The following is a 144,179-nucleotide window of genomic DNA, read 5'->3' on the forward strand; positions in this document are numbered from 1 at the left end:
CCTATACTTCCTCAGGAGTCTGTGGAAATTCGGCACATCATCAAAAACTTCTGTAAATGTGTGGCTGACTGGCTGCATTACGGCCGGAATGGGAACACTAATGCTTTTGAGCGGGAAATCCTACAAAAGGTAATGGATACAGTCCAGAGCATCGCAGGTAATTTCATCCCAACCATTGAAGCATTGCTGTAGAAAAGCAGTATCCATTATCAAAGATCCTCACTACCCAAGCTATGCTCTTTTCTTGCAGCTGCCATCAGGCAGAAGGTACAAATGTGTCAGGACTCGCATCACCAGGTTCAAGAACAGTTACTACCCCTCAATCATCAAGCACTTGAACAAAGGAGATAACTACATTCATTTAAGGACTCTTTTGTCTTGTTATTACATGCTCGTAATTTATTGCAATTTATTTATATTTGCATTTACCTAGTTTGTTGTCTATTGATCATATTTACAGTTACTGTTCTATAGATTTGCTAAGTATGCCTGCAGAAAAGAATCTCAGGGTTGTATGTGGTGACATATATGTACTCTGATAATACATTTTACTTTGAATTTTTGTCTCAGACGCTCATGACCCCATAATGATGACCCTCCTGATTTTACCACATACAAACCCAATGTGATTTGTTGGTTATGTATTTCACTGTTATGAATGTCATTCCCACAGGAGTTATCTTTTCACCAATCTAAGTTCTTAGTTGGATATCAGCAGGCTTCAATTCAGTATATTTAAAATGCTGATAAAACTCTTTTTGTGGAATGACTGAAGCAGCCGACCTAGTGCCCAATTCTATTTTAATTAATTTGCCATTCACTGCTGGTGTAAGCTATATTGCTTGTCTTGTGGTGATTTACAAATTGTAAATCTCAAGGCTACTCAGTCCTGTGTCATTATCTGTCAGTTTTTTCATCAACAGCATGCAGATTAGTGCTTTTTTTAAAAAAATACAAGTTGACTTTTTATCTTTTTCTCTTCTTTGTGTAGTTCATTTATTTTTGTTTGCTTAACATGATCTTTGTATGTGTCCTACTTTGTGGCATTTTCTGCAATTTCTGCCTTTAAACCTGCTTTGGTCTGGTATCTGTGAATCCCTGTACAATGGTAATACAATTTGTTTGGTTTCTGTTTTTAAAATGCTATAATTTTATTCATACACGCTTTCATTCCTGATTGCAACTGAAATGAATCTTTGTCTTTAGTTTCCATTGATACATCTATTTTAACTGCACTTTTAAATATAAGTTATGCTTCAATTTTAACGAGCTGTTTTTGACTTATTTCTTGTAAGATTTCACAAACTAAATGATTCATCAATGCATCATTAAGCCCATTACTGAACTGGCAATGCTCAGACAATTTCTTCAATTCAGCCGTATAAGCTGAAACAGACTCCTCTTCCTTTTGATTGCACTAATGAAACCTAAAGCTTTCTGCAATAAACAATGGTTTCAGATTTAAATGTTCCTGTATTACTTTCATGATATCAGCAAAGTCATTTCATATGGTTTGATTGAAGCAGTTAATCTTCTACTCAAACTGTATACTCTTCCACCCAATGCACTCAGCAAAACTGGCAGCTGCTTCTCACTGGCTATTCCATTTGCTTTAAAATACTGCTCAATTCACTCAGTGTACAATGTCTAGTTATTTCTTGTGCAGCAGCATGTGTCTATCTTTCTGATGTAGCCAGCCATTTCTGCGCTTATAAAAAAAAATTATGATTATTATCAGCTGGTACTCACTATTTATGAACCTGCTTTTTTGCTTAACCTCCACCATTTCTCTCTCCCCCTTCCGTAGAGACACATTCTATGCTGTTTTTTTGGCTCAATCATTTCTTGCTGAGCTTTTTTTTTTAAACTTGAACATCTTGCTTCATTTCAACAGATTGGTAGTCATCTCGGGTTCATTTAAAATTTCCTAATTACCACTGTTATGTTTTGTAACTTCAAAACATTGAATTAATTACAAGACAAATGTGGAGAGTCTGGAATGCATGTCTTAGTTTCATTTTTATTTCAAGTGAAGCATGCATGTATGTCATGGTGGTGTGAAGAAGTATGCCATTCATGTCCTTTTACATATAACCCATAATGAATTATTCAAATAAGAATACTTAATCTAACAGTATATTTATAATATTAATAAAATATTACTGAAATACTAAACGCTCCATAGCTTAGAAGTGACATGATAGAGACATCTAAAATTAAGTGTGGCATAGATAGGATAGACAGCCAGTGTCTATTTCCTACTTATATCTAAAACTAGCAGGCATAGGTTTAAGGAAGAAGCAGGAAGTTTAAAGGTTTTAGACACAGGAAAAGTAACATTGGCACAGGAACTTGAATGAGCAGGGCATAGAGGGACTTAAAATGAATGTAGTCAGGTGTGATCAGTACAGGAATGCATAAAGATTACCATAGATGCCATAGGATGAAGACCTGTTTCTCTGCTGTGCAGCTCTTAATCTATGAGTTAACAAATTTTGGATGCACTCTTACTTTTATTTCAGTTTTCTATAAATCTGCTGTTTCCTGCTTTCTGATGAATGTTCATATAGCTAAAGTATTAACTTTTTTTCCTTTCACTTCAGATGCAGTTTGACCAATATTTCTGTTCTAATTTGAGGGAGAACATTTTTCACACCACCCACCCCAGCCACTCTGTCTTCTCCTTTCCCTCAATGAGCAGAAGATACAAAAGCCTGAAAGCATATACCACCAGGTTCAAGAGCAGCTTCTAGCCCACTGTTATCTGACTCTTTCTGGACCTCGTGGATAATAAGATGACTCTTGGCCTCATAATCTACGTCCTTATGGTCTTACACTTGATCATTAACCTGTACTACACTTTTTTGGTAGCTTTTACACTCCATTCTGCATTATTAAACTTATTCTAGCTCAAAACACTGTGAACTGCTTGGTTCTGTATAAACAGTATGCAAGATAAGGTTTTCACTGTGACTTGGTACATGTAAAAGTAATAAACCAATACCTGTCACAGATGAATCTGATAGTGACTGTGGTGACAGAAATGATCACCATGGATACAGGATAGATTACTGCGACAGCAGTCTTTGTACTGAACATAGTATCCACCATTATTTATGATAAGAGTCATAGATTCAGAACTCATTTAAATTTTAACATCTGGCCATCAGCAGTAAAGCAGCATGGAACCACAATATGTAACATCATGGGGTAGTATATTCCTTATTCTATCCTCTGCAGCAAACCGTGGGCTGAACCGCAGTGCAATGAGCGTAGATAAGCAGGTTGGGAAAGGTATAGCCAAAATGAGGTACCGGTCTGCTAAGGCCGAGCAGCAGAAGCAGAACACATGGACAAAATTTACGAATCCCACAACCAGCAGATCAGATCAAATCCCTATAATCTTTCTGCACAGCTAGCTCCAAATAATCGCAAATAACATGAAGCACATGTAAATTAAGAAAAAGCAAAGCTGTAGTACTTCTGCCATTTTTCAGCTAAAAGTTAGTGATCAATTCATCCAGCTGCTGATGATTCCACGACAACAGAAGGAAGGTTTTAACCAATTCAGTTCTCTGTGCCATTTCAAGAGATGTTTAGAGCAGTGAATACAGCAATGTCAATGGACCTCAACAAAGGGGCAAGGTAACTCATCTATCACTTGGCATAACACTTCTGTAGGCTTTCATATCTGTCAGGAACTTCATTATTCATATTTCCATCTGGTAAAGAGAGAGGCTACCTAGCTCATTGAGTCTATTCTTTTGAATCCTCTGGCCCTTTTTATCTCCCTGTGATCTATTCTTTCTCAAGTGCACATTCCATTAACTTCTTTATTTTCCTCCCACTTGCCCACACTAGGTTGATAAATTACAATGGCCAATTAGCCAACCAACCAGTAGGATATTGAGATATGGGAGAAAACCAGAGCACTCATGAGGAAAGCACACTCAGCCACAAGGAGAATGTATAAACTCCACAAAGACAGCACTGAGGGCAAAGTTTAACCCGGGTCACTAGAGATGTAAGGTAGTAGCACTACCTGCTGCTTTACTGTGCCACTAACAGTCAAAGTTCAAAGTGAAGTTATTATCAAAGTACATATGCTGAGCGTTACCATATACTACCTTGAGATGCATTTTATAGCAGGGATTTACTGGAGAAAAGAAATACCATAGAATTTTATGAAAAGTTTTTCATTAACAGACAAAGACAAACACCGAAGTGTGAAGAAGAGAAACTATGCACATAAAAAATAATTCTAAGAACATGAGCTGTAAAGAGTCATTTAAAGTCATAGGTCATTGAAGAAAGTGCAAAACTGGGTTTATCAATTTCAAAAAGACAATCTATGGTGATATCCAAAAAGGAGTATCCTATCTGCAGGCTGAGAATAAACGGGGAAGATATAAAACAATTACAGAACTTTTACTACTTAGGAAGCTGGGTGACATCAGATGGTAAGTGTGACATGGACATCAAAAGAAGAATAGGGATGGCTAAAGACACCTTCACGAGAATGAAAACTATACTGACCAATACTACACTAGGCAAGACAACCCGCCTTCGAGTGCTGAAATGTTACGTTTATCCAGTTATGTTATACGGCTCAGAATGTTGGACAATATCTAGTAACATGAGGAAACAAATTGAAGCAGCAGAGATGTGGTTTTTGAGGAGGATGCAAAGAATATCATGGACGAATATTATGGGAAAGATTGAAGGAAAGAAAGCAAGAGGAAGACAAAGACAAATGATGATGGAGACAGCAGTCAGAGAACTGGAAATGAATACCAATGAATTGATCCACTTGACTCGAAACAGGAGTGTGTGGGCCATGGCAATCAAAGCTCAAACTGGGCACGGCACCTGATGACGACGATAATGACAGGTCATTGCCTCAGGTCAGCGTAGTGGTGAATTGAGTTGTGCTGGTTCCAGGACAGGTCCTCTCCACCTCCATTCGGCTCAAGAGGACTGGTTCATGGAACTCTGTCTTTTCCTTTCTGTAATTCATAATCAGGTCTTTGGCTTTGCCAATGCTAAGAGAGAGATTGTTGTTGAGGCACCACTCAGCCAGATTTTCAATCTCCCTCCTATATGCCAATTCGTTACCACCTTTGATTCAGCTGCCAGCAATGGTGTCATCAGCAAAGTGACATATAGCAATGGGGCATATTTGGCCACACAATCATAAGTATAAAAGGAGTAGAGCAGAAGGCTAAGCACGCAATCTTGTGGTGCACCTGTGCTGATGCTGAGTGTGGAGGAGATGTTGTTGCTGCTCCATACTAACTGTGGTCTGCCAGCAAGAAAATTGAGGATCCAGTTGTGCAGATGAATACCAAGGTCCAGGTCTTGGAGCTCAGTGATGAGTTTTGAGGGAATAATAATGGTGAATGCTCATTTAGAAGAAACAGACACCAGCTGAATTGAAGCAGAAGGCCATGGAAACCAATGAGCAATTAAACTCCATGCAGTGGAATATCTCATTAAGTAATGTAACTAGTAGCCTAGGAAAGGCAATTTTTTTGCCATTGTATATGTTTTGGAGTCATGATTTCATACAACATGGAAGCAGGTCCATCAGGCAAACTCATTCACACCAATTCTGTCCCTCAGTAAGCTAAACCCATCTGCCCACCTTTGACCCTTGAAACCTCTTTTATTCATGTACTTACCTTGGTAATGCATGCACAATCATTATTTCTGATAGCTCGTTGCAAATACATAACATCCTTTGCACAAAGATGATGCCATTATGGACCTTGTTAAAGTCTCTCACCTCTGATATAAACCTATGCGGGAGGAGAAGATGGCAGCGCGACGTAGCGCGCGCAGCTCTTCAGTGAAATGATATTGTATCTGTTAAATAGGGGCCGTGGACAATTCTGATTTGATGGAGACAGATGTGAAAGCACAGAGGAACATCTGGAGAAATTTCTGAAATGCTGGTTCACTGCCGCTGTTCCTGTGTGATCGAGAATCTTCCAGAAGGAAGGCCCCAAAATCCCCAGCTTTGCCTGCTGCTGGCGACCGAGGCTGAGGTCGAAGCGTTCGGATAGAGATGGTGCTGGTACTCGGTGTTGGAGGGCTGATCGGAGGCTCGAATTTTTCTGACGACTCAGAGTTGGACTGTGGTTGGGTATGGCAGGGAGAGTTTTTTCTCTTCCTTCTCCGTCTGTGTGAGATGTGGGACATTCGAGAGACTTTGAACTTTTTTACTGTGCCATGGCCTGTTCTTCATCAAGTTATGGTATTGTTCCACTGTTGTAACTATATGTTATAATTATGTGTTTTTTGTTAGATTTTCAGTCTTGGTCTGTCCTGTGTTTCTGTGATATCACACCGGAGGAATATAGTATCATTTCTTAATGCATGCATTACTAAATGACAATAAAAGAGGACTGTGTGTCCTCATAATCTATAATCTAATGCTGTCTTGTTCTTAGGTCTTCCCTTGGAAAGAGTACTATGCTTTCACTCTATTATTCCTCTCCATCATCATATATACCTTGGACAGGTACATGGATAATAGGGGTATGGTGGCCTAAAGTCCTGGTGCAGATTGATGGGAGTAGGCGGTTTAAATGGTTCACCACAGAGTAGATGGGCTGAAGGGCCTGTTTCTGTAACGTACTTTTCTATCACTCAATGATTTCTATCAGGTCACCCAGCATTTTCCTATGTTCCTTAAATGAAAAGTCCTAGTTTACATGCCTTTTATTGTAACTCAGACCCCCAAGTCTAGGCAACATCGTGGTATATCTTTTCTGTACTCATTTTAGTTCACTAAAATCTTTCCTATAGCAGGGTGAAGAAAACTGCAAAATACTCCAAGTTAAACTTCACCCGTGTCTTGTATAACTGCAAAATGCCTTCCTAACTCCACATTCAATACCCCAACCAATGAATTCCTGTGTGCCAAATGACTTCTTCACCACCCGATCTACCTGAAACACTACTTTAAGTGAATTAAGCCCTTGCACTCCTAGATCTCTCCATTCTAATACACTGTACAGGGTCCAGCCATTCCACTGTGCAAGTCCTACCTTGATTTGGCCTCCCCAGATGCAATATCTTGCACTTATCTCAATAGGAAGGCTTTTGCCAATCAAGATCACCTATAACTTTTACATCTTACATTGTCCACAATACCACTTATTTTAGTACCATATGCATGGTAGTGAAGTGGTTTGCCTAACAATCTACAGGGCTAGAAATTAGGGTTCAGTTCCTGCAACTCTCTATAAGGAGTTTGTACGCTCTGGCTGGCTCTGTGTGTAGATTCCTCCAGGTGCTCTGGCTTGCTTGCATATTCCAGAGATGCATGGGTTAGTAAGTTGTGGGCATGCCAAGATGCTGCTGGAGGCACTTGCAGGTTGCCCCCAGCACATCCTCAGACAATGTTGGTCATCAAAGCAAATGAGACATTACACTGTATGTTTCAACGTACTGTACATGTGACAAATAAAGCTAATAATTAAAATCTTTAAATCTTTGAAATGATTTTTACACTTGCATCAAAATTATTTAGGTATCCTTTATAAATTGTTTCTGCAGTGGAGACAAACATATGGTTTTAACCAGTGCAAACTCAAGTTTGGCAGCATGACTGTTAAGTCCATGTTGCTTATTATATTCAACCACAATCTGTACAATCACGGATCAGTGTATCACCTATTGTGAAGGAAGGATCGTACTAACTGGTATTTTTAGTGGGGATTAGAATTACAATTCTAACTCCCTTCACTATAGGGTTACAAGAATGACTTGTACTGCTAGAATATATAGGCATGCTTTGTTTGTCCCATGGGAATCAAGTTGGATCATGTAATGGTCAAATGATGGATGTTACCTGACTCGGGTTTGTGACCACTAAGTTCTGATGAAAAATCTTGAAGAGTCTATGACAATTTCAAATGTAATAAATGACTAGTTCTGTTTGTATTTTGATGTGTGCAATATACACACATGTACAACATCTCTTAATTTTTTTTACAACATGATCCACGAAGGTGGTGCCTTAATCAATGTAAACAGTAACATCTTTGATCTAACTAATAGCTCTATCCTTTAACAGGACTATAATCATTCAAACATTATGATTATTTTTCATACACTATCATTTTAAATATAGCATACTATATTGTCATACTAATTTTAAATCCTGAATAATGAGCATCTACATAAAGTAGAGATATGCATCATAATTATTTATAATTAGAAAATGAAATTAAAGTGTAGCATTCGTTAACTGTACCATGAGATAGCCACACTTCTTGGAAGACCTGATGAGGAACCAACATTGGAGCTGAGAAAGATGTTTTCAGTAGAGGCTTGAATAACTTTAAGTCCTCAAGCTTGATGCTGTTGTGCATCAAGTCACAAAATCATGTCTGCAGTAAGACCATAAGACCACAGGACACAGGAGCAGAGTTAGGACATTTGGCACATTGAGTCTGCTCTGCCATTCAGTCATGGCTGATCCTTTTTTTCCCTCCTGAGTCCCACTGCCTGGCCTTCTTCCCTAACCTTTGATGCTGTGGTAAACCATATATATATGTTGTAACTGGGTTAACTGTCTGGACACACCCCTCTGTTAATTGCCCCTCTGGCTCCTCAAACAGAGTCCTGTATAAATGTGTTTCGCCTTGCCCCTCCCCCTCAGTCCGGGGGCAGACACTCACCGTGGAGGTCGTATTGTACAGCGAATAAAAGCCTTTCAGTAATTTACCAAACCTCAGTCTTTTGGAGTTATTGAAGGTGCTTCAGTTTTATTCACTGTACATTTTAAAGCATGGAACATGCACTGAGACCAGACAAATTAGACCTCGATCCGCAAACACTTGAAGCTGGAAACATTTTTGAACTCTGGCTGGCCTGCTTCGAAGCGTATCTAGAGGAGATTAAAGCGACCGACCCCGTAGCGAAGCGCAGAGTTCTACTCTCCAGGGACAGTCCACGGGTCTATTCGCTGATCAGAGACCAGCTGAGCTACGACGGCACGATGAGCGCCCCCAAAGGACAATACCTGCGGCCAATAAACAGCGTCTATGCTCAGCACCGCTTAGCGACTCGGCAACAACGCCCCGGGGAATCAAGTGCTGAGTTCACCCAGGTCCTACGGATGCTCGTTCGAGCCTGCAATTGCCAGGAGCTAATGGCGGCGCAGCGTGCAGAACTCCTAGTGAGAGACACCTTCGTCACAGGGACCAGGTCAGTGTATGTGCACCAGCGGCTGTTGGAAAAAGCCGATCTTACCTTAAGTTCGGCAATCGAGCTGGCCGATATGCTGGAGGCTGCTCTGCACAACTCTGAGGCTCTCCAGGCACGAGATCCCCCGATGGCCTCGTGGGTGCCACAGACCCTGCAACCTGCTGGCGAATCGACCTCGGCTACTGCCAGTCGCGAGTCCCTACAACCCACCGGCGAATTGACCTCGGCTGCTGCCAGTCGTAAGTTCCCGCAACCCGCCGGCGAATTGACCTCCGCTGCTGCAAGTCGCGAGTCCGCAAAATGCTACTTCTGCAGACTGCAGAAGCATCCCCGGAAACGCTGCCTGGCCCGACAAGCTATCTGCTCCAGCTGCGGAAAGAAGGGCCACTTCGGCAAGGTCTATAAGTCCAAACCGCGAGCGGGATCGAGCAGCGCAGCATGCGAGACGTGGGGGTCGCCATCTTGCCTGCCACCATCTTCCCTGCACGCCGCCACCACGTGCGAGATATGGGGGCCCCTATCTTCCCTGCACGCCACCACTACGTGCGAGACATGGGGGCGGCCATCTTGGTCGGCGCCACCTCCCACCACCTACGACCAACGGGTGCCCATGGGGCACCCCACCGCGCCGGACCAAGACAACGACCCCACCCTGGCTTCCGTGACCATCGACCAAAGCGCTCCCCACCAGCTCGCAAGGTCAATGATGGACATCCTGGTGGAGGGGCACAGGACAAGTTGCCTGTTTGACACAGGCAGCACGGAGAGTTTTATCCACCTGGACACGGTGCAGCATTGTGGACTCATGACACGGCCGGTAAGTCAGAGGGTCACCATGGCCTCCGGGTCGCATACAACAGACATCCGGGGGGGTTGTGTAGCGACGCTAGTGGTGCAGGGCACAGAATATCGAGACTTTACGTTACTGGTCTTGCCTCAAATGTGTGCCCCTGTGCTATTGGGGCTCGACTTCCAGAGCCACCTGAAAAGCGTGACAATGGAGTATGATGGGCCCCTCCCACCAATTACTGTTGTAAATCCTCAATTTTGTAGAGATATGTCACGTACCCCGCTACTGACCACACACACACACCGACCCGCGCATCCCACCCAACACCATGCCAACTGCCGCACTACTTGTGTCCTCTCCACCCTCAGGATCCCTCCCCCACCGCTGTTCGCCAACCTGACCCCCGACTGTAAACCTGTGGCAACTAAAAGCAGGAGGTACAGCGCGGGGGACAGAGCTTTCATTAAGTCGGAGGTGCAGCGGCTGCTCAGGGAGGGGGGTCATTGAGGCAAGCACAAGTCCTTGGAGGGCGCAGGTGGTCATTGTTCGGAATGGGGAGAAGAATAGGATGGTCGCAGACTGTAGTCAGACCATCAATAGGTTCACGCAACTCGACGCGTACCCTCTACCCCGCATCGCGGATATGGTCAATCAGATAGCACAGTACAAGGTGTACTCGACCATAGACCTAAAATCCACTTACCATCAGCTCCCCATCCATCGGGAGGTCCGCCCTTACACCGCCTTCGAGGTGGAAGGCAGGCTTTATCAATTCCTGGACGTCCCCTTCGGTGTCACGAATGGTGTATCTGTCTTCCAGAGGACAATGGACTGGATGGTGGACCAGTGCCAACTGAAGGCCATGTTCCCAAATCTGGATAACATCACAATCGGCAGGATCACGACAACAACCTCCAAAAATTTCTCCAAGCAGCCAAAGCTTTCAATCTCACCTATAACAAGGACAAGCGTGTATTTGGGACCACCCGACTTACTATCCTTGGGTGTGTCGTGGAGAATGGAGTCATTGGCCCTGACCCCAACCGTATGTGCCCCCTGTTGGAACTCCCTCTTCCCAATACCCTCAGAGCCCTCAAAAGGTGCCTGGGCTTCTTTTCATTTTACGCCCAATGGGTCTCTAACTATGCAGACAAGGCCCGCCCCCTGGTCAAGTCCACCACATTCCCCCTCTCTGCCGAGGCCCGTGCGGTCTTCAACTGCATAAAAGGGGACATTGCCAAAGCAGCAATGCATGGGGTGGATGAGGCTATTCCCTTCCAAGTAGAGAGTGACGCCTCCGACTTTACGCTGGCTGCTACCCTCACCCAGCGGGTAGACCAGTGGCGTTCTTCTCCCGTACCCTTCAAGGCCCTGAAATTCGGCACCCCGCGGTAGAGAAAGGGGCTCAGGCCATAGTGGAAGCTATAAGGCACTGGAGGCACTATCTTGCCAGCAAAAGGTTCACCCTGCTAACTGACCAGCACTCAGTCGCATTCATGTTTAATAATCAACAGCGGAGCAAAATCAAAAATGATAAAATTCTGAGGTGGAGAATCAAACTCTCCGCCTACAACTATGACATCATGTACAAGCCTGGGAAGCTCAACGAGCCCTCCGATGCCCTATCCCAGGGAACGTGCGCCAGCGCGCAGATCGACCGGCTATATGCCCTACATGTAGACCTTTGCCACCTGGGGGTCACCTGGCTTTTCCACTTTGTGAAAGCCCGGAATCTGCCCTACTCCCTTGAGGAGATCAGGACAATGACCAGGAACTGCCAAGTCTGCGCAGAGTGCAAACCGCACTTCTACCGACCCGAAAAGGCACAACTCATCAAGGCCACCCACCCCTTTTGAGAGACGGAGTGTTGACTTTAAAGGCCACATGACACTTCCATACCGGGCACGACGCACACGCACGAGGGATTAACAACGCCTAAAGTACTGGCACCTCAGGTCAGGCTGGAGCCAGCACAACCACCGTCACCGATGCAATCACCACTGGTGCTACCTGGATCGCAGCGACGGACTCGACAGCCTAATGTATACTTTCTTAACGTTATCGACGAGTACTCACAGTTCCCCTTCGCTATCCCCTGCCCCAACACCACTACCACGTCAGTTATAAAAGCCCTGCGCAAGCTCTTCACTCTGTTCAGATACCCATGCTATATCCACAGTGACAGAGGGTCCTCGTTTATGGGTGACGAGCTGCACCAATATCTACTGGCTAGGGGAATTGCAACTAGTAGGACCACGAGCTATAATCCCAGGGGGAATGGACAGGTGGAGAAGGAGAATGGCACAGTGTGGAAAACCACACTCTTAGCCCTCAGGTCAAAGGGACTGCCGGTCTCCCGCTGGCAGGAGGTCCTTCCCGAGGCACTCCACTCCATCCGCTCCCTGTTATGCACGGCCACCAATGCCACCCCTCATGAGCGGCTCTTTTCTTTTCCCAGAAAGTCGACCACTGGAACCACCCTACCAACTTGGCTGACGTCCCCGGGGCCAGTGCTGCTCCGGAAACATGTGAGGAGCAATAAATACTCCCCGATGGTCGGGAGGTTTCACTTACTTCATGCAAACCCCCAGTACGCCTATGTGGTTTTACCTGATGGGCGGGAGGACACGGTCTCCATCCGCGACCTGGCACCTGCAGGAGCATCGGGCCCCTACCCTGAACACTCCGTGGTGACTATTGACCCCGTACCCACTGATGTATGTACCCACGAGACACCGCACACTCCAAACCCTACCCAGACACCACACGACTCTCCCATACCGGGCACGACGCACACGCACGAGGGATTAACAACGCCTAACGTGCTGGCACCTGAAGTCAGGCCGGAGCCAGCACAACCACAGTCGCCGATGCAATTACCACCGGTGCTACGTAGACCACAGCGACGGACTCTACCGCCTAATAGACTTGACCTGTAAATATACTTGTTGTAAATATTGTCAGTCACTTCACCCCGTGGGTCTCTTTTTTTAAAAAAAAAGGAGTGAATGTGGTAAACCATATATATATTTTGTAACTGGGTTACCTGTCTGGACACGCCCCTCTGCTGACTGCCCCTGTGGCTCCTCCCACAGAGTCCTGTATAAAGGTGTTTCGCCTCGCCACTCCCCCTCAGTCCGGGGGCAGACACTCACCGTGGAGGTCGTATTGTACAGTGAATAAAGGCCTTTCAGTATTTTACCAAACCTCAGTCTTTTGGAGTTATTGAAGGTTCTTCAGATGCCATGTCCAATCAAGAATCTAGCAAGCTCTGCCTTAAATATAGAAAATGACCTGACTTCCATAGCTGCCTGTTGTATCAAATTCCACAAATTCACCACCCTCCAGCTAAAGAAATGTCTCTGTATCTGTTTTAAATGTATGACCCTCTATCCTGAGGCAGTGCCCTCTTGTCCTAGACTCTCCCACCATGGAAACCATCTTTTCCACATCTACTTTGCCTAGGCCTTTCAACATTCAAAAGCTTTCAATAAGATCTCCCCTCGTCCTTCTTAATTCCAGCGATTACAGACCCAGAGCCATCAAACGTTCCTCGTATGATAATTTTCTCATTCTGGTAATCATCCTACTGTCTTCCTCTGAACCTTCTCCAATGACAGCACTTCTTTTCTTAGATGCTCAGCCCAAAAGTGTTCACAATGCTCAACGTGACGCCTCACTGGTGCCTTAATAAAGCCTCAGCATCACATCCTTGCTCTTGTATACTAGACCTCTTGAAATGAATGCTAACATGGCATTTGCCTTCCTCACCACCGACGCAACCTGCAAGTTAATATTTAGGGTGTTCTGCACAAGGACTCCCAAGTCCCTTTGCATCTCAGATTTTTGGATTTTCTCCCCATTTAGAAAATAGTCTGCACAATTATTTCTACTACCAAAGTGCATGACCTTGCATTTTCCAACATTGTTTTTCATTTGTCACTTTCTTGCCCATTCTCCTAATCTAAGTCATTTTGCAGCCTACCTGTTTCCTCAACACTACCTTCCCCTCCATCAGTCTGCATATCATCTGCAAACTTGGTAACAAATCCATCTATTCCATCATCTAAATCATTGATATACAGCATAAAAAGACGTGGTCTCAACACACACCCCTGTTGAACATCACTAGTCACTGGCAGCCAACCAAAAAGGATCATTTTTATTCCCACTCACTGCCTCCTACCAATCAGCCAATGCTCTAACTATGCCAATAACTTTCCCATAATGCCATGGGCTCTTAAATTGGTAAGCAGCCTCATATGTGGCACCTTGTCAAAGGCCTTCTGAAAGTCTAAATATACAGCATCCACCACATTCCCTTTGTATATCCTACCTGTAATCTCTTCAATGATTTCCAACAGGTTTGTCAGGCAAAATTTTTCCTTAAGGAAACTAAGCTGATTTTGCCCTATCTTGTCCTGTGTCACTAAGTACTTCATAACCTCATCCTTAACAATAGACTCCAACACTCTTTCAACCACTGAGGTCAGGTTAACTGGTTTTCAATTTCCTTTCTGCTGTCTTCTTACTTTCTTAAAGAATGGAGTGACATTTTCCAGTCCTCTGGCACCATGCCAGAGTCCAAAGATTTTTAAAATATCATTACTAATGCCCCCACAATCTCTACCCCTACCTCATTCAGAACCTTGGGGTGCAGTTCATTTGGTCCAGGTGACTTATGAGGGGTGATTGATAAGTTTGTGGTCTAAGGTAGAAGGAGATGGGTTATACAGCTCTCATTACATGCACGTGCAGTTCAACTCTGAGTGAAAATGCAAAAATGTTGAAGTTAATAACTCATCTCCTTCTACCTTAGGCCACAAACTTATCAATCACCCATGCTGTGGACCTTTCTGGAAGTCCAAGATCCATATGCTCAACAACCGCTGGACTAAGTGTGTAAATGTGGGGGGGGGGGGGGGACTATGTTGAAAAATAAATGTGCTAGGTTTTCTAAAATTGACTTCTTCTACCTTAGGCCACGAACTTATCAATCACCCCTCATATGTAGTCCTAGGTTTTCAGCTTTTTCAGCACCTTCTCTCTCATCTGCATGATTCATTCTGTTTTTCTTACTTTCATTGATGACCTGATGGATAAGAATAAAAGCATTATGGGCCAATGCTTGCTATCTGTGGGAAGAGGTGAGGGTTAACAGCGCTCGTGAAAGGTACAACCATGAATCCCTGAAGGATGATTGCTTTAAGTATCATCCCAATGGAAATGGATGATATCCTGTACACCAGAAGAGACTGCAAACTCCAGAGCAGGTCCTTAGCACTGAGACATTCAAAGGTAGCTACAAATCAATTATTTTTTTTCAGATATCTGAATAATTACACATTTTAAAATGAGAATGAAATCGCTTAAAGCACTTAAGATCATTGAAGCAATTTGCTGAGAAATTATACAAATCATTTCTACAACAATTCCTCTCACTTAAATGACTAAGCCTGTTCCAGAGAGAGTGTCTAACCTGAAGAATCTTCAACAGGCAATCCTCAACATAACTTCAGAACGGGCTCTTGCCCCAGTGTTCACCTGAGATGTAAAATGTTGGAGAAGAGTTGGAAAATGTCTGATGGGGCTTGTCCAGAAAATTCAAGACTCTGGTGTCTACAGGTGTGGTCTTTGAAACTTTTTGTCATTGACATGGTGGGGTGAATAAATGACATGAAATTATTGGCACTTCTCAGCAAGATCATGTCATATTTTATTTTCTAATCACAAGTTAATAATGTAAAAACATAGATTTATTGGCCAATTGAGGTAATGTTGGATAACGGGTAGATATATTGATATGTTAGCACAGGGGTGAGGTTGCCTGCTTTCTGGAGTGATGTTCCAGCGACATGAGCTTCAATTTATCCATTGTAACTAAGGAATTTAAATTTGACTAACTCAATGATTCTGGAATTAAAGTGCATTTTAATTATTGTAAACATGAATGTCATTAAAAACTTATCTACTCACTAATGTGTTTCGAGAGGGAAATCTGCCTTCACGTTTGTTGTGGTAGTTAATAGATCCTATGCCACTCAGTTAGCCACCCTGACATGGGGGGTGGGGGTTCACATATTGTACAAAGCGAGTATCAACAGGTCAGTTGAATATCCTGCATGCTGGGCTCCAGGTGTCTCTCTCAATATCGAACACAACATGGTATCAGAAGTGGTTGATCATCGTTGACCACGTGAGACCCCTCACAAGAAAGAATTTGCAGTGAGTCTGTTCTTATTTGCATATATTTTGTGGGAGAGGTCGAGGGACTTGTCACCCTGGACTCCCTATGATAGTTGCTAATTGTCGGCTCTATGAGGCAGAGCTGAGATCCGGACAGGCTTGCTAGGCAATGCCTTCAAGCTACACCTAAAGTGGATATATTATAATAATCTGTAGACCATTAGCCTGAGGAAGTGCACAGAGATGCAGACACAGCAGAGAGGTCAGTCTAACTCTTAGGGAGAGGGATTTTTGTAGTCCAAATAAATAGAATAATAAACAGAGAAAAATGATGTAAAAACCTGCAGTACCTACATCTACTGACCTACTGACTCCCTAAACCAGGGGACCTTGAGAGATGGCTCAGACACTTTGAGAGATTTAGAGTTCCAAGCAATCTCATGCAGGCTTCAGAAGAGCATCAAGTAAGCACACTGATATACTGCATGGCTGACAAAGCAGGTGACATCATGGTTGGATTAGGACTGACATATACTCAGTAAAAGGAAAACAAAAGTGCAGGATGCATTCAAAGATTATTTCACAGGAAAGACAAAGGTGATATATGGGAGGGTAAAGTTTAACTCCAAAGAACAGGAGCCAGATGAAGGTGCAAGTTACTTAATTGCAGCATTGTAGACACTGTCAGATAACTGAGCATATAAAAATCTGAGAGATGAGCTCATTAGAGACAGGATTGTTGTCAGCCTAATGATTCAATTAGGCCTAATGTTGTCAGCCTCTGACCATTTAATGAGTCAGACACTAAATGGTCAGAGAGACTCCCATTTAATGAGTCAGACACTAAATGGTCAGAGAGACTTCAGTTGCACCAAATTTTCACACTAGAGAAAGCTGCTACAACTGTCAGTCAGAATGAGAATGTTCATCAGTACAGACAGTACTCAGACACGAAAATTATGTAGCGGTAAAACTAGAAGCTGTACAAAAAGAAGGATATAGACAAGGTGCAGTCAGAAAGACTACAGAAAGAGTGGCAATAGAGCTCAGCTCAAACAAAACAGACAAGTGAAACAAAAAGCAGCTAAAGTATCCAACTGCAGGCAATGGGGCAAGTCTAAATTCCACATCCAAGACCGCTGTCCAACAAAAGAAGTGAATATCACCAATGCAATAGAGTTGGCCATTATACAAGCCAGTGTCACTCAAAATCTTTTCTTCAGAAGACCACCATGATTCAAATGATTAAAGAGCATTCCTTGGGCCTCTAGATTCAAATAGACAAGGCTGGTATATTATAGTTCAGCTGAAAAATGAAGCAGTAACACTCAGAATGGACACTGAGGCTGATACCTCAGCCATCCCCAAATATGTGTTCACAAAACTGGTGAAGAAAACAGGATTGCAGTAAACCTGCAACCCAACAAAGAAAGTACTCATATAGGGCCAAGGAAAAATAATCTCAGTGTGAAAGGAATATTTACAACTTTTATCCATTAAGAAAAAGAAACAGTTAAAGAGAATGTTGATGTTGTTCAGAATCTCTTCCCACCACTTCTGGGATGACATGTCATCAAAAAGTTGAACCTCTTTGCAAGATCGGATTCACTAAATAATGTCCAATGGCAGGAGAGTGAGGCATATACCTGTCCCATTGATGAACAAAGTCAAAGCTGAACTTAAAGGAATGGAGGTGCTTGACATCATAACTAGAGTGAATGGACCTACTAGCTGGTATGCCGATATTGTTTCTGTTCCCAAGCCAGAAGGCACATAAGGGATCTGTGTTGATCTAATGAAATTGAATAATGTGGTGAGGCACGAGAAATTTATTCTGCTCCTTGTTGGGCATACATTGGGTATGCTGGTTGGAGCAAAGTTCTTCACCAAACTTGATGCAAACTCAGAGTTCTGGCAGATCTGTTTAGCTTCTGACTCACAGAAGCTCACAACTTCTATCTCACCATATGGATGCTTTGCCTTCAAGATACTCCCTTTTGGCATCTCATCAACCATTGAACTCTTTCAGATGAGGATGAACCAAATCTTGGAAGGTCGGGAAGGAGTAGTCTGCCGCATGGACACTATACTCATCTTCCGAGGCTCAAATGGGTAACGTGACAAAAGAGTGGAAGCTGCCTTGGAGAAACTGAAACAGGCTGGAATCACCCTGAACAGAAGGAAATGTGAATTTTCAAAGTCGGGGGTGAAGTTCTCAGGCCACCAACCGTCCTCAAATGGAGTGCAACCAGATTCAGACAAATTGGCAGGAGTTCAGAACATGGAATAACCAATGAAAGTATCATAGATCCGCAGTTTCTTTCACACGGTAAACCAGATGGGAAAGTTCATTCCTAGTTGGCAGAGGAAACAAATCCATTACATGATCTCCACTCTCAGAGAAACACTTAGACCGGGGACACACCAAAAGAGAAGTCGTTCTCACCACTTAAAGGAGAGCTTATCCCTCTGTCATCATTGGCGTTCTTTGACCCAAACAAAGCAACCAAGGTCTCTGCAGATGACTCTTCCTTTGGCCTGGGGGAATGCTCATGCAATACTGCAGTGGTGTATGGAAACTAATCGCATGTGCATCAAGAGCACTGACTCCTACTGAAAAGCATTATGCACAAATCAAAAAGGAGATATTAGCTCTTATCTAGGCTCTTGATTGTTTCAGCTGGTACACACTAAATTCTTACTTGAAACAGATCACAAACCACTGGTCAGCCTCCTCAGCTCAAAGCACTAGGATGACTTACCTCCACATCTGCAAAGATTCAGAATGAGGTGTAACGTTCAGTTATATTGGCTCGTGTATGTCTAGGGGAAATGCCACCCAGCACCCGCCTCAACGCTTCCCATGGGGTTGGTTGCCACCCGAATCAAGCCCAAACATCAATCATCAGCCAGCACACTCAGTAAACTTTAACAAGTACACTTTATAGATATTACTAATTCTATGACATTAATATAAATTCAATACAGAAAGGGAAGTAACGAAAAAAAAGGCGCCAACACTTATCAAAGTCTAAGTTCTTCGCGCGCGACCGTTGGAGCTCAATCGATTCCGGACGAACACCCGGATCCTGTCGACTCACGGCTCGGGACCACCCGAAGTGATCGACCGGAGCCTTTCCGCTCGTCCGCCATCCTCTCCATCTCTCCTCCGACTCCCTGTCAAAAACCCCCGCACGTCCGCCGTCCTCCTCGTCTCTTCTCCGACTCCCCGCCAAAAACCCCATCCACAGTCATATGATACAGTATTGTATCCGAAAACAAAACGATACATGACCACCTATTGGTTAATAGCACCCTGCTATCTCTAATAACCCAAGCAACTGTCTAGCTAGAGACTTTCTCAGCATTCCCCAGTATAACATAACAAAGAAGCCATTTTAAATTTAACAAACAAAGAAAGACCCCGTACACTCTCCCCCCACCAATAAGAGTCATGCCCTCATGACGTTAACAGAGTTCACCAGTGCTCCTTGTAAAACACAAAACCCAACCCAGGTGCATAAAGCAGTGACATAACTTTCCAGGGCAGTAGAGATCACACCCTGCTCTCCCGGCGCTGTATAAGTCAGTCTCTCCGGGGAATGCCTACTCCTCTGAGGCCTCTGTACTTCCTCTGTGGACTATCCCTGTTCAGACACCCCAGGTAACCCCCTGGGCCTATCTGTCGGACCCTCCCCCTCACCGGGACCCCTCAGCCCCTGTGAGCCCTCTAGCTCAGGTTCTGGTTCCACCCTCTCCCCCCGTCCCAAATTCCAGCCTTAATACAGGTGACTCTGCAACACCCTCCCCTCGGATATCCAGCCTCTTCTCCTGACACCGGGGAATCAGCAAACGGAAACAGGTACCACACGTCCGAATCATCGTCTTCCGATGACGTATCCCTTCTTAAGGTGGGGATCGGCCCCGTCTCCTTCACAGCGGGCTCTTCCCTTGCCCCACGCCCTCGCAGATTCCTCGTACTAGCCGTAAATTCCCATTCGGGCTCCGGGTCTACCTTCAGCTCTCGACCTAGAGGCAACAGGTGGTTCCGATGGAGTACCTTGACAGGCCCCTTCCCGTCCTCGGGTCTCACCCGGTAAACAGGGAGATTCGGCATCTGATTCTCCACCACATAGGAGGTCGCTGCCCAACGGTCTGCCAACTTGTGCTTACCAAGTAGTCCTAAATTCCGGATAAGGACTCGGTCTCCCGGCAATAGCTGGACGAACTTTACCTTCTGATCATACCTCCTTTTATTCCGCTGGTTCTGCTTGGTGGCTGCCGCCTCAGCCAACTCGTACGCCCTTTTCAACTCTCTCCTTATATCGGACACGTACTTCAGACATGGCTTTGAAGATACCTCACCCATTTCAGTCCCAAAACACAAATCAATGGGCAACCTCGCTTCCCGTCCGAACATCAGATAGTAGGGCGAGTACCCCGTAGCATCATTGCAAGTACAATTGTAACAATGAACCAAATGGGCAATGTGCTGACTCCACTTACTCTTCTGTCCAATCTCCAAGGTGCCGAGCATGTCCAGCAGGGTCCGGTTAAACCTCTCGGGCTGAGGATCACCCTGTGGGTGATAGGGGGTGGTTCTGGACTTTTCAACCCCAAGCATATCCAGCAATTCATGTATAAGCCTGCTCTCGAAGTCCCGTCCCTGATCACTGTGGATCCGCCGGAGAAGGCCATAATGAACAAAGTACTTCTCCCATAACACCTTCGCCACTGTAGTCGCTTTCTGATCCTTAGTAGGAAAAGCCTGCGCATATCTAGTGTAGTGATCTGTGAGGACCAAGACATTCGCGGTATTGCTGGTGTCTGGCTCAATAGACAGGAAATCCATACACACCAGGTCCATGGGTCCCGCACTCTGCAAGTGGGATAACGGGGCCGCCTGCGCAGGCAAGGTCTTCCTCCTGACGCAACAGCTACAGGTCTTACAGTATTCTTCCACCTCCCCCCTCATCCGGGGCCAGTAAAACCATTCCTTGACTAATCCATAGGTCTTCTCTACCCCTAAGTGCCCGGAATCATCATGTAGAGCCTGGAGCACAGTCTTCCGATACTTCTCAGGCATGACCAGCTGCCAGCGGCAGGGGTGGTCCGGAGGCGACGTGACCCGGTACAGGACGTGGTTCTTCAGCTTCAACCGGGGCCACTCCTTCAGTAGTAGGGGAACGAAGGCATGTTTCGCCTTCGCCACCTGACCCATATCTCCCTGTCCAACCGTGTACAAGATAGTGCCAATGCTCGGGTCATCATGCTGAGCCGCCCCCACCTCCTGGGGGCTCACCTCCGGCAGCTGCCTGTTCCTCAGAGCAGTCACATTACAGTAAACAGTGGGTAGCGCGTCACCGTCAGCCCCCAGTTGATCTACTGCCCGATCCGTTCCCATCTGTGCTCCTACTTCCCCGTCGCTCCCAACTTGACACATGGCCTTTACTCCCTGGGCAGGGACACTCTTCCACTCCTCAGCTGTGTCCGACTCGTCGTGCGCTCGACGAGATAGAGTATATACATCGATGTTCCGACTCCCCAGGCGGTACTTCAGGCTGAACTCATAGACAGACAAGGTCGCTAACCACCGGTGCCCAGCAGCGTCCAGCTTTGCCGAGTTCAGGATATAAGTGAGGGGGTTGTTGTCGGTTGTCACCTCAAACTGGGCCCCATATAGTCACTCAACTTGTCCACCACCGCCCATTTCAACGCCAAGAACTCCAGCTTGTGAGTGGGGTAGTTTCTCTCAGATGGCGACAAGCCCTGGCTGACAAATGCCACTGGCTTCAATCCGTTGCCCTGTTCCTGGTACAGGACAGCCCCCAGACCCTCGTGACTGACATCAGTGTGTAGAACATACGGCTTCCAGGGATCAGCAAAAGCCAACACTGGGGCTTGAGTCAATGCCCTTTTTAGAGATTGGAACGCCTCCCCTCATTAAGCATCCCACCTCGATCCAAGAGGCTCCCCTGCAAGTATCCTTCTACCTCCGGCCCTCGGTCTCCCTTCTTCTTCCTCCCCACAGGTGGATCCAATGGATTACACTAACCGCAGTGCCACAGCCCCGTAAGCTTCCCTTCCAGCCGGAAAATGTATTCTGAGAGCTTTGCCCCTCTTCTCTGCCCCATCTCTTGAAACTCCGCTAAATGTTGCCAGGGATCTCCTGACAGTCCAAACACTTCCTCCAAAGCGTCCAAACACTCCGACAGGGAAGCCGAAGGGCACTCCGCTCTCAACTCACGGACTACACGGGCCGCCCTGCCCCTTAAGCTTTCCACCAATCGCTGTCTCTTTTCCTCATCTGAAACTGGCCACACCTCTTACAACTGGGACGTATCCTCAACCCAGGTCTCATATTCGTCCTCCCCTTCCGAAGTGGGACTGACTCCCGAGAAAATCCTTAGCTTCCGGCAGGGTCCCTCAAACCTTCTCGCCAGGGAGGTGATGGCAGCCGCTAACATGGAGGTCTTAGCCCTAACTGGGGGACGGGGCCTGGCCAAGCCTTCCCACTCCACACCTCCACCCCTGGCTACCGGCACCTCCCCTGAGGGCTCATCTAGCTCCTCCTCTGGCACCTCCTCACTTTCGTCCTCCGGGAGGGTAAGGAGACCCCACGGCCCCGCATTCCCCTGGATGTGGACTGTCGCTGGTAGTTCCAACGTAATGACGACAGCACTCGTCCGCACCAACATCCAGCTGGACTCCAGTTCTTTTCCATACCTTCTAGCTATAGGTTCTACCTGCCCGATACCTTTAATCAAACTCAACCCTCGCACTAGTACATCTGCTGAAATGCGAAAATCGACCCCACTTACCACACACGCATGATTCACCAGTACCTCCTCCATTTCACACCAACTTACAATCTTAGGTTGATCCATCTTCGCACTACTTAACGTGACAACTATACAGCTTTACCGAAAATCCAGATCCGGACGGTAGCCCCTACTTGTAATGTTCCGTTATATTGGCTCGTGTATGTCTAGGGGAAATCCCGCCCAGCACCTGCCTCAACACTCCCCACAGGGTCAGTTGCCACCTGAATCAAGCCCAAACATCAATCATCAGCCAGCACACCCAGTAAATTTTAACCTGTACACTTTATAGATATTACTAATTCTATGACATTAATATAAATTCGATACAGAAGGGGAAGTAATGGGAAAAATAGGCGCCAACCCTTATCAAAGTCCAAGTGCTTCGCACGCAACCGTTGGAGCTCAATCAATTCCTGACGACCACCCGAATCCTGTCGACTCATGGCTCGGGACCACCCGAAGTGATCGACTGGAGCCTCTCCGCACGTCCACTGTCCTCCTCGTCTCTCCTCCGACTCTCCACCAAAACCCCGTCCACAGTCATATGATACAGTATTGTATCCGAAAACAAAACGATACATGACCACCCATTGGCTGATAGCACCCTGCTATCTGTAATAACCCAAGCAACTGTCTAGTTAGAGACTTCCTCAGCATTCACCAGTATAACATAACAAAGAAGCCATTTTAAATTTAACAAAAAAAGAAAGACCCCGCACAGAGGCTTATGAGAAACTGTTATAATACTGAACATGTTCCCCGCAAATCTTGCACAACAGCAGATACTGTGCTGAGGATCCATGCAAAAGTGAGTGGATGGATGCTGAATCTTCCCTCTTGGAAGATACCAACACCTACATAGCTCAGGTATGTGAAACATTCCTGCATTACAGAGTAAACTGGACAGAATTCATGCTGAGTTGAAAAAGGATCAAATCTGCAGCAAGGTTATGCAATACTGTGAACATTGATGGACATTTGTTCCAAAAGGAGCTCACAATGTCAGACCTCATTGGCTTGAAAGAGACACATTCATCATCCTTGATGTTTCACTGCTAAAGGGCTCCAGACTCATCATTCCTGCTTCTATGCATGCCAAAATCATCAGTCAAATCCACCAAGGACATCAAGGCATTGAAAAAATGTTGCTAAAGAGCAAAGCATTCTGCATGGTGGCCTGGTCTGAGCACATGGATGTAAGATTATGTAAGCCATTGTGAAGTATGCAGAAACCTGCACCATAATCATGCTGAACCTTTTTGTCCCACAGAATTTCCCAGACTTTCTACGGCAAATTGCAGGCACAGATATTTTGAGTTGAAAAGAGATAAATATCTTCTCACTGTGGATTCTACTTATGAATATTGAGGTGTCCAAGCTGTCCTCTACACTCTCTGCAGTAGTTATACAGCAGCTGAAAGGTGTATTCACTCACTATGGAATACTAGAGACACTTGTAGACAATTGTCCTCAATTCAGCTGCTCAGAATTCAGAGCCTTTGCTAGAGACTATAAATTCAAGCACCAGACAAGCAGTCTACAGTACCCAGAGGTAAATGGAAAAGTGGAAACAGCAGTGCAAACTAATAAAATTCTCCTACTGAAGGCAAAAGACCCCTACGAAGCAGTGCTAGCTTATTGCTCCACACCTCTTGCGAATAGCTACAGTCCATCAGAGCTGTCAATGGACTGAAGAATGAGAACCTACCCATTCTTCCTTCCCTTCTCCAACCTCACCTACTGGACTTAGACAAAGTAAGAAATATTGAGACACCACAGTGTGAGAAAACAATGAGCATGCATGAACTCGGACGCAGAGCATGAGACTGTTCTTGAAAAAAAAAGGAATTGGTGAAAAAAGGAGGAGAACAAAGAGAAAGACAGCAATAATGTTGGCAATTCTTTTTTTATACAGAGAGAGTGGGAGATCATTAAAAACAAAGAGAAAGACAGTTATAATTTTGGCACTTTTTATGTTTATTTAAGGAGCATAAATTACATGCTATGGGTAAGATGAACTAAGTCGCTCAATTTCAGTGATTAAAATTTCAACGCAATTCTATGGACAAGAAGTACATAACTAGTTTTTCTTTTTTTTCCAAGAAGGGAATCGTTAATACATTATTCCTATGCCATTTAGTTAGTCACTCCCACATGGGAGGGGTTCATTTATTGTACAAGCAGAGTATCAATAAAGGACAGTTGAATAACTGCTTTCAGCCACGCTGGTGTGCTCTCTGCTCTGTCTGTCAATAGCAAACACAACAATGGTTTGGCCCACACATGACTCTACTCCAGTCCTTGATAAATGCCTCTTCAGTTCAGGACCAATTAGCGATCATCAACAAATGCCAGCATTTTCAGTGATATTTCATGGAGACGAAAGAGGCTGTTGATGCAGGAAACTGGAGCATAATGTAGAGTCTTAACCCAAAATGTCAACCATCCTTTTACCTCCACGGATACTGTTTGACTCATTGACTTCTTCTGGCAATTTTGTTTTTGCTCTTATAACATCTAATCCCGTAAATGAATTTAAAAAAAATCCTGTTACCTCAGATCAAGTGCTCAGAGTATAAGCAGTAGTCTGCAAAATATTAACATTAATGTTATCCACACATTGATGCAGTGAATTCTATGAACATTGTTCAATAACAAACACACACTATCTCCTCTATCAGACTAAAACTAAGTAACCATAAAAGAACATTGGTCAAAGAGTTAAATTTGAGAAATATGAGAAGAGTGACTGATTTGTGCATCAAGATAGCACGTAATATATGATGTCAAGGAACTCTGGTACTGTTAAAGTCAATGGGTATCAAAGCACCATGGTTAGAGATGTATTTTTCACAGAGAAGGGTGGCCAGATTGTTGGAGATCAGTTATGCTAGCTACACGATATCATGGTTGGCAATCTCTGGGGGGAACTCCAAGGCCTCATTACATTCAGCTACTTCATCTATGACCTTCCTTCCATCATAAGCTCACAGAGGATCACACAAAGCCCAATTCCATTCACGACTACTCAGCAAATGAAACAACTCATGCCTGTCGGTTGCAAGAGCCAGACACATTCAGGTTTGGATTGGTAATTGGCAAGGAACAAATGTACCATAAATAAGCAAGGAAATGGCCATCTCAGGAAAGATATGATCAAACAATCAATCTTTATCATTCAGAGCTCTTTCTATCCCCAGGTTCCTCACCTTCACCATCCTGAGAAACATCACAGAGCAGCTAGACCAGCCACATAAAATTATACAAACAAGAACAGGTCAGAGGCTGTGTATCCTGTGGTGAGTGGCTCACCTCCTGAGAAAAGAAAGAATATCCATCTACAAGGCAGCAGACAAGAGGGTGAAGGAAAACACTCTGATAGGATGAACGTCGATCTAACAAGGCAATCTTCATCACTCTAAACATTTATTTCCTTCACTATAGGTGCAATGTATACCATTGACAAAATATTCTTCAGTTGCCCTGCTACGCTACTCTGACAACAACTCCCAAACCTAGAATCTCAACTAGTAAGTAGGATAAAATTAGCATGTACATTGGGATAGGACCATAAGACCATAAGACAAAGGAGCAGAAGTAGGCCATTTGGCCCATCGAGTCTGCTCTGCCATTTTATCATGAACTGATCCATTCTCCTATTTAGTCCCACTCCCCCGCCTTCTCGCCATAACCTTTAATGCCCTGGATGCCATTACTTCTGTGTTCCCCACCATGTTGCACATCACCTTGATTTGGGAGCATTTTGCCATTTGCTCATTATTTTGCTGGGTGTAAGTTCCAGAGCTTTTTAATTCAACAACACTGCACAGGTACCTTCACCAGAAGAACTGCAGTGATCAAGAAAAACTTCTCATCACCACCTCCTCAAAGGCAATAAGATGGGCAATAAATGTTGATCTTGCTTCTGAGACCCAAATCACAAAGAAGAATAAATTACAAAAAGAAGTGACAAGAAACTTTGATTAAAGAATGGAACATACAGTTTCAATGAGCCAAATGTGGTTGGTTGTTAGCCTGTGGATCTGAAGAAGTTCGCACCACGGGACATCTCCGGCACATGCATGGATGGTCAAGCAGGAGTGTATGAGGAGCTGATGATCAAAGTCCAGCACATCTGACTTTCAATTGAGACCAGTGGTAGAGCAGTGGCTCACTGGAATGGATACAACTTATACCATTTCCTCAGATTCATGCAAGAAGGGGAGGTAATAAGAATAGTAATGCAATTCATTTGAATGGGATCATCAGTTCTGTTCAGTGTGTGCTGGTGTTCTTTTTATTTAAACATATTTCACTTTAAGATTTTAAATTTTTGTTTAATATTTTATACTCAGTTAAATGAATTATATATTACAATACCTTTTTTATTTGTTTTAATTTATTCAAATTTATTTGAATTGTTTATATGTGCCTCAAGATAGAGTAGTACCTATATCTTCTCCTGGCCACCTTCGCTCAATGGCCACTGAGTATACGTTTGTGGTCTTCTGCTGCTGTAACCCATCCACTTCAAGGTTTGACATGTTGTGTATTCAGACATGCTTCTCTGCACACCTCTGTTGCACTGTATGATAATTTGAGTTACTGTTACATTCCTGTCGGCTTGAACCAATCTGGCCTTTCTCCTCTGCAATATTTTCACCCACAGTACTGCTGCTCACTGGATGTTTTCTTTTGTTCTTTTTTCTCACCATTCCCTCTAAATGCTAGAGAGTGTTGTGTGTGAAGATCCCAGAAGATCAGTGGTTTCTGAGATTCTCAAACCACCCTGTCTGGCACCAACAAATATTCCACGGTCAATGTCACTTAGATCACATTTCTTCTCCATTCTGATGCTTGTTTAAAACAAGTGAACATTTTTTACCACATCTGCATGCTTTTATGCATTAAGTTGCTGCCACATAATTAACTGACTAACTACTTACATTAACAAGCAGGTGTACAATGTAGCCAATAAAATACCCACTGGGTGCATGTCTACAATGGGCCAGCCAGGTGTGCAGAGGTCCTGACCAGGGTGGTTTAGTTATTGACACAGAAATAGAACTCTTCATTGTATGGTGAAATACCTTAAATCTGAGAGATTATTGCAATCTTAATGGAGCAGCTGACATGAGAATAATTTTCCTTTCTCTCTAGCCACCAACAGTGTGCATATACTCATTAGCTCTGATGACAGATGACACACATTTTAGCTGCAGCATTTTTATTGCTGGGAGGTCTCACTACTAAATAATGTCATTCTGATCAGATACAAGTGTAATTACCATTTCTTCTTTATGCAATACTAAGTTTCCTACTCTTCTTTCCTTTATGGACTGAGCAAACAGTCCTTTTACTTTTTTTCTTTAATCCTAGTATATGTGTTAGCTGTTGGATACAATTTTTTCTAACTTTAGGAATTATAATTCTCGATTACATTCTAGATGGTTGAACACAGTTTTAATAGTTATAATGGGGTCACATCACTTTTTTTACAAGTAGGAAAACATTTTCAATTATATTACTCATTCATATTGAAGTTACATGTTGGATGAAAGAAAATAGAAATTGTAAAACTCGTCCCAGCACCAGTTTACTGTTCAAGCTGAGCTAATTGCATGTTAACATGAAATGCCAAGTATAAGCAAACAAGTCCTTCACTCTTTCTAAAGCCTGTCAACTGGCTGAATAATTTTATCTTTCTTTCATTCTTGCTTATTCTCTGTGTCTTTGTTCCTCTCATCACTCTTTCTTTCATTCTTGCTTTTTCTCTCTCTCTGTCTTTGTTCTTCTCACTCTTTCATTTGTACACTTTTACATTTAGAAAACAGAACATAGAACAGCACAGTACAGACCCTTTGGCCCATAATGTTGTACTGACCTTTAACCTACTGTAAGATCAATCTATCTCTTTCCTCCCCATAGCCTTCATTTCTCTTTCATCCGTATGATGATCTAAGAGACTCTAAATGTCCTTATTTTATTTGAATCCACGATCACCCCTGAGTGTACCGACCACACTCTGTGTAAAAAAAAAAATCTGTGATGTCCCTTCTCTCTATGCTTTCTCCAATCACCTTAAAATTACGTCCCCATCGTATCAGCCATTACTTCCCTTGGAAAACATCTCTGACTGAACACTCTATCAATGCTTCTTATAATTTTGAACACCTCTACAAGTTACCTCTCATCCTCCATCACTCTAAAGAGAGGAGCTCTAGCTTGCACCACCTATCCTTTTAAATCTCTCTCATCCAGGCAGCATCTTGGTAAATCTCCTCTGCAATTTCTCTGATCTATCCACATCCTATAATGAGGGGACCAAACTTGAAGACAATGGTCCAAGCATGGCCCAACCAGAGTTTCACAGAGCTTCAACATTACCTCATGTTTCTTGAACTCAATCTCCCTTACTTCACTCTTTTCTGGATTAAAGTCCATCTGCCACTTTTCAACCCAGCTCTGCATGTAATCAATGGTCCACTGTAACCTTGGACAACCTTCTACGTTATCTACAACATACTGACCTTTGTTTCATCTAGAAACTTATTAACCCACCAGTCCACTTCCATATGCAAGACATTCACAAAAAAAATCATAAAGAGCAGGGGCCCCTGAACAGATCCCCGCAAAACATCAATAGGCACCGACCTCCAGGTAGAATACGTTCCACTGCTACCATCCTGTGCCATCTAGCTGTAGCCAATTCTGACTCCATTCAGCCAAGTTTCCCTGGATTCCATGCCTCTTGACTTTCTGACTGAGCCTACCATGGGGAACCTATTACAGAGCCCTTCTTTCCATGAGGCATGTATTACTAATACAGCTTGATCAAGTTCTAGATTTGGAGGCTACAGACTATCTTTATTGCAAATTTGCCCAACCTTGTTAACTTGTCTACTGACAGTCAATTTTCCTTTAAGATTGACATAATACCCTGCTTGAGATCTACTCGCTAACTAGAACCCAGTCCACCTTGTTGGAGAGCTCTCAGGGTAGGGGATATAAGAATGGGATTTCAGAAGGAGAAGGCCCACCTTGTCAAGTCCCCACATCCTGAGAAAGGAAGTGCAGGAGACCAGGGACTACAGGTCGCAACAGACTGCATCAATATTATCACTGGCAACTCCATCAGTTGTCTGGAGAAACATTATATTTGGGGAAATTTTTTACTTCAAGTCACAGATTATGAATAAATATTAACTCTAGCTCCTCAACATATAGTCTAAACCTATATTGTTACAGTTGATTTTCTTTTGCATTAGAGGCATTTGTTCATAAACTGAAGGGTTATGCCAGATGATATTTTACTTCTTGTTTTAATAAAACAGCTGAAAATAAGATCATCATTTTTAACCAGGCTGTCTATTCTAGCACATAGAGTAATAACATCTCAAATAACTAATAACTCTGAAAAACAAAAACAATGATTAGTTATAGTAATGTACACTACCTAGTTTCTCCATTCTAGTATCTGCTGTCTCTTGTTTCTCCATTAAGTTTTGCCTCACAATGAAATTCATCTTCCTTAATAGGTCTGTATATGTAGACAGGTTCATCTGTAAGTCTAGCTGCCAACACAGTCTATTTTCAACAAGAATAAGAACCTGATATTCCTCAGTATTTTTGCTGATTAGCCCAATGTTATGTAAATTGCATTGAAAATATGTAGAAGTGAATGGAACTGTTACCTCTTGGCCTTCATTTACAAATGTCTTTACGAGTTAATATTTAATGATGGCTAATGTGCAGTCATTCATACTACTTGCCAAGAGGATCTACTTAATCATCTAGTTTTTTTTGCCCTTGTTTCCTTAATTGACAAGATAGAATTTTTTCATTACTATTCAGTTTAAGAATATCCTCAAGTAGTAGATCATTTGATTATGTTCAGAATTATTCTGTTTAAAGTTTGTTAAGAAGTAATCTTAATTGACACCAACCTAAGTTAAAAACAATTATTTGATTTCTACAGTGGTATGCAAAAGTTTGGGCACCCCTGGTCAAAATTTCTGTTACTGTGAATAGTTAAGTAACTAGAAGACGAACTGATCTCCAAAAGTCATAAAGTTAAAGATGAAACATTCTGTTCAACATTTTATGCAAGATTAGTGTATCATTTTTGTTTTGTACAATTTTAGAGTGGATAAAAAAGGAAAGGAGCACCATGCAAAAGTTTGGGCACCCCAAGAGATTTGAGCTCTCAGATAACCTTTACCAAGGTCTCAGACCTTAATTAGCTTGTTAGGGCTATGGCTTGTTTACAACCATTGTTAGAAAAGGCCAGGTGAAGCAAATTTCAAAGCTTTATATATACCCTGACCCCTCAAACCTTGTCCCAAAAATCAGCAGCCATGGGCTCCTTTAAGCAGCTGCCTAGCACTCTGAAAATTAAAATAAATGATGCCCACAAAGCAGTAGAAGGATATAAGAAGATATAAGGAGCAAGGACATGGCAGACCAATTGAATACTTACTTTGGTTCTGTCTTCACTAAGGAGGACATAAATAATCTTCCAGAAATAGTAGGGGACAGAGGGTCCAGTGAGATGGAGGAACTGAGCGAAATGCATGTTAGTAGGGAAGTGGTGTTAGGTAAATTGAAGGGATTGAAGGCAGATAAATCCCCAGGGCCAGATGGTCTGCATCCTAGAGTGCTTAAGGAAGTAGCCCAAGAAATAGTGGATGCATTAGTGATAATTTTTCAAAACTCGTTAGATTCTGGACTAGTTCCTGAGGATTGGAGGGTGGCTAATGTAACTCCACTTTTTAAAAAAGGAGGGAGAGAGAAACCGGGGAATTATAGACCGGTTAGCCTAACGTCGGTGGTGGGGAAACTGCTGGAGTCAGTTATCAAGGATGTGATAACAGCACATTTGGAAAGTGGTGAAATCATCGGACAAAGTCAGCATGGATTTGTGAAAGGAAAATCATGTCTGACGAATCTCATAGAATTTTTTGAGGATGTAACTAGTAGAGTGGATAGGGGAGAACCAGTGGATGTGGTATATTTGGATTTTCAGAAGGCTTTTGACAAGGTCCCACACAGGAGATTGGTGTGCAAACTTAAAGCACACAGTATTGCGGGTAAGGTATTGGTGTGGGTGGAGAATTGGTTAGCAGACAGGAAGCAAAGAGTGGGAATAAACGGGACCTTTTCAGAATGGCAGGCGGTGACTAGTGGGGTACCGCAAGGCTCAGTGCTGGGACCCCAGTTGTTTACAATATATATTAATGACTTGGATGAGGGAATTAAATGCAGCATCTCCAAGTTTGCGGATGACATGAAGCTGGGTGGCAGTGTTAGCTGTGAGGAGGATGCTAAGAGGATGCAGGGTGACTTGGATAGGTTGGGTGAGTGGGCAAATTCATGGCAGATGCAATTTAATGTGGATAAATGTGAAGTTGTCCACTTTGGTGGCAAAAATAGGAAAACAGATTATTATCTGAATGGTGGCCGATTAGGAAAAGGAGAGGTGCAATGAGACCTGGGTGTCATTATACACCAGTCATTGAAAGTGGGCATGCAGATACAGCAGGCGGTGAAAAAGGCGAATGGTATGCTGGCATTTATAGCGAGAGGATTCAAGTACAGGAGCAGGGAGGTACTACTGCAGTTGTACAAGGCCTTGGTGAGACCACACCTGGAGTATTGTGTGCAGTTTTGGTTCCCTAATCTGAGGAAAGACATCCTTGCCATAGAGGGAGTACAAAGAAGGTTCACCAGATTGATTCCTGGGATGGCAGGACTTTCATATGAAGAAAGACTGGATGAACTGGGCTTGTACTCGTTGGAATTTAGAAGATTGAAGGGGGATCTGATTGAAATGTATAAGATCCTAAAGGGATTGGACAGGCTAGATGCAGGAAGATTGTTCCCGATGTTGGGGAAGTCCAGAACGAGGGGCCACAGTTTGAGGATAGAGGGGAAGCCTTTTAGGACCGAGATTAGGAAAAACTTCTTCACACAGAAAGTGGTGAATCTGTGGAATTCTCTGCCACAGGAAACAGTTGAGGCCAGTTCATTGGCTATATTTAAGAGGGAGTTAGATATGGCCCTTGTGGCTACGGGGGTCAGGGGGTATGGAGGGAAGGCTGGGGCGGGGTTCTGAGTTGGATGATCAGCCATGATCATAATAAATGGCGGTGCAGGCTCGAAGGGCCAAATGGCCTACTCCTGCACCTATTTTCTATGTTTCTAAGATAGCAAAGCATTTTCAGGTAGCCATTTCCTCAGTTCATAATGTAATTAAGAAATAGCAGTTAACAGGAATAGTGGAGATCAAGTTGTGGTCTGGAAGACCAAGAAAACTTTCTGAGAGAACTGCTCATAGGATTGCTAGAAAGGAAAATCAAAACCCCCGTTTGACTGCAAAAGACCTTCAGGAAGATTTAGCATGTACAACTATGACCTTCATGGAAGACTCATCAGAAGAAAACCTTTCTTGCGTCCTCACCACAAAATTCAGCATCAGAAGTTTGCAAAGGAATATCTAAACAAGCCTGATGCATTTTGGAAACAAGTCCTATGGACTGAAGTTAAAATAGAACTCTTTGGCTGCAATGAGCAAAGGTATGTTTGGAGAAAAAAGGGCGCAGAATTTCATGAAAAGAACACCTCTCCAACTGTTAAGCACTGGGGTGGATCGATCATGCTTTGGGCTTGTTTTGCAGCCAGTGGCATGGGGAACATTTCACTGGTAGAGGAAAGAATGAATTCAATTAAATACCAGCAAATTCTGGAAGCAAACATCACACCATCTGTTAAAGAGCTGAAGATGAAAAAAGGATGGCTTCTACAACAGGATAATGATCCTATACACACCTCAAAATCCACAATGGACTACCTTAAGAGGCGCAAGCTGAAGGTTTTGCCATGGCCCTCACAGTCCCCCGACCTAAACATCATCAAAAATCTGTGGATAGATCTCAAAAGAGCAGTTCATGCAAGATTGCCCAAGAATCTCTTAGAACTAGATGCCTTTTGCAAGAAGAATGGGTGAAAATCCCCCAAACAAGAATTGAAAGACTCTTAGCTGGCTACAGAAAGCGTTTACAAGCTGTGATACTTGCCAAAGTGGGTGTTAGTAAGTACTGACCATGCAGGGTGCTCAAACGTTTGCTTCAGGTCCTTTTCTTTTTTTGATTTTAAAACTGTAAAAGATGGAAATAAAAAAGTAATCTTGCTTAAAATATTAAAGAAATATGTTATCTTTAACTTTATGCCTCTTGGAAATCAGGTCATCTTTTACTCGCTTAGCTATTCACAGTAACAGAAATTTTGACCGGGGTGCCCAAACTTTTGCATGCCACTGTATACTGAAGCTTGGTTATTCGTTCATTCATTCCCATGTTGTGGGCACGTGGCCAAGTGGTTAAGGCATTGGACTAGCGACCTGAAGGTCGTGAGTTCGAGCCCCAGCCAAGGCAACGTGTTGTGTCCTTGAGCAAGGCACTTAATCACACATTGCTCTGCGATGACACTGGTGCCAAGCTGTATAGGACCTAATGCCCTTCCCTTGGACAACATTGGTGTCGTGGAGAGGGAAGACTTGCAGCATGGGCAACTGCTGGTCTTCCATACAACCTTGCCCAGGCCTGTGCCCTGGAGAGTGAAGACTTTCCAGGTGCAGATCCATGGTCTTGCAAGACTAACGATGCCTTCCTTCCTTCTATTCCCATATTGTATAACATTGGCGATCATGGTCTTTTCATGACCATGATTATTCTTGGCAAATTTTTCCACAGAAGTGGCTTGCCATTGCCTTATTCTGGGCAGTGAATTTACAAGACAGGCCACCCCAGCCACTATCAAAACTTTTCAGAGATTGTCTGCCTCACATCAGTAGTCACATAACTAGGACTTGTGTTATGCACCAGCTGCTCACATGACCATCGGCCACCTGTTCCAATGACTTCATGGGACTCTGATCAGGGGGCTTAGCTGGTGTTACACCTTGCCCAAGGGTGACCCGCAGGCTAGTGGAGGGAAGGAGAGCCTTACTCCTCCTTTGGTAGAGGCGTATCTCCACCCCGCTGACTATTTGATTATTCACAAGAGCTAATTATTATTTTCATTTATACTGGATGAATATCTCTATCATCAGTTTCCATTTCCGGCTTAATTTACTCTAATCTCTATTGCCCTCAATGCCACTGGCATTTAGGACAGCAATGAAGGTCCTCCATCTCTGGTGGTGTTCAGGGCTTCCTTCATCATGCCAGTAGATTCCTCTTGGTTTTCACTACTGTCAGTCATGAAACTTTAGGGTGGAGACTTGGCAATGCTGTTACACTCAGATGTAGAAGGATTCTTCATTGCTGTTTCTGTAGCAGTTTTGATTTACCAGTCGGTGTTGTTAGTCCTATGCTAAACCCCTGATACTGGAGGTTAAACTAATCAAGCGAGTATTTTCATTTAAAACATCAGAAACAGAATAAGTGGAAGTGTCACTTTCTTACTATGACTTCTCATCTTTTTCTCCCGTCCTGGTGAAGGGTTTCAGCCCGAAACATCGACTGTTTACGCTTTTTCCATAGATGCTGCCTGGCCTGCTGAGTTCCTCCAGCATTTTGTATGTGTTGAATGTGCAACAGTTTGGGTTGATATAAATACTCAACTGCTTGGAAACCGAATTGCATAGTGCCACCTATTTACGAAGCATGAGATAAAAAAAGAATGTGGTTTTAAACTGAACATTCAATCCTGAGCATCCCCACTCAAACTGTGTGCAAAATGCCTGTGACATCACTTGCAAGCTAGTCAGAGAGAGAAATTCTTTCACAATATCCGTTTTAGCATAATTTATGGTGTACCACGCTGCTCAAGTCAAGGTGTATTTGATATCCCTTTAAATGAATTGCTACTTGATTTTCCCTCAGAAGCATTTGACAACCAACAACCTCAAGCTTACCTGCCTCACCTCAACACAAAATACTCTTCGTTTTCTGGGGTCAAAGCAACACTCACAACACGCTGGCGGAACTCAGCAGGTCGGCAGCATCCGTGGAAACGATCAGTCAACGTTTCGGGCTGGAACCCTTCGCCAGGACTGAAGAGGGAAGGGGCAGAGGCCCTATAAAGAAGGTGGGGGGAGGGTGGGAAGGAGAAGGCTGGAAGGTTCAAGGTGAAAAACCAATACGAGGAAATTTAAAGGGGTGGGGGAAGGGAAGCTCCCTCCCTCATGGTTCTGTCTCCTTCTACTACCCATTGTGCTTTCCCCTATTCCTTCTTCACCTTTCCTGTCTATCCCCTCCCTGCTTCCCCTCCCCCACCCCTTTATCTTTCCCCTTACTGATTTTTCACCTGGAACCTTCTCCTTCTCCTTCTCACCCTCCCCCCACCTTCTTTATAGGGCCTCTGCCCCTTCCCTCTTCAGTCCTGACGAAGGGTTCTGGCCCGAAACGTTGACTGATCATTTCCACGGATGCTGCCCGACCTGCTGAGTTCCTCCAACATGTTGTGAGTGTTGCTTAGAACTCACCTGAATCCTCCCAGCCATTAGTTTGATGAATAACCCAACAGCTACCCAACAACAAAATGAATTCTAATCCCCAAGCATTCAGTGCATCTCCTGTCTACAAACCTGATTCCTCAACTAACAACTCCACCTGTCAATATAATCCTCCTGACTTCACGTCTTAACTTACACCAATCCTTACTGGGTGAATACTCTGCTTCTTGACTTCTTTACTTGTAGTTGAGCTCCAGTGGCCATTCTGATCCCTCATGAAACCCAGACGTTCTCTCCCCAAAACCTTTCAGATCAGCTTTTATATACAATTGCTTCCTCTTGCTCCGAAATGCTTTTCAGTGTAAAGGAGCAGAAAACTAAGGCAAGATGCTTTCTGTGCCCCTGAAATTCCCTGCGATGAGCAAAAGTACAAAGACCATCTAGAAACAAGGGCTTCATGCCCTTTTACAGGAGCTGAACAATTTCATGCCAAACCTATATACTGATATATTTTGGGGAACTTAACAATGAACTTTGAAAATCCAAACACTGTAGATGATGGAAATCTGAAATGTAAACAGAAAAGGATGAAACGCTCATCAGGTCCAACAACATCTGTCAAAAAAGAAACATAATTAACCTTTCAGGTTGAGGATCCTCCCTGAGCTCTGACCTGCCAAGTGTTTTCAAGTTCACCTGTTTTTATTGCTGTTAAACCTCATCTGATTCAGAGGTCACTCACCACTCTCAGCGTGATTATCAAGTGCCCTATAAAGTACCACTGTACACAGATTAGTCCAGAGATCAGCCTTGCTAATGGTGCCCATTTTCTGAGGATTTATTTTTTTCCACTGATTTTCCCCTGAAGACTTAAGAGATTTATAACTTTGATAACTTTTATAACATAGATTTGATGAGGTGAGAGTGTCACAGCCTTTTACTTAGTAAAAACTCCTAACAGGTCTGCATATTAGGGAGGAACTCCAGTCAGCGTGGGAGAGGCAGCACGAAGACCATCTGTGTAATGCATTTGTGCACCCGTCAATTTGTGGGCTGTGGAGGGCAAACCAGAGACATTCTAAGATCAACAGGAATTCAGGAGAATGAATAGGTGAAACTGGATAGTCTCAGTATGCTTTTCTATAAGTAGAGTGATTGGAGCAGTGAGGTAACACATCTTCCCAGGGTTCAGAGTTCTGTCTGGAGCTGTGGCCGTGACCATTTGGCCGAGGTGGGCTGGGGGACTCGGAGGTGCTTTGCTAACCTGAGAACCATGAAATTGAACTGCTGCAATAGAATCGCTGAAGGCTCCAAGGACATGTTAGTGTTCACCTCAGGAGATGGAGATAGACAACATGACTTCAGATGCAGCAAACCTGGGAGGAAATGGTGGAACCAATCACAGACCTTCCTCATTTGGACCGGTCTGCTTGCTTTCTCAACAACTCAGGACAGGCAGAAGGGAAGTAGCTTGGCTCATCACCGGTCCTGCTCAGCTGGAGGAAGTCATATCCAGTTGCCTCGACTCTTCTGCAGGAAGTTGAGGGGAGCTTGGGGAGTATGCACAACCACACAAAGGATGATGCAGGGGCTCCGAGTCTGGCAGCCATAGTGGACTCACTGTAGCATTTTCTTCTCCTTTCCTGGAGATGATTGTCAACCTGGATGGAGGTATCAATGAGAATTTCAAGATCCTCAACTGGGACTCTGACTGCCAATTCATCTTTAATTTAACCTGATAACTCACGATGTGACATGGATATAAGGGCTTCAGTGTTTCACCCACACTTTACAGCCAGGGTGCGAAACTCAATTACATAGTCAGCCACGCTACAGCTGCCCTGATAAAGTTGTAAGAGTCCATTGGCCACCTCTTATCCACTCTCTGAGTGGTCAAACACCCTCTCCATCTCACTAGTGAAGAGGGATATGTCTGCACAACTCAGAGAGTTCTTCTCCCAGGCTGATGTAGTGTGTGAGCTCTGCCAGAGAGGAGGGAAGCCACTTTGAAGTAGTTATATGGGAACTTGGCGCGTTGCAGCTCAAAAGGCAGAGAACACTGGGTAGAAACCCTCTGCAGGTCTGTAGGTTGCCAGTGAGTCGCTTGAGCGCTGGCAGGTCTGGAGACTCAGGGATTGGGGTAGCAGCAGGGGTTTATTGGCTCAACCAGGTGATATCAATGCGTGTCTGCAGGGCAGTCATGATCTGCAAAAGCACATGCTCACGTTCACTCACCATGACTTCCTGGCTGGCCGGCACTGACTGAAGATGCTCATACTCTGTTGGGTCCATCTTGTGGCTCAGTCTTGTTGCGGAGGTGATTCCCAAGCTGGGCTGAACCGGGGTTATTACGAAGAAGTTTTACATCTTTAACCCATGTGAACATAGACAAGGTGGACCCAAATACAGAGGACACCAGAAACAAGGATGGAGGTAAACAAAGAATCTTTGCTTGAGGATTAGTTTGTAGAGAACACAGACAAAAACTCAAGAGTCACTACACACAGAGTAGGTAAACTCAAGACTGAGCAAAGGCAAACAAAGCAGAGGGAGCTTAAACAGAGAAACAAAACAAGGCAACGATACACTGATAACTAAAATGAGACACAGATGAAAATAATCAACTAATAATCAAGGGATTATTATTGTGTCTGAGCCTGGAGGATTCTCGCCCCCTAGTGATCAGAAAAATGTATGACAGCTACCCATCTCGTACTTCTACACAAAATCAGTGCATTCCATCGCTCACCAGATTTCCTGCATTCTCTCAAGACAGCTAAAAATGACAAAGGAAAAGTATATCTTATCCATGTAAGGTGTTTTTTTTTAAATCACACCTGTTTCTGGGCTCACACACCATAGAATTTTGCTGCTAGGTTATTCAAATAATACTTAATTGCCACTTAATGCACCTTTTCCAGTGTGAAAGAATTCCTTAGTCGTTATGTTGCACATACTAACTTTGCAAATATTTATCACTTCAATGGGTACACGAGTAAACTGCTCTACCACCCATTCAAACACAGGCATTTTAAGGCCAACAAAATTCCAATCCGTATAGTACCCAACTAACAGTTTCAAAATTACAAAATATAATATCAGGTTTATAATTCACAAGGATTTTGCATGAGCCTGAAAAATACAAATAAAGATGACCAAATAGAGTGGGTTGTGCAATTCTACAACTTTATTATATAGCAATGAACCTTTCTTTCTCTTCTTGGCAGCAGTATATCTGTTATTTATATGAATCATATGATACTTGTGAAATATTTTAAAATCCTGATTAGTGGTCATCAGATACCAACCGACATTGTATGTAGAAAATCTTCGTATTAAAGCAGTGAATTGAGAGACCTTATTGAGCTTTTCTTCTTGTATAAGAAGCTATTTGAGATTTTTTCTGTTTCATTTTCTTTAATGCTTTTTCCAACCAGTGCTTCTTTCATTCTGTTAAATTAGGCATGGATGCTTGCAATGTTTTCATTAAAATTGCTAATAACCTTTAGCCATTCTCACATAAATTTAAGACCTCAATTTTATTTCAAATACTCTTCGGGACTCAGGGAGCTATCCCCTTAAAGTTCTACCATTTTACTATGGATTATATAGATGCAGATTTTGTTGAAAATAGATGCTATGTTAGCTTGATTCTGAAGCATATTCCTCAATATCTTCCATAATAACATCATTCCCTATTTCTATCACTATCTGAGGACAACAATTATTCCTCTGGAGCAATTTACGCTGTTCCCACTTATATAATCAAAGTAGTAGTTCTATTTAGAATATGTCCAGTTATATAGAAGATATTGATTACTGATTGTGCGTTTTCTGTGAATATTTAGAGGATATTATTACTCAGAAATGTATCCTATCATCCAGTCACTGCTTTGCACTGAAAAATATATAATTTTACCTTTTTGCTTCCTAACTTCTTAGTGATATTTGTGACATGTGATATTTGCAGGATTCAGTGACAATTCAGCAATGAATACAGAGTTCTCGTTCAAGTACAATCCCACAACATTTCAAACCTACATTACATTTCTTGACAACTAAGCCATTTGACCGATCGAGCCTGCTCCACCATTTGATCATAGCTGATTTACTTTCCATCTCAACGCCATTCTCCTGTCTTTTACACCCTTCCTTATCCAAACCTATCAAACTTTGCTTTAAATACACTCAATGACTTCACAGCCTTCTGTAGCAATGAATTCCACAGATTCATCACCATCAGGCTAAAGAAATTTCTCTTCATCTCTGTTCTAAAGGGATGTGCTTGTATTCTTGAGCTCTGCTCTCTGGCCTTAGACTTTCCCAGTATTGAAAGCACCCTCTCCACATCCATATCCCCTGACTCTCCTTGACTCTCCTTTGTCTATCCTGCCCATTATTTCATCAAAGAATTCCAACAGATTTGTTAGACAATATTTCCATTTAAGGAAACCATGGTGATTTTAGCCTATTTTATGGTGTGCCTCCAAGTACCCCGAAAATTTATCCTTAATCTTATCAATCACTTAAATCAAACCAGATAGCTTGTAATTTCTTGACTTCTGCTTTTCTCACTTCTTTCTTTCTTTTTCAATCTTTTTATTAATTTCATAGAATGAAAACATAACAAAGCAAAAATACAAGTAGTAGGAGATACATTGTTACATTTAAAATGAGTAATTGTAAAACCAAATAGTAAAAATTAACGAAGCTCCCAATCATGTAGAATAATAGTGAATAATACAAAGCAAAAAAAAACTGAAGAAAAATCATGAAAAAGAAAAAAAAACAAACAAACCCCATCCCAAAAAAAAACTAAATAGAATTAATCAACTAAACTAAAAGACTTGGGTAATACTAACAACTTGAAAATGGGAAAGAAGAAAACCTTAGTGTCAACGACTCCATTCCTCTCAACCAACAGTACAGAGAAATAAAACAAGTTTGGAAATGGTCAAATTACATCAAATGAAAATGCTGAATGAATGGTCTCCAAGTTTTTTCAAATCTAATGGAAGGGTCATAAACCGCACTTCTAATTTTTTTCCAAATTCAAAAATACCATAGTTTGTGAAAACCAATGAAATACCGTAGGAGGGTTAATCACTTCTTGAAGAGAAGGGTGGCATTAGCAAGCAGGGTTAAGAAAAACCAGAAGTTCTTCTACATGTATATGAGAAACAGATAGAGGGACCAGTGAGGAATACATGTGCCTTAAGACAGAGGGGGGAGGGGAGATCTTTACCGAATATTGTACATCAGTGTTCACCAGGGAGAAGGACCTTAATGAATGCGAGGTCAAAATCCAACAGGCTGGAGCATGTTGATGTTAAAGAACAGATACTGTTGGAGCTTTTGAAAAACGGTACGATAGTAAAGTTCCTGGGCTGGGCAGATTATACTCCATGTTACTTGGGAGGTGAAGGAAGAGGTTGTTGTTGCATTGTCAGTGACTTTGCAACCACCCTAGACACAACAGTATCACCAGATAATTGGAGGATGGCAAATGTTGTTCCATTGTTGATGAATAAGGATAATCCTGAGAATTACATATGAGTGAGTCTTAAGTCATAATGGAGAGAATTATTAGGGACAAGATTTATGTACATTTGGAGAAGCATAACCTTATTAAAGATAGTCAACATGGTTTTCTGAGAGGCAGGTTATACCTGATGAGTCTGATTGAGTTTTTGATGGGTCTGACAAAACAAATTCTTGAAGTAGAAGGGTAGATGTGATGTATATGAATTTTAGTAAGGGGTTTGACAAGGTTCCACTTGGTAGGTTCATCTGGAACGTCATTCAAAATTCCCTAGCTCACAGAAGGCAAAGGGTGGTGGTAGCTGGGTGTATTCCACTTGGAGGTTATTTGCCACTGGTGTTCCGCAGGGTTTTGTTCTGGGACCCATGCTCATAGTAATTTTTATAAATGATATTGATGAATAAGTGGAAGAGTGGGTTAATACATCTGCAGCTGACATGAAGGTTGGTGGTCCTGTAAATTGTGGAGGAGATTGTCATAGTTTGGAATGGGATTATAAATAGGATGCAGACCCGGATAAAGTGGTAGATAGAGATCAATCCAGGAAAATGTGAAGTGATAACACTTTGGATGATTGAACTTGAAGTAAAGTACAAGATTAATGGCAGGATTCTTAGCAGTGTTCAGGAAGAAAGGAAAATTGGATTACAAGTCCATAAATCCCTCAAAGTTATCATACAAGTTGATAGAGTGCTTAAGATGTATGGTGTGTTGACCTTCACTTGTCGGGGAATTGGGTTCAAGACCTGTGAAATATGTTGTAGCTCTACAAAAGTCTGGTTAGACCACTCAAAGTATTGTGTTCACTTCTGGTCACCTCGTTGGAGGAAAGATGTGGAAGCTTTAGTGAGAGTGCAGAGAAGATTTACCAGAATGCTTCCTGGATTAAAAAACATGTCTTATGTGCAAAGGTTGAGAAAGCTAGGGTATTTCTCTTTAAGAAGTGACTTGAAAGAGATGTATAAAACTATGAGAAACATAGACAGACGGACAATCAACAACTTCTTTTCAATGCGGCAATGACCAATATTAAAATTCTGAGTGGAGGAAAATTTAGGCAGAGGTAGGATTTTTTGATGCAGCAAGCTCTAGATGCATGGAATGCACTGCCCAAGATGGTGGATGAAATTAATACAACAAAGGTATTTTCAAGACTTTTAGATAAGGAAATGGTGCAAGTAAAATGAAGTGTGCTGGGCTGCGTAGGAGGGAAGGGTTAAACTGATCATGGAGTAGATTTACATAGATTGGCATAACATCATGAGCCAAAGGGCCTGTATTGTGCTTTATCTTTCTATGTTCTACAGGTATGCTTTGTGTTTTATGTCATGTTAAATGAGGCAGCAGTGTCATTTATTTTCAACTTTCATTCTCGCATAATTTCATCTGCCTTGAAATTCATCCCAACTGGGAAACACTACTACAAGCACATGGTGTGTTTACCAATCAAAGTTAATTCCATTTACTTTAATATAACTGAGTTTCAGACTTGAGTAACACATGCAGCTGATGTTACAGAATGAAATAGGTATAACTGATGAGGGATGAATTTCCAGCCAAACTTCCTTAATTTTCAGAAGTTGCCCTCAAATAATGATTTACCACTTGCTTCTTCTATGTTTTCTAAACACACCAGTCCCTATTATATTACATACATTAGCATCTTCTTATATTACTCATGTAGTTCCTCACTGTCGCAACAATTTTCAGTTCTGGCATCTCGAGGATTATTCAGTACTTCAGCGCTAGGAGTGCGATATTGTGGAATCACCTTTTTATTCCTCATGTTTTAAACATTTATGTATATAATTTTAGCAAAGGATTGCCTCTGTTCCTGACTCCCAAATACTAGCTACTAGTTTCTCATCCTGAGCATCACTGTGAGTTTGTGTATTGTAACTTGTGACTTGAGTTCAATTCCTTTCATGAATAGGATTATCTCAATTCCAATTTTCTTCCTCCTTCCTCTCCCCCAGATACTTCTAACTTACATAATTCTCGACAGCTGGCACAATTTTCCCAGCAAATCTCCTTGCAGTTGCTTTGTTGAGCTTGTTTCTGTTGTTCCAATACATTTCCTTCTAAAGTGAATAAATATTCATATAATATTGCCAGTGTTTGTTTTCTTGATTTCCTCAGTGAACTCTGTTCTTGTCAAACACTTAATGTCGGGTAAGTCCTGGGAGTGGTCCCTGTCCAGGAGCAGATATTCTGGGGTAGAAGAGAATTAAGTATTTGTGGATACAGCATGCTTTGTACAGCCAGAGTGACTGCATGTTGGTAGTTGACTGGTGCAAAGATGAGAGGTTGAAGGTGGTGAGTGGTGATCATAGAGTCATAGAACACTACATCACAGAACCAGGCCTATCAACCAGTCTAGTCCATGATGAACTGTTTTTCTGCCTAATGTTATCAATCTGCACCCAAGCTATATAGCCCTCAATATCCCTCCTGAACATGTACTTATCCAAATTGCTCTTAAAAGTTGGAATTGAACCCACATCCACAACTTCCATTGGCAGCTCATTCCACACTCTCACCATCCTCTGAGTGAAGAAGTTCCCCCTCATGTTCCCATTAACCATTTCATCTTTCACCCTTAACCTGTAACCTTGAGTTCTAGTCTCACCCAACCTCCGTGAAAAAGCATACTTGCATTTACCCTACTTAGACCCTTCTGACTTTGTACCTCTATCAAATCCCCATTCATTCTCTTATACTCTAAGGAACGGTGTCCTAACTTATTCAACCTTTCCCTATAAGATGTCCCATCTTATGTGGGAGCCATCATGGTGGGAAGAAGTTGGTGAAATTGTCTGTGCATGGGGGTATTTTTATTGTCAAGATTCAATTGCAGTGAAGGTGATTGCTTTGGTTCTGATATTGTGGAGCTGTAAGGCATTTAGGTCTGGCATCAGCAGACAACCTCTCCCGCTTCACCACGCCAACAAGTGTTGCTGGAAAAGAATTTAACTTCCATGCAGCATTCATCTCTGTAACTGACAAATTCTATTTAAAATGAAGATAAAATCTGATACCTGAAATCTCATTCAAATAATTTAAAATGACTTTATCCAACCTCTTATATTGTTCCTGAATCCAGAGGTATCATTTACAGTTGATAACGTATTTTTATCTTGTTTTAGTCAAATTTCCTACAGATCACAGATAATTCTCAAATACAATTGTATTAGTTACTTACATCTTGACTAACTGGTTATAAACATCCATTGGAGAAACAAAAGATTTCACTGCCTCCATTTTATTTCATAATTCCCTTTGGATTTTAACTCCCTTACTTTGCTCAACTGAATTTCAGTTCAATCCTGTTTTGCTCTGCTACTAATTCCATTTGCCGCTGCTGTCCTACCAAAATTTTATGCTTTTGCTCATTTATTGCTCTTTTTGCTTTTGGTCTCCCTGGTGCTCACTCTTTATTTATCAACTGCACTTTTAAATGAATTGACGTCATTCTGAAGGTCATCTTCCACAATTGTTATGCCTTGTTTTCAAGAAATGATTTGAATCATTGTATCTCTCTGCATCTCTATATATAGACAACCCAGGTAATTTCCTTCAGTTTACAATATAGCTGGTTTATACTTCTATGAAACATGAATGCCCTGATGACATAGAAAACAGACTAAAACCCTCCTGAATAGCTTACCTACATCTAAAACTGCACCTTCAGTCTTCTCTTCCCTTCATTCTCTTGGATCTTTACTATTTCCTACTCTCTCTCTTTCTGAAATCCTTTAAAACCTTACTGCTTTGACCAAACAGTGTGTCACTAATCATCTATTACTCAGTGAAAAATTTTGCTTTATTCTGCCCCTGTGAAACATCCTGACATTTGGTCTTAAGTTCAACATGCAATATAAAGAGAACTTTATGCTGAGTGTGCACAAAATGACGTACTTTGTTTTCTAAACAGTTAAGTAGGTGTATCCAACATTTATCTTTGACACCTCTCTCTCTGCTTTCTTGATATTTCTGTCTCCATCTCTGGGAGCAGACTGTCTATTGTTGTATTTTATAAACCTACTGACTCTCACAGCTATCTTGACCATACCTCAATGTACACTGTCACTTGAAAAAATGCCGTTCCCATTCCTCAGTTCCTCTGTGTCTGTGGCTCTTCTCTCTTCCTTTCCAGTCCCGACGAGGGATTTTAGGCCAGAGTCCTTTCCATAGATGCTGCCAGACCTGCCAAGTCCTTCCAGCATTTTGTGTGTGAGCTGTTCAAGGTTTCCAGCATCTTCTGAATCTCTTGTGTTTATGTAAGGATGTGCAAGTGCATTTATTTTCATTTTAATAATTCGTCTCAGCCTTCATCAATATACATCTAGAGTGTGGCCATTCTCTGAAAAGGAATTGCTCAATATTTGTTCTAACTACAGCTATCCCCTCCAATTAGATGATTTTAACATTAATGAAAGTCAGCTTTTTTTGTTTCCACAGACATTATTTTACAGGTAATTGTGTTCTTGTTTGAAATTGTAATTTTGCTCTTCTGAAGGTTGTGAATAATTTCAACAAAATAACTGGAAACATTCTATTGGGCAATTTTTGAATGATTTTTGCAGAACTTTATGGCTTCTTCTAGCCTAGAAGTGTGCTAATTCCCATCAGCAGAGTCTGATCTAAATTAAAAACAATTGTAATGTTGTCCATGAATCGGTATTTTCATTTGCCATCACAATTTCATTAAAAAGTACAAGCTGTCAGGAGACTATTTACAATATCAAATGGAATGTGCTTTTTTATTATTATGGGCTGTATCTACAGTCTCATAGAGCATCTTGCCTGTGGCTGAAATAAAGACTGTTTGCATCTGGTCACATTATTGGACACAGGGTATTTGCATTCATCATGGTTCTCACAATAGCTGTGCCAGCCTAAAGGAAAATACAAGGTTTCTTCCTCCAGTACTCAAAGCTTTCAGAGACAAAAGCATTACATCACTTCTATTACTGCAAGCTCCCGAGGCTAAGGCTAAAGCTAATGCAAACATCAATAGCAGTGTTGCAAGAATACATCATTAGGTAGTCAACAAATTCTGGTGGGGAGTGGGAAATAATATCTCTGGTGGAATAGAGCTGCAGGGATTTCTGAAATTTGGATTGATGAGTAGGGGAAAAGAGATTGCTTGATTTGCAAATGCTTGCTGTTATCACTTATGAAAATAAACAAAGGGAGGTTGCATTCACAAACACAGTGCCAATAACCTTGATAAATACTTACAAACAACATCCCTAATATAGAATCTTAAAAATTATTAATAGAATTCTGTGACAATTAATAATTTTATGCCAGCCTTTGAGTGGAGCTTGAAAAACCTGAGTTGATAAAGACTATTCGAGTATCTCTTGACAGGATTCATCTATTAATGTTACATAATTCAATAAAGGTCTATACAAATTAATATTCATAATGTGTTGTAAAATCATTTTCATGTAAATACCAAAGAGCTCGTCTACTGCACACTGCATGTTGATGATAAACAAAACACCTTATCAGCATGGTCCACCACAGAACACTGTTCAGCTGAAGTAGAAATAAAAAATGCTGGAAATGCTCAGCAGGTCAGGCAGCTGCTGTAGACAGAGATACTATCAATGATCTGGAAATCTTATCTTTGTTTCTCACTTCATAGATACTGTCCGATTTTTCTTCCATGTTTTCATTTCAGATTTTCATCAGCAGCAGCTATTTGCTTTTTCAGTAGCTTGACTAGATGTGCTCTGTCTTTAATGCTGACATGATTTTAATTTTCTCATCTTTAGGGTATTTTCACATACAGATTTATTGCCCCAGGCATAGCCAGTTTTTTTTTTATTTTCCAGAGTACCTGTGTAAATTTGACATTCATTTGGTCTATATTTTTTCTTCCTAAATATTTAGAAAATGGGGATTGAATAGTACTCTGTGGAACATAACCCAATGATTCAAATAAAGAGGCTTAATCCACCCTTAGAATGGCAGGGGCAGCCTGAGAATTACTGTCTCTGTACTGCAAAACTAAATTAATATCTTATTGATTTGTTTCTGTGGCTTTGCTTGCAGCAATAAAAGAAATTATTAGTGTTCAATGGGGTAATGTCAGGAAATTGCAACAACTTCTGGATTTCCACAAACGCGCAGTTTAATGCAGAAATTTCAAGGTTTCTGTTATTGATTTTGCCCTTCATTGCAAGCTCATTCTTTTGTAGGATCATGGGAAAACAGTTGAGTTCACAGATTTTAACATATAAACAAATTAGTCTTGCTGCAAAATGCTCTGGAGACCATACTTAGCTGCATGAAGACCACACGAGTTTTAAATGAGACATAGTGTCTTAATGACTTCTGAGAGAGTTTTTTGAGCCCAATAAATATTTCTCCTGTGCATGGAATATAATTCCTTCACATGAAATTCAATTTGTTTTTAATTTTAAATAAACATGTTTAAATTGTCAGCCTGTCGTGATTTTGCTCAATCTTTATTTTGCTCTGCAAAATACTTAAAATGTCAACAGAAATTTGTACTTTTTCCAACAAGGTTTACAGTCTATGAGATTTTTTAATGTTGTTGATAGCTCATTCTCATCACACCTTTGGAATGCCTGAGATTTCCATGAAATGATGCCTGACAGAAGGTAAAATTGGAAAAAATAAACAGAACCAATACCATCAATGAAGATGCTGAAAATAAACTTTTACAAGTGACTTAGCCACACAAATATCAATACTGTCAAAACACTGTGAATAATAATATTCCAAACTCTATATGTATCTTTCACAGTCATTAAGTTTACACAGTCCTTTGCAGCACAATATCCATTTTAACCATTGTACAGTATTTATCTTTCCAAGTCCATAGCCTTCTTCACTCACTAAAATTTGAAATTAAAAACTATTCAAGTTGGAATAACAAACAATGTAAGTAAAGAAATACTTCTAAGTAATTCCAAATGGTAAGCAAAAATGTAAGTTGAATAAAACTTACTGCATTTCCCTTAAACTCTGTGTTCAGAGAATTAGGCGCTAAGTTAGAACTTCCAAGGCATTGATCTCAGGATTGCTACCTATGCCACATACGAGTGAGGCTAGAGATAGGAAGATAGTACAATTTTGCATGTGGCTAAGGCGCAAGAGGAAGGGCTTCAGATTTTCAGTTCATTGGGTTCTCTTCCATGAAACATGGGACCAGTACAGACAAGAGAGTTTGCCCTTGAAACAGAGGGGGGCCAATATTCTTGTGGGAAGGTTTGCTAGTGCTCCACAGGGCTTTTAAACTAAAGTTCCAGGGGGATGGGAATCAGAGTGCCAGGGCAGATAGTGGAGTGATTGTGGCAAAAGTAGAAGTTAAGCCTACATACTTAGCATGTAGGCATGTAAGTAATGTTCTGAGTTGTGTCTATTTCAATGCAAGGAGTATTGTAGGTAAGGCAGATGAGATTAGAGCATTTATCAGCATGTGGTATTATGACATTGCAGCCATTAGTGAGACTTGGTTGATTACAGGAGGAGCTGGTCTGGCAGCTCAGTATGCCAGGGTTTCATTGTTTTAGACATTATAGAGGGGGAAGTATTGAAGGGGAGGCATGGCACTACTAGTCAGGGAAAATGTCACAGCAGTACTCAGGATAAACTTGAGAGTCATAGCAGTCTGGCAGACTGACCTCTACCTTGCTGAGGCCCAGCAACAATTTTCAGACACCCCCTCCCCCCTTACTAACCTCTCGAACAGGACCCCACTAAGGAGCACCAGGCCATCACTGACCTTATTAACTCTGGGGATCTTGCACCCCTCTGCCACCAACCTCAGTTTCCTCACCCTGCACTTCCTGATTCTACCTCCTACCCAAAATACACAAACCTATCTGTCCAGGTAGACTTGTCATTCCTGATTGTTTCTGTCCCACTGAACTCATATCTGCACACCTCAACTCAGTTTTATCCTCCCTGGTTCAGTCCCTTCCTATCTACATCCATGACACTTCACATGCTCTTGATCTTGTCAATGATTTCAAGTTCCCTGGCCCTGGTCATCTTATTTTCACTATGGATTCCAGTTCCTATACACCTCCATCCCCCACCAGGAACACCTCAAAGCTCTCCGTTTTGTTCTAGATACCAGACCCAAATATTTCCCTGGCACTGCCCCTCTCCTCCATCTGACAGAACTCGTCCTCAATCTCAATAATTTCTCCTTTGGCTGCTCCCACTTCCTTCAAACAAAAGATATAGCCATGGGCACTCACATGGGTCCCAGCTATGTATGCCTTTTTGTCGGCTTCATATAACAATCTATGTTTCAAGCTTACACTGGTGTCACTCCCCAACTTTTCTTAGGCTACAATGGCACTGGTTCCTGTATACATGCAGTGCTCGTCAATTTCATCAACTTTGGCTCCAACTTCCACCCTGCCTTCAAATTTACCTTGTCCATTTCCAACATCTTCCTCCCCTTTCTCGATCTCTCTGTCTCTGGAAACAGCTTATCTACTGATGTTTGTTACAAACCCACAGACTCTCACAGCTACCTGGACTATACCTATTGTCATCCTGCTACTTATAAAAATGCCATATCCTTCTCTCAATTCCTCCATCTCCACTGCACCTGCTCACAGTGGATGATAGGGCATTGAAGGGTATGGTAGAACAAAGGGATCTGAGAATACAGATCCAGAATTCACTGAAAGTGTCATCACAAGTCGATAGGGTTGGAAAGTGAGCTTTTTACAATTTGGTCTTCGTAATCCAGAGTATTGAGTACAGGAGTTTGGATGGTATGTTGAAGTTGTATTAGACATTTGCAAGGCCAGATTTGGAGTATTGTGTGCTGTTCTGGTCACCTACCAAGAGGAAAGACATTAAAATTGAAAGAGTACAGAGAAAATTTACAAGGATGTTGCCAGGACTTGAAGACCTGAGTGAGGGAAAGGCTGAATAGGTTAGGTCTTTATTCCCTGGAACGTAGATGAATGAGAAATACTAGTATACTAAATTATGAAGGGTATAGATGGGATAAATGCAAACAGGCTTTTTTTAAAACTGAAGTTGGGTGATACTGGAATGAAAGGTCATATGTTAAGGGTGAAAGGTGAAATATTTATTTGGAATCTGAGGGGAAACTTCTTCACTCAGAAAGTAGTGTGAATGTGGAACAAACTGTCATCAGAAGTGGTGGATGAAGGTTCAGTTGCAATACTTAAGAGCAGTACATGAAGAATGGGTATGGAGGGCTATGGTCGAGATATGGGTCGATGGGACTAGGGAGAATAATTTTTCAGCACAGACTTGATGTACCGAAGTGCTGTTTCTGTATTCTAGTGCTGTATGACAATGACAAATAACTTAACTTATAAATTAACAAAAGCTCTCTTCCTCCAGGAGATCTAACCTGCGCAAGTTGTTTGGAGGGATTCTCCACTATCTCCACGAGTGTGTATGTGCTGCATTTCCATCCTCCAATTCAGGATGACAAGAATGGAATGTTGTCAGCTGCCAGGAGGCTTGGTATTCCATGTTTTGCATACCCTTGCATTGATTTGCAAACACTTAATGTAGGGAGATACCAAGTTGCACCTGGTGCTGCCAGTATTTCCTTGAAAAATCTGGGCCAACGGAATTGCCAACTTTATGAGATGACATGCTGTTCTTGGATGCTGAGTACGTGTTAAGTTGTTCAAGATTGGGTAGTTTGCTTTATCCCACAGCAAATTTGGCAGACATAAAGTATGATTCTATCTTTTATGTTCCATATTCTATGAAAAGTTTTTAATTCTAACAGTAGAAAACTGATTTAATATTTGTGCTTCGTTTGCAGGCTTGGGTTGTAACTGAAAGTCAACTGCATATCCATCAAATCAATAATATTACCAGAAATACAGCCAATACACATTAAATAAATTATCTATTAGAATTTTCTCATATGATGTTGTAGGACTTAAAATGATAATATTTTTAAACATTCTAAGCAATGCTGTGGGATTACCAAAAGATGGATTGAACAGTTTTAAGATGATAACCCGCTAAACCTTAAGAAACTCAATTCAGTGAGTAATTGCTTTCAAGTGATTTGAGATAAATGTTACATTATTAGTTTTGGTTGGTTTGGTTTGATGTGATCTCAAAAGTTCTCTTGGATGTTGATTGAATTCTGCTCTCTAGTAATTCATTTTGGGTGGATGGCTATTTAAAATCATTAAAATGTATCTGTGATTATTTATCTCTTAGCTTCTTTGAATAGTTTATAAGATGAATATTGAATGGAGATTCAATTTCTAGATTGAGTTCCTAGCTAGCCTTTGCTGAGTTGTTAGTGCATAGACAGTACTCTGACTTCGTTGATGACTGAAGGAGTCATTCACATCTAAGCTCCTACTGTTACAACAGTAGAAAGGATTTGCAGCGATTCCTCAACACTTGCCCTTGGGGGCCTATTACTTTCAATAGATGTGAACAGCTGTGAGGGATTAGATGATCAAACTGGGTTAATTAGTTATTTATTCAAATGTTATGCAATGCTTTTAGTGACTTTAAAAAGTTCCCATTTTTCTTAATTCTTCTCATAGATGCCCAAGATTTTAACTAATTCAAATATGTTCTGATTGTGTTGGAGTATTCTTGCAGGTCTCAGAAATAGCCATGGTATTTAACTGTTTCAGCAGGAACCTTTGTTGGGTCATGGGTTAGTCAAATAATGCAGTCATGACTGTGAGCAGAGTTTGTCCTATATTTCTCCTCACTCCACCTCCCTTCCCCCATGAGGATTATACATGATGAAAAAAAATCAATCTGTGCCCACAATGGGGCAATTCTCATCTCAAGATCTCACCGAGGGATGCAGAGAGAACTAATTTCATAGATGTTTGGAAGGATGTTTGGACAGTTTACAGTTTGGGTCAAGATTGCAATAGAGGGAACAATTATAAGAGGTGAAGGGGGTGAAAGGAAGGGTGCAGCAAGAGCTGGCGTATGACAGGTGGATACAAGTGGGGGACTTGTATGCAGATGAAGGAGGGGGTAATAGAAATAATGACAGAAATGAAGTGGGATGGGTATAGTTAACAGAGCTGCAGATAGTGGAAGCTGATAGGAGAGGATGGTGGACAATGGAATCTAGGTGTATGGGAGGTGGTTGATGGAGTGGGTGGATGAGGGGAAAAATGGGATGAGTGTAGGAATGGTTGGATAGATCAGGAGGAAAGAAGAGATTGGGGAAGCAAGTTACGTGCAAATACAGAATACACTGTTCATGCCATGCAGTTGTAGACTACGCAGGAGGCTAGGATAAGGCTAAGTACAAACTAGAGGAACATTACTTCATCTGTTGCCTGTATTGTGAGCTCTCTCCCTCTCCCTTACTTGATTCTATGCTCCACCTTCCTCTCTTACTAAGTTACCTTCAGTCCTTTGTCACCTTTACTTATCACTTCCCAGCTTCTGTTGCTATTTCTCCTCTCCATCTCCTTATCATCCCTCTTCACCCATCACCTGATAGTTCTTGCTCTACCCTTCCTTTCACCTTTTCATACTGGCCATTCCTCTTCTTCTATCAGTCCAGGTGAATAGTCTTGACCAGAAACAATCAACTGTCCACTTCCCTCTACAAATGCTATCTGACTAAGTTCCTCCAGCAGATTGTTTGTTGCTCCATATTCTAGTACCTGCTATCTCTTTCACCCATATTTCAGAGAAAGCCATGAAAGTTGCTACCTTACTGCTGAACACAAATTCAGGGCTATTAAATTTGCTTCAGATATTTGTCCTTGTTGCTTTCTTTAAATTCACATTATAGAAATAGCCACAGTTTGCACTTACCTCTAAGATACATCAGAACTTCACAACTTTTGCCCTAAAGCCTATTTAACACTCTCAATTGAGGATGACTTTCCACACAAGGACAGGTAAATGTAACAAGAGAGCTATGGATGGTGGTGAACCCAAGTGCAGAGAAGGATCTAGAATTAACTCAGACTGAGAATCAAAATAACAAGGCAACACAAGCAAACAAAATCCAAAGGCCTAATCACAAAGCACAACACTAGAACTAGAACTCTAATAATTAAGGAGCAGGTCTGTCTGTCTGTATCTTGTTTTACAGCAGTTGGCATCCAGCTTAATGGTGCATTACTGCCACCCTCTGCTCCAGAATGCACTAGACCACACACACACACCTCCCATCTTTGACCATCCTAGTACCCTATTCCTGATTATCCATCATATCCTATAAAAAAACCCTTGTACCCCTTAAAAACACTAAAAATACCCAGACTTGTGCTCTCTCACCCATGCCCAGCAACCCTTTTAATGTGAATTCCTGCACCCCCAACTCCCTTAATTTATTTCTCATCATCTCTCTCTGTATCCCATACTTCCTGCAACACAAAACTACATGTTCTACTGACTCCTCTTCCTGACATTCCTCACACAATCCTGTCTGGTGTTTCCCTACCATTTTCAATGTTTTGTTTAATGCACAATGCCCCAGCCTTAACCTAGTCCACACAATTTCCTCTCTTCTGTTTCCATTTCCTACCCTAGTACCTGCAACACTCTTTTGTATTTGATATAAGTGCCTCCCTTTCCCCTCCCTGTCCCATTTTTCTTGCCACATTTGGTTGACTTTTTCCCCAGATTACACACTTAACCTCTGCTTTACTGATACTAATGTGCATTTCTACATTTTCTTTCTTTAACGTCCTCTTTGCCAACTTATCCACCCTCTCATTCCCCTTCACCCCTACATGTGCTGGAACCCATAGAAATTTTACCTGACCTCCCTGATTTGCAATTCTTGTAACTAACTGAATGACTTCATAAAGTACATCTTGCCGACTGTTTGTGTGAAAAGACCTTAAACTTGCTAGAACTAAGGACGAATCTGAACATATCAATGCTTCGGCTTGTCTAGCTTTCTGCACCCATTGCAACGCAACCAACACTGCCAGCATCTCCACTGTAAACACTCCTAACTTATTAGATGTTCTCCTGCTGATTCCAATTTCTTTTGCTGGTATTACCATCCCAAACCCTGTCACTCCTGTTTCAGGTTCCTTCACACCATCTGTATAAATGTGAGTATAATCATTATACTCTTCCATCACATAACAGTTAAATGCATTTACCAAATCTGTTTTATATCTTTCTTTCCTTTTTATCTCTAACAAATGCCAGTCTATGTCAGGCCATACAAGCTTCCATGGAGCTACAACTGGATAAACTACTGAAGGACTTATCCTCAGATCAAACACTCCACATTCTTTCGCGATATCATTCCCTACCCGACTAAAGGTATCCCTCTGAAACCTCCCATTTTCCCAGCACTCCTGCAACACTCCTTTAGCAGGGTGAGAATCATTGTGCCCCTGCAAGTTAGCCCAGTAGTTTGCCATCAATTGCATCCTCCTTAGTTCCAAAGGCATTATTCCCATTTCTACCTGTAGGGCTGACACTGGTGACATTTTAAAAGCCCCACTGCACACTCTCAAGGCCTGAGCCTGAATCACATCTAGTTTCCTTATAAGAGACCTAGCTGCTGATCCATATACTATATTTCCATAGTCCAACACAGATCTCACTAAAGCCACATACATTCTCTTCAAAGCTGAACAACTTGCTCCCCATTCCCTACCAGTCAAACATCTCATCACATTTATTAATTTTTTACATTTCTCCTCAACTTTCCTGATATGGTCTGCCCATGTTAATCGCGCATCAAATATAACTCCCAGAAATTTAAATGTTGCAACCCTTTCTAATTCAACCCCATACATCCTTAACTTCTTCCCTACCTCAACCCTTTTCCTGGTAAAAAATACAGTTTGAGTTTTATCTACTGAAAATCTACATCCCCAATCATAACCCCACTCCACCACTTCATCAATTGCTTCTTGTAGTTTCCTGATTATATGGTCCATGTTCCTGCCTCTTTTCCACAAGGCCCCATCATCCGCAAACAATGACCTACCTATATCCACTGGTACCTTTGTGAAGACATCATTGATCATAATGATGAAAAGTAATGGGCTAATCACACTACCTTGAGGTGTGCCATTTTCCACTATGTACTGTTTTGATAATTCTGATCCAATCCGAACTTGAATTTTTCTACCAAACAAAAAATCTTTAATCCAATTAAAACTCTCCCACCAACCCCCATCTTGTGCAGTTTAATTAATAATCCTTCCTTCCACATCATATCATAGGCTTTTTCCAATGTCAAAGAACACTGCCACTACTGACTCTCTATTTGTCTGGGCCTTCCTTATTTCAGTCTCTAACATTATCACTGAGTCCATGGAATTCCTTCCCTTTCTAAAACCACTCTGATAACTTGCCAGCATTCCCCTTTTCTCAAGCTCATACGATAACCTTTCTGTTATCATCCTTTCCGTTATCTTACATATACTTGATGTTAATGCAATTGGTCTGTAGCTAGTGGGTTTTGACGGATCCGTGCCAGGCTTCCTTATTGGAATTACTACTGCTTCTTTTCATGCACTTGGTAATCTTCCCTCCTCCCACACTCTGTTATAAAAATGCAGCAACTTCAAGAGCGCTCCTTCTCCTAGATTTTTTAGCATAATATAGCATATCAGATCTTTCCCTGGGGAGGTTGGTCTCAATCTCTTTATTGCTCTCACCATTTCTGCTAATGTAAATGGATCATCAATTATATCATCTGTCCCTTCCCTCCTGTTTAACACACCTGGGTGTTAGCTCATTATTCTTTCCCTTCTCCAGACAAATTTTCTGAACTGTGTATCAGTACAAATGACTTGGCCATGATCTCAGCTTTATCCTTACTGGAGACTGCAGTTTCCTCCTCAGATATCATTACTGGATATTCCCATTCCCTCCTATCTCCTCCCATCCTCTTAATCATTCCCCATATCTCTCCCACAGATGTTGTTCTTCCTATCTTGTCGCAAAACCTTCTCCAACTTGCCCTTTTAGCTTGACGTATAGTTCTTCTCACCACTGCCTGTGCTTTCTTATATTGAACCAAATACTGCATATTATGGGTTCTTTTAACTAGCCTGAATGCTCTATTTCTGTTTTTTTACAGCCTGACAACATTCCTCTGTCCACCATGGCACCAGTTTCATATTCATCCTATTTTTACTCCTGGGAATAGATCCTTCTGCTGCCATGATAATTGCTGAAGTCACCTGACTGTTTAATTCATCTACATTTCCAGAAATATCAATCTTTGTCAACCCTTCTTCACTCAACTTCTGGAACTTACCCCAATCAGCTTTTTCAAACACCCACTTTGGGGTTCCGCCACCTGGTCTTACTTCAACTCTTTCACCCACTGAACACAAAACTGGGTAGTGATCACTGCCTACTGTTGAAGCAGTCTAAACTCCCCAGTTACTAATGCCAGCCAAGGTATTAGACACTAACGTAATATCTAACACTGACTCAGTTCCTGTAGTTACGTCTATCCTTATGCCTCTACCATCATTCATACACACCAAATCCCTTTCTTCCATCAAATCTTCAATTACCTTTCCATTTGGATCTGTAATCTGATCCCCCCATATTGTGCTATGAGCATTGAAATCTGCACACCACACTACTTTATGTCTGTTTTGTCCTTGTATCTTTAATAGGCTGTCCAATTCCAACCTTTTACATGGATTGTAGTAGTTAATTATAACCACTCCCTCCCCTCTCTCCCACACTTCCACCACTATGTATTCCTGATCATCTCCTTTTTCCAGTACCCTATATGGTATACCTTACTTGATTAACATAGCACAACCCCCTCCTCCCCCTAGATTTCTATCTTTCCTTATCATTGTATACCCATATACCACAAAGTCTAAAGTTGGTTTCAACCAAGTTTCCTGAATACACACTACATCTGGTTTTACAACCATTTCTTTAATAAAGTACTTGAATTCCTGGCTATTGGCCAGTAAGTTCCTTGCATTCCATTGTAAAAGAATCACCATAATTAGTATTAACCAACACATGGCACTTCCTGGCTTGACTGATTAGCGAGGTTCTCCCTCACTTCCTCCCATGTCAGTCCTACTAACCCTAAATGGTTTACTGCTGCTTTTACCACCAGCTGAATTTTGTCACTTTTTGACTTTACCTCAGCCGTACTATTAATTACTCCTGCAATGAATGTTACTAGAGCCTTTTTGTCTGCATAAATCCTGTCATTTGTTCTTTGTTGCATCTCTTGTATCCCTATTGCTCCCTGTTCATTAGGAGCATTATTCTGTTCTCTTGACATTCTTACAGCTTCTGCATAGGTGATCTTTCTCTTCACTCTTATTTCTTGAATTTTAGTCTCCCATCTCACAACCTCACACCCACTATATGCAACATTATGAGCTCCTCCACAATTGCAGCATTTTGGTTGAACTCCTGTTCCGCACTTTCCATATTCATGATCACCCCAACATCTAGCACATCTCCTCTGCCTTTTACAGTTTTTAGCCACGTGTCCAAACCTTTGACAATTATAGCACCTCAATAGCTTTGGCACATACACCCTTACTGGGTAACTCATGAAACCCAGGAACACCTTCCTTGGCACTCTTTCTTCTTCAAATTTAATCATACTGTCACTTTCCTTTTTCACTCCCTCCTTTGTTGTTTTCAGTCTTTGAACATTCATTACTTTTCCTCCTTTGATATTCCTCTTTAAATCCTCCATATTTATATTCATTGGTACCCCTGTGATCACTCCTTTACAAGCACTATTTTGTGCTCCCACCCTCCCAGTGTATTCCACCTTGCATCTTCCTATCTCTTTTAGCTTGAGTGCTTTCTCAAGTTGTTCCTCATTCACACATCTTACCAATAAGTTGCCATCATTAAGGACTTTTGCAAATACTATTTCCCCTATCTTATTTGCCAGAGTTGTTGTTAGCACAAACAGGTTAATTTTCTTCATATGTCCCTGAGCCTTCTCATTAAACCTAATTATGACAACACCTCCTCTCTGAGCTTGTTCATCTTCCTCACTTTCAGAGCTTTCTCCACTATCATTTCTTATTCTTTTATTCCCTTTGTCTTGCTTTTTATTCATCCAACCCCTCACTACCTCCTCATTCCCTTTATTTCTCCCTTCACAATAATACACCTCTCCCCAGCTGCCTACCTCTGAACCCAAGTCCCTATCCCTCTCCTTCTCCTTTTCCACTTTCTTTCCCTCAACCCCCCCCTTATCTTGTCCACCATTACCAGACCCACACAACCCCCTCCCAGCAATTTCCATTCCTTCCCCACTCTCTTTCCCTCAACAGGTTCCAAACCACATTCACGCATCAAGCAAAACCAGTAACCAGCCCGGCCGGCCGGCCGGCCAACTCAGCTATCTATCTATCTATCTATCTATCTATCTATCTATCTATCTATCTATCTATCTATCTATCTATCTATCTATCTATCCATCCATCCATCCATCCATCACCTAAGGAGCAGGTGTTCAGCACAAGGCCTTAAGAACAGACTTTCCACGGAGGAATGTGGCAGGCAATAATCAGTCATCTGAGTCTTAAAGGGGCAACCACACTGTGGGAAACTGGAGTGCTGAAACTTGGATGCTTGCCACTTTTCTGTTGGGAACATAACAAGACCCACCCCCCAACTCCTACAGTTGCCTCCTGATCAGTCCAGGGTGATGAGGATGGTGCTGGTGAAAGTCCTCTATCAAGGTGGGATCCAGGGTGTATCATGAAGGAATGCAATTTTTTTCCTTCGGAGGATTATTCCTCCAAATCCTAATCCTATTCCTTTTATCTCGAACAATGTAGGTGTCCAAAAGATGCTGGACTGCGTAGGTGGGTTTTTCCTCAACAATTCTAGGATGTGGGGAGGTTTGGGAACTGGCGAAGAGCAGATTATTATTTAAACGGTGAAAGATTGCAGCATGCTGTTATGCAGAGGGACTTAGGGGTGCTTGCTCATGAATCGCAAAAAGTTGGCTTGCAGGTACAACAGGTTATTAAGAAGGCAAACAGAATGTTGGCTTTCATTGCTAGAGGAATTGAATTCAAGAGCAGGGAGGTCATGCTGCAACTATACAGGGTACTGGTGAGGCCGCACCTGGAGTACTGTGTGCAGTTCTGGTCTCCATACTTGAGGAAGGATATACTGGCTTTGGAGGCAGTGTAGAGGAGGTTCACCAGGTTGATTCCAGGGATGAAGCGGCTAACCTATGAGGAGAGATTGAGTCGCCTGGGACTATACTCTCAGGAATTGAGAAGAATGAGAGGGGTTCTTAAAGAAACATACAAAATTTTGAAAGGGATAGATAAGATTGAAGTAGGAAAGTTGTTTTTATTGGTAGGTGAGAATAGAACTTGGGGACATTGCCTCAAGATTCAGTGGAGGAGATTTAGGATGGAGATGAGGAGAAACTGTTCTTCTCAGAGAGTGGTGAATCTGTGGAATTCTCCTCCCAGGGAAGCAGTTGAGGCTTGTTCACTGAATATACCTAAGATACAGTTGGATAGATATTTACATAGCAGGGGAATTAAGGGTTATGGGGAAAAGGCAGGAAGATGGAGCTGAGTTTACGGACAGATCAGCCATGATCTTATTGAATGGCGGGGCAGGCTCGATGGACCAGATGGCCTACTCCTGCTCCTATTTCTTATGTTCTTATGGAGTCAAGCAGTTTACACTCAAGGGATTAAGGTAGGATATGTGGAATATGGAGCGAATCTGCAAGGTGCTCGTTCTCCTAAATAACTGGGTTGATGCGTCACAGGATTTTGAATGGACCAATGTAACAAGGGGCCAATTTTCTGGATTTAACCAACATGTGGAGATATCTAGTTGGGAGCTAGACACACTGACTGGGATTACGTGCTGGTGTCAGTTTTCTCCAGTGGTTGGCCTGGTCTCGTTGTTGCCGTGAATCAACTGCTAACATCTCTCTTGCCTTAACTGATTTCTGGCAACATCTCTGGATCAGTTGGTCCACTGATGAAAACTCCACCTCCGATTCTTGTTCCGGGAACAGTGGAAAATAGTACTCAAATTGGCATTTGAAAGGGAACATCTCAATAGATAAATTCTGAAGTGTGTTGTGAGCAATCTCCACTCAGTTCAGGTTGTCATTCTATGTGGTAGGGCTTCTCGTGGCAAGACAACCAAGTGTTCTCTCTAGGTTCTGGTCGACCCTTTCCATTTTCCCATTGATCTATGGATAGAACCCAGATGACAGACTGGCAGAGGCCCCAAAGAGCCCACTAAAGCCCTTCCAAAATCTAGAGGCAAACTGGGGATGGCAATCAGAGATGAAGTCCCTTGGGAAACCGTGAATCTTGAAGACATGAGCTGGTGGTCTCTGAAGCTGATAGTAGTTTGAGAAGAGGTGCGAGGTGGCAGGCCTTGGGGCATCAGTCTCCAACCACCATAACTACTATATTACCCTGAGATGCCAAAAGCCCAGTGACGAAGTCCATAGAAATGTGGGAGCAAGGGCGAGTCGGAATGCTGAGAAGTTGAACCAGACCTTGAGGCTGTGCTCGGGGTTCTTTATTTTGTGCTCAGACATCAAACTCCAAAATATATCCTTGGACATCTTTAGTCATGCCCAGCCACCAGCAATGTCTCTTGATGAACTCTAGGTGTGATACAACCCATGGATGCCCAGCCAGGTGTAAAGCATGCCCCTAGTTCAGCACCTCTGAGTGAACAGGCTTGGGAACAAAGACACAATGCGAGGACCATTAGCAGGGTATGCCCCACGTTGCTCTTGGACATAGCACACCATCAAGTCTATGTTCTGGAGGATGGGCAACATCACTATAGAGCTGGGATTATTGTTGATGGATTCTCTTTCCTGTTATGTGTCTTGAACTGTCAAGAGAGGGAGTCTGGTTTTTGATTTGTTGATCCTGGATGGTAAGTAATAAGGAAGTTGAACCTATTAAAGAATAGGGACCAATATGCCTGCCTGGAGTTCAGCATCTTTACATCCTGAATGAAGGCTAGGTTTTTGTGGTCAGACCATAGCACAAACAGATATTTGGACCCCTCCAACCAGACCCTCCGCTCCTCTACTGCCAGTTTAATGGCCAACAATTTCCAAGTTCAATCTAGACGTCTTGAGTAGAAGGCACAGGGATGCAGTTTGACATCCAAGGCAGGTCGTTGGGACAAGATGGCCCCTACTCCCATGTCTGACGGGTCGACCTCCACTACGAAAGACAAGTCGGGGTCTGGGGGAACTAAGATAGGTGCGCATGGAAACCTTTGCTTTAACTCTGCAAAAGGTGCCTCATCCTCTGTGGTCCAGCAGAGGGGCCCAGTAGATTTCTTGGGGAGGCTGGTGACCGGCACTGCCACTGAACTAAAATTGCAGATGAACCATCTGTAAAAGTTGGCGAAACCTAGATACCATTGGAGTTCTTTCTCAGAGGTGGGTTCCTGCCAATTCCACATGGCCTGGGTCTTATCGGGGACCATTTGTAGGTTGTCATTCGACAGAACAAACCCAAGGAAGGAGACTCTGGATGCATGGAACTCACTCTTTTTGAGCTTGATGAATAGTTGATTCTCAAGAAACTATTGTAGAACCTGCCGGTCCTGCTAGGTGTGCTCTTCAGGGGACCAGGAGAAAATGAGCATATAATAGGTCGACAAAAACAAAGTGGTGTAACGTCTGGAGCACATCATTGATGAAGGATTGAAAATATCGCTGGAGTGTTTGCCAACCTGAAAGGCATGACCCGGTATTCTTAACGCCCTGTAGGTGTTGAATGCCCTTTTCCATTTGTCTCCCTCACGAATGTAGATTAGGTAGCAGACACTACCGAGGTTTCATTTTGGTAAACGTTGTAATTCCCTGGAGAATCTCAAAGGCCATGTTCATGAAATGAAGAGGCTATCTTAATTATGCCCCTATAGTCTATGCAAGGCCTTCATCCACCACCCTTCTTGGTGGCAAAGAAAAACTGGGCCTCAGCGGGAAATATGAACAGTTGAATAAACCCAGATGCCAGAGCTTCTTGGATCTGGTCTTCCATGGCCTTTATCTCTGGGGCCGATAGAGAATAAAACTGTCCCTGAGGAGGACAAGTAATTGGTAGCAGCTTGATGAAGCAGTCATAGTTCCAGTGAGGTCTTAGAGTGGAGGCCTTTTTCTGGCCTAAGACCACCAGCAGGTCTGAATAATCTGTAGGTACACCAGACACTGTAGCACTGGGATTTGAGGAGGAAGGTTCAACAGGTAATTTGAGAGGCATGTAAGAAAGTTTGTCAGTGGAGCACCACTCCCAAGGAGATGAACCAGGAGTGAGGCTACCAAACATCATAGCCGTCCCTACACCAGACAGTCCAGCTTAGGACAACAGATCTGATAATGTCCGGCCTGTCCACAGTAAATGCAACCCCTTTCCTCCTTTCTCTTTCTGCTTGAGAGAGCCTGGTCCGGCCTATTTCTGTAGGTTCCTCAGAGTCTAGGAGCAGTGGCAGTTGAGGAGTAATCCTGGCCTGGGAATAGGAGAGGATGGAAGTTAGATGGGGGACAATATCTTCAGAATAATCCCCTTCATCTATCCCTTCTTTTTTCTGTTAATTGGTTATCAAGACAAATCACCAAATCCATAAGTCTCTCTATGTCATCCACTGGGTCTTGGGCCACAAGGACATACTTTAGCTTGTCACTCAATCCCTTATGGAATATAGTGGTTAGTGCTTCAATATTACAACTGCTCCCTGCAGCCAAGGTAAAAAAAGTATTCTAGGAATAATCAGCCACAGAATGATTCCCCTTGTGCAAGTTGAAGAACTTTATCACAGACCTATGTCCTCTGGTGGGGTAAAAGAATACCCTCCTCAAAATCTCTGTAAAGTAGTTGGCACTGGCACAGACAGGTGAATCCTTCCCCCAGAGTGCGGCAAGGGTTCTTTCAGCAAGGAGCACGATATCATAGGCTACCTTACTGAATTTTGATGACAACTTAGATGGCTATAAATTGAAGGCCAAGGGGCATTGTACCAGGAATCATCCTCAACATATTTTGGGTTTACTGTTACACAGCTCGGAAGCTGGTAGGTGAAGTGATCCCTCATGAGTATTGACGGAGTCTCCAGCTTGAACATGCCTGGAACTGGCAGCTGCTCCTGAGGAACTTAGATTCTGCCTGCTGGAGTCCAACAGTTTCTGGAGAATGACGAGGAACTCCTGAAGCATGTTGTCATGTCTGCCTGGTAGGCCAATACAGCTCACAGATATTCATTCTCTGCTGGGTTCACGATGCCTACACGTGCTGTAACGAGGGAGCTATGGATGGTGGTGAACCCAAGTGCACAGTAAGGTCTAGAATTAACTCCAACTCAGAGTCTAAATAAATAAGACAGCATAAATGAAATTCATAGGTAAATTCACAAAGAGCAGTACTAGAAATGGAACTCTTATGATTGAACACTGAGTGATTAGCATAAGGCCTTTAAGTACAGATAATCCATGAAGGTCTGTGGCAGGCAATAATTGGCAGCTACTAACCCTACTCTGGGGAATTGGAGCACCGAAACTTGCTGTTCAGTCAGCACCATGACACTGAAGTTACAATCTTCCACCGTGATACAGAGAATAGACACTGGGCCAAGAAGTGGCTCGAGCTCAATGCGGTTCTCTGCAGCATGAGTATTGTAACCTGTGATAACTGAGGTACAATCCACTCCTGCTTTGATGGAGTTGGGTTATTGAACAACCCAATTCTAATTTGGGGGTTGGAGAAGAGCTTTGGGGCAGAGAGGGGTTAAAAATTTACAGAAATAAACTCCAAGTCTACCTGGTCTACCTGGCCTTCTTTTGAGTTTATGGAAGTGAGACACTGGATAAACAGCTAGTGTGTTCCCAAGCGGAGAAGTAGAGAGGTGGCAGTGTTCTATGTCATGCAGTGAGAATTGGGAGGAACAGGAGTGCCTCCAACATTCTAATAAAGATGTCCCTCCCTGGGTCAGAGATTGGAGACCCCACTTCTCTGTCAAACTAGGGTACTACATTGATCCAAGACCAAGAATTAGACTATCACTCTTCTTGTATGGGCCTGCCATTTCACATCCTGGTCCTGACTCCTCAATGCTTAACAGAAAACTAGGTATGTTCATATTACTTCTGCTCAGCTCATAAAGTGGCAGAGCCAATAGATGCATAGATGTGGGGTTCTGTTTGAACATCTCCATACAGCCACAAGCCACAAAACATACCATCCCAATGCCTGCACAACCCACCACAGGGCTTTATCCCATTGGGTCCCTAATGTGTCTGATATTTCCTGTCTCAAATTTGTTCAGTGTCCACAACTGAATCATTATGGTTCCATTGGAAAACTTGCATAACTTATAAACAATTCAGTGGTGGAATTTAGAGTAACAAGAAAACCTTGGCCTGAGTTAAAAAGAAAGAGCACTGCATCAATCATTTCTATGTGTTTGGTGATTGAGTATCTCCTGCAGTGTGAATTGGGTCACAGTAGTTGAAAATCACATTTAGTTCAAGTCAATGTGTTCCATACTGACTGTAGTGCTCACAGGGCCCATTGTACAGATGGGTTTTGATATTCCAAAAGGAAGAGCTTGAGCTTTTATTTAGCAGTATTGAGGGCTTTTGATACAGGAATTCAGAGCAGTGAGTCTGACCCGGCCACAGAAGCTATATGTAATTGAAACTTACTTTGTATTGCTCAATGGAGTTTGATTTCCATTTCTCTCTTCCTTTACATCTCTATGTAAAGTTGACTGAAGATGAGGATTAAATGACCCAAATTGTGAGCTAGTATGCTAGCCATTCAGTGTATATCTTGACCCATCATCCATTCCATTGACAAAACAGAAAAGAAAAGCAGATGTAATGTTTTATGGCAGACTAAATCATAATTCCAATTGCTGAGCTGGGTAGCCTCTTTTCAGCCTGTTGCTTGACTGTGCCAAACATCTAAAGATCTGCAGGATTGTTCCAAGGTAATTTGGTGAGAACAAATTAGAAAGGGAGTTGTCCAGGAATAGTTGGCTCTGGAAGGGTGGGTACTTTTGTCAGATTTTGCTTTTTCTGAATTTTCTAACTCACCATGGCGAGACTGTGTGACTGCATTCCTAGTAATTTTTGTATGAGAATGTTGTTCTGGAAATTCAGCTCTTGACATTTAATCAGTTCCATAAATCTGTGAGCCGCTGAGATTCTGCACAAAAGATAAACAGGTAACAGAATATGGCAAAGTCATCGGACTTCCAGAGGAACACAGAGTATTTTTTTCATGTCACAGACATTGAAATGGAGCTCATTCAACATAAAGCAACTGATAAGAAAAGATAAAGATGATTGTGTCATCATGAACCATGTCATTTAGGACAGGAAGGTAGTGACATTTTTTATAAGTATTCTGAGTACTGGAACCAATTTACGTACAGATCCAATAACAAACAAAATATACCAAAGTGAACTGCCATTGGCATGTCAGGACTGCTCATCTTACTTTGGCTAGAAAAACAGAGCAAAAGTGTAATAAAAACTATTCATGGTATTTGCTTTTTACATATATAAAAAATAAATTGGACATTGATTAAAATTAGTTGTGCTTGTGACTCTTGAGGATTATTAACTATGAAAATATTACTCTTTACCATAATAAATGAGAATATAAAAGTTGGTGCAACTGTTGAATGTTGTGGTATTAGGACTTCGATCACAGAACATGATCATGTATGCTATGCCTCAGAGGCTGTATAGTGTAGTAAGCAGTAAAGGGAATTGTCTGTCTTTCCACTGGAAAGATGGTAAGAATCTGACTGAGCATCTCAACAAGTTGCCTTCCATTTGCAGTTACATTTTTAGACGTACAAAGAGAAATGGTGCAGCAAAAGTTGTCTTTGCCTTCAGTATTGACATTCAGCTGTTTCTCCCTACAAAAATCAGTTAGTTGGCCAAAACAAGGCTTAAAGATGTGGTTATCTATACCCTAAAAGGTGCACTAAAGCATGATTCCCGATCGGAGCTCGCTCCTGAAATCCATTGTTATTGCTGCTTCTTTGCTGAGTTACACAGAGTGAAGGCTGGCAACCCTTATAGGACCATCCCTGTGGAAGCCCAGACAAGCTGAATTATAGGATTCAATGAATATGACATGAATGTGAAGGAGGGCAAATATGAACAGCTATATGAAGAGATATGAAGAGATAGTTTTGATCATTACATCAAAACTGGTGTCTTGTTTCCCCTTGGCATGAATAATGTCCCATCTGGTATTATCACACTGATGGAAATGACCAGGTCTCTAGGCAATGTCTCTCTCATTTTTCATTCTTTGTCTCTTCAATAGCAGGCAAAGTACATGGGGCTGCTATATATTTTCACGGAAAATGTGTCTTTACGCTCTGATGTCTTTTCCATGTGTCAGAAACTGTTCCAAAGTGGACAGGATACCTCCGGGAATCACAAAGGTTCTATAGCTACATGACAAGCATTGCAATGCCATTTCAAATGCCATTTCATCCAATTTTACTATTTTTATTGGTGACGCAAATTATCCTTCACACGACCGTATAAGTACCACTAGTTTAGTATGTCAAAATTCAGTTTCTAGACATTTCTGCTTTTTAATCCTGCTCATGTAGTCTCTGATCCATTCTTGCATACTGGAGTATCCTCTGTCATCATTGAGGTAATTTAATCTTTAACCATTAAGTTTGCCCTTCCTCTCTATGATTATCCCTATCATCATGCAGATGTAAGCAGTTACCAAGCCATATGTTTACTCAGAGCTTATTGTTTATAAATTATTTTTAAAGTGCTTATTAAATTTAAATAGTGAGATGTGATTATACATAAATTGAAACTAGGCATAAATTCTCATTCCAAAACTGCTGCTTTACCAATCCATAAATATTATTCCAACATGTATTATTGATTGGCTGCTTTAGCAGAAACTTTCTGCCTTTCACTATTCCTCACATCCTAGCTCTGAAATTGGAACATAAAGGACAGAGCTATTGTTCAGTTCATTTACCACTTTATTCTGGTAGATATATAAAATCTACAGTGATTCACATACAAGAATATGTTTCCTGGTCATGGATAATATAATGAAATCCTTATGGTAACTTTATTTATTTTGTGCACACAATTTACAGTATATTATAATAGCAATGTTTACATATGAGTTTTGTATTTAGTATCTGTAAAGCCACAATTATGTAAAACCTATTTCCATTTTACAGAGGATAGCTATTTTCATTTGCTGTATGCAAACACTAATTTCTACTGAAATTTTTATTATTTTGCATCACTACCTTGCAGGGTTTTACTTTTGTGAAAATATATGCCTAGCATTCTTATTTGCAGAATGATTAAATAATTGATGATTCTGGTAGAATAGGCGACCATGCAGAATACACTGTTGTTATTGGGTCATAGAAGGGTCACAGGATACAGGTAGGTGGAATGAATCGATGAATTGCCCTTTTGGAACTAACAACGATTTGACAGGGAAAATAGTTCCCTTCTGTGAAATAATATGTTCAAGCGTCAGGCAGAATCTATGTAAAGAGTAATATAGTTATTGTTTCAGCACAAGGACCTTCCCTGAGAAATAGAAAAGTGAGAACTTTTTTTTTAATTTGTAGAGGGGTGGAGAAGAGGTTGATAGTACAAACTCTCTTGTACCCCTCTTTGAGTATCTGTAATAGGAGGTCAGGATTGTCCACCTTCTCCCAATGTTTAAGGAGCTTTATTCTGTGAATAAATTAATGAGTGCAGTTATAGAGAACAAACAAACTACGGGAGATGCAAAAGCTGTGAAATGTAGATTAGAGTCATTGAGGAAACTCAAACCAAAAAGAACATTGAAAATGCCCAGCACATCAAGCTGTGTCTGCGGAGAGAGGAAAATAATACAATTATAAGTACAAATCAGCAGATAAGCCCACAGCAATCCAATACAAACAGCGAAAGCAAGTTACCTGAAATTGTTAAAATTCATATTACGTCTCCAAGTATGTAACAGGTGTAACAGGCCTAAACAGAAGATGAAGTGGTGTTCCTTATGCTCACATCGGGCTACTTTTGAACAGTTTAGGAGGTCATAGACAGATAGGTCGGAATGAGTGAGATGGAGAGTTAAAGTGACAAACAATTGGAAGGCCAGGATCACTTTCACTGTCCAAACGAAGACACTACTCAAGGCAGTCACCCAATTTCTAATTGGTTTCCCCAATATAGAGGGGATAAGATCACAAGGAATGAACAGAATACACTAAACTGGAAAAAAATGGAAGGAAATTGCTCCTTCATCTTTGAAGGGCTATTTGGATTCCAGGACAGTGAAAAGGGTCAAGGTGAAAGCTGAAGTGTTGCAGCTCCTGCAATTGCATGGAAAAGTACAGTAGCAGCAAAGTGAAAATGTACTAGGGAGTCATAAAGGGAAGTTTACCTTTGGAATGCTGCCCAACTTCTTGCTCATTCCCAGCATTTTATGTTTTTATTTCAGTATTTGCAGGTTTTTGATTTTCATTTAAGAGTGCTATGCCTGGCCCCATAGAGTTATGTTTTTCTTTGTCTAAACACTGATAATGTCTTCATTCTCAAGACCCTGCTCCTCCCCTCTAAAATCATTTGTTGAATTAATGATGATTGTACAGTTCAGAATGCAGATCCTGACATCTTCCTGAATGAAAGAAGATTCTTTAAGATAATTTGTTTGCACTTTTTTGTTTGAACCTATAACTTTTGATCTTTAATCCACTCTCTAGAGTTAATGCCTTTGCTCTAAGAGAATGTAGAAAGAATAAAATGAGATTAATAGTAGATCAGTGAAAATTAGTGTTTGATGGTCACATAGTATTGGTGGATTAAAGGTATTGTTTCTTTTCTGTTCAGGTCTAAGATTCTACGTACCCACTATCATCTTGAAAACCTCTGTTAGGTCACTTTTTTTTTGGTTCCAAGGACAACAATCCTAAATTTTCCATTTCTCCTCATAACAATCATCTATGGAATTTTCATGGTGAAATTGTCAGTATAGTCCGTCCAACTTCATTATAACTTTCCTGAAATTTTCAGAAGTGATTGGTCATACTCCAGCTGAGGCCTAAACAATTGCTTTCTGAATATCTAACGAGATTTCTTTGCTTTAGATTCCATGTCAATAAATTAAATCAAGATGTCTATAATTCATGTGTTTTCTCTAGCCATCCTATCAAAATTGTGGCACATTTAGGATTGTGTAAATGATCTCTGTTTAATGGTACCTTTGAATATTATGCCACTTATGACAAATTGTCTTTCCGTATTAATTCTCCTAAAATGCATCACTTTTCTCTTCCCACTAGTGTTTCTGCTCATTTCCATATTAACTGAAGCCTAAAGTTACACGTTCCACTCATTCATTTCTTTAACAAGTTTTGTATCTTCTGGAAACTTTATAAAGTTGCTCAAAACATTTCAGTCATTTATAAAAATAGAAAAGAGTAATAATGCCAAAACTGACATCTTGAGAATTTCATTGAAAACTATCTTCAGTTGAAAGAACATCCATTCATCACTAAACTTTGCTTCCTGTCACTGATCTAATTTTGCACCAAGTTCATGAAGTTCAACAAGGGAGCAAGCACTTGAGAAAAGTTTGCTATATTTTATTTCCAACCTTTGCTTCCTATCACTGAGCTAATGTTGTATTAATCTTGTCATTCTGGCCCAGAAACTATTAACTTGTTCAGATATCACTGTATTTGCATCTAGAGAGCTGACTCATAACAAATTAACCATAACATTATTCTCTCAGAAATCATACCAGACCTTTGGGTAGGTTTGGCTCATGTAAAGTTATCACATTTATTCTTTCTAGGAATAAGATAAAGGATAAATTGTATTAATAATTTATATTTTGCACATGTTTAAAGATACTGAATTGATGTGTTGTGTTTCTATATCTTCCAAATTGTTTAATAATATTTAGCAGTTATTTTTATTAAAACTTATGGAACATTTAAGTTATTTTAAAAAATGGTTTTAAGTGCTTTAAATGCATTCAAACAATTTTAAATATGTCTGAATCATTAATTATGTTTTGTGTTTCAATGGTTTTGGTTATGCCTGGAATATCTCAGCTTGCAACTTCATTTTTCTGTCTCCCTTTGAGTGTGGGGATTTATTTGGCCATCCAATAAGATTTCACCAAAGCATGGAAGAGTTATTTGCCTCATTGTTCTTCCCATCACGTATTCCTCACAATGGTTTATGGAAGTTCCTGACAAGGGTATTGCCTAAGGTAAGTATGAGTTTAGTTAGAATCAAGGGCAAGAGTGAGTGTCTAACTGATGACCGCAAAATGTGCTCCAAATTCTTCTTAGTGCTTAACCTCCAAAGCTAACCACCAATCCATCCTCTCTGTTTCACATTAATTAATGTGTTTTAGTTCCATGCTGCAACTCTGCTTGTAGTCTGTCCTTTCTAATCTTGCCAAATCAGACTGAGGTATCTGTCTGTATCCTTCTATGTTCCCTTTTAGCTCAGCTCATCTTTACAACTTGTGCTCCCTTTGTGAGACACTTGCATTTACATCAGTACTTAGTACAAGCAGGCATAAAACTAAGCAAAGCAATAAAACAGAAAACATGCATGACATTTGCATGGTATATTTTAAGTGCTTCAGAGGGAGATACCACATGGAAGCAAGACCTTCAACCCATTGAATCTGTGCTAGCCATCAGCCTTCCATTCACTTAAATCTTAATTAAATCCCATTTTTCTCTTATTCTCCCAACATACTCAGATGTTACCACTCAGCTACACACAATGGATAATTTACAGTGGTCATTAACTTACTAGCCTACATCTCTTTGAAAATGTAGGGAAAAAAAAACATGTAGTCAGAGGGAGAATTTGTAAATTCTACATAAAGACTACCCAATGTCACGATTGAACTGAAGTCTGTGAGGCACTGTACATCTTTATACATGGAATCTGCTTTTGTCTCTGTATCCATCCCTGTATTTATACTGTACTGCATTCAGACAACAGAGTCATGTGGAATGGTGTATTGCAACATTACAAAATCTGTCTCACAAACATCTTAAAGACACAGTATGAAAATCATTTGCGTTCCATGTTGTGAATAAACCTTTTCCTCTTTACGCATATGCTTGTCTGCTGCCTCGATGTGTACAACTAATCATTATGAAGTGCAGTTGAGAATAGGATTTTACTTTGGGAATGCTGGAAGTCATTGATGGTTTTTACTTTGCAAGTTCTAAACTGTTTTGCATCACAGAAGCTGATTCCTCCGATGACTGCTCGCATGAAATCCTTCGTGCACCACGAGTGTATAACACTGTAAGCCAAAGTGCCAACGAGCAGTGACATTGATTTGCCACTGCATTATCACATGCCGTAAGTTTAGCCATGTTGCTGTGGAATCAGACTGGCTCAGTCTGGAAACCTGGATGCCTATATTGGGTGGCAAGGCATGCATGACTGAGCTTGAGAATCATTTAGCTCTCTTACTGAATGAATGAACATGCTCCTCAAAGCAAACAATATCCTCAGGCTTGAAGGTGAAGGTAATGAGTGAGAGTCCAAAATGACAAGAAGTGTGCGCATAATACGACAATACTTCAGAATGAGATTGGATCAGAAGCATATGTCACAATAACTAATTTATTACTGTCATGCAAGGTGAAAAATGTCTTGTTTAAAGATGCTTTGTAGAATATTGAAGATTACTTTGATCCAAAGTGATTAAAAACAGTTGGGAGCTATAAGTCTGGAACATAGAATCAAAAGCCTGGGGAGACAATTAATAAATACTTTATTTCAATGAGGAATTTACATTTCCATTGGAATTATGGTGTATTTTAGTATTAGGCCTTCATCATCGATATATTAGTGGAACGGATTTAGCTGAAGCTTTAGAGTACACAAGATCTGATAATGAGACGTGTGTAAATTTGTTGTGAGATGGAAATAGCATCCAAAATGCTAGAGAATTTCAGCTGTGGAACTGGTTGGTATAGCTGCAGCAAAATCCTAGGCCACAAAACTAATTCCATTGCATACTGAAGCAGCTCAGCCAGTTGCCAATGTTGCACTGGCTATTATTGATCAAAATTGTGTCACTTTAGAATATAGCCAAAAGAAAAGTCCTATTTTGACAATCTGAAAATTGAGCAGTGCAAGCAATGGTGACCATTCAAAATGAATTCCTAACAGTAAGGGAGAGTTCATATATTGGCTGTATATTCACACAATGAAGAGCTGGGATTGTATGATATCAATGCTGAGCAGATATGGCAACAAACATCTTGAAAATTGGTAATTAAAAAACAAAGCTTCGTACCTAATGCATCTTCAGGTTGTTTGTCTGCTGCAAGACGAAGTTCAAGAAATATATTTTTATTGTTCAACTATTAGTACAACAAAAATGCATTCCAGAAAGTTTGTGGAATTTACTCTCATGATGATTATGAAGCTTATCATTTTCAATGATTTTTTTGGGATAGAACCAGTAGGATCTGTACAATCTTTGTGACTTATGAGTTGACTTGTAAATCTTTGTTGGTGATCATATTCTAGAGTCACAAGGAGGATTGCTTGTGTTTCTAAATGTACGCTCTTCAGGATATTCTGTTATCTCACTTGCTACTTGAATAATTCAGCACAAAGCTATCAGGTTCCTCATGGTGTGTTGTACTGGATTTTTTTTTGCCCACGTTGATCTGTTTGTTACAGTCGCCACTGAAGATACACTCACACGTTCAACTAAATAATATTGCTGGAAAAGCACTGTCACATTTAGGAGGTAATCTGGTGAAGTGTTACAGGTTCTAGTCCAAGTTTGGTGCACAGTACAACCTAACAGGCAGTTGGCAACGATCCTTTTCATTGTGGCAAACTATAACTAATTTTAATGGGCAGACAATTCAAGCTACATTGGAAAACTGTTTTCAGCATGCTGCTTTAAAGTTGCATCTTGCCTCTTTGTCAGGAAGACAAGTACTGTACTCTAAGACAGCTGCACTACTGATGCAACAGCAACAGCCTGCATTTGCTCACGTTTGCATCAGACCAAATGCAAAGCTGGTCTATAGCAAGCCCAGATCAGCTCTATCTGCACTTAAGATTTAAGTTGAGGAGGAACTGAACAGCCTGGTATAAAATGATGAGCTTGTGAAAACTGACCAGGGTAAATGGGCTATAGTGTAATTGGTGATCCTTAAATAGATAAAACATTTGACATTGTGTGAAGATTACAAAGATGCATTAGGCCAAGATGCAGATGATATGGGTAATGTGATGCCCACCTTGCAAAACCTATACAGTGTGGTAGAGCTGAACACAAAGTTGAAATTCTCCCTTGCTTTTGCAAAAACAAATGTGAGGAAAGACTATCAACAGTACCTGACCATCAGAAAGTACATAGTATTCTGATTATTCTATATATAAGTTTTCCCATGGAGTCAAGTCCTCTCCCAATATTTTCCAAGCTAAGATGAACAAAATAATAGCATCTGCAAGCAGCAGTCAGTACATGTTTAACTAATCTGTGTACTACAAAGTGTACACAATAAAACCTTTTGATTTTGGAGGAAACATTCAGGAGATTAGATAAGAAAAAAGAAAACGCAAGGGCTGAACATTAAAAGTATAGCAGAACTGAGGAAATTCCGGTGGGTGGTAGATAACTATGCATGATGCCTACAAATATTGTACATACACAATTATATCACTTGCTGCAAAAGGATATGAAGTGGAGCAAAAAGATGATTTCTCGAGTACAGGACTGAAATGCAAGATAGGTTGGAACTAAACAGATTCAGGGAAGATATTTCCAAGGACTGGGGACTTCAGAAGAATGAGTCACAGCCTTATAATCCTGAGTTTACAATTTAGAACTAAAATCAGGAAAATCTGTGAAATCCTCTACTATAGAACAACGTGAAGGACTGATCATTAAGTATATACAAGAAGAGGTAAATAAGTGCCGCAGTAGTGTATTAGTTAGCACTACACTATTACAGCCCAAGGCGTTGGAGTCTGGAGTTCAATACTGTTGTCCTCTCTAAGAAGATGATACTTCCTCTCAGAGGAATGTGTGGGATTTTTCTGGCTGCTCTGGTTTTCTCCCACAGTCCAAAGACATATCAGTTAGTGGCTTAATTGGTCATTATAAATTGTCCCGTGATTAGGCTAGAGTTAAATTGGGGGTGGGGGTGTGGTTGTTGGGTGGTGTGGCTCGAAGGGCTGGAAGGCCCTATTCTCAATAAACAAATCTCTTGAAGTTGGTAGTACCAGGAGTTATTGGAGAACAGGTGATCAAACATAATCAAGTTGAACAGTGTGAGAGGTTGAACGGTTTGCTTCTGCTCTTACTTTCTATGGTCCTAAGTTCTCTGTTCACAAACTTTGTGTAATGGATCAGTATCAAATAAACTCTCATTCCTTCATATCACCCATTCTCAAATGGTATAGCAAGAGTTCAGCCAGAATAGTTAAAGAAGCTCTGAAGAAGCAAATGTTTCAGGAATATTTAAACCAGCATGAAATATCACTTGACTCACTTTATTGAAGTACAGAGGAACTCGATACACCACCACCACAGGGCATCTTCCTGCCGGAATCCTAGGGCTTGTTAACCAAGTTTGCCTTTTAGTTGAATCAAAAATGTCACTTTGACACTAACTAGAAATAATATAATTTCCAGCAAAAAGAAAGCATTGTTTTGTTAGAGTACTTAGCAAGCCACCTTCACATGTCAGTAGTAGGATCCATGTTAGAATTTTACAAAATTAGAAGATATTTGGTTGAAACTGATCTCTGACTCTGAAGTATTATTGCATTTCAACTGATCTCAGCTAAGTTGAGATGCTTGAATACTCCATCAGAAATTTGTTTTTTTTATTGGATCTGATGCAAACTTCAGGAAGTAAACTCTGAATCCAAGCAAGTCCCATTTAGAAACAATATCTTGTTAGAGGCCAAATCATGAATTAAATCATACAAATGTTAATTAGAATTGCATTTGATGTACTTAGGTTCAGAGAAAATCTTGTCTTGCATACCATTCATACAAATCAATTTGTTACATGGTGCATTGAGGTAATACATAGTAAAACAATAACAAAAGAATTCAGCTGCGGAGTAAGTGCTGTTCTGATAGACAATAAAGTGTAAGGCTATAATGAGAAAGATTGTTGTGAGGTCAAGAGTCCATCTTATTGTACAAGAGAACCATTCAATAGTCTTATAACAGAGGGACAGAAGCTATGCTTGAACCTGGTGGTATGTATTTGGAGGCTTCTGAATCTTTAACCCAATGGGAAAGACCATAGACCATAGAAATCTTCAGCACATTCCAGACCCTTCAGCCCACAATGTTTTGCCGACCATGTAACCTACACTAGAAACTGCCTAGAGTTTCCAGATCATATAGCCCTCTATTTTTCTAAGCTCCATGTACCGATCTAGGGGTCTATTAAAAGACCCTGTTGTATCCGCTTCTACCACTGACACTGGCAGTGCATTCCCTATACCCACCACATTCAGTGTAAAAAAACTTACCTCTGACATCCCCCTTGTACTTACTTCCAAGCACCTCAAAAACTATCCCCCCTCATGTTAGCAATTTCAGCCCTGGGAAAAAGACTTTGGTTATCCACATGATCAATGCCTCTCATCATCCTATACACCACTAACAGGTCACCTCTCATCTTCCGTTGCTCTAAGGAGAAAAGGCCAAGTTCACTTATCCTATTCTCATAGGCATGCTCTCCAATTCAGGCAACATCCTTGTATTTCTCCTCTGCACTTTCTATATAGTATCCACATGCTTCCTGTAGTGAGGTGACCATAGATGTACACAGAACTCCAAGTGGGGTCTAACTAAGATCTCATATAGCTTTAACATTACCTCACGGCTCTTGAACTCAATCCCATGATTGATGAAAGCCATCACACCATATGCCTACTTAACAATACTGTCAACCTGTGCAGCAGCTTTCAGTGCCCTATAGACACGAACTCCAAGATCTCGCTGATCCTCCACTCTTCCAAGAGACTTACCATCAATATTATATTCTGTCTGAATATTTGACCGACCAAAATGAACCACTTTGTACTTATCTGGGTTAAACTCCATCTGCCACTTCTCAGCCCAGTTTTGCATCCTATAGATGTCCCTCTGTAACCTCTAACAACCCTGCAGACTATCCACAACACCCCCAACCTTTGTGTCATCAGAAAACTTACTAACCCACCCTTCTACTTCCTCATCCAGGTCATTCATAAAAATCAGAAAGAGGAGGGGTCCATGAACAGATCCCTGAGGAACACCACTGGTCATCATCCTCCATGCAAAATATCAACCATCTACAACCACTCTTTGACTTCTGTTGGTAAGCCAATTCTGGATCCACAAAGCCAGATCTCCTTGAATCCTATGCCCCATTACTTTCTGAATGACCCTTGCATTATCAAATGCCTTACTGAAATCCATGTACACTACATCCACTGCTCTCCCTTCATCAATTTGTTTTGTAAAACATTGAGAGGGGAGAAGAAAGAATATCTGGGATAGGTGTGGACTTTGATTATGCTGGCTGTTTTACCAAGGTAGCAAGAAGTATAGACAGTGTTGTTGGACTTCCATGATGTGCTGGACCATGTCCATAACTCTCTGCAGTATCTTGCAGTCATGGGCAAAGCAGTTGCACACCAAGCGTTGATACATCCAAATAGAATGCATTTTGTGATGCATCAACAAAAACTAGTGAGCACTGATGGGGACTTTCCAAATTTCTTTAGCCTCCTGGTGAGGTGTAGATGCTGGTGAACATTCTTGGCCATATCATCTATGTTATCGGACCAGGACAGGTTATTGTTGATGTTAACTCCTATGAACTTGAAACACTCAAATCTCTTAACCTCAGCACCATTGATGAAGACAGGAGCCAGTGCACTGCCCACCTTCCTGAAGTCAGTAGCTGGTCCTTCTGTTTTGCTGACATTGAGGGAAAAGTTCTTGTCATGACACTATGTTACTAAGCTCTCTATCTCCTTTCCATACTCCAACTCATCATTATTTTTGATGTAGCCCATTGCAATGATATCATATGCAAACTTTTAGATGGACTCAGAGTAGAAACTAGCCACAGAGTTATGAGTTCATAGGGAGTAGGGTAGGGGGCTGAGGATGCAGCCTTGTGCGGCTCCAGTTTTACGAATAATCATGAGAATTATAGAAAGAGAGAGTAGTGTATCTTTAAGAGTTCAAATCAACTGCTTGAAGTGTTCATTGGGTCGAGTAACATCTATGAGGATAAAGGGATGGGCATCATTTCAGGTTGAGACCTTGCAACAGGACTGGGAGTGTAGAGGGAAGATAGCTAGTATACAGAAGTGAGTGGGAGGGGTGAGACAGGGGCTGTTGGATGATAGATGGAAACATAAGAAAACAAATAGATATGTAGTGCTAGGTGGGGGAATGGAAAGGAAAACGGTGGGAACAGAGGCTGATGGGTGATAGGTGGAACAAGTACAGAGAATGATGATGGGCAGATGGAACCAAGTTGAGATGAAATCTGGAAGCTGAACCAAGGCTGAAGAAATCCAGGTAAATAGGTATGTGGGGATGGGTAGAGGGACCAGGTGTAGGAGGGTGATGTGTCTGGGCAACAATTGGAGGAGGAATAGTCTTTGATCCTGATACTTTTGTGATTCAAAGGTTCTTTGGAAGACATAACATTTATTGCTTCAGATTGTTTTATTAATTGTTACAAAAGCAGAAAGTGAGAGAATAAAGAAAAGACAAAGAAAATAGCAGTTGTGTCTGTTTCTCACTTTGTCTAGAGATAATTCAGGTGATAATGAGTGATAGCCAGATTCAAGTGGTGTGACACTTGCTACAGAAAGCTGACAAATTTCTAGAAAAATACAGAAGCAACTCTACCAAAATTTCTCCAAAATTCACTGAACGATTACATGTAAACTCAGTAGCCACTTTATTATGTACCTCCTGTATCTAACAAAGTAGCCACTGAGTGTATGTTCATAGTCTTCTGCTGCTGCAGCCCATCCACTTCAAGGTTTGATATGTTGTGCATTCAGAGATGTTCTTCTTCACACCACTGCGGTTATTTGATTTACTGTCACCTTCCTGTCAGCTTGAAGCAGTCTGGCCATTCTCCTCTGACCCCTCTTCAACAAGGAATTTTTGCCCACAGAACTGCCACTTGCAGGATCTTTTTGTTTTTCACAACATTCTCTAAACACTAGAGACTGTTATGCATGATAACCTCAGGGGCTCAGCAGTGTCTGAGATACTCAAACCACCCTGTCTGGTATCAGCAGTTATTCCACAGTCAAAGTCAAGTAGATCACATTTCTTCCTCATTCTGATGTTTGCTCTGAACAAAAAATGAACCTCTTTACCAAGCCTGCATGCTTTTATGCAGTGAATTGCTCCACATAATTAGTTGATTAGATATTTGCATTAATGAGCAGGTGTACAGGACTCAGAGTGTATGTAGGTGATTTTATAATCATAAAGATAAAATACAAAAACATCAAAAAAATACACCTTTATTCAACAATGGAAAAAGTAAGCAAAGAGAGATAGAGCCTCGTGGAGTGCTGGGATTTGGAATGGTGCAGGTTAATGTTCAATTGAATGTTCATACCATTGTGCTGTTGGCTACCCAAGTTCAAAATGAGGCACTTTCCTGTCCTGAAGAAGGGTCCTGGCCTGAAACATCGACTTTCTATTCATTTCCATAGATGCTGCCTAACCTGCTGAATTCCTCCGGTATTTTGTGTGTGTTGTTCTGGATATCCAGCATCTGCAGACTTCCTCATGTTTGTGCTTTTGTTCCAGTTTGTGTTTGGTCTCATCGTGGCAGTGCAGAAGGCAAGGACTGACAGGCCAGTGTGGAAATGGAAAGGTGAGATGAAATGGCATGCAACTGGATGCAAGCAGGATGTAGGCGCTAAGCAGAACAGTTGCCTAATGTACGCTTGGCCTTGCCAGTGTAAAGGAGGCAACATTGCAAGGACAAATGCATTAGACCAGGTTAGAGGAGGTGTGTGTGAATCTCTATCTCATCTGAAAGGGTTGTTTAAGACCTTGGATGGTGAGGAGGAGGAGTACGGACAAATGTTTCACCTCCTAAGATTACAGGGAGGAGTACTAGGGAATGGAAGGGGTGGGAGGGAAGGGAACAATTTATTTGTTTGATTCTGTGTGTATATCATTTTAAGATCCTTTTGGACAAGAAGACGATGTGACTTGTCTGCTTCTCAACAATATAATGCTGAAATTGGTATTAGTTTTATACCAACAGAATAATGATTCAATACTCCTATAGCTTTTGTACTCTTCTGCAAATAAAACCTCAATTTCTTCAGTCCCAATGCATTCATCAAGATTTAAGCCAGCTTCTTTTAGCTAGGATAATGCCTTGTAGTATATCGATAAATGGCATCTGAAAGGAAAACCACATCAGAAAAAGCAAGTGCTACAGCACCAAGCCCACTGAAGCTGCAAGGTCAATGGTAAGCTCTGTCCCTTTGCTACTGTAAAGAAGAAGAAACAGGCCATTATGTCTTCCTGACAAATTGAACAAAAATCTGGAGCATAGGTTTCTTGCTATTTGCTTAAAGACAGACAGTGATCATTAATGATATTCAAATAAGATTTAATATGAAATAAGACAAATATTCTATAAAAGGTAAAGACAGTAGTGTTTGACTGCTTTATTTCAGAAAAATGGCTGCTTCAGTTTATGAACTGCAGAAGTCAACGATGGAAAAAGCTTACCCGAGAATTCAGGAAATGAAGAAAAGAGCAGAAAATCAATGTTGCCTGAATAAATAGCCCTTTTGCGTGGCTCTTTCAAAACCTCCCCAGTACACATAAGCGCTGACTAGTACATATGCAAGTGTTCGCCACAGCATTTTTTCAATTAGCTCAATCAATTTGAATCAGCGCACATAACCTCACTTGCATTTATATTTAGTTTAATCAATAGTGATTATCTATGCTGATTCATTAAAGAAAAGCTGATCTCCATTGTAAAATGCTTCTGCACAGAAATTCTCACTGCGAGTTGTATATACTTAAATATGTGAAGATTGAGTGCACACATCAACAAGAAAAACAAATTAAACTGTACAATGACCTACTCTTTTTATGTTTTTACCAAAAGATTAATCTCAAAAGAATCATTTTTGTGAATATATTTTTGAAAAAAAAGTAAAAATAGATCTTTTTTGCATGTAGAATAAGCAATTCAGTAACATGACAAATATCTTATAAATATTGGCTCAGAAATTTTCTGGCACTCCAATGGATTATTTGTGTGACACATTTATATATCCAATCGCAAAAGAACCAAAAAAACAGACATTTCTCATATATGTAAAATTTATTGCAAAATAGAATAAATGCAACTGAAAGCAGAAAGAGATAAAGCTGGTTAGGACTGGATATCATCTCTGTTCATAGGGGAGAAAAGCTCCTCCTATCCCAAAGAAGGCAAATGTTGATAAAGGTACAATGGGATCTTCTGCTCCTTTATCCCATTTGGAACCTTTTGTATTGGGACACACTCATATAATCCGAAAATGAGGTTAGCAAATTTCAGTTGACTCCCTTTGAGAATTCCAGGTCTGAAGGCCTGCAGTAAATTTGAAAATGTTACTTTTTGCTATTTTCGAGGTTCAGCTCTTTTTCTCAGGTGATCAAGATACAAATTAAGTCACTGGCGTCAGAGAACTCAGCCTGAATGCGGCAGGTGAATATGGGCAGAAAAACAAACTGTTGGTGGAAAGAATGCTGGAGTTCCTCCAGTAGTTTATATTTTGCTTCAGAGCCCAGAATCAGCAGTCTCTTGCGTCTCAGGTGATCGTGCGAGTTTCTTGTTGCTGAGCAGACTGGCACCCACGAGGTTTCCACATCACTGTTACCCATCCCTTATGGCAGCACCTACATACTGACCATTCACCTCCAACATGGTCAGCAAGTCGATGTGCAAACAAGCATGGTATACCACAGCTAGCTGTTCCACACAGTGTTGTGATGTTTACAAAATGGTCCCTCAATGTACTGAGAATAATTTATTCACCCACTCATATTGAGATCCCTTTGTCAAGGGATTCAGATATTAAAATTCAAATTTCAGATATTTAACTTCGAGATTTACATTGCTGCTCATCCCAGCTAACATGCTTCCATATTTTACAGTGATAGATAAATACCTCATTATCTTCATACTTCAGCATTCTTTATTTTCCATTGCCCATTTGCCTCTAGGCAATTGAACTCCAATGCATATGTGGAATGATTGACAAACAAGTAAAGTTATTAGTAAATTTATTTGTGTGTATTCCTGTGTTCTTGAAAATCAATCTTTAGATTAGCAAGGAAATTGCTGTCAAGACATTATACAACAATGCAAAAAGCCATTCAGTGCACAGCAACTACACCATGCAGTATCAAGTCTATTCCATAAATCAATCATTACTCAATGACAACACACAAGGAAATGCTTCACTTGTTAATTTTCAATTGCTTTGTTCATAGACAGTACACCAAGATATATATTAGCAGATGCTGACTTAGAACAGTTACACAACACGTAATTAACTCCAGTGCTTCAGCAGCTACCAGTGTTCTATGCAGTGGCTTCGTTGTGCTGATCACTATTTTCATCCAAGCAAGTATTTAATATGAAGTGAAAGAAATGCAGCCTAGAGAGTGGATTGCATTGTGCTATGTTTTTGTGTTCCATGAAATCCAATTCTAAGTGATAAAGAGATGTTAAAAATCCAAGACTTCAGGTTATTTCAAACAAAAGAAAATTAGCAGAATCTGGAAATTCAAGCAACACACACAAAATGCTGGAGGAACTCAGAAGACCAGGCATCATCTGTGGAAAAGAATAAACAGTCGACATTTTGGGCCGAGACCCTTCATCAGGACCCAGCTTATTTATATAGTCTACAATTTTCCATTAGTCTCGCATGCATCCATGCACTCAGAACAATAGATACACCCAATGGATTCCAGCAAAATGTCATACATGTTGGATATCACTTCTATAACTTCTAAGTTGACAGGTCATGCATGAAATTGCACTGAGCATCTTAGAATGGTTCAACATAACTGCATGGACATTGACCCTCCCACTTCTTCTCCACACTACCATCCCCTCTCCCCTTCCACCTCTGCCAATATCCTATATACTTTCAGTTGACTTTACTGCGGATGTTGTATGTAAATTCACATTGCTATTGCTGTGGAAGCTGATTGAATCTGGCAGAGCCATCCTACTGTTGACACTGCGATCTCTGTCGAGGTCGTTGCTCCAGCCTATTGTTTGCCATTCATCAACCGTGGGATTGAGATTGAGCCGAGAGGTAATGTTACAGCTATATAGGATCCTGGTCTGACCCCTCCTGGAGTACTATGCTCAGTTCTGGTCACCTCACTGCAGGAAGGATGTGGAAACTATAGAAAGGGTACAGAGGAGATTTCCAAGGATGTTGCCTGGATTGAGGAGCATGCCTTATGAGAATATGTTGAGTGAACTTGGCCTTTTCTCCTTGGAGCGACGGAGGATGAGAGGTGACCTGATAGAGGTGTGTAAGATGACGAGAGGCATTGATCATGTGGATAGTCAGAGGCTTTTTCCCAGGGCTGAAATGGTAACATGAGAGGGTGCAGTTTTAAGGTGCTTGGAAGTAGGTACAAAGGAGATGTCAGGGGTACGTTTTTCAAACAAAGAGTGGTAAGTGCATGGAATGGGCTACCAGTGATGGTGGTGGAGGTGGATATGATAGGAAGTTTAAGGTCTTTTCACTCAAACAGTCCGCAAGATGTACTTTATGAAGTCCTTCAGTCACTCACAGAATTGCAAATCAGGGAGGTCAGGTAAAATTTCTATGGGTTCCAGCACATGTAGGGGTGAAGGGGAATGAGAGGGTGGATGAGTTGGCAAAGAGGGCGTTAAAGAAAGAAAATATAGAAATGCACATTAGTATCAGTAAAGCAGAGGTTAAGTGTGTAATCTGGGAAAAAAATCAACCAAATGTGGTAAGAAAGATGGGATAGGGAGGCCGCAACCTTGGCATATCGAATAACATCCACTCATGAAACTCCAAGAGCGGGTGCCATTCCTGCAAAGAACCAAAGTCAGCATGTCGCTCCAGGTCAGGATCTTCAAAAGCACCCTGAAAGGGAAAAATAGAGATATTAAAGATGGAAATAGAGCTGTTTCTGAAGATGCAAGCAAAGGAATCGCCGTTAGGTGCCATTGTCACCTCTTGAGCTTCTCTTATCAAGTGTGACAGTGGGAAAGTGTGTATGGAACCAGAGGAAATAGCAGAGGTACTTAATGAATACTTTACTTCAGTATTCACTATGAAAAAGGATCTGGGTGATTGTAGTGATGACTTACAGGATACTGAAAAGCTTGAGCATGTAGATATTAAGAAAGAGGATGTGCTGGAGATTTTGGAAAGCATCAAGCTGGATAAATCACCGGGACAGATGAGATGTACCCAGGCTACTGTGGGAGGTGAGGGAGGAGATTACTGAGCCTTTGGCAGAGCTTCCGGAGGATTTAGGGGTTGCAGATGTTGTTCCTTTATTCAAGAAAAGGAGTAGAGATAGTCTAGGAAATTATAGACTAGTGAGTCTTATTTCAGTGGTTGTTAAGTTGTTTGAGAAGATCCTGAGAGGCAGGATTTATGAACATTTAGAGAGGTATAACATGATAAGGAGTAATCAGCATGGCTTTGTCAAGAGCAGGTCATGCCTTACGAGCCTGATTGAATTTTTTGAAGATGTGACTAAACACATTGATGAAGGTAGAGCAGTAGATGTAGTGTATATGGATTTCAGCAAGGCATTTGATAAGGTACCCCATGCAAGGCTTATTGAGAAAGTAAGGAGGCATGGGATCCAAGGGGACATTGCTTTGTGGATCCAGAACTGGCTTGCCCACAGAAGGCAAAGAGTGGGTGCAGACGAGTCATATTCTGCATGGAGGTCGGTCACCAGTGGGGTGCCTCAGGGATCTGTCCTGGGACCCTTACTCTTCGTGTTTTTTTATAAATGGCCTGGATGAGGAAGTGGAGAGATGGGTTAGTAAGTTTGCTGATGACACAAAAGTTGGAGGTGTTGTGGATAGTGTGGAGGGTTGTCAGAAATTACAGTGGGACATTGATAGGATGCAAAACTGGGCTGAGAAGTGGCAACTGGAGTTCAACCCAGATAAGTGTGAAGTGGTTCATTTTGGTAGGTCAAATATGATGGCAGAATATAGCATCAATGGTAAGACTCTTGGCAGTGTGGAGGATCAGAGGGATCTCGGGGTCCAGGTCCATAGGACACTCAAAGCAGCTGCGCAGGTTAAGAAGGAGTACAGTGTATTGGCCTTACTCAATCATGGAATTGAATTTATGAGCCGAGAGATAATGTTGCAGCTATATAGGACTCTGGTCAGACCCCACTTGGAGTACTGTGCTCAGTTCTGATCGCCTCACTACAGGAAGGATGTGGAAGCCACAGAAAGGGAGCAGAGGAGATTTTCAAGGATGTTGCCTGGGTTGGGGAGCATGCCTTATGAGAATAGGTTGAGTGAACTCGGCCTTTTCTCCTTGGAGTGATGAAGGATGAGAGGTGACCTGATAGAGGTGTATAAGATGCTGAGAGGCATTGATCATGTGGATAGTCAGAGGCTTTTTCCCAGGGCTGAAATGGTTGCCACAAGAGGACACAGGTTTAAGGTGCTGGGGAGTAGGTACAGAGGAGATGTCAGGGGTAAGTTTTTTACTCAGAGAGTGGTGAGTGCATGGAATGGGCTGCCAGCAACGGTGGTGGAGACAGATACAATAGGGTCTTTTAAGAGACTTTTAGATAGGTACATGGAGCTTAATAAAATAAAGGGCTATAGGTAAGCCTAGTAATTTTTAAGGTAGGGACATGTTCGGCACAACTCTGTGGGCCAAAGGGCCTGTATTATGCTGTAGGTTTTCTATGTTTCTATGTTTCCTCCAATTGATTTAATCCTTATTTCAAGTGTTTTAAATTATTTTAAGTATCTGCCTGTGTTTTTAAATTTTTCATCTCAAAAAAATCAGTTAATAATTTTAATATTTTAACAATTTTTATTCGGTCTTGAGTGACAGTGAATAACAGTGACAGGTTTGGTAGGTAGTGGGTCTGGGAGTTAGGCTCACCTCTCTCAAAGTTATTCTGTCAGTACAGCTACTGCATGTGAACAAACAATCCCCCTGGAGGAACTCGGTAGGTTGAGCAGCATCTATGCCAGCAAAGAAATTGTCAATATTTTTTGGTCGAAACCCAGCATCAGGTCAGATTGATTCTTGCACCAGATTCCAGCATCTGCAGCCCCTTGTGTCTCCAGCTGCTATGTGTCAAGGTAGCCTGCACATTGTAGTGCACCTTGTCAGGCTTTGTGATCTACATGCCCCGTTGACCATTGCAGCCTGGAATATTACTGAAGAAACAGCATGGCCCAAGGGCAACACGCGGCAGAAGAGTGGTTTCAGGGCAGAAGATTATCCTTACCACACATTAAAGGCATCTCCAAAAGTTGTACAGGTAGAAATAAACAATAAATCTTTATAAACAAAGGGATGAGTTGAGAAATGGTTGGTGAGATACCTTGGGCTTTACTGAGTCATATGGCACACATATTGGACACTGTGAAAGAACTAACAGATCTAAGTGTGCGAGATATCATTGACGCTGCGAGGGATTGCTTGATGTGAAGAGCCATGATCGCCCAAGCGTGTAACGTGCAAGGCACATGAAGAAGAAGAAGATTGTTCCTTTGGCCCATCAATCCACACTGGCATTTTTGCCCATCTGTACTAATAGAGACACAAAACCCAGAAAGGTGAAAAGGATACTAATGGGGATGGCATCTGGTCCTTGACATCAAACTTTCAAAACGATGTAGAACCCTTGAGAATTTGCAGACAGATTTACCAATGTTTCGAGGGATGTGAAATTTCTGTTACACAAAATACTCTGCAGATGCTGGGGTCAAAGCAACACTCACAACACGCTGGAAGAACTGATTAGGTCGAGCAGCATCCGTGGAAACGATCAGTCAACGTTTTGGACCGGAACCCTTCATCAGAACCCTACGGTCTCCAGCCATCTTGGTATGAACATCAAATTCTCCAACTTCCGGTAATTCCCTTCCCCTCCCTTCCCCTATCCCAGTTTCACTTTGCCCCCTCCCCCAGCTGCCTATCACCTCCCTTATGGTTCCGCATCCTTCTACTACCCATTGTGCTTTCCCCTATTCCTTCTTCACCTTTCCTGCCTATCCCCTCCCTGCTTCCCCTCCCCCAGCCCTTTATCTTTCCCCTTACTGGTTTTTCACCTGGCACCTACCAGCCTTCTCCTTCCCACCCTCCCCCCAACTTCTTTATAGGGCCTCTGCCTCTTCTCTCTTCAGTCCTGACGAATGGTTCCGGCCCGAAACATTGACTGATCGTTTCCATGGATGCTGCCTGACCTGCTGAGTTCCTCTAGCATGTTGTGTTTGAAATTTCAGTTATGAGGGCAGCATGGTGAAATCTTGGTGCTTTCCTCAGAACACAGTGGAGGGTGATAAAATGTGGAAAATTATCATCGGTTTAAATGAGGAAAATAGAGAAAGGTTGTTCTCATTGGTGAATTACTTACAGGAGAAGAAACATAGATTTAAAAAGACAAGGAAACATAAGAGAGGAAGATGAGGAAAAGCTTCTTCATGAAGAGGATGGTGATGATCAGAAGATCAGTGGGAAAAGAGACAATTAGTACTTTCAGAGGGAAATGAAATAGACATAATGGAAAACAATTTGCTTGGTTAATAGGAAAGATGAGAATGGGATTGATGAGATTACGAGTCTTGATTCAATGAATAAATTTGCTTTTTTCTGTGCTGTATCTTTTCTGCAATCCTATTGTTTATGTCCATTTCTATTTTTCTTGTCTTTTGGATTTTTTTTTTCCATTCAGGTATCCTATATCATACACCAATGCTTCCTGGCTTTCCTGACAAAATAACAGTTTTCAGTATTTTCAAGAGATCTTCCTTCATAATCTATCCTTCATAAGCCTCCTACTTTATTTACTCAATGCCTCTTCTTTCCACCTTTTTGTCAAAACTCTCTATTCTGTGTAGTTGACATTTTAATTTATTTTAAAACTCATAAACTCAGTTATATTTTTACTGATATACATTTAAACTGTAAATTGACCAACATTGCTGTTAAAAAAATTGATTATCAGTCTGCAAAAATGAATTGCAAGAATAAGCTTCATTTCTGTTTAAGAAAGCTTTCAGTTATTGATGCATTTGCTAACTTCATTTTCTAAGATCAGGGAGCTCAAAGAATTTCAGTATTAAATTGACCTTAAGATTACAAAGACCATTGTGGAGTCTTTTCTTTAAGCTAACAAAAATGAAGTGTACAAGTAATGGGCAGTACAATAGCTGTCATTAAAATATGTTGCCTCAACAAGTAGAATATTTTTTTCCAGAGAAAAAACATTGTCTTTAGCAAACGTTTACACAATTTCCTTCATGCCTATAGGCTGAAAATTCAGGCACATTGTCACTGTCAACTAGACTGACAAGAAACATAGTAATTCACCAGGGAGGGATGCCAGTTACATATTAAGTTAAGAATTGTCAACCTAATCAAATCACGTGATTATTATTTTCAAATAAGATCACAAGCCCACAAGGCATAAGAACAGAATTCGGCCACTTGGCCCATTGCATCTGTTCTGCTGTTCATGGCTGATTTATTATCCCTCTCAATCCCATTCTCCAGTCTTCTCTCCATGATCTTTGATGCCCTTACTAACCAAGAACCTATCAACCTCTGTTTTAAATATACCCTATAATTTGGTCTCCACTACTTTCTGTTGCAACGAGTTCACCGCCCTTTGGCTAAAGAAATTCCTCCTCATCTCTTTTATAAAGGGACATCCTTCTTTTCTGAGGCTGTACCCTCTAGCCCTAGACTCTCCCACTAATGGAAACATCCTCTCTACATACAGGTAGTTGAGGGTTAGATTCAGAGACTTGGTGTGTGTATCTTCTGAAATCCAAATTAAATTTGTAAACAGTAAGACAGTAATAAAATTAGACAGTGAATCCTCATAATGATTAAAGTGGCAAAGCACAAATTGTAGTCCAGATTAACAACTATTTATGGTCTATAAAATCAGTATTGTACTCAGGAAGAGGGATTTTTGTGATAAAACATTAGAAAATTACTTACAAACACATCATATTACACATCAATTACTTACAACCATATTAGGTTTTGGGGAGACAAAAATTAAAAAAAAAAACAAGCTACTATCTATGAGGGCTTATGCTGCTGGAGGATTAGAGCATCTTAGACCCTTTTACAGTCAAAAAAGCTTTAGAAGTGTAGTCGCCTTTGTAGTGTAGGAAATATACCGGCCAAGTTTTACATAATAAAGTAAAGGCATCCGTTAGTCTTGCGAGACCATGGATCTGTGTCTGGAAAGTCTTCACTCTCCAGGGTGCAGGCCTGGGCAAGGTTGTATGGAAGACCAGCAGTTGCCCATGCTGCAAGTCTCCCCTCTCCACGACACCAATGTTGTCTGAGGGAAGGGCATTAGGACCCATACAGCTTGGCACCAGTGTCGTCGCAGAGCAATGTGTGATTAAGTGCCTTGCTCAAGAACCCAACACGTTGCCTTGGCTAGAGCTCAAACTAACAATCTTCAGGTCACTAGTCCAATGCCTTAACCACTTGGCCACATGCCCACACTATTTACATAATAGCCTTTCACAAACAATTATATGAAAAGTATTAATTTCAATGTTATCTCTAGGATATATGTTTAAATTACTCAATACATTCCCTGGCAGCTGAGTTCTGTACCCACGAATACGATGAACCGCTACTGAGGCTTGAGCCTACTCCTGTCACAATCATGGATTCGGCAGCACAGCAGATAAGGCAATTGCGCTCATGATTATGCACCTGTCAGCTCATTATTATTTCATTGTGATAGTATTTAACTCTACTCTTCTCATTGTAGCACTTGTCGAGACTTGAGCAAGCACAGCAACATTTCACTTCAGGCTTGCATTCGACTTTGCCTGAGCAGCTGGACTGTTGAGTCAACAGACTCTGGAGGCTAGCAGTGTTCATTTTATATTTAGTTATTCCTTTCACCCACAGTGTAGGCTTCATTTTCCATTTGAAAATTTTAGTTAATGGTCCTGTTTGGCCTAGCGTTTATTGTTTACTTTTCCCTTTAACTCTGTTCATATTAAAGTCTGTGAACTATCGACCCACTTCAGTGTCTCTTGCTCTGTAGTTGGGTCATATCCGAACATAGTAACAGCAAGTCTCGACCACACAAAGATGGACACACCAGAGAGAGTGAGGAAGCAACTGACCTTGGCCCTTAGATTTAATGGTCAGGTAGGGGACAAGCTACAGGGAAACAAATCTGACTCTGAATGAAGTTATGGAAGCAATGAGGCAGATAATCTTGTGCCAACAAGTCCAGTCTCGTCTGGAGGAGCAGGCATCATCCCTAGCAACAACAGTTGAACAGCTCACCACAGACAATCAGGCTTAGGTATCTGCGCTTCCTGCTCTCATGGCCGCCGTCCACGAGCTTGTTGTGGACAGCCAGCATCAGCTGGCATCCATTAACGTTCTCGTCAAAGCAAGTCAGCAGCCTCTGGCTACATCAGTCCCACTCCCAGCATCTTGCAGATCCTTCTTTTCTGCTGCCCCAACAATTTCTGCTACTAATGCTCCCACTGTCGCTCCTGGACCAGAACAGACTCCCACCTTCGGAACCCCACAGACTCCCGCATCCGTACAAGAACTGCGTATTCCACCACCAGGTAGAAATTCTGGTGATCCCAATGGCTGCAGTAATTTTATTACCTGATGCGAGCTGATATTCCAAGCCCAGCCTGGTCGTTTTGGTGATGATGTGTGAAAACTGGTGTACATGGTCAACCTACTAGATGGACTTTCACTCAGCCTGTTCAATACTTTATGGGAGCAAGGATGCCCAGCGGCCCAGTCATTCTGACATTTTGTGGCAGAGTTAAGCAAGTTTTTTGGCCTTCCAGTATGGCTTCAGGAGGCTGCCCACTGACTCTTGGACCTGCACCAAGGCAGGGAGACAGTGAGGGCCTATGCAGTCAAATTCTACACGCTTGCAGTAGAAACGGGTTGGAATGAGAGATCTCTCATTACAGCCTTCCAGTGTGGACTGAACACAGGGCTCCGGCATGAGATCACTTTCTGGGGCAAGTAAGATAAGTTGGATGACCTGATTAACCTGGCTATTTGAGTTGACGACCTCGTAACTGTGGCACAGGGAAAGAATGTTTCAAGCTTCCTACGCGCTGTCTGATCACCATCTTTCCTCACCCCTTCCCCCACCTCACCACCCATCACCCAGCTCCCGGAGAAGCCTATGCAAGTAGGGTGCATGTGCCTGTCTCAGGAGGAATGAGAACGGTGCAGGAGAACAGGTTCCTGCTTCTATTGTGATGATCCAGGACACCTCCAAGCATCCAGTAGAAAAGAATACCCGTCAGCAGGGAGGGGAGTCCTCAGGGATCGGTTCTCGCTTCAGTCAGTTTCTCATAATTCTGCAATGCTCACAGCTTCCCTGTCAGGGAGGTCTCAGACCCATGAACTTAAGGCATTTATCAACTCCGGTACAGCTGGGAACCGCATGGACATCTCTCTAGCTCAAAGATGGAGAGTACTCACTCAAAGAGTGAAAGAAAATATCAACATCAAGGCGCTGGACAATCGACCTCTGGGCATCGGCCAGATCTACTTTCTGCCCAACCCCTCCAACCTGTGCATGAAGGCAACCATTGTGAAGAAATATCTTTCTATCTGGTTGATTCGCCTGAACTGCCACTGAATCTTGGCCTCCCCCGGTTAGCCCGACATAACCCATGGATCGATTGGTCTCTGAAGGTACTCCAAGAGTGGGGACCAGCATGCCTGTCTACCTGTCTGGGTCCAGCTCAAGCTCAGTTCTATGAATCCCCTTCCATGTCAGCTAGGGATGTGAACCTGTCTGGGAGTCCAGCTGAAGATGCAGATCTCCTTGAGGTCTTCAGTAAAAGAAAGGCCACCACCCTGCGCCCACACCTGGTATGCGATTGTGATATCGTATCTGTTAAATAGGGGCCGTGGACAATTCTGATTTGATGGAGACAGACGTGAGAAGCACAGAGGAACATCTGGAGCAATTTCTGAAATGCCAGGTTCACTGCTGCTGCTACTGTGCAATCGAGAATCTCCGGAGGGAAGGCCCCAAAATCCCCGGCTTTGCCTGCTGCTGGTACCGAGGCTGCGGTCAAAGCATTCAGCAGAGATGGTCCTCGGTACTCGGTGTCGGAGGGCTGATCAGAGCTTGAAGTTTTCAGACGACTCAGAGTTGGACTGTGGTCGGGTATGGCAGGGAGAGTTTTTTTTCTTCTTTCTCCCGTCTGTGCGAGATGTGGGACTTTCGAGAGACTTTGAACTTCTTTGCTGTGCCATGGCCTGTTCTTCATCAAGTTATGGTATTGTTGCACTGTTGTAACTATATGTTATAATTATGTGGTTTTTGTCAGTTTTTCAGTCTTAGTCTGTGCTGTGTTTTGTGATATCACACCGGAGGAATATTGTATAATTTCTTAATGCATGCATTACTAAATGACAATAAAAGAGGACTGCATGTCCTCATGATCTAATCTAATCTAATCTATAGACCTCCTACCTGGCACTAGTCCTCCCCAGGGCTGGTTCTTTTCCCTCTCTTGTCCTGAAACGGTGGCCATAGAGGAATACATCTAGGATGTGTTGGCCATGGGATTTATCCATCTGTCAACCTCACTGGCAGGAAAAGGCTTCATTTTTGTGAGCAAGGAAGATAGCTAGATCCAGCCCTACATTGTTTATCGGCCCCTGAACAACATCACTGTGAAGAACTGCTACACTCTTCCCCTGCTGGTGTCTGCACTTGAACATCTCCAGTGAGCAACCATGTTTTCCAAAATTGAGCTGTACAATGCTTACAATCCGGTTCGCATAAGAGAAGAAGGTGAGTGGAAGACAGCTTTCAACACCTCTATTGGCCATTATAAGTGCCAGGTGATGCCTTTTGGTCTTAGTTAACAATGTGCTGCTCAGGGACATGTTGAACCAGTTTGTGTTTATGTATTTAGATGACATCCTTATCTATTCCTGCTCCCAACAACATAGAAACATAGAAAATAGGTACAGGAGTAGGCCATTCGGCCTTTCGAGCCTGCACCGCCATTCAGTATGATCATGGCTGATCATCCAACTCAGAACCCTGTACCTGCCTTCTCTCCATACCCCCTGATCCCTTTAGCCACAAGGGCCATATCTAACTTCCTCTTAAATATAGCCAATGAACTGGCCTCAACTGTTTCCTGTGGAAGAGAATTCCACAGAGTCACCACTCTTTGTGTGAAGAAGTTTTTCCTCATCTCGGTCCTAAAAGGCTTCCTCCTTATCCTTAAACTGTGACCCCTTATTCTGGACTTCCCCAACATCGGGAACAATCTTCCTGCATCTAGCCTGTCCAATCCCTTTAGAATTTTATACGTTTCAATTAGATCCCCCCTCAATCTTCTAAATTCCAGCAAGTATAAGCCTAGTCAATCCAATCTTTCATCATATGAAAGTCCTGCCATCCCAGGAATCAATCTGGTGAACCTTCATTGTACTCCCTCTATGGTAAGAATGTCTTTCCTTAAATTAGGGGTCCAAAACTGCACACAATACTCCAGGTGTGGTCTCACCAAGGCCTTGTATAACTGCAGTAGTACCTCCCTGCTCCTGTACTTGAATCCTCTTGCTATAAATGCCAGCATACAATTTGCCTTTTTCATGGCCTGCTGTACCTGCATGCCCACTTTCAATGACTGGTGTACAATGACACCCAGGTCTCATTGCACCTCCCCTTTTCCTAATCGGCCACCATTCAGATAATAATCTGTTTTCCTGTTTTTGCCACCAAACTGGACAACCTCACATTTATCCACATTAAATTGCATCTGCCATGTATTTGCCCACTCACCCAACCTATCCAAGTCACCCTGCATCCTCTTAGCATCCTCCTCACAGCTAACACTGCCGCCCAGCTTCATGTCATCCGCAAACTTGGAGATGCTGCATTTAATTCCCTCCTCTAAGTCATTAATATATATTGTAAACAACTGGGGTCCCAGCACTGAGCCTTGCGGTACCCCACTAGTCACTGCCTGCCATTCTGAAAAGGTCCTGTTTATTCCCACTCTTTGCTTCCTGACTGCCAACCAATCCTCTATCCATATCAATACCATACCCCCAATACCGTGTGCTTTAAGTTTGCACACTGATCTCCTGTGTGGGACCTTGTCAAAAGCCTTTTGAAAATCCAAATATACCACATCCATTGGTTCTCCCCTATCCACTCTACTAGTTACATCAAGAACATGTCCAGCATGTCCGGAGAGTTCTCAGATGGCTTCTTGAAAATAACCTGTACACCAAGCCCGAGAAATGTGAGTTCCATAAAAAACAGGTGTCATTTTTGGGCTCCGTACTTACCCCATCCAGTGTTCAAATGGACCCTAGTAAAGTTCAGGCAAGCACAGAGTGGCTTAAACCATCTACAGTCAAATGGGTACGGCCCTTCATGGGGTTTGCAAACTTTTATCGCCACTTCATCCAGAATTTCACCTCTATCGTGACTCCATTGAATGCACTCACCAAGAAGACCTCAGCGGGATTCCATTGGACGGACAGTGCTGACCAAGCATTTTCAGAACTAAAGCAATGCTTCACCACCGACCCACTGCTGGAGCACCCAGACCCATCACAGCCATTCATTGTCCAGGTGAATGCATTAGATCTTGGCTCCTATTGGCTTGTGAGCCTGCCACTCTCATGGTTCAATAGGTGTTCAGGCTCCATCTCTTTCCTCAAGACAGTGTCTGATCATAGACAACAGTTTACTTCTCGCATTTTGGAAGGCTTTCTGCTGTCTTGTAGGAGCCAGGCCAGCTTCTCCTCTGGTTTCCACCTCCAATCTAATGGCCATACTGAGAGAGTGTACCCAAAGTCAGAGACAACTTTCTGCTGTCTTGCCTCTTCCAACCCTACGTCACAATTGGTTTGGGTGGATTTTGCCCACAATAACCTCCAGTTGTCTTCCACAGGTATGTCTCCCTTTGAATGCCAGGAGGGATTCCTGCTCCCACTCTTCCCTGATCAGGATATTGATGTAGGAGTTCCTGCTGCTGGACAGCTGATCCAGCGCTACAAGCGCACCTGGTGACGAGCCAGGGCTTCTCTGCTGCACACCCAGAAACAACATCCCCAGCAGGCTGATTAGCTCTGCCGACAGGTAAGGCTAGTCCAGCTAGGAGAAGAGGTCTGGTTCTCATCAAGGTACCTTCCCCTGAAAGTCGAGAGCCACAAATTGGTACCGTGTTACATGGGACCATTTGTAGTAGAAAAAGGCTGTCAATAAGGTGTCGTGTAGATCGTGACTACCAGCATCACTGTAGATCCAGCCAGTATTCCATGTTTCCCAGCTCAAGCCGGTTACTGCCTCTCCTCTGGCCCCAGTCACCCCACCTCCCCCTCCTCCGCACTTGGCAGATGATTCCCTGGTCTATATGAGCCTCCTGGAGTCTCGCCTGGTACGTGGTAAGGTCCAGTACCTTGTCGACTGAGAAGAGTATGGTCCAGAAGAAAGTTCATGGATCCCGGTGAAGGATATCTTGGACAAGTCACTCATCCGATGCTTTCAGCAGACACAGGTCTGTGACACCTCAGGGGCTGCACTTAGCAACCAGTCACAACCATGATTTGGCAGTGCCACAGATATAGCAATTGTGCTTGTGAATATGCACTTGACAGCTAATTATTATTTCATTGTGATGGTACTTATCTCTATTCTTTTCATCGTAGCACTTGTTGAGACTTGAGCAAAGCACAGCAATGTTTCATTGTCGGCTTGCATTTGGCCCTGCCTGAGAAATTGGACTGTCAAGTCAACTGACTCTGAAGACTGGTAATATTCATTTTATATTTAACTATTCCTTGCAGTCACAGTGTTGGCTTAGTTTTCCATTTGAGAGTTTTAGTTAACGACCCTGTTTGGCCTGTTTTCTTTTCCCTCTGACTCTGTTTACATTAAAGTCTGTGAATTATCAGTCTACTCAGTGTCTCTTGCTCTGCACTTGATCCGGACATAATGACAGCTCTGGGGTTCAGACCTAAGGCCTAATTTTGGTTCAGGTTTTTGTTGCTCAATTCTATTGTTTGCATGATTTATGTTTTCCCTTTCTCTGTTCATAGGGTGTTGGTCTTTTTTATAATTGGGTTCTTTCGGGTTTCTGGCTTTGTGGCTTCCTGTAAACAAGCAAATCTTAAGGTTGTATAATTTATACATTCTTTGATAATAAATGAAACATTGAAGTAGAAAACTATCTTCACATGTATTTGCGTGGCTCTTTGGAACAATGAAATATTTCATTATAATCTTCATCAAATTTTTCCCAGTCAGTGAATATATTTTTATAACTTATGGAATAATTCAACACATATTAAATACACAGCTTTATTAAATAAAGAAAAAAGTTACCTATCTCTATATATTGGTTATATGCAAATACTTCTAAGTTTATAGTTCCAGTGGCTAACACTAGTTCATTGTTTGTATGATTAATGGGCTATGCCAATGACTGGTGAAGTGAAAGTTTGTTCGGCGAGATGAACATAATACTTGTATTCAAGTTGCTTCATATATTTTACAATAGTCCAGACTAATAATCGGGCATTTGTCCCAGTCCTTGCATTTACTATATTGAAAATGTTAGAAGCAATTGATATACAGAATCTCAGCATAAAAAACAACACTTCCAGTAAATCACTAAATATTAGCAGCAATTCAATATTGGATATATGCAATTTATTTAAAGCTTGCTGTTTTTTCCAACCAGGAGTAGTCTTAACTTGCTTTTTATTGAGCACCAGAGGGCTGTTGAGTGAGGAGTTAATTTAATTTAATTCAGTTTAATATATTTTAATTTAACTCACAGATGCATGACCTAACTAATGTGCAAAATTTGATATGAGCTAATCAAAAAGCCTGACACTTTAATTCTCTATCCTGCTCCCATCCTGACCTCTGTCTCCAGCCTCTTACTCTCTTACAACCATGCTCACAGTTAACTCAAGGAATATCTCCTTATTTTGCAATCATGACTGTTACTTCCACACATTTGAGGCATTGATTTCAATAATTTCAAAAAAATTAACCTATTCACTTAGTAACAGAATTTGTCAGTTTTGATGAGGGGTCATCTATAGTTCCTATGTTCTGTCTACACTTTTTGCCTAATCAACCATTTCAGCTTCAGTATGAGTTTTCTGTCATCTGCACTGCTTCGCATCTGACAACTTAAACTTTTATTTTCCCTTCACTTTCCCTCTCCTTCTCGAATTTCAGTTACTTCTTCTTCATACTTCCTCTCACGAGATTATTGCAACATTATCTGTCAGCCATCAGCAGCACCTCATTTGGTCTCTTCAGATTTCCATTCTACCACAGACATTTCCTTTGTTCTCAGCATTCTTCCCTCTTCTCAGCAATTTAGATCACAATCATCTTCTAACTTTCCCTAGTCTGATATAAGATCATTGATTTGAAATGTCATTTCTTTCTCAGTCTCCCCAGGTTCTGTCTGACGACTGAGTACTTGCAGCACATTCTGTTTATATTAGTTATGATATTGATAAATTTGAATATAAATTCAAATTTCAAATTCAAATTCAAGTTTAATTGTCATCCAACCACAGAGATGAATACAGTTAAAATAAATAGCATTCCTCTGAGGTTTAGGTGTAAAACACAGAACACACGGAACAAATCTAATCATGATAAATTTTCAGAGCAAGAAGGCTGTGAGTGAATGGCTGATTTTTCGGAGCGAAAGGGGTTTTTACCACTCAGGGTAAAAGAGAGATGAGACTTCACAGGCACGTGACGTCAGCCAGTAGAGTGCGAAAGGTTTAAAAAGGCAAGGAGTCTTCAATGGTTTTTGATTCGGAGCAAGAAGGCTGCAAGTGAATGGCTGATTTTCGGAGCAAAGGCAGTTTTTACCACTCAGGATGAAAGAGAGGCAAGACTGCGCAAGCGCGTGATGTCAGCCAGTAGAGTGCAAAAGGTTTAAAAAGAAGGCTGCCATATCCAGCAGGCAGTGGAGTGAGAGGCAGCAGAGTGATAGGGCTTTGGCGTAATGGGCTTAGGCGGTAACAGGATGAGGCAGGGTAGGTTTACCTGTGTTATTTGGGGAAAGGAGGAAGTATGTGGTGAGGCCAGTTTTCTGTGTTCGGTGTCAGATTTGGGAGGTCCTGGAGTCTTCCAGCCTCCTGGATGGCCATATCTGCACCAGGTGTGTCAAGCTGCAGCTCCTGAGAGACCGAGTTAGGGAACTGGAGATGCAGCTCGATGACCTTTGCCTGGTCAGGGAGAGCGAGAAGGTGATAGAAAGGAGTTATAGGCAGGTGGTCACACCAGGGCCACGGGAGACAGACAAGTGGGTCACAGTCAATAGACAATAGACAATAGGTAATAGGTGCCGGAGTAGGCCATTCGGCCCTTCGAGCCAGCATCACCATTCACTATGATCACGGCTGATCATCCACAATCATTATCCAGCTCCTGCCTTATCCCCATAACCTTTGATTCCGCTAAGAGTTCTATCCATCTCTTTCTTGAAAGCATCCAGAGACTTGGCCTCCACAGCCTTCTGGGGCGGAGCATTCCATACATCCACCACTCTCTGGGTGAAAAAGTTTTTCCTCAACTCCGTTCTAAATGGCCTACCCCTTATTCTTAAACTGTGGCCTCTGTTTGTGGACTCACCCATTAGCAGGAACATGCTTCCTGCCTCCAGCATGTCCAATCCCTTAATAACCTTATATGTTTCAATAAGATCCCCTCTCAGCCTTCTAAATTCCAGAGTATACAACCCCAGTCGCTCCAATCTTTCGACATATGACAGTCCCGCCATCCTGGGAATTATCCTTGTGAACCTACGCTGCACTCCCTCAATAGCAAGAATGTCCTTCCTCAAATTTGGAGACCAAAACTGCACACAGTACTCCAGGTGTGGGACTCCAGTGAGGAGAGGGAAGGGGAAGAGTCAGGTACTAGAGAGTACCCCTGTGGCTGTACCCCTTGACAATAAATACTCCTGTTTCAGTACTGTTGGGGGGGACAACCTACCTGAGGGAAGCGACAGTGGCCGTCCCTCTGGCACAGAGTCTGGCCCTGAGGCTCAGAAGGGTAGGAAAAGGAAGAGGATGGCAGCAGTGATAGGGGACTCTATAGTTAGGAGGTCAGGCAGGTGATTCTGTGGATGCAGGAAAGAAACTCAGATGGTAGTTTCCCTCCCAGGTGCCAGGGAATGTCCAAGATATCCTGCAGTGGGAGGGAGAATAGCCAGAGGTTGTGGTACATATTGGTACCAATGACACAGGTAGGAAAAGGGAAAAGGTCCTGAAAAAAGAGTACAGGGAGTTAGGAAGGAAGTTGAGAAGCAGGGCTTCAAAGGCAGTAATCTCAGGATTTCTCTCTGTGCCATGAGACAGTGAGAATAGGAATAGAATGGGTGGAGGATAACTGTGTGGGTGAGAGATTGGAGCAGGGGGCAGGGATTCAGATTTCTGGATCATTGGAACCTCTTTTGGGTGGGCGTGTCCTGTACAAAAAGGACGGGTTGCACTTGAATCCCAGGGGGACCAATGTCCTGGCGGGGATGTTTGCTAAGGCTACTGGAGAGAGTTTAAACTAGAATTGTTGGGGGTGGGAACCGAACTGAAGAGACTGGAGAAGAGGACGTTGGCTCACAAATGGAGAAAGCTTGTAGACAGTGTGAGAGGGAAGATAGGCAGGTGATAGAGAAGGGGCGCGCTCAGACCGGAGGTTTGAGATGTGTCTATTTTAACGCAAGGAGTGTTGTAAACAAAGCGGATGAGATTAGAGCATGGATCAGTACTTGGAGATATGATGTGGTGGCCATTAAAGAGACTTGGATGGCTCAGGGACAGGAATGGCTACTTCAAGTGCCGGGTTTTTGATGTTTCAGAAAGGACAGGGAGGGAGGCAAAAGAGGTGGGGGGGAGGGTGGCACTGTTGATCAGAGATAGTGTCCCGGCTGCAGAAATGGTGGATGCCATGGAGGGATTGTCTATGGAGTCTCTGTGGGTGGAGGTTAGAAACAGGAAGGGGTCAATAACTTTACTGGGTGTTTTTTATAAGCTGCCCAATAGTAATAGGGATATCGAGGAGCAGATAGGGAAACTGATGCTGGAAAGCTGTAATATTAACAGAGTTGTCGTGATGGGACATTTTAATTTCCCAAGTATCGATTGGCATCTCCCTAGAGCAAGGGGTTTAGATGGGGTGGAGTTTGTTAGGTGTGTTCAGGAAGGTTTCTTGACACAATATGTAGATAAGCCTATAAGAGGAGAGGCTGTACTTGATTTGGTATTGGGAAATGAACCTGGTCAGGTGTCAGGTCTCTCAGTGGGAGAGCACTTTGGAAATAGTGATCATAATTCTATCTCCTTTACAATAGCATTGGAGAGAGATAGGAAAAGATCAGTTAGAAAAGTGTTTAATTGGAGTAAGGGAATTATGAGGCTATCAGGCATGAAATTGGAGGTTTAAATTGGAAACAGATGTTCTCAGGGAAAAGTATGGAAGAAATGTGGCAAATATTCAGGGGGGTATTTGTGTGGAATTCTGCATAGGTACGTTCTAATAAGACAGGGAAGTTATGGTAGGGTACAGGAACCGTGGTGTTCAAAGGCTGTAATGAATCTAGTCAAGAAGAAAAGAAAAGCTTACAAAAGGTTCAGAGAGATAGGTAATGTTAGAGATCTAGAAGATTATAAGGCTAATAGGAAGGAGTTTAAGAAGGAAATTCGGAGAGCCAAGAGGGGCCAGGAGAAGGTCTTGGTGGGCAGGATTAAGGAAAACCACAAGGCATTCTACAAGTATATGAAGAACAAAAGGATAAAACCTGAAAGAATAGGACCTATCAAGTGTGACAGTAGGAAATTGTGTATGGAACCCAAAGAAATAGCAGAGGTACTTAATGAATACTTTACTTCAGTATTCACTGTGAAAAAGGATTGTGGTGATTGTAATGATGACTTGCAGCAGACTGAAAAGCTTGAGCATGTAGATGTTAACAAAGAGGAAGTGCTGGAGCTTTTGGAAAGCATCAAGTTGGATAAGTTGCCAGGACCGGATGAGCTGTACCCCAGGCTACTGTGGGATACGAGGGAGGAGATTGCTGCGCCTCTAGCGATGATCTTTGCATCATCAGTGGGAAGGGAGAGGTTCCAGAGGATTGGGGGGTTGCGGATGTTGTTCCTTTATTCAAGAAAGGGAGTAGAGATAGCCCAGGAAATTATAGACCAGTGAATATTACCTCAGTGGTTGGTAAGTTGATGGAGAAGATCCTGAGAGGCAGGATTTATGAACATTTGGAGAGGTATAACATGATTAGGAGTAGTCGACATGGCTTTTTCAAGGGCAGGTCGTGCCTTATGAGCCTGATTGAATTTTTTGAGGATGTGACTAAACACATTGACGAAGGAAGAGCAGTAGATGTAGTGTATATGGATTTCAGCAAGGCATTTGATAAGGTATCCTGTGCAAGGCTTATTGAGAAAGCAAGGAGGCATGGGATCCAATGGGACATTGTTTTGTGGATCCAAAACTGTCTTGCCCACAGAAGGCAAAGAGTGGTTATAGATGGGTCATATTCTGCATGGAGGTCAGTTACCAGTGGAGTGCCTCAGGGATCTGTTCCGGGACCCCTACTCTTCGTGATTTTCATAAATGACCTGAATGAGGAAGTGGAGGGATGGGTTAGTAAGTTTGCTGATGACACAAGGCTTGGGGGTGTTGTGGATAGTGTGGAGGGCTGTCAGAAGTTATAGCGGGATATTGATAGGATGCAAAACAGGGCTGAGAAGTGGCAGATGGAGTTCAACCCAGATAAGTGTGAAGTAGTTTATTTTGGTAGGTCAAATATGATGGCAAAATATAGTATTAATGGTAAGACTCTTGGCAGTACGGAGGATCAGAGGGATCTTGGGGTCCGAGTCCATAGGACGCTCAAAGCTGCTGCGCAAGTTGACTCTGTGGTTAGGAAGGCATACGGTGTATTGGCCTTCATCAATCGTGGAATTGAATTTAAGAGCCGAGAGGTAATGTTGCAGCTATATAGGAACCTGGTCAGACCCCACTTGGAGTACTGTGCTTAGTTCTGGTCGCCTCACTACAGAAAGGATGTGGAAGCCATAGAAAGGGTGCAGAGGGGATTTGCAAGGATGCTGCCTGGATTGGGGAGCACGCCTTATCAGAATAGGTTAAGTGAGCTCAGCCTTTTCTCCTTGGAGCGACGGAGGATGAGAGGTGACCTGATAGAGGTGTATAAGATGATAAGAGGTATTGATCATGTGGATAGTCAGAGGCCTTTTCCCAGGGCTGAAATGGTTGCCACAAGAGGACACAGGTTTAAGGTGCTGGGGAGAAGGTACAGAGGAGATGTCAGGGGTAAGTTTTTTACTCAGAGAGTGGTGAGTGTGTGGAATGGGCTGCTGGCAACGGTGGTGGAGGTGGATGCGATACAGTCTTTGAAGGGACTTTTAGATAGGTACATGGAGCTTCGTAAAATAGAGGGCTATAGGTAAGCCTAGTAATTTTTAAGGTCGGGTCATGTTCGGCACAAATCTGTGGGCCGAAGGGCCTGTATTGTGCTGTAAGTTTTCTATGATTTTATGTTTCTGTGATAGCAGAAAAACATGCAGTTATAAAAGTCAATATTAGAATAATATTTTTAGAATAATTGTACAGCCCTAGTCATGACCTATAGATTGATGGTGCATAATGTTATCCTGGAGCCACACTTCTGCGAGAACGGCCTGCACAATTTCCTCATATTGCACAGATCAGCCACAATCAAACACAATCCAGCTTGTCTCCACTGAACGAAAGGTAGAGAGCAGCACCGACCGGAGGGATGAGCCTCCATTCTAGCGCAAAATCCAGTAGCACACAACAAACTCTAGCATCTTTTTCTTCAGTGGCCAGAACCGGCAACACCGAGGCCCGAGCGAGGCTTGGTCGGTGTCACATCTGAGGCCACATAGCTCCCTCACCATCAGTCTCACCAATAAACTAGTGAATCGGACACTTAGTATTCTACATTACCAATGTCCAACAGGGTATTACAATCTCAGCAAAGGTAACCCCTGCCTGTTGGACCATGCACCACCTCTAACGCTTTCTTTCCTGAGTGGCTGAAGCAGGCTGCAACACAGAGAACAACAAGTCCAGCTCCATTGTTATCCAGCAACCCGCTAGGGGGCTAGACGGGCAAAACTTGCTGTTCTTGTTATCTATCAATTTCTTTCAATCATGAGACATAAAAAATGAACAATTACACCTTTGGTTGGTCCCAGAGAGGCCGCTCCTTCCGAGTGCAGCACCATCTTATAGGAGCACCTAAAATGAAGTTTCATCTTAGATCTTTACTGTAGCTTCTAAAATACTGTTTCAAGTCCTGGTTTAAAGGCACCAGAAACCCTGTAGTAATCCTATTTCAACTAGATAATTAACACCAACCTCTCAGTGTGCTGTCATTATTTTTTAATATCCACATACAGTATTGAATGAGTTACCGCATGGATTATAAAGTGCTCTGTATTTCTTAATCACTGAAGCAAACAGTTGAATATTGGTTGTGATATGTAACATACAATATATTTGTGAAAGGAGAAAATTAAACACAGTTTTCCTGGTTAACTACATAATCTTGCAGCCAAGGAGATCTGTGCCCTTAAGTACGCCATGTAATCAAAGGATCATGATATAATCCTTGAACTGCTTGAAATCAAAACCCAAGAATACTTCTGAAATCATTACATCTGTTATATTTTGTTCATAATGATACATATTCAGATCAAAGGTAAGTGTTGCATTTCTCCTCTTATTGAAATAATCACCAATAAAGTATTTGTGATATTGAGACTCCATGGAACAAGTATAAAAGTGCACATTTAGCATTCATGAACAGAATATTACATGACTTCATATCACTCTGCACCTATTCCATACATTGCTCCTTAGTTTATGTTGCATTTGTGTTCCATTTACAATGGTTACATGAATCACTACTTACAGATACAAAACCTGCTATACATCAGCCAATTTAATTTAATATTACAATGTAGTATCTTCTCAGGCAAAATGACAGTTAAAAAAATGATGTGCTTGCATTCATTCCCTTGTTGTTTTAGATCCTTTGCATGATTTGGGATTAGTATCTACCTAGTTCCAACTTCCAGCATGTGTCCAAGCCCCATCTTTCCATGTACCTATCCAAGTAAATGATCTCAATACTATCATCATAATTTATTTTATATTTTCCTTGTTCTTTGCATATTTACTGGAATATAATTTTAGCTTGAAACTCCCTTAACAAAAGTGTTTGCAATTTAGTTTGACTTTACCTTTAATTATCATGAATCAAGTTTCTCAGCTATCTCAAAGGGTAAACCTTAGTTTGCCACAGTGTCTTAATTGCTGATGTTTTGTGGCCACAATTTCATGTTTGCCTTTTTTGGGATAACCACTAGCAATTACACTGTAAACAGATCTTGGCTTCAACAGACATGGCTTTCAAGAATTGTTTGCTGCTTCTTTCACTTATCTGACCTTTGTATCTATGCCAGCAGTCAATCAATGATATTCTAGTAAGGATGAGAGTCGCGTTATTATATTTTGCCTTTCTGTCAGATTTGGAACTAGATCTTCTTTCAATTATGATGATATGATTTAGCTGACTTGGAAAAATGTTACTTACCACAATTTTTTACCTGAGTTACAGTGAGCCAATTACTATCAGTTTTCTACTTCCATAAATCCTTTGCAAGCTGGAAAGAAACATCAACTCTTTTTTTTGGCTTCTCAGTTATTCAGTAGTCTTGAAACCTTAGCTCACTTGGCAGCGGCAAAGGAAATTAGTTTTGATAATTGAAATATGGAAAAAAAACAGAGAAGCTTGCAAGTGCTCAGCAGGTCAAGCAGCAACTGTGAAGTGAAGAAGAGTGGTTACTGAAAATCTGTGCTAACCAAGTAGCTGGAGTGTTCAAGGCCATCTTCAACCATTCACTGCTGCAGTGCCTTAAAAGGAAAGCAATCATACCAACACCCAAGAAGAATGGGTGAGCTGCCTCAACGACAATCAACTGGTAGCACTCACATCTACCACAGTGAAGCTTTTGAGAAGTTAGTTGTGCTTAGAATTAATTCCTGCCTGTTCCAGGACCTGAACCTGCTGCAGTTTGCTTACCACAGCAACAAGTCTAAAGTAGAAATAATCACACTAGCCCTCTACTCTGGTTTGGAACACCTAGACAACAGCAAAACAATATCAGGGCTCTGTTTATCAATTATAGCTCAGTTTTCATTTAGATCATCCCCTCAGTATTAACCTTCAAGTTTCTAAACCTGGGCCTCTGCACCTCCCTCTCAACATTAGTATGGATCAGTAATAACATTCCCTCCTCACTGACAATCAACACAGGTGCACCTCTAGAACTCTTGACTGGTAACTGTTGGTAAAATTTCAGATGGCCATGAGGAGGTGCACAGGAAATAAATTGGCTGATTGAGTTGTGTCACAAATGCAACCTTAAACTCAATGTCATTGAGACCAAGGAACTGTCTGTGGGCTTCAGAAAGAGACAGGCAGGAAACACACACAACGGACGTCATTGAGGGGGAAAAATGTGAGCAGCTCAAGTTCCTGGCTGTCAACATCTCGGAGGATCTATCCTGGGCCCAGCACATTGATGGAATCAAAAAGGAGACATGCCAGGCCAATTGAATGCACAAGATTGCGAGAAGCTACAGAAGGTTGTACGCTCAGCCAGTCCCATCATGGGCAAAACCCTCCCCATAATCAATGACTTCATCAAGAGGTGATGCCTCAGGAAGCTCTATTCATTACAAAGGACCCTCACGATACCTTCTTCGCCTCCACCATCAGATCTCTGAATGTTTCATGAACCCATGAATACTACCTCATCAATTTTTGCACTATTTCTGTATTTTGTAACTTCTGATAATTTTAAATCTTTGTATTGTACTCCTACCACAAAATCAGAGGTTTCACAACATATAAGACAGTAATCATATATGTGATTCCGATCGTGACTGCAAGTCAGATGAAAGATCATTGATTGGAATCATTAACTCTGCTTCTCTCTTCACACATGCTGCCTGACCTGTTGAGAATTCCCAGTGTTCTCTGTTTTTTAATTTAATTTCCATTCTTACAGTTCTTGCTTCTAAATTAGAGGTTTGAGTTTAATCATCTATTGCAAGACTTGAATCCATTATCTGGACTTTAACATTGAAAGAAAGTCACATTCAGAGAGGAGTCATTCCTCAGGGGAGACGATGGGGTTTAAAACTGAATAATAATAGGGAATATTTAAAGGAACCACAATGTGCAATTATAACTCAACCGTTTGGTCTCAGTTCATGATTCATACAAAATTCATGCTGTCATCCCTGTAAGATGGAGCCAGCGCTTTAGCCTCATGGCATCAGCATATCAAAGGATCTGTCCTCAAACCTGCACATAAATGTCATCACAAACTGCTGGATACAACCCAGTAAATGGCAAGGCCCTCCCCATCATTCAGTACATTTACACGGACTGCTGCCACAAGAAAACAGCATCCATCAACAAAGACGCCCACCATCCAGTCTATGCTCTCTTCTCGCTAAAACTATCGGGTAGGAGGCACAGAAGCGTTAGGTTCCACCGGATTCAGAAACAATTATCACCCCATGACTATCAGACTACTGAAATGTCATGGATAGTTTCATTCATCATTACACTGAACTAATTCTACGCTCTGAGGACTCACTTTCAAGGACTGTTTACATCTCATGTTCTCAGCATTATTTTATTTATGGAGATTGTCTTCTTTTGCACCTTGGTGTTTGTTAGTCCTTGTGCATGTATTGTTTTCCATAAAATTATATTTTTATTCTGTAAATATCCGTTAAGTGCTTGCAGAATCTCCTAGACCCCCTTTGGAAGAGAGTTCTCTACATGACTTTGACCAAGGCAACCAAAGCTGCAACAAAGGTTCAGGGCACTTGATGTTGACTGTGGCCCTGTCCCTGTGAGAACACTAAATTCCTGGAATGGTATATGGTAAGATACATACATGAACTTACTTTGAACTTTGGACATGAAAAGGGCCCAATTTCATGGGTGGTTGGTACCAATTGAAGCTAGCTTGCCCTGTTAAAGTCATTTTTTCACCTTTACTTTCTGGCTGAAACCACAGGTGAAAGACATTCCAGAAATTTAGTGTTCTCACAGGGACAGGGCCACAGTCAAGACTGAGTGCCCTGAATCTTTGTTGTGGTTTTGGTTGCCTTGTTCAAAGTCATGTAGAGAGTTCTCTTCCAAAGGGGGTCTAGGAGATTCTGCAAGCATATAAACAAACACTGAGAGGACATAGAAGAGGCTCAGAGACACAAAATCAAAGATGTGGACAGAGTGCAATGTGAAACATATTGACTTTGTATACAAGTGTGTGCATCTTCATGTCCCAATTACAAAATGCCACACACTTGCCTCAGACACTGTTCCATACAGCTTTGCAATACACCAACCACCATTTTTGCCTCCATCAATTCCCATCACAGATAACTTTCCAGAGGGGAAAAAATGTTTATGTCCAATTTAGTCAAGTAGTCCACCTTATTGTCTGACAGTATATTCTGAGAAATTCTATCATGCTCTGCTATAATTTTCTTGCCACTAACTTTAGAGGATCATTAGAAGGAGAGCCTGTAAAATTGTATTTGTGATGAATAGTGGCTTTATTTCATGACTATACTTCCATATATTGTACTGTGGAAACAAAAAGGAGCATTATAACTTTTGATGTACTCATGGTAGTATTTTGATCTTATTTGAAGCAACTCTTGTTTAGATTTATGTGATATGTGTTTTTCATTGGTCAATTATGTTCAACATATGGCTCATGTCACTTAGCCTGCAGGTAGTATCATGCAACAATTGCACCATTCAGCATTTGGTACTGGTTGGGAAGTTATTGGAGAATAGTTTGAATGATTATAAATATTTCAAAGTAGCTATTAATCTCTTTTATTTCTTTCTTTTGAAGAACTTCCCCCATCAATTTTATTTGAATAAAGAAGTCCTGCGAGCTAAATCTGTCACTGTCACACCCAACTTGGGAAGGGAGATGAAGGGGAAGGGTGGCTTGTGGAAAATCTTCGACAGCTGCAAGTATTATTGCATTGTCAAAGGCTTTCTTATGACTTGGCTTTGACAATGAAGGCAGTGTGCATGAGGTTGTTCCAAATAATCGATTGAAAATTTTGAAACCAATGAATGTGTTTAGTTCATCAAGCAACAAATCCCACGGTCAAATGCAAGATGTGGGAATACTGTTATTGTTACTGTGTATTTTTCAAACTTTAAGCAAAAATGCTCATTCACAATAAAGCTTAGATTAACTGGGTCAATACTGACAAAATTACACATCTGCTTTGGTCAAATGTACCTAATTGTCATGGACCAAAGTATGAAAGCTCTTGCTGAGGAATCAATTTTTAAAACATTTATAAAATCAAAGAGAATGATCAAATCAGAGAACACTACTGCACAGAATCAGGACGTTTAACCTGTCTCTTACCTTCCAGCCTGCTCTTTGTTTAGTGTCTACTCCAAGGACATCCTGCTGATGTCCTTCAAACATTGGTGTTAAAATGTATGGCTTAAAATTGAACATAGAACATAGATCGCCGAATATTGCATCACAATACAGACTCTACAGTCTATGATTTTGTGCTGACCAATTACTCTACTCTAGGATCAATCCAACCCTTCCCTCCCACACAACTCTCCATTTACCTATCATCCATGTGCCTATCTCTGAGTTTCCTCAATGTCCCTAATGTATCTGCCTCTGTCACCATCCTGGCAGTGTATTTGATGCACCCACCAGTCTTTGTGTAAAAATAAACACACCTCTGACATCCTCTCTATACTGTCTATCAATCACTTTAAAACTTTTGCCCTCTTGTATTAGTCATCTCGACCCTGGGAAAATGTTTACCTATCCACTTGATCTATACTCCATATCATTTGTACACCTCTATCAAGTTACCTTTAATCTTCCTTCACTCGAAATAAAAAAAGCCGTAGCTCACTCAACCTATCCTCATAAGACATTCTCTCTAATCCATGCAGCGTTCTGATAAATCACCTCTGCACCCTCTCTCAAGTTTCCACATCATTTCTATAATGAAGTGACTAGAACAAAACACATTACCAGAGTTGGCAACACTACCTCACAACTCTTGAACTCAACCTCTTGACTAATGATGGCCAACACACCATACTCCTTTTTAACAACTCTATCAACTTGCACAGTAGCATTGCAGGATCTATGCTCCTGTTCACCAAGATGCCTCTATTCCTCCACACTTCTGAGAGTACTGGCATTATCGCGCCCCCCCCCCCATATTCTGCCTTCAAATTTGACTTTCCAAAGTAAAACATTTTCATTTCTCTGAGTTGAACTCTATCTGTCCCTCCTCACCCCAGCTTTGCAGTACATCTTATCAATATACCCTCATAACCCACAACAACCTACCGTACTTTCCCCTACACCATTGGCTGTTGTGCCGTCTGCCACTTCCTCATCATAGTCATTCATAAAAATCACAAAGAACAGGGGTCCCAGAACAGATCTCTGCTGAATACCATTGGTTGCCAATCTCCAAACAGAATATACTCCGTCTAAAACCATCCTCTACATTCTATAGGCAAGCCAATCCTGAATCCACACAGCCAGGTTTCCCTGGATCCTTTTGATTTTCTGAATAAGCCTCATATGGGGAAACTAACTAAACTCTATATACACAACATCCACTGCTCTACTTTCATCAACTTCTTTTGTCAGATCCTCAGAGAATTAATTCATGGTGACAAGAACCGAAGGGCCCACAAGAAATCTCTACAGTCACAGGCAAAATATGTAAGACTCATCTCTCACAACATCTTTGGTCAAGATTGAACCCAAGTCTCTAGAGTTGTAAAGAAGAGCTGTGGAGGATAGCTATGCTGGAGTGGTGTGAAGAAGGGGTTTTGAGGAAGGATATGGAGAAGAAACAAACAGTCTGCAAGAACTCATCAGGTTGAGCAGCATCTATGAGAGGAATTCAATTGTCAATGTTTTGAGTCAAAACCCAAAGCATAGAGAAGACATGTTAGGTGAAGTGTGGGCATGGTGTGTAATGGAAGGACATTGGGAGGGGTGTGCAAGGGTGCAAAGGAGTAGTTTTAGGAAAGGGATGTTGGGGAAAGTTGCAGAGAATAGGTATGCAGCACATGGTAGAGCCTGTTTTGAAAGGCATTGCTGTCCACTCTGTATCAGGGCATCTCATTATAATGAGGTTCAGTTTACATCATGCACAATGTCCCCACTGTATACCCACCCACCCCTATCTTCTGCCCAACCTCTATCTGAGTATAAAGAGGAATTCCTTTTCTCATATATATGTGTAAAAATGTTCAAGGTTCATTGAATTGTATACAGAATAAACAGTTTAATTATCCAGAAATGTTCTGTATTCTAACTGCCTCTCAACCACCACACAGACTTCTGCGCTTGTTTGCAAGAAATATAGCAATATTATGAGAAAAACAGTGTCTTCAATCCTCCAGGCAGCCTGATAGCTGTAATGTACTGTTGATTTCTAACTATGATTAAATGAAATATTTACTTGTGTCACAACTTTTGATCTTCAGCCATGTCATGGTAAAGGAGTGAAACATATTCTGTCCTTTGACATTTAAATCTAAAAGATGCTTTTTTTGCAAGTCGGTTGCTCAATGACAAATTTAGTCACATTATAATTGTTCATATTAGCTTAATCATATGATGTCTTAGACACATAAAGAGCCATTTTCCCATACAGCTGCATTCTTGTGCCATCATCAGTCCTCTGAGAGTACATCTTCAGTTAAAGCAAGATATATTGCATATTTTAAATGTGACAGTCTTTCTTTCACACAATGTGATAGCATTTCTGAAAATAAGAACATTTGTTGACATAGATAACTTTTATATGGGATAACAAAACAAAAGCATAAAAAATTAAGATTGTGAGTTTCATGCTTTTGCAGATAACACAGTTCTCCAGGAGCAACTAAGTGAGAGGCAATGTCATTCTTCGCATCATTTACAAATAGCACGACGTAGACTTAGTATGTCGATCATTATGTAGTTCAGATAAAGAGTTATTGTTCTGAGCATCCATGGAGAAAAGATGTTGGCAGATTTGCTGTTATTATAAAATAATGTGTATCAAAAATGGCATAATGAAGCTGTGAAGGTAACTCTTAGCAGAAGATATGTCATAGAACTATCAATGGCAAATATATAGAGTTGGCAAGAGAAAGGTAAACAAGAAATCGATTTAATTATGGGATAAAGAAAGAAAATTAAGATATGTAGGAAAATTACAGTAATATATGCAGGAAGAAATCTCATAATAGAACTAGTTTGAATTATGTTATTATCCACTAGCTGAAGTTTATTACCCATTTTCATTGAAGGTCAGTATCATGTGGAAGGGATAGACTCTGGTAGATTCAGAAGTGTTTCCTACATCCAGATGAATTTTACAGAGCAGAGCATTTTGCACTTTTGAAGGCATCCTCCTTGATAAGATAAGAAAAGACATCAGATTTGAGATTAGTTGTCTTAAGCTGCCTTTCATAACTCACACCCCAGCAGAGTCCAGAGGAAGGAAACAGTCAGGATAGCTACAACAGAATCTCTTCTGTTTATGTGAAGTGACTGGGCCATGAAGAAGCTTTTCTGCACTCTATCTTAGACTTCCCCTTTAATCTTATGGACCTTATTCTCTGCCAATGCCCACAGATAGATGAGTTTATTCATTTAAGAGCTTTCTGTCCTTCTATATTGCTTACTTCTTCTCATTCACAGATCCTAGCTTTATCAAGGTCTTCCTCCCTATGGTGGATTCTGTATAATAAATTAGCCCAATCTCCCTGAGAAACGTAGGGTGGAGCTACAGAAATGAATAGACAGGAGACAAAAGATCTGCTCCTCTCAACCACAACATCATTGTCTAAATGACAGTCCACATTTAATTTTTTAAAAATGCTTTCAGTTGGGTAACGGAGATTGAAAATGGAGAGAATAAGCTCACCAAGACATTTGGGATGGAAAATACTATCATTCAGCAATTTGAGAAATGGTGCAAACTTCATGGAAAGGAAAATTTGGTCCAATCAAACTACCGCTGTTCTGATAAACATATTAACATCACAGATTAGCATTTCTTGCTGTGATACACACTGCTCAAGACCAATCATGTTGCTCATATTTGTATATATTTGTATATACTGTATGGAGCTGAAATTTCACTCACTAAATTTTCATCTGTCACTGAGTTTGTCCAGTAACATGTTTGATGTTACTAATATGTTGGGGTGGGTACTGATGTGAGCAGAGGTTTCTCAGATCAACCTATCCTATGGACACTTGAGGAGAAATTGCCCCTCTATCAAAGCTGTTTAAAACTGGACCTTTGGAAGATTTTCATTGATGTAATGTGTCAGTTGTTGCTTTGTAATAAAGGCTTAGATATTATAAAAAGAATCGATCGTCATTCAAATCCTGCATGGCAATTGCTTATCGTTGCTTATTATAAGGCATGCTTGGCTTTTGTGTCACGGAATGCACTGGTGACAGATGTAATAAGTCTTCAACGTGAACCCAGGGATACTACCCCGTACATGTAATCTACTTTAACTGCTATGGAGCAGTCCAGATGAGCCAAAAAATACTCAGGCTGAATTCTGAATTCAAAAAAAAATCTGCCAAGTTTCAATCTTCTCCCATCACTCTTGGGATGATTTTCTGATGATATGTCCATGGATTAAACACCCTTAAGGTAGAATTGCTGACATCCCTTTTGCTAAAAATAATAAAAGTTCTTGGTACAGTCTCCATTTTTGTCTGTGTAAAATAGCCGCACTCTAATTCAAAATTTCCTCATACTTCTTCATCTTATCTCTCTAATATTTGCTAAATAACTTTTAAACATTTTAATTCACCTCCTTCCTTATTTTATTAAGAGAAAATAACTCGCTTGAGTTAAAATAATGGTCTGAAGAATGTTCGAAGGATGTGTTAACCTGATGCTTGTGAGCATACCAGACAGAGCAGAAATTCTGAAATAAAACATTGCTATGACCAAGATAATGATATAAAATGCAGCAACAAAAGCACAACTGATTAGCCCCACTAATCTCCGTCCCTGCACATCCCTGCAAATGGCCTAAATGCCACACCTGCCCATGCATCTTCTCACCTCACCTCAATCACCTCCATTCAGGCCCCATACAGTCCTTCCAAATAAGGCAAAACCTCAACACTTCACCTGTGAATTTTTTGGGGTCATCTATAGTGTGTGGTGATCCAATGTGGCCTCCCTTACATAGGTGAGACAAGTTGTAAATTGGGGACAGCTCTGTTGAGCACCTCTGCTCCATCCACCAAAAATGGAACTTCCTGATGGCCAAACATTTTATGTCCGGTTCCCATTCCTGTTCCATCCATGGCCTCCAAACTGATGGCATGAATATCAATTTCTCTTTCCAGTTAAAAAAAAAAAATCCCTCTTCCTGCCCTCTTCCTATACTCTCCATTCTGGCCTCTTACTTCTTTTCACCTGCCTGTCACCTCCCTCAGCATCTTCTCCTCCTTCCCTTTCTCCTATGGTTCATTTTCCTCTCCTAAGAGATTCCTTCCTCTTCAGCCCTTTACCTTTCTTACCCACCTGGCTTCATCTATCACCTTCTAGCTATTCTGCTTCTCCCCCCGCCCCCCACCCACCTTTTTACACTGGCGTATTCCCCCTTCACTTTCCAATCCTGACAAAGCGTTTCAGTCTGAAACATTAACTGTTTATTCATTCCATAGATACTGCCTAAACTGCTGAGTTCCTCCAGTATTTTGTGTGTGTTGCATTGGCAGAGCTAGTTAGCAAAATTGCAAAGCTTTTAGTTAAACTGAATATCATAACTACAAAGCACTGCAAGAACATTCTCTAATGGGTGAACCATTTTCAGATTGCATAGGGAGGTACAACACATAAAGCCTATTGGGCAGATAATTCAAGCCTGACAACTCAACACAGAGACAATTGTAATCAAATTGAATGAGAACAGCTGAGGGCTAAGTACAGGTTTTAATGTTAAAATATAGCTTGAGGAGTGATTCACCAACATCTTGGCACATGATGTATGTCACAAATTACCTCATGTACTCTATGTACAAAGCCTACATAAACTAAATGGCAAGTAGGGAACAATAGTCCCCTCCAAACAAATCATTAAAATTATCATTTTTGTGAAGAGATAGAAGGTCTGAGTCTACATTAATCAAAATAACATACAACTCAGGTTTCCTGAAATGGGTGCTTATTGTTCAACAGAATTATTCAAATTTGAGTCATTTTAATGACCAATCATGAATTTGCAATTAGACTTCAAGCATTTCACAGAGAAAAAAAAAGACAATCATTCCTTCAGGCACCAGGACTCCCTTAATACAACAAAATACTGTCCACTGTGTGACACACCTCTGAGGTAAAGAACACTAGGCACTGCATTGGGAAAGTGGTTTAGGCTGCACATGTGCACTGACTTATGGCAGCGCGCAATATAGGTACAGTAGATCAAAACATTAGTCAATGTGCAGTGATGAATTGGCAAGAGTGGTACATTTTGTGTGTCAGTGCTGGCCATGCCTTCTTTGAATTTTAAACTGATTAAGCAGCAGGAAAGGTCTTTATCAACATTACGTAAATGAAAATTCCAAGTCTAGTTTCTGGTTGTAGATGCAAATCATTTTAGAGACATTCATGTTTGTCTATTAGAAATATCTGCAGCGATTTGCCATGGCAAGTACATTTTTGCTGACTATAAAGCTTTTACACAACTCATTTACTCTTGATACCTACTGGCCTTTAGCTTGTCATTGATCATGATAGGGAGAATGAGCAGAGGTCATGTATAGCAAGAAAAGGTGATTGGAGAGGAGAGGGAGAAGAATCACAACAGGATACCCTCTAGTACCAAGGTCTTTAGGGAGAAATTCTTCAACTTTAATTCTCAAATTGATGTGTGTTTAAAATATTTGTACTTTGTTAAAGAGAATGTCACAAATCTGTTAATATTTTCAATTGGTTGTAGATGAAATAGTGCGAGGTTTAAAAAGAGCTTAGGGTCTTTCAGAACTTTTCTGTGGGCTGCAATCATAATGATCTCTTAGGCATTTGGCAAGGGCCAAAATAAATAAATGAGATGTAAGTGGAGTGGCCGTTGTTGGAATGTACAGTGTTAGAATGGTCAGGCTTTGGCTCAACAAGCTTAAGCGAGAAAAGGCATGGGCTAGAACTTAAGCTTTAGTTAAGGCAGGGGAATACTCCTCCTGTAAAGTATGGTACTGCAGGGTACTAAAAGGCTTCCCTCATAACTACGTCTACAGGAAGTGCACCTATTTTTAGCTTCTGACTGACAAGGATAAGGAAATGGACTTGGAATTGGATGCGTTCAGGACCATCTGGGCAGCTGAAAACCTCATAGATGACATATGGTCACACTCAAACCGCAGGCTTCAGATAGTATTTGGTTGGCCACCAGGAGATGTAAGGGGAGTAAACAGTCAGTGCAGGGTTTCCCTCAGAAACAAGTATACCCCTTTTGATATTGCTGGGGGGAGGGGAATGATCTATCAGGGCACAACAGCATCAGCCAGGCCAGTGGCACTATGGCTGGTTCTGAGGCTCAGCAGGGAAGTGTAAAGCCAGGTAACGTGATAATGATAGGAGACTCAATAGCTATGAGGATTGACAGTAGATTCTGTGCTCGCGAAAAAGAAGCCAGGTTGGTAAGTTGCCTCCCATATAATTAGATCCAGGATGCCTCAGAATGGCTGCTGAAGATTCTCAAAAGGGAGGGTGAGCAGCCAGAGGTCATGGTGTACATTGGCACCAATGGAATGGGTAGTAAGGGGGAAGAGCTCCTGCGCATTGAGTATCAGAAGTTAGGAAACATACTGAAGAGCAAGACCTCCAAGGTAGTGGCTGAGAAAGTGGTGCAGGTGTGCAGAGTTCTTCCACAGAAGGTATGCAATGTACAGTATAAAAATATTACACTTGAACCCGAGGGGGACCAATATCCTTGTGGGCAGGTTTTCCAGGCCTATTGGGGAGAGCTTGAGCTAATTTGGCAGGGCGATGGGAACCAGAGTAATAGGGCTGAGGGTGGCGCAGTTGGTATACAAGTAGATATATTGTGTAGTGAGACTATGAGGAAGGACAGGTAGATGATGAGCCAATTTTGTAGTCAGTGGGATCATCTGAAGTGTAACATGGGGGCAAAATTGAAAAGGGTGATAATACATGACTGAAGGTGTTATATTTAAGACCATAAGATATAGGAGCAGAATGAGGCAATTTGACCCATCGAGTCTGCTCTATGGCTGATCTTTTTTTTCTCCTCCTCAACTCAATTCCCAACCTTCTCCCTGTACCCTTTGATGCCATGTCCAATCAAGAACCCATCAATCTCTGTTTTATATACACCCAACAACCTAGCCTCCACAGCTGCACGTGTCAACAAATTCCACAAAATCACCACCCTCTGGCTAAAGAAATTTCTCTGCATCTCTGTTTTGAAAGGGTGCCTCTCTATCCTGAGGCTGTGTCCCCTTGTCCTAGACTCTCCCACAATGGTAAATATCCGTTCCACATCTACACTCTCTAGACCTTTCAACATTCGAATGGTTTCAATGAGATCCTCTCTCATCCTTCTAAATTCCAGTGGGTACAGACCCAAAGCCATCAAATGTTCCTCGTATGATAACCCTTTCATTCCTGGAATCATCCTTGTGAACCTTCTCTGGACCCTCTCCAATGCCAGCACATCTCTTCTAAGATGAGGAGTCCAAAACTGTTCACAATACTCAAGGTGAGGCCTCACCAGTTCCTCATAAAGCCTCAGCATCACATCCCTGCTCTTGTATTCTAGACCTCTTGAAATGAATGCTAACATTGCATTTGCCTTCCTCACCACCGTCTCGACCTGCAAGAAACCTTTATGGTGTTCAGCACAAAGACTCCCAAGTCCCTTTACATCTCAGATTTTTGGATTTTCTCCCCGTTTAGAAAATATTCTGCACATTTATTTCTACTACCAAAGTGCATGACCATGCATTTTCCAACATTATATTTCATTTACCACTTTCTTGCCCATTCTCCTAATCTGTCTAAGTCCTTCTGCATCCTACCTGTTTCCTCAACACTACCTGCCCCTCCACCAATCTTCATATCATATGCAAACTTCACAACAAAGACATCTATTTCATCATCTAAATCATTTATATACAGCATAAAAAGAAGTGGTCCCAACACCAAACTCTGCGGGACACCACTAGTCACTGGCAGTCAGCCAGACAAGGATCCTTTTATTCCCACTCACTGCCTTCTTCCAATCAGCCAATGCCTAACCTTGTAAGTAACTTTCCTGTAATACCACGGGCTTTTAACTTGGTAAGCAGCTTCGTGTGTGGCATCTTATCAAAGGCCTTCTTGAAGTCCAAATATACAACATCTACTGCATCCCCTTTATCTATCCTACTTGTAATCTCCTCAAAGAATTCAACAAGTTGGCAGGCAGGATTTCCTCTTAAGGAAAACATGCTGAATTTGTCCTACCTTGTCCTTTGTCACCTAGCACTCTATCACCTCGTTCTTAACAATTGACTCTAACACCTTCCCATCTACTGTAGTCAGACTAACTGGTCTATAATTTCCTTTCTGCTGCCTTTCTCCTTTTTTAAAGAGTGGAATGACATTTTCAATTTTCCAGTCTTCTATCACCATGTCAGAGTCCAATGATTTTTGAATGATCATTTCTAATACTGCCACATTCTCTAAAGCAACCACTTTCAGAACCCTAGGGTGCAGTTCATCTGGTCCGGGTGACTTATGTACTTTTAGGTCTTTCAGCTTTTTGAGCACCTTCTCCCTTGTAATAGTAACTGCACCCACTTCTCATCCTTCACACACACAACATCTGACACACTGCTAGTGTCTTTCACAGTGAAGACGGTTGCAAAATATTGATTTACTTCATCTGCCATCTCCTTGATCCCTGTTATTCTTTCTCTTGTTTCATTTTCTAGTGGTCCTATATCCACTCTCATCTCTCTTTTATGTTTTACGTACTTGAAAAAGCTTTTTACTATCCACTTTGATATTACTTGCTAGCTTGCTTTCATATTTCACCTTTTCCCTTCTAATGATTCTTTTAGTTGCTCTCTGTAGGTTTTTGAAAAACTTCCTATATCGTCCCACTAATTTTTGCATTGTTGTTTGCCTTCTCTTTTGTTTTTATATTAGCTTTGACTGACATTATTAGCCATTATTGTACTGTTCTGTCATTTGAGTTTCCTGATGTAACGTGTGGTCCACCTCTCAGCCACTTTTGGGAGGCCTGTATAACTGCCATTAACGTCCTTTTACCCTTGCAGTTTGTTAACTCAATCCACAAGGATTCAACATCTTCTGATCCTATGTCACATCTTTCTACTGATTTGATGCCATTCTTTACCAGTAGAGCCATGCCTCCCTCTCTGCCTACCTTCTTATCCCTCTGGTATAACTTATAACCTTGGAAATTCTGCTCCCAACTACAACCATCCTTCACCCATGATTCAGTGATGGCCACAACATCATACCTGTCAAGCTGTAATAGTGCAACAAGATCATCCACCCTATTTCTTACACTCTGCACATATAGATACAACACCCTGAGTACTGTATTTGCTACCCTTTTTGACTTTGCATCCCTAATTCACTGATACTCACACTCTGGCCTGCAACTGTGTCCCATCACCTGTCTGCCCTTCCTGACAGTCTGACTGCACGCTATCTTTACTTTTATACCATCCGTCTTATCCTGTGTCCCATCACTCCAGTTCCCATCCATCTGCCAAATTAGTTTAAACCCTCCCCAACAGCTCTAATAAACCTGCCCGCGAGAATATTGATCCCCTTCGGGTTCAGGTGTAACCCGTCACTTTTGAACAGGTCATATCTCCCCCAGAAGAGATCCCAATGATCCAAGAATCTGAATACCTGCCCCCTGCACCAGCTTCTCAGCTACGCATTTATCTGCCAAATCATACTGTTTCTACCCTCACTGGCGTGTGGCTCAGGCAGCAATCAAGAAATTACTATCCCAGAGGTCCTGCTTCTCAGCTTTCTACCTAGCTCTCTAAAATCTCTTTTTGGGACCTCTTTGCTTTTCCTTCTTATGTTATAGGTACCAATATGTACCAATATATGCCTTCCATCTCCAAAATGTTGTGTACACGACCTGAGACATCCCTGAACCTGGCACCTGGGAGGCAACATGCCATCTGGGTATCTCTTTCATGTCCACCAAATCTCCTATCTGTTCCCCTAACAATTGAGTCCCCTATCACTACCGCTCTCTTTCCCTTCTGCACCATGGACCCTTGCGCAGCAACTGTAACCCAGTCGCCATGACACTCTCCCAGGACATCATCCTCTACAAAAGTATTATTTTTGAGGGGAATGGCCACAGGTATGTTCTGCTCTAACTGCCTATTTACATTTCCATTCCTCCTGACAGTCACCCAGCTACTCGCCTCCTGCAATTTTGGGGTGACTACTTCCCTGTATCTCCTCACTCTCCTGTACAAGCCGAAGGTCATTCAGCTGTTTTGAGTTCATATTTGAATGCACATAGAATACGGAACTTATAGCACAACTAAAGATTGGCAAGATGTTCTGGGCATCACTGTGCTGTGGCTGAAAGAAGATCATAATTGGGAGCTTAGCATCCAAGGAAACACATTATATTGAAAGGAAAGGCAAGTGGGCAGAGTGGGTGGGCTAGCTCTATTGCTTAAAAGTCAATCAAATTCTTAGAAAGATGTGCCAAAGGATCAGAAGATGTAGAAACTGGATGACAATGTGGTTAACTGGATCAGTAAATTTGCAGATGACCCAAGATTGGGGGTGTAGTGGACAGTGAGGATGACTACCAGTGCTTGTAGTGGGATTTGGACCAGCTGGAAAAAATGGGCTGAAAAATGGCTATGAATTTTAATGCAGTCAAGTATGAGGTAATGTAGTTTGGTAGAACCAACCAGGGTAGGTCTTACACAGTGAACGATAGGGCACTGAGGAGTGCAGTAGACCAAAAGGATCTGAGAATACAGGTCCATAAGTCCTTTGGACAAGTTTGATATGTTCATAGAGAATTATTTTGGCACATTGGCCTTCATAAATCAAAGTACTGAGAACAGGAGATGGGATGTTATACTGAAGTTGTATAAGACATTGGTGAGGCTGAATTGTGCAGTTTTGGTTCATCACAGAATGATGGACCTCAGGGCCTGTTTATCTACTGTACTTTTCAATGGCTCTATGACTCCACGACTAAACCTTGCATGTAGAGTTAAGAAACTGCACGTTTAAAAAGACACTAATGGGAGTTATATACAGGCCTTCAAACAGTAGCCATGATGTTGGATATAAATCACAATGGGAAATAGAAAAGGCATGTAAAAAGGGCAATATTACAAAAGCCAAGGTCAATTTCAATATGCAAGTCGATTGGAAATATCAGGTTGAAGCCGGATCCTGAGAGAGGGAATTTGTAGAATGCCTGCAAAATGGCTTTTTAGAGCAGATTATGGTTGAGCCTACTGGGAGAAAGGCAATTCTTGGATTGTGTATTGTGAATTCAACGAGGCTTGATTAAGTAGCTTAAAGTAAAGGAACCCTTAGAAGGTAGTAATCATAATATGTTAGAAATCACCTTGCAATTTGAGAGACAGAAGATAAAGTCAGATATATCAGTATTACAATGGAGTAAAGGGAATTACAGAGACATGAGAGAGCAGCTGCCCAAAGATGGTTGGAAGGGGACTCTATCAGGTATGATGACAGTGCAGCAATGGCTATAATTTCTGGGAGAAATTTAGAAGGTGCAGAATAGATACATCCCAAAGGAGAAGTATTGTAAAGGCAGGTTGATGCAGCCATGACTGACAAGGCAAGTCAAAGCCAACATAAAAGGAAAAGGGAGGCCATATAATATCACAAAAATTAGTATGAAGTTAGAAGATTGGGAAGATTTTAAAAACACACAGAAGGCAACTAAAGAGGCATAAAGAGAGAAAATTAGAAATACAAAGGCAAGCTAGCCAATAATGTCAAAGAGGATACCAAAAGGTTTTTCAGATACTATATATAAAGAGTAAAAGAGATGTGAGTGGATATCTGACCACTGGAAAATGAAGCTCAAGAGGTAGTAATAGGGGACAAAAAATGGCAGATGAATTTAGTAGGCATTTTGCATCAGTTCACTGTGGAAGAACCTAGCAGTGTGCCAAAAGTTCAAGAGAATCTGGAGGCAGAAGTGAGTGTAGTTGCTACTCTAAGGAGAAGGTGCTTGGAAGCTGAAAGGTTTGAAAGTAGATAAGTCACCTAGACCAGGTAGACTGCACTCCAGTGTTCATAAAGAAGTAGATAAAGTTATTGTGGAAGCTTTAGTAATTACCTTTCAAGAATCACTACCGTTCTGAAATGGTTCCTGAGGAATGGAAAATTGCAAATGTCACTTCACTTTTTAAGAGGAGAGGGAAACAAAAGAAAATAAATTGTAGGCCAGTTAGTCTGACTTCACTGGTTAGGAAGATCTTGGAGTTCATTATTAAGGATGAGGTTTAGGGGTACTTGAAGCACAAAATAAAATTGGACAACATCAGCATGGCTTCCTTAAGGGGAAATATTGCCTGAAGAATCTGTTGGAATTCTCTAAGGAAATAACATGCAGGATAAACAAGGGAGTGCCCGTGAATGTTGTTTTCTTGGATTTTCACAAGAGCTTTGACAAGGTGTCACACCCAAGACTGCTTAACAAGATAAGAGCCTATGGTTTTACAGGAAAGATACTAGCATGGATGGAAGATTGGCAGAGTGGCAGGAGGCAAAGTGTAGAAATAAGTGGCCTATTCACAGATGTCCTAAAAGGCTTGTCACACTAGATCAGGGGTTCTCAACCTGGGATCTATGGACCCCTTGCCTAACGGTATTTGTTCATGGCATAAAAAAGGTTGAGAATCCCTGCACTAGAAGAAGTGAGAATGTCTCCTCTGGCTGAAATGCCTGTGCAACATGCAAACTTTCAGAAAAAGGAGATTCATTTTGGTTTGAAATGGAGAAAAATACCTTCATTCAGATGGTGGTAAAACTCAGGCATTCTTTACTCTAAAATCTCTGTTGAGAAATCAAGCACTTGAAAGTGGTGCAGAGGTAGAAGTTAATAAATGGCAGAACAGCTCCAAGGGCCAGATGGCACACTCCCCCTCTTATGTCCATATGCCAACTGCTATAGCCACAGCCACAGGATATTTTTGATGAATTAGAGACTTCGAATGGGAATGTAAACTTAAGGATCAACCAAATTGTCATTAAATCTGAATTCAGGTTTGAGGGCATATGGTCTCATGACCTTCTCCCACTCTCTTCTTCAACTTCATAAACTCAATTCAAATTAAATTTTCAAATGTCATTGACTCTTCTTCTCTCCCCACAGATAATGCCTGCTGTGCTAATTATTCCCATCATTTTATAGATATAATACCGTGTCCTGATTCCTGCATCCAAAGTCCACAAACCTTGGATGCAATTCATGTTTAAACTAAGCACATCGCAGATCATGGAGGACAAACGAAGCTACAGAAAAATAAATCTGGCATTGACCTACCCATGAAAATCTCATATTCGCACACCCCAGTTATGCCTTACTTACATTCCTTCCCATCGAATTTGTTAGTCCTTTCATCTCTTCTGCTTGCATATAAAATAAACCAACTTGCAAAACAACAAAACTTAAGAAAAACATTATGCATTATTTTATGCATTTGGTGAATCACTAAAATTTAGACCTCAGTAGGGGAAGTCAGGGAAATTTGTTGGAGATTACTTGTAAAAATAAACAACTTCTAGTTGGTGAACGCAGCAGGCCAGCCTGCTGTGTTCACCAGCAACTTTGATGTGTGTTGCTTGAATTTCCAGCATCTGCAGAATTCCTGTTGTTTGAACTTCTAGTTGGGATTTTTTTGATTAGTCTACAGTCTTAAAAATAATGTGGAATCAGAATGTACGGTTGTCACCTAAAGACATTTTCCAGAGTGAAGTGATATGTAAAGTATGCATTGAACATGCCTGTAAGTAACAATGCCAATATGCAAGCAAATCCACATCAAGAAGTATATCCAAAAACATGCAGGGAATAACAAACATTATTAAAGTGTTCTTTTTAAATTCAATTGATATCTCCAGGGGACATATTATGCTGGATGATATGACAAGAAGGTTAATGACCTAGATTTTATTTTTAATATCCAAACAACATAAGGGCATTATTTTATTTGTGGTAACTATAATGGCTCAAGGTAAAATATTTTCTGACAGTCCTTTCATAAATATCATGGCTTTCTAATTTAAATTGCGAATGGCTTTGCACTATGGGTACATTGTATGAAAACTCCTAAAACACCCAACTCTAAATGAAGCTAACATAAATCTATATTTTATAATGGTATATTTATTTTTGTTGATGAAACTAAAATCCACCTATTTATTTGTTTTTTCTCATTTTAAAATATATTTCATAAAGCATGAGTTATTGTATATACCATATAATATAATAATGGAAGTCAATTATTGGTGAAGATGGCTTATACTGATAAATCCTTTAGCATTTGTTAATACACCTCTATTGAACTTCCATACTTCAGCATATGGAACCAATATGATCATTGTCCGTTTAAGTGTGTTGAAGCAGTGCTAAGTATATTGGCTGGTGAGGGATTCCTTGAGGAAACTGGTAGATTGCCTCAGTATTCTGTACAATACCCATTATTGCTACTGGCATTTTATGACGATAGTTTGTTTCATAGTATTGCATGAAAAGGAGAAGAAAGAAATGGGTCTGAAGTGAAGTTGATCTGCCAATGCAGTTCACACCTTGCAAAGCTAAAGGCTTTGAAAATCTGAGAGAGTTGGAAAACAAATTGCAATGTTTAGGTCATGCCCAATAAAACTAAAATTGGATTTTTAAAGTGGTGATGGAAATTGTGAATTTTACTCATATGATCTTCTTGAGGGCATCTGATAATGTTGATGGTAAAAGTTTGTTGGCATAAGCTAAATACTGTGAAACTGAGGGCAAATTATTTCCTGAGTTGAAAATTGATTTACGTGGGGAATGCAGAAAGCAGGAATGTCTAAAGGATGCTATAATTGAAGGATTGTCATCAGTTATGCCTTGTCAAACTCAACTATTGGATCATCAATGATATACTATGTTTAACATAAAACTAAGATGATGCGTAGAAAGCTGTTTACCTCAGTTTACGAATAAATCTAGCTTCAGTTATAAGTTAGCATAAAGATAAATGGCATCATTTTAGTGAAGAAAGAGTCATGAAGATATCAATGGTGGACAAAATTACAGCATATGCATTTAACTGAAGGCAAATGTGAGGTTATCCACTTTGGACACATTATGGATGCAAAATAGGCCCAGAATCTTAGTGACATATGACTATTTCCTTAGCATTACACAAATGAATGTCTGTGAGTTCCAGAGTGGCAAATGATTGAGGCCATTTTCCAGCCAAATTGCACCAGCCCATAAACTCTACCAGACACTACCATGAATTGCACTTATGTGAATGACTTTGCCACCACTCAGTGCTTGGCTCAGGACAGATCATAAGAGTAGAACAGGGGTGCCCATTGCACCCCAAATTATGACAGAGGACTGGGAAAACTCATGTGCCATCAACCCTGAGGGCAAGATTGTGCATTATTTATTTTTAGTTAGACTTGGACGAGGACCACAATTATGTAGTCTACTTGAATAGGTTCATCAGTATCATATGGATGTGCTTAGCACTTTGTTAGTCCTGCCAGAGACACTATGAAAATGTCATGGAGCAGGGGAAATGCTCTCTCCAACCTTTATGACCTTTAGGAGAGCAAGGAGATGGACCTGAAGGCAGCAAGTCAGGAAATGCTGCCATTCCTGTGACAGCACAGCTGATTTTGAAAGATTTTGTTTCCATGGCAGCATGGTGAATATCCAAAGCCCGCATGCCACAATGGACTCCCACCAGTCAGAGTTCTGCCTGATGTGATCCAGGCTCCAACAGTTCAGTAATTCAGTGGAAGACAATAGCTAGGACCAGCTAGCTGCTCTTAGGCTTGTTATTGAATGTTGGCCTTAGCTTGCTGACACATACAGGAGTGATGCAATCTATCTTCCACAAGACTCGAAACTTCGGATGCTTTGTCCAGGAGCAGTGGCTGTAGCTCTGTGTAAAAAGAAACTGCATTCTATTCTCAGGATGTTGGCATTTAAGATACTGATTTAGGATCGTGCTGACAATTCTCTGCATGATTTGTTTCTCTCTCTCTCTCTCTCTCCGTGCAGATTGGGTGTTAGATGTTTTTAATGGGTTATTTTGGGTTTCTTTGTTTTGTGGCTGTCTGTAAGGAGACAAATCTCAAGGATGTATAATATATACATATTAGAAAATAAATGTACTTTGAACTTTGATTTGAGCTAGCATTAACATATATCCCCCCCATGCCATCCAGTTCAGACTGTTGTTGATCTCACTGAGATGCCTGTCATCTGGGTACCGAATTGCTTGTGTTAAGTATTAGGGCCCACAGAAGGGAACAGCCCTCCACCAAATTAGTTGCTGAAGCATACAGTACAACAAGGTAGTATACTGGAAAAGTATTTCTGGATGTTTAAAAAAACCTTCCTAATATTGGGAATCACCTTGCTTTGCACCACAATGTGTTGTCACAAGTGTGGAGCACGGGTGGACCCAAATGTAGGACACAAACACATTTTGTAGCTTTAACAAAAATAGAGTTTATTAGAAGTTACTAGGAAAGCAGGGTGGCAAGGATTGTACAGAGAGACATCAAGGAGTGAATGAAGTGGAAGCAGGAATATGTATGGCTGGAGTTGGGCTCAGACACTGGACTTATGCTGGGACTCAGGGCCTGGGCTTGGCCTGGGACTTGGGACTCAGAACATCGGAGCCTGGACTTGGAATTCGGAACATCAAAACGCAGAACTGGGACTCTTCCTTGGATACAGGACACAGGACACAGAACACAAAGAGACAGTTCTCCACTCAAGGTAGTGGCAAACAGCTGGACCTACCCAGTGGAGATGAGGACACGAAGAGACATTTCCCAACTCAGGGTAGTGGCAAACAGCCGGACCTACCCAATGAAGGCGAGGACGGAAAGAGACAGTTCCCAACTCAAGGTAGCGGCAAACAGCCAGACCTACCCAACAGAAACGAGGACACGAAGAGACAAAACCACACAACGTTAGACAGTACTTTTATCTTGGCACGAAGTGGCTCCAAGTAGCGGCGAGCTCTTGACTCAGCCCTGGAACTACAGACAGCTGCTCTAAACTCATTCCAGCGGGTTAACTTGATGGACCCGCTCTGACGAGGTAGCACTGCAGGCTCACTCAGGCGCAGTAAATTGACAGGCTGGCTCCGGCGAGGAGAGGAGATTTACTGGCACTTGCTTCGGGGAGAAGACTTGAGTAGCCCTGGTGATGTAACTTAGCTCGCTCCAGCAAGGTGACTTGCTCGCACTTGCTTCGGTGACGTCCAGTGACGGTCTAGCCCTGAACAGCTGTAAGTCCAACATTATATACTGATCGTTCAGCTGAGAATCAAGTGTCTTTAATTACAGAGCCCAATAAACAGGGGGAAACAATGAATTAAAGGAAAACAAGGAGTCAATGGTCCCGATCGCGACACAAAGGAAATTTAAAGGAAACCAGGGAATAACCGATCAGGACTGTAACATGTCTACTGGAAAGCTACTAGAAAATTCTACATAAATCAGGAACCATTGAGTCCAAACACACTGTGCTACTTACAGCCAACACCTCAAAGCTTTCATCCCTCCATTGGGGCATAAGGAAAGAAAGTTCAAAGTTAAAAGTAAATTTATTATCAAAGTACATATATGTCATCATATACCACACTGAGATTCATTTTCTTGCAGGTGTACTCAATAAATCTGTAGAATAATAACCATAACACAGTGAATAACAGACCACCCAACTTGGATGTTCAGCCAGAGTGCAGAAGACAACAAACCGTTCAAAGACAAATGGTTCAAATGGTTCAATTTAACATCAGAGAATGTATACAGTGTACAACCTGAAATTCTTACTCTTCACAGATGCCTATGGAGCAGGAAACCCCACAAAAAGAATTATAGAAACATCAGAACTCCGAAGTCCCCTTCCCCTTCCTACTGCAGAGCCAGCAGCAGGCCCTCCCACTCCCTTCCACCTGCACTGGCAGATGCACTAAAACCCCACCCCTTCACCATTAAAGCAATACAAAAAGAAAGAGTAATACATAAGCAAGCAATAAATATCAATAGCAGGAGGTGAAGAGACCTTGAAACTGAATTCATTGGTTGTCGGAACATTTCAATGATGGGGAAAGTGAAGTTGAGTGAAGTTATCCCGTTTGGTTCCAGAGCCTGATGGTTGAAGGATAGTTCCTGAACTTGGTGGTGTGAGTCCTGATACTCCTGTACCTGCATTCTGATGGTAGCAGCGAGAAGAGAGTATGTCCTGGGTAGTGGGGATCCCTGATGCTGCTAGGTGAAATTTACTGTTATGTACAAATTGCACACGTCTAACAACATGGTGAGATTTTTGCACAGAAATATTGAAATTTACCTGTGCGGTATACAATATGGATTCCATGGCCATTTTATTAGGTACATCTTGCTACCCAGTGTGATCTTCTATTGCTGTAATCCATCCACTTCAAGGTTCGATGTGTTGTGCTTTTAGGGATGCTCTTCTGCACACCAGTTTTAACACAGGGCTACTTGAATTACTGTCACCATCCTGCCAACTTGAACGAGTTTGGTCATTCTCTTCTGACCTCTCTCATTAACAAGGCCCACAGAACCACTGTTTATTGCAATTTTTTTCACCATTCTCTGGAGAGAATGTTTTTCACCAACTCTAGAAACTGTTGTGCATAAAAATCCCAGGAGATCAACTGTCTCCGAGATACTCAAATCACCCCATCTGGCAACAACAAGTATTTCACAGTCAACGTCACTTAGATTACGTTTCATCCCCATTCTGATGTTTGGTCTGGACAACAGCTGATCCACTTAACCATGTCTGCATGCTTTTATGCAGTGAGTTATTGCTACATGATTTACATTAACAAACGGGTGTATAGGTGTACCTAGTTAAACGGGCATTGAATGTAGGTTGCATTATACAAATTAATTCTGACTGAGCGTATTCCCCACTCTGTGGAATCACTGGATTTGGATTTTGTCCTTCTACGCAGTTCAAGTTGAAGTCTCTACCTTCATGCCTTGGAATGTAAGCAATATGAAAGGTCACCTGACAGAGGATAGAAAATATGTTCATGTGCAGCCGAAAAAAAATCACTTCTCGACAGATGCCTGTAATCCTTTAGTGATTCCTTGCTGCCAGTTACTGTGATAGTTCTCTGTAGTCGTAATTAGCCTTGGTGCCTTAGCGGTCACACACAAAATGAGACAACTGAGCATCCACCATTTTGTTGCAAGTCCAAAGATCTGTTAAATTTCAAACCAGTGTTTTTCTCGGTGACTTAGACACAGCAGGCTGAGTCTCATATATTAAATTATCCCAGAGCTGGCAATAGTCTGCACAAATTTCCTCCTGAAAGACAGAACTGTGGTCAGCTTAAAACCTAATGGAATTATCTGTCCATTAGACATCAAAGGATCATTTGCCAAGGAGAACGCAATCAATTTCTCAGATTTACATATTAGCAGTGTACTCCTCCTAATGTGGACATCATAACATCATCGAAATGACATTTCTGACCATGACCAACACCTGCAGCACTGACAATATTATGTGAGCTGGAAACTAATGCTGAAAAAATGCACTTTTTATCTTACCAGATTGCAGAATGATGATTCAAAGATGTGGACCTAAAAGACAAATCACAACCAAACAGTAATTTAGGTCTGTTTGCAATGATGTGGAGGTTATGTTACATTGGTGTAAGCAAATCTCTGCCATAATTTAGCTGTATTGATAGTATTAACTATTGACTCAAATGTTTATGTGAGGGAAATTCGGCTTCACTGACAGAGCACATCAGCTCTTAAAGAGGAAAGGAAACAGTGGCTGTAGACAAGAAGGAAGCTATGATATCGTGGAAATTGCAGCCAACATTACAAGGGTGACCATATAAGGGTAAACATTGTGTGATACAGCATTGGAGAGTTTGGGTGAGCTAAACAAAGATTAAGTGAGTCGAACTAAATGTCAGGAAGGATGCACCATAGGCAGACCTATTATCATCCATACCCATAGTGAGCTTCATCACCTTCCTTTCTTCAATGCTAGTTACCGTTTACCATGAGGTGCAGTGTCTGACACTCAGTTGTCCTCATGGGAGAAGGTTCAGAAAAACAGCTGGCTGCCTGCAGAGGGGGTTGAACATACTTATCTTCTGCAAATTGCCCCTAGTGCAGGTGGGTGACAGGAGAATGGGTGGATATTGATAACCAGTAGATTAACTGAGGGAATGGTGGGATTATTTTGACTTAATGAGTTGAATGACCTTCTTCTATGTATGAGAAAATATGAGAATTGGCTTTCATGCAATTTTGTAATGATTGAGTTTTATAAATTTATTATATTTTGTTTTAAAAATAACTTAGTTGAAGACTCAGTTGCCTTCATCTGTGGCAAAAAGTTGCTTTTACTTTGTTTTAAATATAATTGACAAGCTTTCATAACGTAAAGACAAAAATCAATTGAATTAATTAGAAAGAAATAAAATCAGAGAGTATAAGGTCAATAAGTATAAAAGGATAAAAGCTGGAAAATCAAATGAGCATCCAACAGAAAGTTCTAATCAATGTGCAGTTTCCACTGTGATGCCTACTCCAATGCATCCACTTCAAGAGCATAAAGATAAAGCCCCTCTGCTTGCATTGATGTTGTACTTCAGTGCTCTTGACAGTCCATTTACATCACTAATAAAGATTCAACTTAGGTATCTGAAATACTTGGATTAATCACTGACAATGCGCTTTTAATATAGAGTTACAGTGTGGCCTGTTCCACACTTCAGCCAATTTCCTAATCCATTTTCCTAATTTCCTCATTTAAGAAACGTACTGTGTATTACTAGCCAGAGATAATGGTAAATACTTCTGCTACAAATAATAGTTTGTCCAAGCATCAGTCTTAAGGAATGCTGATATAAATCCAATTCCAAAGCAGAAATAACAGTGTCTACTCTACAGCATTCTAAGAAAATAGCATCATGGATTTACAAGAGAGACTGCAGTTGCTGGAAAATCTGGAAAGCAAGATGCCGGGGTAATTCAACAGGTCAGGCAGCATCGAAGAGCGAAATGACGGTCCTGATGAAAGATCTTGGACTGAAACATTGACTGTTCATTTCCCTCTTTCGATGCTCTCTGACCTGCTGTCTGATTGAAGTTCATCTGAGTCCCTTCAGTATTTTAAGTGTGTTCCTAAGAAAAAACAATTTAAGATGTGAGAGTAACTAATAACATCTGTGAAAGTTATCCTCATCCATTCAAATTCCTATCAATCTTCAAAAAGATATTGAGATTTATGACTGGAATAGTAAATAAAAACATCTGAAATAAAAACAGCAGCAGCCACTGACAGGGGATGTTTGATCCAATATATTAACTCCGTTTACATTTCACAGTTCTGCAGATTATTTTTGCATCTGTTTTTACTTCAAATTTGCAGCACATGCAGTTTTTGATCAGGATAAATCATCATTTGAGGATGGCATATAACTACATAACCACAAAACAGAAGTTAAATAAAAAATATTTTTGTGTTTACCAGTAATATTTGTTTATTTCATTGTCATTCATTGTTAAGTCAATTTTCTATTCATATACTATTTCAATTTGAATACTAACATCAGACTGCTGTTTATTGACTACAGTTCAGCATTTAATCATTCTTACAGTTCTGATCAAAAAGCTCCAAAACCTATACTGGTATCTGCCCCCCACTTTTCATTCGCTACATCGACGACCGCATTGGCGCTCCTTCCTGCACGCATGCTGAGCTCGTTGACTTCATTAACTTTGCCTTCAACTTTCACCCTGCCCTCAAGTTGATGTGGTCCATTTCCGAAATGCTCCCTCCCCTTTCTAGATCTTTCTGTCTCTGTCTCTGGAGACAGCTTATCTACTGATGTCTACTATAAGCCTACGACTTTCACAGCTATCTGGACTATTCCCCTTCCCACCCTGTCTCTTGCAAAAATGTCATCCCCTTCTCGCAATTCCTCCGTCTCCACCGCATCTGCTCTCAGCATGAGGCTTTTCATTCCAGGACGAGGGAGATGTCCTCCTTTTTTAAAGAAAGGGGCTTCCTTTCCTCCACCATCAACTCTACTCTCAAACGCATCTCTCCCATTTCACGCACATCTGCTCTCACTCCATCCTCCGGCCACCCCACTAGGAATAGGGCTCCCCTTGTCCTCACCTACCACCCCACCAGCCTCCGGGTCTAACATATAATTCTCCGTAACTTCCACCAGCTCCAACGGAATCCCACCACTAAGCACATCTTTCCCTCCTCCCCCTGCTTTCCACAGGGATCACTCCCTACACGACTCCCTTGTCTGTTCATCCCCCCCCAGCGATCTCCCTCCCAGCACTTATGCTTGTAAGCGGAACAAGTGCTACACATGCCCTTACACTTCCTCCCTCACCACCATTCAGGGCCCCGGACAGTCCTTCCAGGTGAGGTGACACTTCACCTGTGAGTCGGCTGGGGTGATATACTGCGTCCGGTGCTCCCGATGCGGCCTTCTATATATTGGCGAGACCCGACACATTTTAGTTCCACGTTCCATTCCCATTCTGATATGCCTATCCAGGGCCTCCTCTACTGTAAAGATGAAGCCACACTCAGGTTGGAGGAACAACACCTTATCTTTCGTTTGGGTAGCCTCCAACCTGATAGCATGGACATTAACTTCTCTAACTTCCTCTAATGCCCCATCTCCCCATCATACCCCGAAACATCGATTGTATGTGTGGCCACTGGGAGATCCTGCTTTCTCTGGCGGACAGAGCGTAGGTGTTCAGCAAAACAATCTCCCAGTCTGCATCGGGTCTCGCCAATATATAGAAGGCCACATCGGGAGCACTGGATGCAGTATATCACACCAGCCGACTCACAGGTGAAGTGTCGCCTCACCTGGAAGGACTGTCTGTGGCCCTGAATGGTGGTAAGGGAGGAAGTGTAAGGGCATTGTAGCACTTTTTCCGTTTACAAAGATAAGTGCCAGGAGGGAGATCAGTGGGGAGGGATGGGGGGGATGAACTGACAAGGGAGTCGCGTAGGGAGCGATCCCTGCGGAAAGCAGAGGGGGGGGAGGGAAAGATGTGCTTAGCGGTGGGATCCTGTTGGAGGTGGCGGAAGTTACGGAGAATAATATGTTGGACCGGGAGGCTGGTGGGGTGGTAGGTGAGGACCAGGGGAACCCTATTCCTAGTGGAGCTTACAAGGATAAGTGCCAGGAGAGAGATCAGTGGGGAGGGATGAGGGAGAGCTACACATTTTAATTTTCCACATCCCTTTCCCATTCTGACATGTCTATCCATGGCCTCCTCTACTGTAAAGATGAAGCCACACTCAGGTGGCTTGAAGAACACCTTATATTCCGTCTGGGTAGCCTCCAACCTGATGGCATGAACATTGACTTCTCTAACTTCCGCTACTGCCCCACCTCCCCCTCGTACCCCATCTGTTATTTATATACACACATTCTTTCTCTCACTCTCCTTTTTCTCCCTCTGTCCCTCTGACTATACCCCTTGCCCATCCTCTGAGTTTTTCCCCCCCTCCCCCTTTTCCTTCTCCCTGGGCCTCCTGTCCCATGATCCTCTCATATCCCTTTTGCCAATCACCTGTCCAGCTCTTGGCTCCATCCCTCCCCCTCCCATCTTCTCCTATCATTTTGGATCTCCCCCTCCCCCTCCCACTTTCAAATCTCTTACTAGCTCTTCCTGCAGTTAGTCCTGACGAAGGGTCTCAGCCTGAAACGTTGACTGTACCTCTTCCTAGAGATGTTGCCTGGCCTGCTGCGTTCCCCAGCAACTTTGATGTGTGTTGATAGAATGCAGAGCTTGGCTGAGAATTAGCAGATGTTGTTCAATTTGGAAAAACATGAAGTATTATAGTTTAGAAGGTTATTGATGGCAAAGTACAAGTTTGAATGCAGGATTTTTAGCAGTGAAGAGGAACAGGAGGATCTTGTGGTCCAAGTCCACACATACCTCACAGTTGCTATGCAAGTCGATAGGATGGTTAAAAAGGTGTATAGTCTGCTGGCCTTAGTTAGTCATGGGATAGAGCTCAAGAGCCATGAGGTAATAACGCAGCTCTATAAAATTCTGAAAAGACCACACTCGGACTACTGTGTTCAGCTTTGTTTGCTTCATAATAGAAAGGATGTGAAATCTTTAGAGACGGTGTAAAGGAAATTTACTAGGATGCTTGTAAATAGATAAGGAGGGCAGTCTTATGAGGAAAGATTGAGCAAGCTAAGGATTTTCCTATTGACGTGAAGGAGGATGAGATGTTAGTGGTATATAAAATGATGAGAGACATAGATAAAATGGGCAGTCAGCACCTTTTTTTCCTATCGTGCAATGGTTAATACAAGGGGACATAATTTTAAGGTGATTGGAGGAAAGTATAGTGGGGGATTGTCAGATGTGTTTTTTTACACCGAGAGTGTTAGGTGCATGGAATATATTGCCAGAGGTGGTTGCAGAGGCAGATACAAAAGGGACATTTAAGAGACTCTTAGATGAATAGATGAAAGAAAACTGGAGGCCTATGTGGGATAGAACAGTTAGATTGATCTTCGAATAGTTTAAAAAGCACTTACAACTCTAGGTGTAAAGAATTTACCTCTGACATCTCCCCTATACTTTCATCTATTTACCTTAAAATTGCCACTTTGTTGGGCCAGGGGGCTTTTTTCCATATTTTATCATTCTATATCTATGCTAAGTGGATGAGGTTAATGCCACCTTCACGGCTATGTTAATAAATTAATGGAAAATGTAACCCATTTTCACCTGGAATGGAGGTGAGAGATAATTCTCTCTATCAGACCTAGCCAACTATCTACAGATGCTGACTGCTTTAATATTCTTCAGCAGGAAGTTCATCCTGACTATGAGAATATACTCAAACACGAGGAAATCTGCAGATGCTGGAAGTTCAAGCAACACACACAAAATGCTGGTGGAACGCAGCAGGCCAGGTAGCATCTATAGGAAGAAGTACAGTCGACGTTTCAGGCGGAGACCCTTCATGTCCAGGATATGAAGACTAGTCAGTGCCTTGGTTGCCTGAGATCACGTGGGCTAAACGAGCATAATATCCAGATGTCCACTAAGATCAACTTGTGCAAGGCTGTTGTCCTCACTGGCCTCCTGTATGGTTGTGAAATGTGAACCATATTGAAACCATAAACCTGAAAGCACAAATGTGTTGGAACAGACATGTTATATGCATGGAAGACTCCACACTCCAGATTCCCTAAGCATCTGCTCTCTGGCCAGTTATCACAGGGAAGCAAAAACCGTACTAGACTTCGTAAGAAGTATGAAGACTGTGTGAAAGCCTGAACTGCTTATAGCGGGCTCTCTCCCCAGCATCTGGAATATAGGGAATGAGACAGAACTGGCCGACATGCCTTAGTTAAACTTGCTCACAGTAATTTAGAAGATAGGTGTCACACGGACCTGGAGACCACCTGACAGAAGAGGAAAGAAACACCAACAGCCTTCACTTTGGAATCAGGACAACTCCCTTGACCTCACTGTGAATGTCTATGCTGTTCCAGAATTGGCCTCTACAGTCACCTCCAAACAGTCATCAGATGAGCTGCACAAACACTGCCATCATTGTCGAAATCGATGGACAACGAACATCTTGGATGCCTGCTATCTTGTTGAACTCTGATGCCAAAACTCAAATAGCTGACCCCTTATCTTGCTATAAAGGGAGTTATTTTATTATTCACTGGTTGCAATTATAATCTGGTGTAGAGGTTTGTATTGAATATATGAATCCTAGTATGAAAACATTTGGAGTTCAGCCATCCTGGCAGCATCAATTATGGCATAAAGCTAAAGGTGAGGCACCAAATAAATAGCAAACTGATTCTTAGACCTCAGAAGGTACCGGGTGAAGAGTTCATTTCTCGGCAATTGCAACAGAGGATGAGCAACAATTTTCTTGGCAGAGGATAAAAATAAACTTGAATCAATTTTGCAATAGATTCAAATTCATATTCATCCTCTGCCAAGGATTGTGTGGTTTCCTCAGCGCATCAGGCTTCCCACACCAAAAGGAGCCATGCACAGGCTTATTCAACTTTGACAAATTTTCCCCTGTAAAAGTCCTGCAGTGATGGACAAGTGGTGATGGGGAGAGGTTAAGTGATGACTGGGATTTTCTTTTCACAAATAAACACACAGGCAGCATTTTTGATGGTCATTCTAAGCCATGAAATCCTGCAGCTGTAGGAATGACTGTGCAGTCATTTCAAGAGTGAGCAAGGTGGCATCAGTGAACCTTGGTCATGTTCTGAGAGGTACTTACAATACATTTAAATATATCTCCTTTGAATTAATCTCACTGCAATCTGAAGCATGTTATTTCCCTTTAAGCAATGTACTTTTAAGTCAACAATAATCTACAGAGTTCACTCTCATCTGAAGGACTCGGCGGACCAAGCAGGTATGGCAACTTTAACTGGACAAAAGTTCATTGTCATGGCCGGAAATGAGGCGGGAGCGGGTTGAAATCCAAGCCAGGCTGAAAGGCAATAGAATGAGGCCCCCCCTACCCATCATCTTGTTCACAAATGTACAACTGCTGGAGGACAAACCTGAGGAACTGAGGGCAAGATTGCTGTGTCAGAGGGAAAGGAACGATTGTTGTGTTCTATGTCTGAGCAAAACATGGCTTTCTCCTAGCATACCAGATACAGTGAAGATCAGAAAGTGTCTCAGTTTGCAAAATGGATTGCTGATTCAGAAAATCCAAAGGGAGGAGGTGTGTGTTCCATGATAAACTTTCACTGGCGCTCCAATGTGGTGGTTTTGTCGAACTTGTATTCCCCCAGCCTTGACTACTTAACAGTCAAATGCCATCTGCTCTATTTCCCTAGGGAGTTGTCCTCCATAATCCTGACCACTGTTTACATACCACTGGCAGCCGACTATAATCAGACATTTGAGATACTTCATGATGTTGATTCCAAACAAGAAACAGTTCATCCTGATGCATTTCAAATCATAGTCAGGGATTTCAACCAGCCTTGTTTGAAGAAAACCCTCCCTAGTTATCATTAGCATATAGCACCTAGCACCAGATATCTCAACACACTAGACCACTGTTATATTAAGGTAAAGAATGCCTAAGGTTTCATGCCCTAAGTGCATTTCAGTAAAGCTGATCACTTGGCTGTCCTTCTCCTATCTGCATACAAGCAGAGTCTAAACAGCAAAGTTTCAGCGATTAGGACAACAAAGAGGTGAATGTGGTTGGCAGAGGACAGACTACAGGATTGCTTCAAGATGGGGGACTGGGCCGTGTTCAAGGTCTCATCTGTGGATGTGAATGAATACACAAAGGGTGTCATGTATTTTATCAGAACAGTTGTAGATATAATACATATAACATATAACCGTATAACCATATAACAATTACAGCTTGGAAACAGGCCATCTCGGTCCTCCTAGTCCGTGCCGAACTCTTACTCTCACCTAGTCCCACCGAAGTGCACTCAGCCAATAACCCTCCATTCCTTTCCTATCTATATAACTATCCAATTTAACTTTAAATGACAACATCAAACCTGCCTCAACCACTTCTGCTGGAAGCTCCTTCCACACAGCCACCGCTCTCTGAGTAAAGAAGTTCCCCCTCATGTTACCCCTAAACTTTTACCCTTTAACTCTCAACTCATGTCCTCTTGCTTGAATCTCCCAACTCTCAATGGAAAAAGCCTATCCATGTCAACTCTATCTATACCCCTCATAATTTTAAATACCTCTATCAAGTCTCCCTCAACCTTCCACGCTCCAAGGAATAAAGACCCAACTTGTCCAACCTTTCTTTGTAACTTAGGAGATGAAACACAGGTAACATTTTAGTAAATCTTTCCTGTACTGTCTTGATTTTGTTGACATCTTTCCTATAATTCGGTGACCAGAACTGTACACAATACTCCAAATTTAGCCTTACCAATGCCTTGTACAATTTCAACATTACTTCCTAACTCCTATACTGAATGCTCTGATTTATAAAGGCCAGCATACCAAAAGCTTTCTTCACCACCCAATCCACATGAGATTCCACCTTCAGGGAACTATGTACCATTATTCCTAGATCCTTCTGTTCTACTGCATTCTTCAATGCCCTACCATTTACCATGTATGTCCTATTTTGATTAGTCCTACCAAAATGTAGCACCTCACATTTATCAGCATTAAACTTCATCTGCCATCTTTCAGCCCACTCATCTCTCCTGGCCTAAAACTCTCTGTAAACGTTGAAAACCTACTTCATTATCCACAAATCCATCTATCTTAGTATCATCAGCATACTTACTAATCCAATATACCACTCCATCATCCAGATCATTTAAATATATGACAAACAACACTGGACCCAGTACAGATCTCTGAGGCACACTACTAGTCACCGGCCTCCAATCTGACAAACAGTTATCCACCACTACTCTCTGGCGTCTCCCATCCAACCACTGCTGAATCAATTTTACTGCTTCAATATTAATACCTAATGATTGAACCTTCCTAACTAACCTTCCATGTGGAACCTTGTCAAAGGCCTTACTGAAGTCCATATAGACAACATCCACCGCTTTACCCTCGTCAACTTTCCTAGTAACCTCTTCAAAAAGTTCAGTAAGATCTGTCAAACATGACTTTCCACACACAAATCCATGTTGATTGTTCCTAATCAGACCCTGTCTATCCAGATAATTATATATACAATCTCTAAGAATACTTTCCATCAATTTACCCACCGCTGACGTCAAACTCACAGACCGATAATTGCTAGGTTTACTCTTAGAACTCCTTTTAAACAATGGAACAACATGAGCAATACACCAGTGCTCCGGCACCATCTCCGTTTCTAATGACATTTGAAATATTTCTGTCAGAGCCGCTGCTATTTCCACACTAGCTTCCCTCAAGGTCCTAGGAAATATCCTGTCAGGACCCGGAGACTTATCCACTTTTATATTCCTAAAAAGCACCAGTACTTCCTCTTCTTTAATCATCGTAGATTCCATAACTACCTTACTTGTTTCTCTTACCTTACACAATTCAATATCCTTCTCCTTATGAATACCGAAGAAAATAAATTGTTCAAAATCTCCCCCATCTCTTTTGGCTCCACACATAGCCGTCCACTCTGATTCTCTAAGGAACCAATTTTATCCCTCACAATCCTTTTGTTATTAATATAACTGTAGAAACCCTTTGGATTTATTTTCACCTTACTTGGCAAAGCAACCTCGTAGCTTCTTTTAGCATTTCTAATTTCTTTCTTAAGATTCTTTTTACATTCTTTATATTCCCCGAGCACCTCATTTACACCAAGCTGCCTATATTTATTGTAGATCTCTCTCTTTTTCCAAACCAAGTTTCCAATATCCCTTGAAAACCATGGCTCCGTCAAACTTTTAACCTTTCCTTTCAACCTAACAGGAACATAAAGATTCTGTACCCTCAAAATTTCACCTTTAAATGACCTCCTTTGGGGGCAGATTTTACAATTAGTCAATACTTCCTCGATCTGTGCTAAACATTCCCTAATTCAATTTAAAGTTGTTCATAGAGCACATATGTCCAAAGATAAATTAGCTCGTTTTTATTCTCATATTAATCCTTTTTGTGATAGATGTCCGGGGCAGATAGCCTCTTTAACTCATATGTTTTGGTCTTGTCCTACTCTGGAAACTTTTTGGAGAGACATTTTTAATATTATTTCAAAGGTATTGAATATAGATATCTCTCCTCACCCTATTACTGCTATCTTTGGATTACCTAAAATTTCCAGTAATCTTTCTCCTTCAGCCCGTAGAATGATTGCATTTCTTACCCTAATGGTGAAAAGATATATCTTACAACATTGGAAAGAGCTTAATGCTCCAACTACCTTTTTTTGGTTTTCTCAGACAATATTATGCTTGAATTTGGAGAAAATTAGAAGCAATCTCTATGATTCCTTACTTAAATTTGAACAGACCTGGAGATATTTTATTCAATATTTTCATTTAATGTAATTTTTTTTTCTTCTCGTTTTTGCTCCACATTCATATTCCCTTCTTGTTTTTTTTTACTGTTTTTAATGGAGGTCGGGTGAGGACGTGATTTTAAGTTCTTTAACTCTACTTGGTTCCAAGTTGGCCCATTGCTTTGCTTTGCTTTTAGTTTAGTTGCACGGTGGGTTTTTTTTGGGGGGGGGGGTGTTTTTTTTTTCCTTTTCTCTATTGATATATATATATAAGTTAGTATACTATTATGTTACCTTATTATGTTATGTTTAAATTGCATTGTATCTTTTTTTATCTGTATTAATATCTCTTGTAATTTTATTATATTCTAACAGTGTATTAGTGCCTATATGGCTTACCTTTTTGTATACTTATTCAATAAAAAGATTTAAAAAGAAAAGAAGAAATGACCTCCATTTCTCTATTACATCCTTCCCATAAAACAAATTGCCCCAATCCATTCTTTCTAAATCCTTTCACATCTGCTCAATGTTAGCCTTTCTCCAATCAAAAATCTCAACCCTGGGTCCAGTCCTATCCTTCTCCATAATTATATTGAAACTAATGGCATTGTGATCACTGGATCCGAAGTGCTCCCCAACACATACCTCTGTCATCAGTCCTATCTCATTCCCTAACAGAAGATCCAACACTGCCCCTTCTCTAGTTAGTACCTCTATGTATTGCTGTAAAAAACTACCTTGCACACATTTTACAAGCTCGAACCCATCCAACCCTTTCACAGAATGGGTTTCCCAGTCTGTGTGTGGAAAATTAAAATCTCTCACAATCACAACCTTGTGCTAACTACAAATATCTGCTATCTCCTTACAAATTTGTCCCTCCAATTCTCGCTCCCCATTGGGTGGTCTATAATACACCCCTATAAGCATTACTACACCTTTTCCATTTCTCAATTTCACCCAAATAGCCTCCCTATATGAGTCCTCTAATCTATCCTGCCAAAGCACTGCTGTAATATTTCCTCTGACAAGCAATGCAGCACGTCCCCCTCTTGCCCCTCCGATTCTATCACACCTGAAGCAATGAAATCCAGGTATATTTAGTTGCTAATCATACCCCTCCTTCAACCATGTTTCACTAATAGCTACAACATCATATTTCCAGGTATCAATCCATGCTCTAAGCTCATCCACCTTTTAATGCTCCTAGCATTAAAATAGATGCATTTAAGAAACTCTCCACCTCTTACTCTCTGTTTATCCCTAATTGTGCAAACAACTTTGTTATCTTTTTCTTCCTTCTCCCCTACATCTTTGGTCTGAGTGCTCCCGTTCTCTGTCCCCTGCCTATGCTCCCTCACACATTGTCTACCAGCTTCCTCTATTAGTGAACTAACTTCCTCTCTCCTAGTCTCTTCAATTTGATTCCCACCCCCCAACCATTCTAGTTTAAAGTCTCCCCAGATGAGTGTGTCCCCACAAAATCATTCAATATCTTTCTCAACCAGAAGCCCTGGATGAACCATGAGATCTGCAAGAACTTCTTAGTCAACGTCAGCAAGACCAAGGAGCTGATTACTGACTTCAGGAGCAGGAAACCAAAGATCCATGAGCCAGTCCTCATCAAATGAGCAGAAGAGGACAAGATCAATAACTTCAAAGTCCTTGGTGTTATTATTTTAGTGGACCTGTCCTGGGTCCTGTACATAAGTGCAATTATGAAGAAAACACAACAGTGCCTCACTTTCCTTAGGAGTTTGTGAAGATTCGGCATGACATCTAAAACTTTGATAAACTTCTATAGATGTGTAGTGGAGAGTAGATTGACTTGCTTCATAACAGCCTGATATGGAAACACCAATGCCCTTGAATGGAAAATTCTACAAAAAGTAGTGAGTATGGCCAGTCCAGCACTGGTAAAACCCTCCTCACTATTGAGCACATCTGTAAGAAACATTGTTGTAGGAAAGAAGCATCGATCATCAGGTACTCCCACCACCCAAGACATGATCTCTTTTGCTGCTGCCGTCAAGAAGAAGGAGCCTCAGGATTCACACCACTAGTTTCAAGAACAGCTATTACCCCTCAACCATCAGGCTCTTGAACCAAAGTGAATAACTTCACTCAACTTCAATTCATCATTGAAATGTTCCCACAACCTATGGACTCACTTTCAAGGACTCGTCATCTCAGGTTCTTGATATTTATTATTTATTTGTTATTACTATGATTTATTTCATTTTGTGTTTGCACAGTTTGTGTCTTTTGCACACTGGTTGAATACCGAAGTTGGTGTGGTCTTTCATTGATTCTATTATGGGTTATTATTCTTTATGAATTTATTGAGTATGTCCACAAGACAATAATTCTCATGGTTGCATGTGATGACATATAGGTACTTTGATAATAAATTTAATTTGAACTTCGAACTTTGAAAACTTATGGGGAACAAGCCTTAAACGATGTCCTAGAAATTTGTCATTTGACTCAAAAGCAACACCCCAAATTGCAGTCTGGAGACAAAAGGTCAATCTCACCTAGTGTGCTCACACCCAATGAATAATAAAGAAAAAATGTAAGGCTTTTGGGAGCGACCAACCAGCCCCGAGCATACACACCTTTCAACAGACCAAGGTACATGAGCAAGCGAGAACATCTGAGAAATCAAAAGCAGCTGCTTATGCAGAAAGTGAGATAAATCCTTAACAGAGAAGTTGGAGGAGAGACTTTGACCAGCAGACTCTACAGTATATTCTCATACACAAAATGCTGGTGGAACGCAGCAGGCCAGGCAGCATCTATAGGAAGAAGTACAGTCAACATTTCAGGCCGAGACCTTTTGTCAGGGCTAACTGAAAGAAGAGATAGTTATAGATTTGAAAGTGGGGGGGGGGGAGGGGGATATCCAAAATGATAGGAGAAGTCGGGGGGGGAGGGAAAGAGCTAAGAGCAGGAAAGTTGATTGCAAAAGGGATACAAGGCTGGAGAAGGGAGAGGATCATGGGACGGGAGGCCGAGGGAGAAAGAAAGGGGGAGAGGAGCACCAGAGGAAGATGGAGAGCAGGCAAGGTCTGTGTCGAGTCCGGGAGACCGTTTCATTGAACACTTATGCTCTGCCCATCAGGGAAAGCAGGATCTCCCAGTGGTCATGCATTTTAATTCCACGTCCCATTCCCATTCTGATATGTCTATCCATGGCTTCCTCTACTGTCAAGATGAAGCCACACTCAGGTTGGAGGAACAACACATTATATTCCGTCTGGGTAGCCTCCAACCTGATGACATGAACATTGACTTCTCTAACTTCTGTTAATGCCCCTCCTCCCCTTCTTACCTCATCACTTATTTATTTATTTATTTATTTGTTTGTTTGTTTGTTTGCTTGTTTATTATATTTTTCCTTATTTTTTTTCTCTCTCTGTCCCTCACACAATAACACCTTGCCTTCTCTCCATCTTCCTCTGGTGCTCCCCTCCCTCTTTCTTTCTCCCTGGGCCTCTCGTCCCATGATCCTCTCCCTTCTCCAGCCTTGTGTCCCTTTTGCCAATCAATTTCCAGCTCTTAGCTCTATCCCTCCCCCTCCTGTCTTCTCCTATCATTTTGGATATCCTCCTCCCCCTCCCACTTTCAAATCTATAACTATCTCTTCTTTCAGTTAGTTTTGACGAAGGGTCTCTGCCTGAAACATCGACTGTACTTCTTCTTATGGATGCTGTCTGGCCTGCTGCGTTCCACCAGCATTTTGTGTGTGTTGCTTCATATCCTGGTGTTGATTTCTTTAGCCAAGGAACCATCACTGGAGATGATACTGCTGGGGTATTTAAACTCCTTTACTATCCTCAATGTTGTGCCCTTGATGGTGATGGAAGGTGGAGATCCAGGAGCAGGCTAAAATAAGACCTCTGTGTTGTCCAGTCTGATGGTGAGATCATAAGACCATAAGATCACAAGAGCAGAAGTAGGCCATTTGGCCCATCGTGTCTTCTCCATCATTTCATCATAGCTGATCCAATTTGCCTCTCAGCCCCAATCTCCTGCCTTCTTCCGTATCCCCTCATGCCCTGGCCAATCAAAAATCTATCAGCCTCTGCTTTAAATGTGTATAAACACTTGAATTCCGCAAATTCACAATCCTATGGCTAAGGAAATTCCTCCTTATCTCCATTCTAACAGAACACCCTTCTAATATGAGGCTGTATCCTCTGGTCTTAGACTCTTCCAGCATAGGAAACACCCTCTTCACATATACTCTGTCAAGGCCTTTCTCCATTTGTTAGGTTTAAATGAAGTCACCCCTTATTCTTCTGAATTCCAATGAATACAGTCCCAGAGCCATCAAAAGCTCTTCATATGACAAGCCATTCAATC

This window comes from Mobula birostris, chromosome 3 (assembly GCF_030028105.1).
Source record: "Mobula birostris isolate sMobBir1 chromosome 3, sMobBir1.hap1, whole genome shotgun sequence".
Classification (NCBI taxonomy): domain Eukaryota; kingdom Metazoa; phylum Chordata; class Chondrichthyes; order Myliobatiformes; family Myliobatidae; genus Mobula; species Mobula birostris.